Source organism: Scomber scombrus, chromosome 12, assembly GCF_963691925.1.
Source record: "Scomber scombrus chromosome 12, fScoSco1.1, whole genome shotgun sequence".
NCBI lineage: Eukaryota > Metazoa > Chordata > Actinopteri > Scombriformes > Scombridae > Scomber > Scomber scombrus.
This window is the reverse complement of record NC_084981.1, coordinates 21827902-21949797: the sequence shown is the minus strand read 5'-3', so window position 1 is coordinate 21949797 and position 121896 is coordinate 21827902. Positions and strand designations below refer to the sequence as shown.

The 121896-nt window shown below is 38.4% G+C and overlaps 5 protein-coding genes and 1 non-coding gene across 7 annotated transcripts in view; 4 read left to right on the top strand and 2 right to left on the bottom strand.

The window, feature by feature from the left end:
* Positions 1-2650: 2650 nt before the first annotated feature.
* anapc1 (anaphase promoting complex subunit 1) lies at positions 2651-58486 on the bottom strand. Of its 2 annotated transcripts, none has more exons than XM_062430514.1 (53): positions 58374-58486; positions 57154-57393; positions 56470-56634; positions 56063-56105; positions 55854-55951; positions 54156-54238; positions 53958-54031; positions 53714-53859; positions 53020-53165; positions 52532-52663; positions 51958-52176; positions 51380-51475; positions 50879-50969; positions 49213-49278; positions 48917-49054; positions 47656-47799; positions 44862-44922; positions 42287-42342; positions 41624-41755; positions 41460-41534; positions 40041-40163; positions 39242-39411; positions 37584-37675; positions 36771-36919; positions 34554-34632; positions 33866-33902; positions 33455-33528; positions 32871-33049; positions 32041-32127; positions 31693-31832; positions 31256-31374; positions 30622-30752; positions 30166-30306; positions 24868-25020; positions 24686-24767; positions 23987-24078; positions 22982-23116; positions 22404-22486; positions 21851-21929; positions 21649-21723; positions 21508-21560; positions 21189-21336; positions 20808-21004; positions 16754-16840; positions 16237-16354; positions 12918-12995; positions 12643-12710; positions 12251-12389; positions 10859-10945; positions 7633-7728; positions 6899-7088; positions 4248-4379; positions 2651-3909 (listed from the first exon to the last, which is right to left on the bottom strand). In XM_062430514.1, exons 2-53 carry the CDS (start codon positions 57367-57369, stop codon positions 3761-3763), a joined length of 5943 nt encoding a protein of 1980 aa, XP_062286498.1. In that variant the 5' UTR covers positions 57370-57393; positions 58374-58486; the 3' UTR covers positions 2651-3760. The 2 variants fall into 2 exon arrangements, with proteins under 2 accessions (XP_062286498.1, XP_062286497.1); XM_062430513.1 differs by having other exon boundaries at positions 58336-58473.
* Positions 58487-61089: 2603 nt separating this feature from the next.
* On the top strand, positions 61090-61162 carry trnar-ccg (transfer RNA arginine (anticodon CCG)). The gene has a single exon. It is a non-coding gene; the product is annotated as a tRNA-Arg (tRNA).
* A 13222-nt stretch (positions 61163-74384) lies between these two features.
* On the top strand, positions 74385-80866 carry vip (vasoactive intestinal peptide). The gene is made up of 5 exons (XM_062431059.1): positions 74385-74479; positions 75156-75260; positions 76308-76433; positions 77490-77601; positions 80789-80866. The coding sequence occupies exons 1-5, from the start codon at positions 74385-74387 to the stop codon at positions 80864-80866; spliced, it is 516 nt and encodes a 171-aa protein (XP_062287043.1).
* A 9765-nt stretch (positions 80867-90631) lies between these two features.
* Positions 90632-93027, bottom strand: fbxo5 (F-box protein 5). Its single transcript, XM_062431056.1, has 5 exons — positions 92414-93027; positions 91861-92031; positions 91584-91674; positions 91006-91224; positions 90632-90892 (listed from the first exon to the last, which is right to left on the bottom strand). Exons 1-5 carry the CDS (start codon positions 93025-93027, stop codon positions 90632-90634), a joined length of 1356 nt encoding a protein of 451 aa, XP_062287040.1.
* Positions 93028-95645: 2618 nt separating this feature from the next.
* On the top strand, positions 95646-100506 carry mtrf1l (mitochondrial translational release factor 1-like). Its single transcript, XM_062430553.1, has 8 exons — positions 95646-96616; positions 96711-96790; positions 96899-97006; positions 97168-97246; positions 97776-97939; positions 98439-98556; positions 99678-99814; positions 100013-100506. The coding sequence occupies exons 1-8, from the start codon at positions 96187-96189 to the stop codon at positions 100220-100222; spliced, it is 1326 nt and encodes a 441-aa protein (XP_062286537.1). The 5' UTR covers positions 95646-96186; the 3' UTR covers positions 100223-100506.
* A 2359-nt stretch (positions 100507-102865) lies between these two features.
* Positions 102866-121896, top strand: part of desi2 (desumoylating isopeptidase 2) — a 20839-nt gene continuing 1808 nt past the window's right edge. The window contains exons 1-4 of the mRNA XM_062430835.1: positions 102866-102919; positions 116247-116319; positions 116612-116705; positions 120367-120508. Coding sequence (XP_062286819.1) covers positions 102872-102919; positions 116247-116319; positions 116612-116705; positions 120367-120508 — 357 coding nt within the window. The 5' untranslated portion in view covers positions 102866-102871. The remainder of the gene's footprint in view (positions 102920-116246; positions 116320-116611; positions 116706-120366; positions 120509-121896) is intronic.

Sequence of the window (121896 nt, the reverse complement as noted above, 5' to 3'; positions counted from 1 at the left end):
AATATCTGCACTTTAGCTGCTAAATGCACTAAAGAAATCTTCAATAGCTCATGTTGTCTGTTGGCTGTCTAAAGCTGAGGCTTTTTTCTGTCTTTCTTTCTTTTTCCTCGTTGAAAACAGCTGCTTGCTGCATCTACAAACAAGGTAGATGAGGGCCGAGTTTCCAGGATGGAAAACCAAAGCTATGAAGTAAAGACACTTAAAGGCTCTGCAGGTTTGTCACTGCATGCAAACTCCACTTTCACAATTTGCAGCTTTAAGTATTGAATAATTAGCAGTACATTGGTGTCATTTCTTGAAGCAACAATTAGCCAATTAAACATCAAAAGTCAATGAAATACACCTTTTAAATTCAGACTATTTATTCGACAGAACAAGCAAACTGATAACCATGTGGGCTCTGAGGACATATGACCGTAAAACCATAGCAACACAAACAACAACCCTGCAACTCTCATTACATTTTGAGTTAAGCATTGCTTAATCGCGAGTGGTGCACCAAAGGACATGACATCACTTTTTTCCCAGGAGGGCCCCGCCCCCATCAAAACAGTAAAAAGAGCACGACTAGTCAAAGGTTTGGCAGAAAATGACGTGTTTATGTAGAAGTTTGTAGTAAGAAGCTGAATGAGATTGCATGCGTTCTAAATTCTTCAACCACCACTTTGATTTTGGCTCTGCCGGGTACAATAAAACAAATATTATTACAATGTCTTCCGCAAAAAAAGGGGGATGCACACTTCAGTTGTCACATAGCCTTGGCTTTAATGTTGAATGGACTCCCAAACAACTCTGGGTGCTGATAAAAGCCATAAAAGGCATGACATAAAAAAAACACCAATATCTTCTTGTGGGAAAATAATAACCCAAATCCAAGCAGGTGTGGGTCTGAAAGTTTCTTATCAACTATAAAAAGTATGAGTCATGTCTGGCTGCTATTTTTGGGCCTTTTCAAGGTTAAAATCCTAAGAAAACCCTTCAGCTTTTGTTAAATGTGTTGTTCAGCAGGAAGCACGAAGGCGTTTAGATGTGGGTGGACCAGCAAATTCAGCTCAGCAGATGCCTTGAATCCTGTGTTTTATCCACCCAAACCAGCAGAATTAGCTTTAGTATGAGGAAGTGCGCAGACTCCTAACAGATAGAAAGGAACGCTTATTGGTTCATCATCATAACCTGGTTTGGTGCAGCTAATTACTACCTGCAACTAATAAGAAGTTTTCCACATGAAATCATGAGAATTGCTGATGTTTGATTCATGTGGGCGAACTCTCAGAAGACATCCATCTAACCTCACTGCACAAGAAACAAAACAAAAACAAGAGGTAAACAAGAGGTATACAAACAAATTCTTCCTTCCGACGAGTTTGATCAGAGTGTAAGCAGCTGCTCTACATGTTGCAGCTTTGCGAGGAGGGTGTGGGCCACTTGTTTGTTCGGATGTTTTCCATTTGCTCTGGAATGTTCTCAGAGCTGTTGGTTTGCAATGATCTAAGACTGCACAGCCTCCCACACACTAACTACATGACATTAGAGTTTCCATACACTCAAAATTAAAGACGTTTTTAAGATTTTAAAGGCCTATAGTTGTTGAAATCCAGGTGGCTGAATGCCTTTAATGAAAAACAGACACAATTTATCTGCTTTCAAGAAAGTCTTGGATTCATGTTTTCATTTTCTGTTTGGTATCATGAAAAATCTCAATATAAGTTAGACAGCTCTGGTTGAAAGTCTAATGGGGCAGCTAGGCTTCAGCCCAAGGAATGGTCGATTAACTTTTGGTGATGAAGACAGATTTCCAACATCTGATAGTTTTAGGCGCTCATGCTGCATTCATGAACTGGCAGGAAAGTCCCACAATCCTGGGTTTCAAAGTTGCAGACTAAACAAAACTATGAGATTTGTGTCAGAGGATCCAACAGCTTCACAAATGTATGAATGTTAACAAGAAATGGTCCTGACTCCGTGGATAAACGTACTTTTCATCATCACTCCGTATGTGTTGATATGTGCTGCTGCTGACTGTACCTCTTAAAGTTTTAAAGCTTTAATTTGACCACTCGCATTACTTTTATCGTCTTGTTAACTTTCCCTTACAACACAGCAGCAGTCAGTGGTTAGTTTTTGAGTACTATCATTGTCATTGACATGTGCGGCCATAAAAACAAGAAGTCATGATTTTTTAAAAGTTTTAAATGACAAAAGACGAACGAATCACCCAAACTAATTTGCCTTGTTGTGCAAGCGCAAAAACGGGTCTCAGATTAACGCTCTTGTTTGAACACCTGCATAATATCTGTTAAACTTAACCATCACAAAAGCAGCACTGCCCTGCGGTAATGTGGCAGGTATCCACGCAACCTGTTTTCTCTTAATTTTTATTCTTTTGTGAAGGTGGAATAAATGCATTTAATCACCCCTCAACAAAATGTGTGTTTGTTATGTGCATTCTTTCCAAAGAGTGCTGTTTTTGTTTTTTTTACATCACTTCCCAAAAAGTCTGAACAAAATTGAACTTTGGAGGCGGACAGTTTGACCAGAGGCCACAGGAGATGTATCAGAGATGTTATAATAGAGAATCACAAAGCAAAGAAAAGGCATCATTTGGTTTATTTAACTCATTAACCACCAGAGTCAGACATATAACCAAAGCCATTTTTCCACTAAGTGCAAAGGTCAGGGAACTGAATACAATCTACAGTAAATGAGTCTTATTTAAGGACATTGTTTTATTACAGAGATACAAGTGGAAGATTTGGGGGCTCCCTTCATGTGGGGGAACCACCCCAAAAACTCCCCACAGCCCGTTTTAATCCTCAACTCACTTTTAAAGATCTTCACTTTGATGCAACATTGGCAACAAAACAGTGAGATCTGTGTTAAATATAAAAAAATAAAAACAAAACAACAACACATGATGGACAACAATGCAAGAAGGCTGAACAGTTTCAGCAACAAAAAAACCCACAGTGCTGTTCTCTCTTAGTGGTTTAATGTGTAACTGGATGTCAGCTGGTCTGAGTCAGAAATCGAAAATAAGTCAGAATCAATGCATGTGTGCTTTCTGAAATATTTTCTTTAAACGAGTGGATTACTAAGAGTGTGAAAAAACCCCAATTAAAGACGTGAGAATAAAGGCAGTTGACATCCTGGTTACCACAAGAGCTGGCTGACTGAGCCTTATATAAAGACACTAAATAAACCACAGTATTCATCAAGTGTTCAGGTTCTGTTTTATTTTCTTGACATAGTTTTCTCAGGAGAGCCCTCACAGGCAGCGTGGACACTGGTACTAGTACAGCCGACTCCATTCATTTAGCACTGACCAGTCCTTTCTGTCCTTGTTAGTCGGTGTAGAAAAGTTGGCTGTGGCTCGACTTTTAGGCATCAAAACAGTCCTTATTATGGATTCATTGTACCACAAAAATGGCACGAGTGCTGTGTCATCACTGCAGCCTAAACTTTCTTTATGCTGTAGAAAAAAAAAAAACTAAATAGAAATATTATATTACAAAACTTTAATATTAGTTATTCCATTTTCTAGAGGCTGAGAAGGAGTCTGTATTTTTCCAAACATTTCTTCTCAGAAGCAGAGCAGCCGGGCAGCAGTGAGGCAATACGACGCAAGGCATCTTATAGTCACATCTTGTCCCACATGATGCGCACACCCGCCACCATCTGTTCTACCTGTGCTGGCAGTGGGTACGTAAGGCTGTGAAGTGCGTCTATGAGAGGTTACTAGTCAGTTGACTAGTACCGAGCATCAGGATCGGTATGATTGCAGGGGGAAGCCCGGCAGGGTCTGATGTCCGACTGCAGAGCCCAACAGGATGGGTTGTAGCCTCAGTAGGTCTCTGAGAGGGATGCCCAGCCCCCTGCTACGTGACAATAAATCGCCGAGTGAGGTGCAGCCTGCACAGAGAGAGGACAAAACAGGTAAATGTTATTGTCACAAGTCAAATAAAAGAAGACGAAAAGGGAAAAAAACTTTAAAAAAAGGTCCCCTAATGTTTCATTTTCTTTGGTTGTTTGGTGTTTGTCTGTAGAAATAGGATGTTGGACTCAATCATGTCATTTAATGAGAGCATGTCTATATCAGCAAGATTTTAAAACGGCATGAAGGACAGTATGCAAATACTGTTTATACACTGTTTTGTGTATACACAGTATAAACAGTATTTGCATACTGAGGTTATTCAACTGTAAACAGCTTTTATGTTTAGTTTAATGTGTACATGTGTCTGTCTTACCCTCCAGCTGTGTATGTGTGTTCCTGAGGCAGGGGATGGAGCGGTACACCAGGAAACAGGCCAACATGATGGACTGGGCGTTCTTAGAGAGGACCTCGCCCCTCATGTAGGACCTCAGCACTAAACTGTTGTCTACAAGAGCAAACATACACACAAGGCACACAGGTGTTAATATTTCAGGTGTTTTTGTGTAACAGGTGCACTTACAGCTACATACTTTTACCTGGAAACAAACACAAAATGTATTTTCTGTATTTAGGACTAATTTAATTTAAATATTTCTGAATTTAAGATACAGGAAAGCAGACAGGAGAGCACTGACAGACTGTAAGATGCAAAATTATGTCTGATATCATTTGCTGAACAATGTCACACACATCCATCATGTCATTATTTTCCTGACTACTGATTTTTCTATAAAAAGTCCAAAACTAGTGAAATGTGTCAATCTTCAAATGTCTTGTTTTGTTAAACCGTCAGTCCGAAATGAACAGATTTGAAGTTGATTATCATGTAAAACAAAGAAAAAGAGCAGCTCCTCACATTTGATAAAACAGTAAATGTTTGTCATTTTTACTTAAAAATGACAAAAATTATTATTTGATTATTTAGATAGTTAGAGATTAATTTTCTGTCGTTTGACTTAACAATTAAATTATTAGTTGTTGCAGTGCTACTTTGTGACCATGTATGAAAGAAATTTCTCCCAGTCTGTAATTACACAATATCTCATGACTGGCCGTAGTGTATTGTGATGACAGTTAAAAGGGTGTTTTTTCCTTTTTTTGTGATATAATCACAATACACCACTGCTAGTAATGAGATGTTGCTAAACACAATCCAATAAAAACAGTTTCATTAAAAGGAAATGATATTACACGATTAATTTACAAGAAAGTAGATCCCAGCTGCCTGCGGTTACTAAGCATTATTAGTAAACTGCTAAACGAACATCCAAACTAGTCAGCAATCAAACCAGAGTTTATTTATTTATTCATATTCATTTGAATGTTCCCATTAATTGTACGTCAAGGGACAAACTCCCCGATGTCTCGTTTTGTACGGGGCTTCTCCAGACATCGAGCTTCACTCGCCAACAGTCCTAAAACAGATCTCACATTTGTGCCCATTTACTGACATTATCTCCTTTGTGTGGTTGGTCTGGCTTTGCGACATCCCTGCCGGCTTACACAACACGGGCAACATTTTAAACATTAGCTGCAGAATTATGTCATAACCGTAGTATATCCTCATCATACCACGGCTATCAACCAATCAGATTGTGAGATTTTAACATTCACGGATGAGTTCCAGAGAAAAGTGACATTCCTGATGATTGAGGTCAAGTTACTGTAGTTTGGTTCTTCTTTCTTCCTCTTCATAAAGAGAGTGAAAGCTTGTTTAAACTGTTCACACGATCGCAGTCTTGTCCGACTACACTTCACCTGTTTCCCACGCCTGTGTGTGTCATTATTACTGTATGTGTGTGTGTGTGTGTATGTGTGTGCACGTTAGTGATGGAATGTGTGTGTGTTTGAGTGTATACAAGGTCTGTTTAACATCTAAACTATGACATTATTGTGCTACACCCTTAACTACAAAACATGCTGAAACACATCCAGCCTGTGAAATACTCAAACTGTGACACTGTTGCTCTGCAGCGCCAAAATGCACTTTTTATAAATCTCATGTGGTTAAGGTGAAAAGAAATGAAACTGAGAAGTGATGCTTATGAAATATGTTCAGTGTAATTCTGTTATTAATATGAGTAGTACACATTTAAAAACAGTAGTAGCTGTCCATTAAGATTATTAATCATTAAATGAGACAGGCTAGTTTATTATCAGGGGAATGTATCCTACTAACAAGAATTGTATTGTATTGTATTGTATTGTGTGCAAGTGTGTGTGTGTGTGTATCAAAAGCCTGATACATCTTATTCCTCTGTGCTGTAGACCTCTGTTGTTGTCCAAAAACTTAAAGCATGTCAGTGAGCAACACTGTTGCACTGGGTGTAGGGCTGGGAACCAGAAACTGTTTCCAAATTAGAGCCAGAGCTTGGTATCCATTAAAAAACAATAACCCTATATTACTGCAAACAACAGCTCTACATCTGTAAGGACATGGCTATCTGTCAGGACCTGTCTATGTCATGCATTAACAGCGTATCAATTTGTTTAGGTACACGCCTGCATACATGACTAATGTCAAAGATGGATCACGGTAAACTCTGAGAAGTATGACTGTTGGTCAGGTTGCACTTCAGATTTGACCAAACATTTAAAAGGTGCAGTGTGCAGAATTTAGTTGTATCTAGAGGAACAGACTCGGCAGAAATAGAAAATTAATAAGTATGTTTTAATTAGTGTATAATCACGTGTAAATAAGAATCATTGTGTTTTTGTTAACTTAGAATGAGCCCTTTAGATGTACAGGGTCCTCTTCCTTGGAGGTCACCATATTTCTACAGTAGCCCAGAACAGACAAACCAAACACTGGCTCCAAAGAGAGTCTTTTGCATTTGGGGATGGTGAGGGGACGTGTATTCAGTTGGATGGAATCTGCAACTTCACTAGACTGATTTGCCTTCTTATTCACTCACACGTCAATCCATCAATCACCCATCGACCGTCCCTTTCACCCCTCCTCACCTTTGAGCCAGCTGTCCAGTGCCACATCCACTAAGTTCTTCATGACGGGCAGAAACTCGGAGGTTAGCAAGGCATCGTGGCGGTTAGTGGGACCCCGCAGGACCCTGCTGTCCCACAACTCCACCACCAGACGCATCTGCCACAGGGGGAAGGTCTGAAGCAGGTCTCCCCGACGTAGAGCACCCACCGCCTGAGAGAAACCAGCAACAGCATGGGTCAGCATACCTTCACTTAGTCAGGGTTGGTGTAGGGACTTTTGATAATTGTTTTTTTTAATAGTTTTGGATTATTAGCTTCTTTTTTGTGTTTTTTATTAAGTGCAATGTGTTAGTATAGCAGCATTTAATGCTCAAACACTACAGATCCAGAACCATCAAACTCATTTTCACTAAGGCGGAAATTAAATGACACATGGTTTACATTAGTGCCGATCACTCTCCAAAGCATACCAACTTTTAAAATTGATTTTCTATTTTGAAATTGTCGGTTTCAGTTCAGTTAATAACTCTCAAACATGGAAAAACTAAAAAACTAACTTGAGATAGACAATCTATTGGAGAGAACATTTCATTTCACTGCCTTATTTGCTGTGGGATTTTTGGCAATTTCACACAATTAAAGTTACATTTCTTGGTAATGCAATTGCACAAAACATGCTAAAAACAGTGACAAGGACTTAATTTAACAGTGTCATCACCCAGCTCACTCAGTGTGTGTGTGGATGTGTTTGTTACCTGCTCAATAGCGATGTACGTGGGCAGCATCTCCGGACACTCCTGCGTCACACATTCGTACAGCATGGCCGAGAACAGCACCAGAGTGTCCTCTCTCTGCAAACACAACAGAGTGAATCAGTGTGTTTGTGAGTGAATATAACCACAAACAGGTTAGTGCATAAATCACATAAATTCTCTCTTTTAACAACAAACATTTTGATAATATTTAAATTGGTCTATGACAGCACTAAAAGCTCTAATGTCTTTAACACAGAGCCCATTAAGATGTGTTAAACTGCTGCTGTTTTCGTTATTCATATAACAATTATCCACTTTGTGTGTTACAGATTATTAATTATGATACATTTTACTTGTTCAGATCCATGTAGATTTTTCATTTCAATACAGATGAAGCATTTTGCACTTCTCCAAATCAGACCATTCAAGCATCTCCGTTTAATTTCTCCTTTTATGTGTGAGTTTATATTTTAAGTAGTTTTTGGCATTGTGGTGAGAACACACTGTGCATATCCAGTAAGGGCATTGGGCACGCTTTCACTTTGTGCTAATTCTACACGTAATGACTTTCAAGTGACTTGGAAGGTCTCGTAAATTAAATTGAAGGTCTCCAATTTTACATGTAATGGTGTCAAACAGGGAAGTCATCAACACTGTACATTATTTAGGGCCAGGTTCGTGACTCCTCAAGTCACAGAAACCTAAGTGAACTGTAAACAGCAATCACAGGGTTTTCATCAGTCTGAGCACAGATAGTGATAAAGCTGAGGCAGAGACATATTTAGAAAGGGCACACTGATTAAAAAACATTTTGCTTTCAAAGACATTTTCACAACTCTTTAAGGACTGGGAGAAATGTGCAGTCAAACAGGCGACTTGAACATTCAGATCTAGACCTGGAGGTATTTCACACCACATTAAAACCCAGACGGCAACAAATCTCGCAATTAACCTGCCAGCGAACACAACGCCCCCGATTTAAAAACAAAGAAAATGTTCGCATTTAATAAACAAGAAGTCGGAGGGAAAGGGGCAGGCAGGGCCGGTGTGATTGGACTGATGAAAACAGATAAACAGCAAAGAAATTTCCTCCTGTCGTCGTTAAATTCAATTACAGAATGTTACGCTACAAAATGACAAATTCCCTTTCAATTCGCTGTGCCAGCTGAAACCGGTGACCTCTGCACAATGTAACCAATTAACCCGAAGCTGCGATGAAGCAGCCTCTTTACTCAGAGAGTCGGAGTCAAGTGCTTCTCAAACAGACTGAGCATCAGACATGATAACCTATACAATCTATTTTAAGTCTCTGTAAAGCACTATTACCCAGTGTATGACACATGCTTAACATATAAAGCTGACAAATGTGTCACTTTGTACTTTATTTAGAGCTTTTTTCAGTTTAAAAATCTACTTTTAGGTGTTTTAGCTGCGATGCTCTATTGATGGTGATGCTGGTCAGACCACCGCTTTGGTCCAAATTGAACAACACCACTCACTGTCCAGATTGAAATATCACAACAGCTATTGGACAGATTGCCATGCAATTTTGTGCAGACATTCATGATGAATCTTAATGACTTTGATGATAAAATGTTCCTTTATTAGTCCCATGATGGGGAAATTTGTATATGATCACCTCACTCTTGCTGTAGCACTGGCAGCTACATTTGTGGTTTTGAAAAAAAAACATTTTTTTGGATGGATTGTCAAAAAAAAGAAAAAGTACAGACCTTGATGGTACACTAAGGATGAATTAAATGTCCTGTTTTTTAAAATTTTTTGTGTAATCTTCAGGTCAAAATATTCAATACTTTATGTTTACTAGTACTAATGAGCAAATGTAAGCATGCTAAACACGCAAAACTATGATGATTAACATTGTACCTGCTAATTAGCAGCATGTTAGCATCCTGCTGCTAGCATATTTTGCTCAAAGCACAGCAGTGCAGCCTCAGAGAGCTGCAGGGCTGTTGACTCTTAGCTTTGTTGACATTTCGAGTCAAAGTCACGGTTGAATGTCTTTCCAACATTTCTATAGAGACCACAGACATTGCCGAGCTTTGGAATGTCTGCATTTGCTTCTTCTTAATAAGTAATACTTGTCAGTTCATTTAACATAATCTAGCACAATCTATTACTGTGTCCAAACAAAAGACAGACACTGAGTCTGGTCAACAATTAATATCTGCTTTTATGTCTACTGAAGGATGACATGGCTGTTTGTTGAATTAGTCTCACCCTATAGAGCAAGATCTTTGATGTATTTTGTCTATTACAGACACATCCACATGTCTGCATGCATATCAGTGTTTTAATGTTATTCAGGGAAGCAGAGCATATCGTTGATCAAACACTGATACATGTGGCCAGCATTCACATTTACTAAAATTGGAACATGCATTTTTCCGGATTATCAGAGGAATATTATTAACATTATTCATTATTCTTAACCGATTCTAGATACACAATATTAAGTGGAATGCATGGTACATGTTAACAAGTATATTATGATTTGAACAAAAACAACCAACATGTCTGGGTGTTTCCCCCTATTTTCCACCAGCTGGCAGCGAGAAAAGGAGCAGAGTTTCAACATAGCAGAGAGTTTCTGAACTTAGAGCTCAACAAACCACAATATGATGATAAAAAAAATTATTGCTATTCGAGTGTGAATTACTGCTCTGTTTCCATTGTGGGCCGATATAACTTTTAATTACCTTATTGCGACTTTCCATTACTGAACCTCCAGGATCTAAAAACGTGACTCCTTCCTGGTTTGTTAATGTTATTCTGAAGAGAAAACTGGTTTATTTCCACTACAGCTACACTGAAGCCAACCAATTACAACAAAGCTGTAAAATACACCCTTTCAGACACCCTCGTCTTTTTTCTGTCTAGACAAAACCCCACAAAAATAAATTTCTTCCCTGAAATCTCAGAACAATTGTGAACCTGGTGAGTGACTAAACCTGGTTATGTTGTAAACTAAACACATATGGTTCAAAATCAAGCAGTAACCCATAATTCCCTGGGATATTTTAAGCCAAGACGATTACCAAATGACGATATAACACGTTGGTAGAGGTGACAACAGATTTGTGTTACTTATGATTGGAAAAACAAGCCAAAGTCTCTCTCATATTCATCCAGGACAGTAAATTGACTGCAAAAAGCTCAGCTAATGGAGTGAAACTGGCTTCAGACTTCTGTGTGTTAAACTCACGTGTTTCATCCCTTCAGAGGTTTTACAGAAGAACTCAGCGAAGGAGACCAGAGCCGGATCAGACGTGAACGTAGAGATGGCCTCAGGCTGCAGTAACACACACAAGGGAAATAGTCAAATGCGGAAGGATGCAAATGACAGGTGGAATAAATAGACCCTTTTTGGATTAAAACACAAAAGGCATTGACATTAAAGACAAAGACAGTTTGGTTTACAATTGATTGAAACAATGGAGGGTGGTAGCAAAAGGACAAAGGGATAAGAGCAATGCAATGAAGAGAAGAAAGACGGGAAGGAAACGTGAATGCACAAGAAGAAAACGATGGAGAGGGAGGGAGGACAGTGAAGACGTGTGGAATAAACAATGTGTGTTTTGTGTTTTAACCCTCCGGAGCTGCACGTGTATTGACAGCGTACACTGAGGCCGTCAAGAAACCAGTAATAGTCTGTCAACCACACAGCTGCCTGCTGAACCTGTAGTGACAACCTGCCAAGACTAGACACTGTAAGCAGCCACTGGGGAGGAGGTCAATTCAATCCTATTCATTTCTATTTATAGTGTGTTGTTGGCGCAGACTCATTTCTTAGAATGTGTCAGTCTATTTCAAAACTGGTTATTAAAAGGGGAATGTAGTCTACTAAAGGCAAAATCCAAACTAAAACACTGAATTTTGTCAACTTAAGGTCATTTTCAGCAGCTAAACACAGCTTGACCGTATCTAAAGTTTAAAAAAAGAACTTTAGCCATCGTATGGTGAGAAATACATAGCAAAAAAAGTTTTCTACACCCACACCATTCTGAGAGATGAGGGAAATCACTTGATGCAGGTGTTTGAAAGTTCAACTTACCAAAATACATAACTGAGTAAGTCTTGGAATGACGTGTACATCAGACTAGAAACCCTGCGCCTGATTAGTTACTGAAAGCCATGGTCAACTTTTCTCAGCTGACAGCTTGTTTGTATGAGGTGTAAACTGAGGTGACGACGTGTCTGTAAAAACTGAAAACATTTCTGTTTGAATGGAAAATTTGTAGTTGACCTGTGCAGCGTGACATCATGAGAAGCAACAATAAGGCCGGAAGGAAGAGAAGAAAAGGAAAAAAAGTGCTGTTCTTGTAAGTTTTAGCATCAGATTGAGATCACAAAAACACACCGAGAAACACACGCCACACTCACAGTATTATCATTCACTATTTACTATTATCTCTGTAGTATCAGTACATGCAAATAAACACAGCCTGAAAAAATAAATTTGTGCAAATAAAGAAAGGCAAAAAAAATTTACATTCACACACTCTAAAAGTTCGCCCAGATCAATCAGCGCTACAGAAACCTTCTGGCGATGCTTGATGCCATTATTTGCCTACATGTGACATCTTTATGAGTTTACCTTGAAAGCTCTGACTCCAGAGTTGCGATGGTTGACAGTGGAGGCCAGCAGGCTCTTCCAGCCCTGAGGATCGTCCTTGTAGGGCAACTGTCCAGCCCTTAGTTTGACATACAACACCCCATCTCTGGACAAGATGGACCTGAGGGAGAGGAAGAGTGAGATTGTCCTTTAAGTCAACCAAATCAATAAATGAGAACAGAGCTTCCCCTGTGGTTTCCACTAATCCATCTGTGTCACGAGACAGCGAAGGTGGTCCATAATCATTCTCGCACACTGTATTTTCTTGTTTTATTCAAGAGACTGCCATTAAACCTCTGCTTAAATTTGAAGAAAAAAAAACAACCTCTGCTTACGTTTTTATGAGATGACGTCAAAGTTCCTTCTATACTTACTTCAGATGTTGTGTTTCTTTGCTCAGGTCTACGGACAGTTCCCAGTAACGTGGCCCCTTCACTTTTACCTGCAGCAAATCAACACAGATCATAAGATTTTAGGGTGTACTTTATTTATCTGCAGATAGTTTGAGTGGCATAAAGATTCAATAATGTTTGATACTCTAAACTCAACCCCAAACATAACCAACTCCTCAGCAGGGAGGGAAAGCAGTCTACAGTTTCCACTGGGCTACAAACTCCAGAGGCTGTGAAGTGTTGTGTTCAGGCTTTACCCGTTTGAGCAGGTGCAGCTCAGGAAGCATTGTGGGAGCCATCAGTTCTACTGTCGTCTCTTCGTACCACTTGGTCTCCTGAAACAAGAGGAAATGACGTCATTACAACACGCACAAGAACAAAAGGGCAAGTGTGCAGTTTCTCACTCTCAGCTTAAAGGGGACATATCATGCCTTTTGTGATTGTCTGTTTATTTTGTACTGTTATGATGCTGTATGTCTGTTTAATATGGTCAAAGTATGTAAAAATGCTCCCTACAAGTAAAAAGTCAGGGCTTCAACCTGCTCTGAATGCTGAGTTTGCAAAATAATATCTGCCATGACATCTGATCCCACAAATGGCTGTCTGTTCTGCAGATTTTGTTGCCAATGGTTGTTGCTAAGGTTGCTCACTTTGTCCACACTCTGTATTAGAGAAGTTTCCATTTAAAATAGAACGAGAAAAAGAGCAAAATCCTACAACTGTCTGTCTACGTAGCCTGCAGAGCTGCCGGAAGTCTGCCGAGGAACAGCTTCCAGAAGCTAGCCAATCAGAACGGAGTGAGCTCAATAGGAGGAGGGTCTTAAAGAGACAGGACCTAAAGTGGTCTGTTTTAGACAGAGGCTGAACTGAAAGAGATAAAGAGCAAGAGTAAAAGTATAAGATAAATAAATCTTTTCTTTTTTTAAATCTGTAAATCATGCAAATATATTTTAGTAGAGTCCCAGAATAAAAATACAGATGCATTGGCTTTAAAATTAAACACCCAGATATTGCTACACTAATATGCAGCTATTTCTCATGTAGCAATTTAACAGATTATTGTGCTTAAATATAACAACATAATGCCACATATTGACACAATTGGTGTGAATTGGGAGTAGAGTAGACTTCTTACAGATTTAAATTGAAGAGAATATTTAATTACAATTTAATTTACATATCCTCATAATAAGTAGTGTGCATACATGGATTCTCTCTTAAAGCAGTGACATAATGAGTAATTGTTGTTCAAAGTGTCAAGCTGAGCTTTCTGCTGTGAAATAAATTGAAATAAGGAGTGCTGTCTTGAGGCGGTCGTAACTCTACACAGCAATCTCTTCTCTTCAACCTTGAACCAACCTTCACCTGAGAAAATACCTAAATATAAGCTTAAATCCACCGTGGTTACGAATGTTTTCATTTAATGAGCAGTAGCCCATACCGGACATGTCTTATAAACAAACAAAGTGAAGTAACTGGGGCGCGCTGATCCGAAGAGTAAATTCAATTCAATTGTTGCTTTTCTGGAATGTTGGCACGTCTCAATGCAGAGAAATAAGACAGTGATGTGCCCTGATGACATGACGCACATCAACCCGCAATGTCGCACATCAAGACCCCGCCAGTATGGCCGATGTAGAAAACAGTGGTTTTAATGTGTCTTGTTGTGTTGATCTTGATTTTTAAAAATCTTTTCATACAATTCTCAGCTTGTTTAAATGTTGTAAACATTCATTTGCTGTGCTATAATGCAATTTCCAGTATTAACCCATTTCATATTCATACTATGCATTCCTCAGTTTCTGATGGAGCATAAGGTGCTGCTGAGGCACTTTTCTCTACAAGATATTTGATTTAAGATTTAAATCGTCCAGTCAAAAGCTATCTTGCTTCTATAAAACTACCAACTATCCTCCCACTGGATGTGAACTACTGTCACCGTTTCACATAATTCATACACTGGCAGCCCTGATGAAATTTATACTCTGCATTCGTACACCAGAAGCCACTGTGGCCAACTTTTCATAGAATGCTATAAGTAAGAATACAGAGACTGCCACTCTTGTCTTTCAAAAGAGTCAGTAAGAATTCAGTAATATCATACTTCACAACAACAAAGCGACAAACTATGCTACAACAAATTTAGCAGGGACTCACAGTGCTGCAGAAAAAACTTGAGAACAAAGTGAGACTTCTGAAACAGCCACATCTATACAGAGCGGCAACAAAACATCACAAAGGGAGATTTAAAAAAGACTGCTCCTATAATTCAGAAGCTATTTACTGCATCTCAAAAGATACATTTACAGTGTTGCAATGATGTTTGTGCACTGTAAGTTTGAAGGAGCTGGGGCACTCCAGACAGACTCAGAGAAAATAATAGCCCAGTAAATATGTAGCATGAGAGAAACATCTACAGTAATTCTCATGTCAGTAATACAATTTCTGGGTAAACACTGTTATGGATGGTTGTTTCTTTTAAACTTACTGTTTTTAAAAGTGGCTCTAATAATGGGAGCGGGGCAAACTGCCAGTGTATGGACGTTACAGAGCGCACATGATGCACATGACTGTGGCCAGAATGAATGGACACACTGTAGTCTTGTGCAAGGTCACGCAACACAGGAAGTCTGAACCAATGTGGACTGCACCACAGTGGCTCCTCTCCAGGACTGGCTGAATAAAGAGGAACCAGAACTACTGGATGATTTCACGGCTGTTTTTGGATTGGCAAAGCTACAGATTTATTATTCAGTCCTGACCAGTTTTATTCATACAGCGGAATTTAGGATATTTGGCCGTTTATCAGGGTGTTCTGGTTTGTCAGTGTGCAGTAATCTGTGAAGTCTCCATTTCTTTTGGTACGTGTTCTGCATTACGGATCTAGCAGAGATTTGACAAATGTTGTAATCCAGGTGTTTTGTGAGTGTCAAAAGCTTGAGCTGACTCACATTTTGGTTTGTAAAACAATTTATTTAGTTAAATTAAGGCAGAAAGTAAAACATCCACTGTTTCAGTCACTACCTTGAGCAACTACTTGGTTAAAAATGTAATAATACAAATTAAATGTATATAAAACATGTCAAAATGAGCAACAGTCAAGCATAAATGTTAATAAAATATGATCTATGTACTGTAGCAGAGCGGAAACTAGACTGCGCCGGAGGAAGCCGTCCAGCTGACGAAAAGCTGAATCTTGTGGTTTTCTTGTGCCTCGAAATGAATTGAAACCAGCACGTACTGTAGGTTCCAACATGTGTTTGCACGTGTGCGTTTGCATGTACAACTTGTCAAGAGGAAGTGTAGCAATGGACACTTATACATACATACATGCGTATGTGTGACAGAGAATGAGAGAGAACAAACGCATGTTATGTAAGAGTAAAAAAAATTGCACTTTGCTTTTATAGGATGTGAAACCAAACAGACTTGATGGATTTAAGTAAGACACGTCAGCTTTAAATTCATCTGTATGCAAGAATAATCAATGATCAACTCTCAAAATATTATACTATATTACAAATGTTTTGCTTAAAGGAAGGGTCACCTGACCTTACCTAAGCTTGATTAATTTACCTTGTATGTGACCTCTAACAGGGCGTAGCAAGGCTTCAGGGAGTCCACATCCACAGGGACCAGCAAGCGGGGCTCTGCAGCCAGCACGGCCAGGTGCCGCAGGGCCTGCAGGTGATAACTGCCGTAACAACAGCGAAATTAACACACATATACACACATATTCAGTAAAAGATGACAATGCCAGACAGATGTAGGTTTTTATACCTTGACAGGGACAAACTTTTGGAAATCTTTTGGGATTGGAAGGGTAAAATCAATCAATATCTGCACAAAATACTAGCTGGCAGTGTTTCAAATATGTCAGTTGAATCCTGGTACATGCTACCACTGCTGGCTGTGATGACCTCACTCATTAAAGGTTCACGAAGTTCACATCCGCATACACATCAGTGTCAACCGTCTGTGACTCTTTGGATGATCACAACCAGTAAACATCACCCTCACAAGATAAAGTTCGGCTGAAACAAAGGTAGTATAAATATTCCACCATGGTAATGTGTGTGACTTTGTGTCTCACCGGTTGTCAGTGCTGTGAGCAGGGAAGTGGGGATACAGGGCACACAGCAGGGCAGCGATGGCTGAGTTGGAGGTGCTCAAGGTGTACCTAACATCAAAAAACATCACAAATACTTATAATATATTCTCACACACACGCACAAACATAATTAAACTCTCATAACTGGCCACAAGCAATAGTAAAGTTAAGTACAAACACTATAAATCACTTGTTATAGCAGTGGTGAACACTGATGGGAATGTGAAGTGTACTTGTGACACGCAAGGTTTGAAAAGGGCATTATTCCAGATTATAACCACAGCTTTCTGTTCTCTGTTTGTAAAAGCAGGTGTGTGTCGTATAGTTAACGTCATCACAGGCCACAACAGAGCCTCTTAACTATAATGGCTGGTGGTTAATTGTGCACTTTCAGGTAAAGGAGCCATTATAACACAGTTGGGTCAGACAATAAAGGCTGCTCGTACAAGAAGGTTACTTGTGAGAACACTTATTAACAGTCAGCTGAGATAAAGTGACGTTGCCCTTCATTTAAACGGCTGCTTGGAGTATGTTTAACATGTTTAACAAACTCAACCACACTGAATATTACTATTTATCCCCATAAGTTTACAATTCAAAATACCTAAAATACACACCTACAGTGGGTAAAGGTGATGATAAAAGGCATATCTTAAGGAAAATCATGAATAACAGCTATTTTAAAAACGATCTTCAACAATTGTGAAGATTGGAAAACTAAAACAGATACTTCAGCCAACAAAAAATAGTGATTTAGTGTTTTTTTTCTTCCTTCTTTTCCAGTGAATTTCATAACATGACTTATACATGGAACAATCTATTGCACTGGTATTCAATAGCTAGTGAAATTACAGGAAAGGGTGATTACAGGACAGAAATCAGTATTGGTCTGACCTCTAAACATAGTGTGGGTGTGGGAGTTTGGATGGATTTAAAGCAAATAGATTGTGTTTAAAAAACTTTAAACTACATTTTCTTCTTGCTGGCATCCTAACAGGAATATAAAAGATGTATTCTGCCACATTTTGCCAGCAAAGCAGGAAAATGTTTACTGATGGTCAGGAAAACCAGTCATTCAGGAATCTTTTCAGGAAACTGTCACATGAAGCCAGAAAAGTAGTCATTTCTGTTACACAAAAAAACTGACTTTTGTCTACACTGAATTATTTTCATCCCTTTGGGCCTCTTAAAATCCTGCAAACAAAGCAACTGGAGAAAGAATAAGCACTCTATGAAACAAACAGCAGATACTGATTTGTTTTAAGAGGTCAAATTTAAGAAATGATTGAATTATGTTTATACAATAATAATATATAATAATAAATACAAATAATTAATAAAGAATAGAACATTTACAGATGTTCTCTGACCATGAAAATTAAATCTTCAACTTTCAAACTGACTAACAGCAACATCAGAGACAGAAACTTCCGGCCTCTGAGGGTTTGGGCCATTGCTGCAACAATAACAGGAAAATGGAGGAGTTAAAAGGAAGATTTCTAAAAATCAACCAGTCCTTCTGAGTCACTTTCCTTCTAAGCAGGGCGTGACTTTTTCTTTCTTTTTTAAAAACTATATTCACTCCAACCTTTAAGCCACCCTCGCCTTTTCAGCTTCTGATAAATGAACTTTTATGTGTGAGTGCGTGCAGCAAAAAACAACCCTCTAGATGTGTAACAGCTGTTTACAAGCCTGTATTTACTAACTATATACTATATAGGAGCAGTGGGCAGCCACAGTGCAAGATTCAACTCCAGTTTTGAGGCCACTGCTTTGGATAAGGCCAAAAGGCAGAAGAAATATTCATAGAACTTCACATGCTTGTGTTTGGAGGGGAAGGAAACCAGAGCAAACTCCAAAAAGGAAGGTTCCACTTGATATAAGCTAAACATAAACTACAGTATGATGTAGGTATCATTAGTCTGAGCTTGTGACTTTGGAAGGAAAAACTTAACTTTCACATCAGTTTCCTGCTTTAAAAAAAAATTAATAAATGGGAAGAGAAACTAACTGACCAGATAGAGTGAGGGGGGGTAAAAATAGAAAGAAAAAAAATCACAGACAGATTAGAGGTAAGGAGGAAATACGTGGGTGAGAAAATGAATGAAAAAATGAATGACAAGGATCTAGTGATAACGATAAAATGTGCATACAGCAAATGTGGACATAAAATTTGAATGCACCCGGATGGAGAGACTGAATGACTGATGAGCGGATGGAGAGAATCAAGGAAACTCAACAATGAAACGTGTGAGTCAGTTCTTCAGCTTGACCTTTAACCTTTAACCTTTAACCACACACACACACACACACACACACACACACACACACACACACACACACACACACACACACACACACACACACACACACACACACACACACACACACACACACACACACACACACACACACACACACTGAGTGTGGCAGGTCTAAACTGAAAATGTGACCAGAATAAAATCAAAAGGTTCATCTGATTACAGCTGTAGGTGGAGAGACATTTGCGACATGTAATGGGAGAGTTGGAGCCGTTGTTTCTCTTGAAAGTGCTCAAGCCGAGGTCGGTGGTTGGAGGAAACCTGGTTTGGGTGTGTTTTTGTTTATGCATGTGTGTATGTGCGTATCCGTCATTCATCATGCACGAGACAGCACTCAAAACAGACTTTTGTGTGTGTGTTTGTGTGGCTAACCCACATGTCACATATGTGTACATTGTGTACCTGATCTTTCCCAGAAGCAGCAGTCCTACATGTGGTGGCTGTGTTTCTGTCGTCACTGGAGTTTTGTCTACATACAGTAATTTAGGCGCCATATGGCAAGTTACATGTAGTATATAATAAATGTCAGTGTAGAATCACTGAAGAATCAAAACCCAAACAGTGAGTGTGTGGGTGTGTCTTCATTCTTATTCTTTCCTGCACTTTTGCTGCTGGAGACTGTGAAGATCATAGCATATTCACCAATTGACTGCATTTTCAAACACTTCAGACAATCATTTATTCAGGTTTTACTTTAATCTTTCACCTGTCTGTGCATAACAAGGTATGAGCCTGCCCAACAAGAGCAAACATTACTCCAGCAGATAGGAATAGTTGGTATGTAGGACTTTTAAGGGCAGTTACACAATGTTTCAGCCTGTCTCCACTTACAGCACAATTTAGAAAAATGCTGGTTGGATTACATGAAGAAGTTAAGAAGGATTATGACAGAGGAGGTGTGTCCTCGATTGAGCTTTTAATTTAACACAATAATTTGCACATGAATTTGAGGTGGGGTTAAAGTTGGCAGCAGAATGAAAAGCTTAAATTCAAGCTGAGTAGAGCTGATTAGCCACTTAAGCAATCACCAAAAAATTAAACTGCAACTTTTTTGACAATCGAATAATAGCTTCTGTCATTTTTCGAACAAAAAGTCAAAATATACTCTGGTTTCAGCCTCTAAAATGTGAGAATTTGCTGCTTTTGCTTGTCATATTTGACCATAAATTAAAAATATTCAGGTTTTGACTGTTGGTCAGACTAAACAAACAAATTCAAGACATCACCATAGGGTCTCACAAATTGTGAAGTTGTGTTTACAATTTTTGAACATTTTATATGCACAACGATTTATCGATTTGGCCAATGTAAATCCTTGTACTCGATAACATTTAGGTATTATTAACATGAGAAACTAAATGAATGGTTAATCATTTATTAACCTGGTTACTTATTAACTGTTTGAACTAATCTTTTTAGCACAACTTTAGTGTTTTTTTTACCAGTTTCAGTTGAGAACCAGCATTGTAAGGACAAGTCTGTGTTGTGAGGATGTTTTGGTCCTCACAACTTTAAAGGGCAATTTGAGGGTTAAGACTTGGTTTTAAGGTTAAGGTAAGAATTTGGCTTAGGTTCACTTTAGGATAAAGGTTGAATGTAGGCATTTTGTTGTAATGGTTAGGGTAAGGGGCTAGGGAATGCATTATGTCAATGAGTGTCCTCACAAGGGTATAAAGACAAATGTGTATGTGGGTGCGTCTATGTTGACATCTCACCTGCCCCCTCCCAGGAAAAGCAGGCCCAACGCCATGTGATGAGCCATGTGGAACCCGTAGTTCATCTCTCCACCGGTTCGCTTGTGGAAGAAGCGACAGAGCTGCAGGACTTTCAGGTTTCCGGTGCCGGACATCACCATGGACATCGCCAGCAGAATCATTGACAGACCAGTCTGCAGGTTGTAATAGCCCGTCTGCTTTGGGATCCAGCGTACACGTTGAACACATACAGCAGACAGATGGAAAATGGAAAACAAGGAAATCATTATCTGAAGTAGAAGTATGCGAGACAACACATTTTTCATGACTGACAATCTTGTGAAGTCATTCTAACAGCAGATCAAAGCACAAACCTAAATACACACATATGTAAACACTTACCACAGCTGCTGTACCGGAGAAGGACATGATCTTCATGAAGGTCCGTGCAAATTCATAAAGGCAGTCGAAGGCATCGGAATTGGCGGAGCCAGCAAAGCGCAAACCCAGAGCCATACAGGCCCCGGCTGTAATGTAGTCCTGAGCTTGGCTGAGAGAAACAAATCAAATGACATGATCAGTCATTGCGGCGGCACATTGAAGCTGGTAACATAAAGGAATCATAAGTTATGTTAAATTCCCTCAAAGTGGTATGATAATCAAGGTTTAGCCCAGAATTTGTGATTAAAATTAAATGCCAGATTTTGGCCTCAACACTCACGCCATCGTCTCCATGTTAATGTCTTCAGATGGGTCAAAAGTCCCCCTCATGATCTGAGTATAAAACAAATGACAAGGTTTCAGGAGCTTGTATGAATGTAAAACTCAAGATTTGTGTGTGTGCCTGAGTGCAGTTTCTCACCTGAGGTATGTTACTTTTGACCCACTCTGTATTAGGGAGGATCTCATCCCACATGATAATACACCTAGCAAGAGTCTTCAGGAGCGAGGAAGGAAATAAGGAGGAGAAGAGAGGGAGCGGTAAGTAGAAGCAGACGGGTACACTGGATGAAGAAAAGATGGGGAAAATAATCTCACACACACACGGCTAGAGCTACACTAACCCTCAGCAGCAGAAACTCTGGTTTGATGAAATCCAGCAGGAACCAGGTGTCTGGAGGCTTCAGCCAATCAGCAATCGACCTAGTGGACAGAGTCAGAAAGCGACGAGGAGGTGTTAATACCCTCCTTCAACAACTTCTCCGCCTAAGACAGACGCCATCGTATTAGCCTTGAAGCAGACAGGAACCTCTTGACCAATAACAGAAAGCTAAGACTTATTCTTCTGCAGCGTAATGTAACAACAGGGTGGTGAGATTTTTAAATCAGGCAGGTTAGGATGCTCCGCTACATGTTCACATTGACAAGAGATGGGTGAAAAGAAGAAACTGCACAAAACTTAAGCCATATTTTAAAAACTTCATCACCAAGGTAGATGCTGCCTTATTGGCTGACTGCATAGCTGTGGTGTTAGTTTGTTATTCATGAATGTATATTACCAGCTCAGAGGTGCCATATGTTATCTCCTAAGAAACCACCACTGTTATGATAATTTGTGTTATGCTTAGAAGAATAGGTAGACATATCAGATGTTAAGTTATTGTGGCATTTTCTCACCTGTTGTTGGTCTTGAGGTAGATCATGGCAAGGGCCAGCGTGGCTCCTGGACACGTCACGTCCACATTTATAGTGTCTCCCTCCTGAAACAAACAGTGATGGCGTCTGGTATAAGATCAACTGTTGGTAAGCTAACATAACTAATTTCAACATGTGTGAAGCTAGTTAAGGGCTGCAGTAACACTTGACTTGAGGAAGTGTGCTTAACACTGGCGTAGCACAGCCGTTAGAATAAAACAAACATTAAAAATGATGCTATAATATCTGTGACTGGTGCAATTTTGGTTGGTAGTGAAACTGTCAGGGCCAAGTTGGCACTGCTTGAGATCTCTGTCATGAAAAAAATCACATTAGCCAAGGTACACAGCCAGTAATAAACATGTCAAGGCATGTTAGTGTTAGGCAAGTTATTACACTGAAATGTTATTATTACAGTGTTGTGAAAAAGTTGCTTCACTTCAAGAAATGTGGAAGAGTTAAGAATCTTCAATTAAGTGAAAGTCAAACATCAGATTTATTACAGTACAATGAAATAATATTGAAGGTAAAAAAAAAAATAGAGTATGGTGTGCATCTACCTTGATCTGGTAGCTTGGGGACTTGTGTCTCTCTCTGTTGGCCCCGGCCTGAGCTCTGCGGTGGCCCCCCACCATGTATTGATACAACTGCTCAGGAACATTCAGGTCTGTCATCCCAATTAGGTTGCTGCCATGCTGTAAGGAGAGGAAGGGAGAAAGAACAGGCAAGGGAAGGAGAGAGGATGATGACGCAAAAAATAAAAAAATAAAAAGGGGACATGAGGCAGGATGGGAATAGAGAAAATAATGAGTGGGAAGAGGAAATGACAGTGAAGAGGTGGACGGAACAGTGCAGAGAAGGGAATAAAGGTGTGAGTGTTTGAGATGAGAGGTAAGGGGAAGTCAGCGGAGATGACACAGAGATGGCAAAGGTGAAAAATATATTAAGTGGAAAGAATAGTGGGAAATGATGAAGAATAATATAATTCCAATATGGAGGAAACAAGAGAGGAAAAAAAGCCACAAAAAAGACAAAGAGGTTATTGTGAACGTGTGTGAGAACTTGCGCTCTTCCTTTTTCTCAGTAGACTTGAAAACAAAGGATTGCTAAATGTATGATAATGACTTTAGTTTCTCATCTCTGATTACTTTTTTCATTTCAGATGTCACATTCAATGAAAATCCAACCTAACACACTTCAGTTACTATAAAAAAAAATGCTATTGAAAACACTATGACTGTGAATTCCTAGCTAAAAGCAATGACAGAATTTATTACTCCATTAAAATATATATATATATCTTCACGGTAGATATTAGGTTTTGGGAGAAATCATTGGCGTCTTTCTAGAGTTGCCATTCTTGCATGAACAACAAACTGATATTCATGGAGAAATCCAGAGGGAGATAAGGTTAAGACAACATATTCATACTGCACAAGAAATATTTTAAGTTCAACTGACAGTTTCTGGTATGAACCCCACCCACCTGAAACTTCCAGTGGGTTAAAACAACATTAGGATGTTTCTGCAAATGTCTCTGCAGCCTGTTTGTTTATGTGACTTACCCCTAAACACACCATGCCCAAGGCTAGCCCAGCAGCTAGTGAATAGGACTCTCTGTCTGTACAGTACTCCATCTCTGGACCAGGAGGTCGACCTGAAAAGACACACACAGAAAAATATCATCTCCTGTCTTGATCCTACATAATCCAGGACTATGGACTTATTTCCCTCATCAATTTCAGCCTATTTTATTACATTTGACAGAGCACAAGCATCAAATAACAACGTATTAAATTGGGTTTCAGATTTCATTCATATTTGCTCACAATGTTTTGCTGAATATTTGTAATTTAATCAAAGCAGTTTGAAATGAATGAAAAATAAAGGGAATGAGTGTTGCTCTGTTACTGTTGTCGGTTTGCCCTGCACTGCCACTGGAAACTAAATCTTTTGCATAAACGGATCTGATATCAGGGGAAACCAATAAACCAAAAATAGACCAATTCACAGTATTTTATGGTTTATGAAACTGAATGGAGAAGGGTGGAACAAGATAGTAAATTAAAGTGTGTGTGTGTGGGTGTGAGTTTGAGACTTATGAACAACGGCCTTACCGCTGACTCAGGCTGTTTTCAGATATTAGACCGACGTGTTTAGTTGTCATCACATCAGAAAAACTTATACTCAATCCAGGTTTTGGATTGAAAAAGCATCACTTAGTGTCTCTGTCATGTGTCTGTCTCTTCCAAATAATCACACACCTATTTCAGACAGCAAGACTTCAGCGTTGTGTCTGTGTCCTGTTCCCTGGTACACCAGCCCAATGCCAATTACAGCAGCAACCTGCAGAAAACAACAAAAGAGAAGGAAACGTTTATATTTTCAGGTTCACATTCGTAGTATATATATAATATAATTGCACTGAAGGTAAACTCTCTCTTACCTGAACATTATGTGGTACATCCAGCTCAGTAGAGGTGGGTGGGAGAAGGGCAGGGATGTGTATACTTAGCAGGCGTGTGATAGACATGTCCATGGTGCCAAGTCTGGCTGAAGACACACCCAGTAAGAGCCCAATACTGGTCATCTCATGTCCCTGATGGAGCAACAGGGACAGAAAGATGGCAAATTGCACACAAAAAAAACTGAGTGAGCATTTTTGAAAACTTAGATTTGAGGGAATTTCCCACGACTAAAATAATTTCTTCAAAGAATGGTCAGTTTTAGTAAAATGTAGACATCAAATTATATCAGACCATGAAGTTTGATGTGAGTCTCTCTGTGTGACGCAGAACACGACTTCCAATGTAATCAGCTCTAACTGTGGCTCTGAGGTATCTGAGGAGTCCAATCAACTTCCAACACCAGCACACCATGACTGGCAGCTTTAATTAGACCCCTGTGGTCACTGTGTGTGTGTGTGGTGTGTGTAAAGTATATAAAATATGTATATAAAAATGGGAGTTTCTCTTTATAAAATGCTTCAGCAATAAGGGAAGCACACTAGGAAAGTAGAAAATGGGCACACACACACACACACACACACACACCTCCACATTCTCACTAAATCACTACCATACACATTTCTAATGAACTGATCCAAAGACATGTCAGTGTAATTTCTCTTTACAACGAGAATAGAAACCAACATCAAACCACCAGCTACAAACAGGCTCCACTGTCAACCACGCTCATCACGTTTACAGCTTTCATTCAGACAAAAGGGCGGCAGTTACACACAACTGTCTCATGTTTTACAGTCAGCTTGGCATTGTTTGCTGCTGTTTCTGTGAATCATTGTGTGTTATTGTGAGCTGCCCACATCTGTGTCCAAAAGCCACTTTCCATGCATAAATCGTAATGGATGAATGAGGTAATTCTGATAGCACTGGGTGGTTATTTTAAATCACATAATTTCAGCTTAACATTAAAAATATATTTTTTGGTGTAAAATTATAACACAGAATATTATATTAGTTAGCTTTGTGCCTTGAGAAACAAAATGATTTTAACATCAAATGGATGAAATAAACTTTTATTGTCAACTATATAAAACAAGCTGATCCTTATGAGGCAAAAAACCCCACATGAGAAACATTTCAAAAACATCTTGCAGATTAAATACAACCAAATTGCTTTGAGGTGTCGGTTTTCTCAATGGATTTGGGTTCTCCAAGTTTCAAGTATTTGAAAGCCTGTACGAGAACACTCCTACATTACATCTCATTTATAGAGAAATGACTAACAAGGGAAGCTCTTTGATCTTAGTGAGCTGCTGCTTCAATTCACGTCCTGATTCAAAAAGGGAACTGAACCCAGTGGGGACACTCGTGTGGATTTTGGTGCGGTGGTTCCTCTTAATCTTCACACACATCTCAATGCTAACTTTACTCTACTTGAACAAACTAAAGCTACGATTTGGTTTGCAGCATCCTGTTGTTTTTCTCACCTGAAAGTGGGAAGGACTCGCCTCGTTTCTAAGTTCTCAGAGGGCAGAGTTTCGCTTTGACTCTCTCTCTACGAGTTTACGTCCCTCATTTAGTCATCTAGATAAAAATGTGTGTGTGTGTTTGTGTGTGTGTGTGTGTGTGTGTGTGTATGCAAGTTAATGAATGTAAATGGGCGTACGTCTGAGTAAACGGTATTTAAGGTCATATTGCGATTCTGTGTTAGTTTGTGTACTGCAAGTGTGTGTGTGTGTGTGTGTGTGTGTGTGTGTGTTTGTGTGTGTGTGTGTGTATTTTTTGTATGTGTGTAGTAGTAAGAAACAGTAATTTAGGCTACTGTCTACTGTAAACTGAGACTTAAAGTAGAAAAGTAATCATTAAAACCAACATGTGTGTGGCCATGTACATAGGGTTGTAAATTAAAAGGTGCAGTGTGTAAGATTTAGTGGCATATAAAGGAACAGCATTAGCAGAAATACCATAATACTGCAGTCATGTGATGTCTACTGCAGGGTTGAGCTCATTAACAACATTTTTGGTAAAAATGCCTTCTCAGTTGCCGCCACCACTCTCTGGAACTCACTCCCCAAATTCCTCTGTGACTGTACTGACCTCATCAAATTCAAATCTCTCCTCAAGACTCGGCTCTTCAAATCTGCTTTTAATGTTTGATGTTTTTCTTTTGTTTTGTTTTTTTATTTAGTTTCTTCATCTCTGCATTGCTTTTATTGATTGTTTTTTTCATTTATTTTGTATGGTTTTATTGTTTTAATTGTCTTTGATTCTATGAAGCGTCTTTGAGTATTGTTAAAAGCACTCTATAAATAATTAATTAATAATTATTAGGGCCCGAGCACTGACCAGTCAGTGAGGGACCTATTGCTTTTGCAAAGATTCTTATTATTATGATTCAAGTGACGCCAAATGAATCGCATTTTTGGCGGCCTGAACATACATGAAAACTCATGAAATTCTGCACACACGTCACATCTGGTGAAAATTTAATTCAATGTGATTGGACGCAAGCGCGGTAAGGGGACTCGCTAGCGCCCCCACACGTCGGGTAATGTGACCACAAAACCTCTCGGATTGGCATGACATTTAAATATGTCATAGCTCTCATCGGATCATGGGGAAATTAATTTTGTGGAATTTTTTTACCAAACAGGAAGTCGCCCACACAGCGTTGCGTGCACCGATTTTCATTTTTCGAACACCACTTTGAGGACTTTATGATGTTCACAGAATCATGAAACCTGCCACGTAGGTTTCAAATCATGAGCTCTTTCATCTGATACCACATTTGCCCAACATTTTGCCCCAACAGCTCAGTAGCGCCCCCTAATGCCTTTTCCCACTTAGGATGTACTGACAAACTCTAAAACTCACCAAATTGGACACACTCCTCAAGACTCACGAATATTATTTTTTGGTATAACCGCAACCTTTTAAGTGCCAAAATGACTCTACAGCGCCCCCTAGATCATTAAAAGTTGAAGCCCCGCCTTCTACATGCACGTACATGAACGAAATTTAGGATTCATATATATCATGACCAGACGCACAAAAAAAGCCTCTTGGACCCATACCCTAAGTCCAACAGGAAGTCGGCCATCTTGGATCACAGGTGCATTTTTGCCGCCATTTTCCCCATTTCCAGGCCTCGTACTTTAACAAACTCCTCCTGCAGTTTTGACTCCACAGACTTCAGATTCGAACTGTATCATCCTCAGACCTTGATGATGTAAACTTGACGACAGATTTTACCTACGTTATACCAGGTGGGCGTGGCCGTCGTTTGTTTGTATAAACAAACAACTCCTTATAACTCCTCAATACATTGTCGGATGTTTATACATGCAGCGCGTGAAATGTCACACCTGGTGACGCCGTTTCAATTTCAACATCATTGGGGGTGGGTGTGGCAAGGGGTCTCCATAGCGCCCCCTAACAGCAGGTCATGTGACCAAAAAATGTGTCTGATCTTCGTGAAATTTACAGGACTCATAGCACTCATGGGTAAACCCCCAAATTAATTTTTTCAAAAATTTCGCTCTAACAGGAAGTCGGTTATTGTGCATTTTACTGCGTCAATTTTCCATTTTTCCCACTGCGTTTAGAGGACTTTCCCGTCTTCACAGAATCACCAAATTGCACACATAGGCTCACACTCAGGAGCACTTTAATTTGAGACCATAACTGCCCCTGGACGTGGCACAACAGCTCGATAGCGCCCCCTAATGCCTTTATCCATTTTGTACATTTTCACAAACTCCTACACTCACCAAATTGTACACATACGTCAACAGTCACACATATTGACTACTTACAAAGTTTGGGATTTTTAAGTGAGAAGATGACTCCACAGCGCCCCCTGGAAGATTTCAAAGTCTAAGCCCCGCCTTCCACATTGACATAGAGAAATGAAATCGACAAGGCCTATGTATTATGTCCAGATGCACAAAAAAGCCTCTTGGACCCATACCCTAAGTCCAACAGGAAGTCGGCCATCCAGGCTAAAATGTTCAATCTGGATGATTTTTCTTATTATTATAGTTTTACGCCTTTTTGACAGCCTAAACATGCCCCAAAACTCACCAAAACTTGCAATCATGTCCGATCCGGCGAAAAATTTGATATCTTAAGGATCGCAGAAATTTCCGACGCAAAAATGGATTAATAGCGCCCCCTAGAAAATTTAGAAATTCAAGCCCCTCGACTCAGATTGACGTAGACAAACAAAATTTGGGAAACGCATGTATCATGGCCAGACGCACATAAAAGCCTCTTGGACCCATAGCCTAAGTCCAACAGGAAGTCAGCCATCCAGGTAAAAATGCTCAATCTTGATGATTTTTTGGCCCTTCACCCACATTCCTTTGTGCTGAGAAGTCACCCACACTCATTTGTGCTCTTAGTTTGCCATCTAGTGGAGACATTAACCCCGTCACACAATGTTCACTTAAAGGCAGAGGAGCAAAGACATCTAGATGCCACTTTTGACAGCCCTGCGACTGCCGCACGCACCGACGTGCACGTACGGCGTTACAGTTGGGGGGGGGTAAACTGGGGGGTGCGAGGGCCCTTCGACACTGCTTGCAGTTTTAATTATTATTGTTATTATATATACATTATATACAGTGTGATATACAGTAGAGATGTAGGAGGCTATATGATACATTGGCCAATCTGCGTTGCCTCAGCTTGCTTCGCGCACCAAGGCACAAGACCTTAGCATCACCCACATGAGAATGACCGCACAGGGGTACACACTTAAAGGAGGAAACAGGAGGAAGCACAGAGCTACCTGTGGAAGCTGATGTACAAGCACAGGGGGGGCAGGGGCAGTAAACCGCCAAACCACATTACAAACCACACTACATTGCTTTTTCACCACAGTAGAAAAAAACCCTTACTGCCACAGCCCTAATAATCCCATGAAAATAAGAATCATAGTGGGTCAATCATGGAGCGGGTTAGGCTGCCATGTTGAAATGTTTTTACAGTAGTCCAGAATGGACAAACCAAACACTGGCTAGTTGCGTGTTTCATGAGTTTCACAAACACTGCAAGTTCTCCCACACGCTTGGAAGGGGAGTGGGAAAGGTATTCAGTTGGTTGCAATTTGCAACCTCACTGTTAATGCTACTAAATCCTACACACTGGTCCTTTAAATGTGCATTTTGAAACTTAAAGACACAGAGCAGTGTGGGAATAAGCATGGGAAGCATGGGAATAAACAATGCCATAATTCCTGCACATGTATGCTTTTATGTGCATGTGCTTGTGTGTACCTTAGTGAGGTAGTCGTGTATGTTGAGCGTGGCTAGTTTGGTGAGGTGTCCATTCAGGCCCAGGGCCATAAGGAAGCCTGCATACTCATTGGCCAGCTCTGGACTCTTTGGCTTGTTGTAGGCTATCCAGGCTGAGTCCACCTTAAAAAGAAAGTCACGTTTATTTGCACAAGATTTTTTGTTTACTGCAGAAGAGTGAGAAAGTTTATAATGCAAAAACTGGCAATATAATTTCTATGAATACATTTTAAAACCTTTTAAGGGATCATAAATGACAACTTTTATTGTATACAAGTGGAAATTTCAGCCTGATAGTGTAACCAAAAGATTTGGGTTTATTATGAGGATTATGAGTATCCACAGCAAATTGAAATCCAGCAGGGAAGCCTGCAGAGGCAAGTTAATCACCAGCTGTAGGTATGCAAAAATAGCAGGTAGTAAAAAGCTGTGACCGACCTGTGAAGCAGGAGCTATTTTAAGTCCAGCTGCTACACCATTATGGAAGCTGGGCCAGCTGGTCATGTTGGGAGGAACATCGATGTTCCCGCTGTTCAGATCTACCATGGTGTTCCTAGGAGAGCCGCGACCTGGGGCAGAAATATAAAAACACAAACTGATTTTTAAAAAGCTTTACCATCAAGATTTTTCTGATAAAACAAACATAATTACGATAACATCAACATAAAGAATGCCTGAGTTTCTTCTAGAGCAGAGACTAAAACCTCAACACATTGCAGCAGCTTATGAACATTTTTCAACATTAGTAGTTTAATATTGCAGTACATTGAGGTTGTATTCCTGGGAAGATATCAAATTGTAAAATGAATAAACAATATAAATTTAATGGCCCACGCATATGGAGTGAGGCATACGTGTGGGTGAGAATGTGAATATTTCAGCATTACCACATTAAGAAAAGTAGATGCATAGTAAAAACAGAGAGGTTCAGATAATGCAATGAAATTCTTACTTTGCTGCCCTCCTTACACACAGCAGTAACACATACACTCAACAAACACATGACAGAAAGATGCACACAACAAAAATATATTAGAATTTAAAAAAAAAAAAAAAAGACTAAGAAGAATACCTGTCAAGTTGAGCTTTGGAACAGGTAAAGGTTCTGTTGGTACAGGGTGATAGGAGAAGAGAGTGAAGAGGCCTCTGCCAACTGGGAGAGCCATGGTCCTCTGACACAACTGCAGGAGTCTGGGGAGAAAATATGGACAAAAAGAGAGAGAGCAGGAAATTAAACTAATAAAAACACAAAAAATGTTCAATTTATAATTGACTGGAGAGCTACCATCTTTGCTTGCAGCCAGCATCCAAAGATGTGTCAATGTTAAAAAATAGCTCAGAAAGCTTTAAAAAAAAGTGAGCAATGAAAATGTTTGGTTCAAAGAAGAGACAAAAACCTCAAGGAAAGGCAACAGAGGACAGACAAATAAACTGCATATGTCTTTTGCCGTCTCTGAGCATCTATATTATGACATTTAGGACACACATACTCTTCAAAGTTATACTCACTTGTTTTCTTTCTCCTCTATGTATTCATGGTCAGAAACCTCCGGTAGATGAACAACACTGACCCGCACAGGCCTGGAGCTCTGCAGGAGCCTCCTGACCTCCTGGACCCTAAGATCCTGACTCCAGATCAGTCCTGTGACCTGGAGAGTAGAGAGACAGGGCATGAATATCCAAATGTCTCTCTGCAACTCCTGTTGACGTACCTTTGAGTACCTTTGGTGGTTTTGTACCTTAAACAGCTCACATTTTTTGTAATATCAAACATTCACGTATCAACAACAAGCAGGTTAGAAAAGATCATCTTTGGAGTGAACACTGGCCAGTAATGTAAAGTAGGTAGTCTCGTACCTCCTGGATTATGTCGGACATCCCATCTTCCTCCTCATCTGCTTCTGTAGTCGCAGGAGGCTCCAGTGACAGACCTGAGCCTACAGACTGGAGACACACAAACACAAACATTCAGACACTTATAGTCGCATTGTCAACACATGAATGGAAATCAGCATCAATTTAATTTAATTATTAAGAAGTTTTATCTCAATAATTGTATTGGTTTAAGATATTTTCCAAATAAGCATATTCACTGTATGGAGGAAAAAAGACTACTACAGCTACCACTGTTATAATTAAAGGTCCTATGGGCACTTACTTTCCAAAAAAAGTTTTTGCCCTGTGACTTGTACATGCATATTAATGTAGCAAGTAAAAATTATCTATAAAGCATCTCCAAAGACCGCAGTTTAAGATTTTGTTTTACCTGTGCTTGTCACATTGGCTCTGAATTGGATTATTTTATGCAAAAACAGAAGAGTGTAGGGAAAAAGATCCACAAGCTCTTACAGATGTTGTGGGGGATTTGTTGAATTCGTAATTAATATTTTGTGCTTGCAAATTTAATGACCTAAAACATTTTTAAGGGAAAAGCTTTGGATTGAAACTCTTCGCATATGAATCCTGCGTGCTTATGCACATTGGCCACATTAACAAAAGATTCACAGCATTTTATTTATAAACCCTTATTTTACCTCCAAAGACCATTGAGGAGGAATCCTCATTTACAATGGTGCCGAGAAACAGCAACACAACACAATTTTAAAGACAGCTGAGAAGAAACAGTGTGTGTACCCTGGTCTCACTGTTATTAACAGGCTTTAAGTGTTGACTTATTATACACTCACAGCTTTACTCTTGGCAAGGGTCATCTTGTGGGCTTGTTTGGTCAAGTCCTGTCGTCCAATCAGCAGGCAGACCTCCTCTGACCAATCAGAACACGGCTGTTCTCGGCAACGGTAGATGGCCTCTCTGAGGGGCAGAGCAACACCAAACGGGACTGACTCCAGGTCCTTCAGAGTGAAACCTAAACCAGTGAAAGGAGAGGGATGGTTTTTTTTCCTCTGGTCAAACAAGAAGCTGCGACCTCATTAAAGGCAGAGAAGACAGGTTGAACTTCACATTAGAGACCAAACACAACATAAAAGGTAGACAATCAGCAGTCTCGATATGTTGTTAACTTATCTTTTACACACGTTATCAAATAACTGTCAAATAATTGAAACATTGAAAACTGTCTCATGATGCATTTACTTGATACTAAAACGTGCCCAGACATGGATGGAAGCTCAGACTGTAGCTTCACTAGACAGGTGTGTAAATCTGCATTCAAGTGTGGTACCGAAAAAGAGGATATGGCCTCAGCACGACTTCCTCTGTGTATATAACAGCAAAAAAAAAAAAAAAAAAAACCCAGATCTGTTTGTCTTACCTTCTGAGGTGAGCCAGACAACCAGCTGCTCAGCCAGACTCTCACCGGAAACCTTAGCCTTCACACTGCTCTGTCTAAAGAAAATAAACAAAAAATTAGTAATTTAAAAAAACAATAGAAAGAAACATTAGCAATTGAAATACACATTTTGTTCTTAAATAAATGTGCTATTCCATTTCAAAATTATCTTTACTTGTATAATAATAGTGGCTTAAAAACATATTCTATTTCATATTTGCATGCTTTTTAAAACGATGTGCAATACACGCACACAAATAAACGCTAGGCTTCTCATTTACAATAATCTTCAAAAACATTCAGTATTATACATAGCTAATCCTCACACTGTAGCTGATCACATTTTTTTCACAATCAGGCTGAAAGAAATGTCATTGCTGTGAGCTGAATTACCTTCTGTAGTGCGGCTCACTGACATGAGACTTTTGGCCTGAGAAAGGAAAGGATAACGGAGAGATTAAAAACGGAGGGCAATGGGTTCATTAATTTGTTCTCCTATTTGTGTGATCCTAAATCATGCTTGTCAGATGTTCACACCTCTTGAAGGAAACTGTGCTTTATTCCAGCCTTTTTCAAACCTACACTAATTAAAAGAATGGGCACTAAAAGGAGGTGTTAAATCAAGATGACATTTTGTTCCTGATGAGAGGAGGGATGCATTCATGTGGGATGACATCTGCTGTTGTTCGGTTTTGTTTGGCCACTGAAAAATGCCAACACAGAGATGGATGCTCTCACACCGCCTACAAAGTCAATGTCCAATTCTGTGTTAGTGGCTGATCAAATACCTGCAGCGACTGCTGTCACCTCAGCACTGTATTGGGTTGTTTTTGTCGAAGCAAAAACAAATAGAGGAAATCAGGTGACATGCAAACCTGCGTCACTTGCTTTTCTCTTATATGTCACTGGGCCCTGAAGCAGGGAACTACAGGACTGGCAGGTAATAAGGGCTGGATGTCAATAAATGTTCACATGCACACACGCACAAATACAGTCAAAGGACTCAGTCAGAAACACACAGTCCAGCAGTAATATAATCTTTAAAGCTGGTCACAAAAACAAACTAAAAATACACACATACCCGCGGAGAGTTTGACCAGGTACTTTGAGACATCTGTAGAAGTGGCATTTTCATCTCCAATGATGTAGAGAGCGTAACTCTGAAAAGATAAATACAGAAGAGGAAAAAGCAGAATTTGCATCATTTTTACTATACTTCATAACATGAAAGTTACATCTATTTTCCTAAAAGTATTTTTTGGAATTACATTAAAATGTCCATGTTCATATTTTCTAAATATGCCCAAAAATGTTTGTTAAATGTCACATATTTGACCATAGTTTCTTATGATTTTGTATGTTTGTCTTCCATTGGTTGATATATTTCCATTATTTCCATTATTTCCACGTTCGAAATGTCTGGCGGACTGAGTGAGACACAGTTTATTTAACTCGAGACATTTTAGAATTATAGAGAGGAACCAGAAGTACAGCCCAATAACCATTTCTACCATAATAGCATTCCTGCTGCAGATTCTGGCAGACATTTCATCCACAACAATATGAACCACAAGAGTGTTAAGAGAAACTGTATGACGACTAAAACAAAGGCTGAAGCTAGTATGTGTTTACATCATACTGTACATGCAAACACAGACTGTAGCCTCACATGAGGGCTTGTCTGTTTGTATCCCTCGTCAGTCTGTCTAGACTTCCTTCACAGTGCCACTTCAGCCAAGTTAATATCATCCAGCTGCAGTGTCAACAGTTGTGGATCTGCAGTTTCAGCCCAAATTACACCATCTACAGGCAAAAAAAAGTGGCAACAGACTAAATACTATATTTGGTACTTCAAATCCTAAAAAGGGCATAATGTGCACATTTCCACATTTGTATTTATATTCTGAAGATATACTGTAATAACTTGCATCCTTTACAGTTCAAAAAACTCTTGGCCCAGTCTAAAACAGATCATTTTAGCCCCTGTCTCTTTAAGGACCCCCTTCCTATGAGCCCACTCTGTTCTGATTGGCAGTAATAGGATTTCACTTTCTTTTCACGTCCTTTACTCAAACTATATCAACTTCTCAAACACATCTGTACATGTTTGAGCCCAAATCTGATCAAATGTGTATATCTCTTGGTGTCTTTAATGGAATCTAAGCTTCATCAAGGTCATTTCTAGCCATCTATAAAATGTGTTAACCTGGACCAGACCTCTACATTTCCTGCCAGCATTTCTGAATTGTTCGGTGATTCAAATAGAATAAACAAAGTGAAACAAAGACTTCTGGTTCTCTTAGTCTGTCGGTCTGTCTGTCTGTCTCATTGCCGTCATCACTTCCGTCATCCTCCGGGGGAAACAATGGCAACTGGACACAAGACTTGTTTTCAAGTGACGTTCCTTCCTCGATAAGCGAAGGCCGATTCCATCAGCGCCACATACACATGCATGTACAGATCTCCGTCTATACCATGGCGTAATTGCTCTTTATGTACAGAAAAGGAATCACAGACATGCTGCACAAATAGATTATCTGACTGCGTCTCAATCAAAGCTGAACTCGTTACCCTCAGTGTCTCCCTCAGTGTCTCCCTCAGTGTCTCTCTCAGTCACTCACACACACTTATTTATCAGAAAGCCTCTGAGGAGGTGGAAAAATCAAGTTAAAAACAAAGCAAAATTCAAGTCTTCACTACCCTGTACCATCATCACTATACACAAGCCAGAGAAATACATCTAAAATAAACTGCTGATTAATTATCACTACTGTATATGCTAATGCTATTTAGGGACCATGAAAGTATGGCTGCGTATTATTATTCTAGCAGCTAGAAAGTCTCGAGGTCTCTTTCTATTTTAGTCCTCCTGTGTTCAAATAGTAAACAACTATGTTTTCGCGGAGCGGATTCAACGCAAAAGCAAACTCTAGTCTATACAGAGTCTAGACTGGTTTGTCACAATACACTTTAAAAACAACCAAACTCGTGGTCTTGTTGTCAAAGACAAACACTACGTATTTGCAACGTCCCATCAATTGCAGCTGGGGAGATTTGTTGAATGTGCTCCCACTTGATCTGTAACCATGATATCTGTCTGCCTTTATAAAAGTAAAATACCAAAAAAAACAAGTTTTAATCACAGGATGCATATTGCACATTTAAAGGGTTGAAATAGAAACTCTTTATATATGAAGTGGTGAATACCTGTTACTAGTAATCTGGGTAAATAAAAGTAAAATAAAGATAGAACAAACACTTGTATACTTTATCCTTTAAAAAGTATTGTTGTTCATACCAGAACCAGCAGCCTGGTCCTCCAACAGATGTTGGGCAGGCAGGGGAAAGGTGGGATCTCCTGCCCTCTCAGACAGCTACTGAGCCAGCTGAACACACAGGGAGGCTCTGCTCGCAGGAAGGATGGACGCTGCATCTTATCAATCAGAGCTGAGGAGGAGAGGAGAGGTGAAACAGGGAAGTAAAGTAAATGTCATTTTTAAATAACTATCAAAGAAAATAGCCCTGCAATAAATATGATCTCATAGTGAGACAACTCTTAGTGTTCAGATTTCACTGAGACTATCAGCGATGCTAAATTCACTTAATTATCACTTTTGAAGATTTACTTTGTGTAATTAAGCCATAAGTGTGTGGTAGTGGTAGTGTACTTACGAGCAGTTCATAGCAGTTTCATGCTAGCTTTATGTTATTTCCCCCGCAAGCTACACTAGTTAATACCAATTAGCTACATAGGTGGCCAAAGTACCATAAACATCTATAAATTCCTATTCAATTAAATCAATTTTTTCCTAACATCTACATTTGACAAAGAGGAACAGCGGACACAAATGGAACTTGTTTGACAACCTTAATAAAACACTTGGAACAGTGTTGTCAACAACCGAACAATTATGAGCTTCACAAAGATACTGCAGGGTTATCATAAAGGATTTCTTATGTAAGGTGATATTTTGCTCTTATATACAAGGAACAAAATGGACCATAGAGGCGGCCTTTATCAGCAGCAGCCCATCCGACCCTGTCTGCTCCACTACATGTCTAGTCTGTTTCCTGGTTTGATACCATTATTAGAACATTAAATGGGCCGTACCCTGGTCTATGAGGCAGCTCTCAGTGAAGCCACTAATTAATGAAGGGTAGTCTCTCCAGTACAGATCCACATACTCTTCCAACTGCAGGTCTCTGCAAACAAAACAAGATAATTATGATGTATATATATCTCAATATTTCTGTATAGGAATGACTCAACGTACATGTACATAACACCACTGTAAGAGACATTTGAAAAGGCTGATTAGGGCAGAATAAAAGTAAATCACCAGTCTTTTTATATAACAGTGAAGATTTCCACAGTGTTAGAGGGTCTGAGGATGGACTTTTCTTCTTTTAACTCCACCACAGTGAAGGAAATGAAGATTACCACGAGCCGTGACGGCAAAGTTTCAAAATTGTTTTATCACCAAGTTAAAATGGCTCCACATTCTCAGAGAGCCTATGTGGCATTTAACTTGTTTTTAGAGCAGTAATTAAACACATACTCGCTCAACAGCTGTGAGTCATTAGCATTCTGCTTAACATCAGACAATCAATAGTTTTTAATCCCTGTACCAACTGCTCACACCCACACAATTTTCAGCTGTGCGTTTGTGGGCATGCGTGTGTTATACACTGTGAAAGAGTTAATGAGCATACAGTTAGCAAAGATATGCAATAACTTATGTGGATGTATGTTAAAGATGATATTTATAAGATAATAAATTATAGCATAAACATTACTATAACTTTTCCAATAAAAGCAAAACATTTATATTTGTTGCAGTACTAAGTACAGATATAATCACCTAATTATAAAATTATTATCCAAAAAAAAGAAAAAAAAAGAATCTGATTTATTGTATACTATGCTGTATCCAAAATATCTGTATGTGATAATTAAGGTATATTAATTACATGTATGGATTTGTAACATCCAGAAAACATCCAAAATGAAATTATGAAAACTATTATTTATTATAATTACAAAATGATTTTAAAAAATGGAATCACTCCTGAACAATGTCTAATAAAAATACTTTTGGATGATAATTGTAGTAATCACCAGTTAGCCTGATAAAGCAAAAATAATGTAAACATTTGCACCACACTTCTCAACAGCCCACATAAAATAAAACCAACACAGACCAATTAATCTGAAGAGCGCTTCACTCTCCCACTCCACCTTTTTCTATTATTGTCATTATCACCAATCACAGTGGTCACTTGACAACCTGTTGAAGTTTATTTCTCTGTACACAAGAGCGCTGATTACACACACGAGCTTTCACTGAAAACAATGAGGTGTCTTATGATGGTTAAATGTAGTTGGTGGAAAAGTGGAACAGGTTTTGTATGTTCTGATAAACACGGCACACTCTCTTCTCCGTTTTGTGATGTTTCTGTAATAAAGTAACAGCTTTTTCTGCCATTTCACGTTCCTTCAGTTCTATGTGAGCATCATATCAATTCATAAAATACAGTAAATAGTAAGAACACAATCTACTCACCTGGCCGGCCACATACCATTTAGTTTTCCTGTAGTGTGACAAAAATATTCAAACCACACACACACACACACACACACACACACACACACACACACACACACACACACACACACACACACACACACACACACACACACACACACACACACACACACACACACACACACACACACACACACACACACACACACACACGGGTGATTACCTGGCCAGCTGCTGCAGCAGACAGACCAGAGATGAGGCTCTCCCTCTCTGAAGCTCATCCAGCTGCAGCTCCTGATAGAGCAGATGGAGAACATAGAAAAGAGCGGGAATGTGTGGGAAGAGAGGAGCTGAACTGTCCAACTTCAGAATTGGACAGGACGGTGAAGATGCCTAGAATAACAAGACATAAAAAGAAGAGAAGAAACTATAAAATAGCAAATGCAAAAGACAAAGAGCGGCATACAGAATAGCTAAAAGAGAAGAGATATTGTTATTCTACTGTACTGCAGTAAGCTTAATTGAAAATATATTCAACAACACAATCAAGATGACTAACATGACAACACTACACTAAAGGTTTTCACTGAGATTTATGCTCATGGAAAAGCTTGAAAAGCCTTTGAATTAATATTTAAATAAATAGGAGACAAACTCTATTACAGTTGTCTGAATTTAGTTTTTAGCAGAAGATCAGATAACCAGTGTGGGTGTTTTTTTCCGCTCAAAGAAAGAACTACTGTTCTACAATCACATAAACAAATTACTATGAATGAAAAGCATTCAAAAATATTTAATAAGCATTATTGTATAATTTCCTGCAGTTCCGATTTCCTTTTTGGCCACAAATCCCATAAATCTATAAAAAAGATTTATGATTTATTTCTGCAAAATCATAATTTGGAGGTTAAATAATAGTATTGACCTAATCTGTAGTAAATATCTATTCCATCAAGATCTTACAAAGTATATACAACTGCATTGAAACTGTGTACACGTATGGATCCACCAGATATACATACAGAGGACAGGCCCTCTAGATCTGTGGTGACACTTGTGTTGGAGCCACTGGAGTCCACTGGACCACAGACCGACTGGGAATTCATCTGACGGTGGTAATGAGACCCCAGCAAATAATCCCAGTCCTACAGAGAGAGGGGATAGACATAAAAGCTAGTAAGAAAGAGTCTCTGACCTATTGGTGTTTTGGATATAGGACACATAACTACATTTAAATTCAATTAATAAATATATACAGTAAAATGATATCCAAGAAAAGCTGCAATATTGTTTAGATTATACATTCAGGTCTATTTTGTGTATTCATTTCGGCTGCAAAATCAACCGTTCATGTAGAATAATTCTGATATCAGGTTTCTAATGGAGACATTTAACTTTCCCTCACACATTTACACGCACAGGTGACAGGAGGACAGGGTCAACACCATGTTTGAGTTTAATCTGACTCATGTAGATCCTCAGGTCAAACACACAAACACACACACACTGAACAACTAGCAAAGCACATACTGAGCCTCTAGCTGATTGACATTTGATAGAAATGTTACACAAACATAGATTATTTAACCCTACACTTAAATTCGGGAATATCTTTAAAAAGTTTGTTTGGGACTATAGGACTGGTCATTTTCTCCGTTGCGTCACAGGCTTATTTAAGGACATACGTGGAAACTCTCCACCGGGTTAAATAGGGTTTGTCTACAGCTCTGGGCCTTCCATGACTGTTAGGATGACCATTTTTGGTGATTTTTTCTTACAAAGTGGTGAATTATGAAAGCCAAATGGTTTCTCTGACTGGTTTCCCTCACCATGCGGACAGGACAGCAACATCTGTGTCAGTGCTTGAACAAACTTTATATTTTTCTCATGAATAGCTATATTAAATGTCTTATCTTAGGGAACTCCTCCAACCACAAAATGTGTTGCTGGCATTAATACTTCTTCCAAACTGGGCCACATATACTGGTGACAAGTTAAATGATTTCCAGGATTCTCCCAAAATCTTATATATTTTTATATCACTATTTAAGGTCTTGGTAACCTTATTTTTATGCCATTATAAATAATTGCTTTCATTTTTATGACCTTAAGAGCACCTAGATAAAGTAGCTGAGATAATGAAGAATCAACAATGAGGAATGAAGGAAATTTTAGGAATGTTTTCCTGGTGTGGAAATCAGTATTCAAATCTAATTACTTTTCAAAATGCTTTCCAAAAGCTGTTTTAGGTTTGCGTTTCTATCATCTTTGACGCCCACTGTCATTATAAAGCATTCCTTCTTATTGAGTTTGCTCCAAATTAAATGCTGCACACAAATGTGATATTCTTCAGAGACTGTGAAAGCCTACAGCGTGTCCTAAACTAGGAAAGAAAAATGCAGAATGGTTCCAATTGTGAAACAAACATCACGACAGATCACCTCATCAGAGCCTCCGTCAGAAGGACGAGCCTTCTTGGCAGCAATCACTGGAGAGAGAGGCACTTCAAAATGCAGCTGGAAAGGACACAGAGCAAGGTCAGGACACATAACCTAGTGTTCAAAGTTAAAATAAGAGTAGAAAAACACTTCTATAGCAGGCTCACATTTCGTGTCCAGGTCAGGCGGTCGGTGTTGTAACCCATCAGCGACATAAAACAGGTTACAAACAAGTTCCACTCTGCATGGGCACTGGGACCACCAGGGGCGTTGTAGATATTATACCACTTCACCAAAACCTGCATAATTACATGATTATAAGATCATATATTCACTACTAGCTGGAAAAACCTTGAAATATTTGTTTTAAAAATTGTACTGTAACCACAATTAATTCCATATTCTGAATTATCACCGAATTACCAACATTTATTTTGATTTAGATTTATGTTTGGATAACAATAATGTATAGGGAGATAAATATCATTCTGAATTAAAGAAAGACAGATTTGTCCAGTTTTGTTGTAGTGTTGGTTCTCTGAGTGTAGAGTCTCTCACTACATCGTACACTGAAATAATCACTCCATCAGAGTTCATGAATACTTAAAACACACCAGTGTGCCCAGTTCTGCACCAACAGTTACCCATAAAGCACCTTAACTGGAATGGCATTATTAACTAATGAATAATGTCATGTCTGAAAAAGGTGTTCGATGAACCCTGAGGTTTGGCCCGGTAAGCCAGTGTCAAGTTTTAAGGTTTTAATAACATGGTTTCTTTTTTCAGTGTTTTTCTGGAGTTAATCCAAATCCACCGTCACTTCCACAAACCTTCATGGCAGATTCTTTGGGCAGGATGAAACGAATCGCCTGAAGACACTTCCTCACTGAAAGATATCAGAGACAAAAAGGAAAAGGCAGAAAATAAAGTGAATAAAGAGACATTTTGAGAAATATTAGAAAGAACATTGTTTAGCAACATAGATGGCTTCTCTGGAAACTGATAATGGCAAAGTCATTTCTAGCAAATGCATGAATTCTGGATGAGAGCCTATGTTACTACACTTATATTTTCACTATAAACTTAGAAATGGAAAAGTTTAAACTCATATTTCATACATTGTAATATGAATATGAATATTTAAATGTTTTTAATGTATATTTCGTGATCCTACCCTTCTCATGATAATATTCAGCTTTAACCCTCTAAAGCAGCCTCTAAACAGTAATTAGTGTTCCTGTGTCCCCTAACAACTCTGACCAGACAGATTCCTAATCAACGTCACCAGGATGTCTTAATTGGACATCCAGAGTGGGAAAGGTCAGGGAAGAGGTGGATAAATGCCATTTCATTAGAGGTAGAAAGCCTCGTCTGTAGGATCGATTAATAAATAATGGGGAGCAACTCGTGGCAAAATCACAAAGGGAGGCACACCCGAGGTACACAGAGTCATACACACTGAAGGCCTTTAAAAAAAAAAACACAAAAGATGAGCTTCAACAAAAGATAGAAGAGATTAAGAAACTTCCAAGTTCATGGTCAGGATAGATGTTAAGTTGTCATTCAAAACAGGGACCAATTAGTTGTAATAATCAGATAAGAAAAGAAACACCTATGCTTTAATTAGCTAGAAAATAAAACATTTTAGTAGTGTATATTAATTAGGAAGTGTTTATTCATTAGCTATTTTTGGCTAGTGAAACATAAAACCAAGGTGAGAAAAGATTCACAAGTCAGTTCCTGAAAAATCCTGAAATGTCCATTTTGACAACTAATTTTTCTACAACTGAAAACTGCACTAACAATTATACATTACATGTCGAAATGTTTAGTAAGAGAGCAACAGTCTGAATCTGCTCAGTTATAAACCTGATAACGATTTTTATAAACCTGATAACAAAACTACTAGCATGTTACACAACATGTAGAAGAAACATGATGTTATACCCATTTCCTTTTCTTTCTTTTTTTATTGACCACTCGAGGGCAGTGCAAAAAACTATAAACTATGCTGTAAACACATATTCAGAGCTGTGATGATAAGTCAATTAATCTATTAGTTGCCAGCTATTTTAATGACCAATTTATTGCTTCAAGTTCATAAAAATATGTGAATATGTTTTGTTGCTGTGACAGTAAACTGAATATCATATATTATAATAATATTTGGGGGGGGCTTTTTTAGGGTTTTGGGGGGAAAAACATCTTCAGTGTCTTTTTTTTGTCCGATCAACAGACCAAAATCCAAAGATAATCAGTATTCTATTATGTGTGATAGAAAAAAAAGCTTCAAATCTTCACATTTGAGAAAATAAAAAATGTTTTCCTGTTGAGGGATATTATTGGCTTTGTAGCAGAACAGGCCTTTAAAATGTAAGTGACCAACTTTAACATGAAGGTCGTGATCCTCGGCACAAATAAAGAGGTGCATGTATGAGATAACATAGTTATAAAAGACATGGGTGAATGTACTGTACTCATGAATCTAAAAATAAGCACATTACCTAAGCAGTATACTCTGGTGCAGTGGGCTGTCTGTTAGAGGGGGAAGTGTGAGTTTTATTGACCTAAGGAAAAGCAAGGTAGCGAGATAATTTGCTAATTAACTGAAGTTCCCACGCACTACTTTCCCCCTGTGTGAATACGTCTTTCAGTTCATCCGCACACGTGGATGGATTATTTACATGTGTTAAAAGGTGCATTTAAATTTTCTTTTCGTGCAACAAAGTACCGCAGAGAGATGATAAAGATCAGAGATTATTTATAGTCTAAGAGACTAATTAAAAGAAAGAACATGAAAAATAGGATGGAAAGAAGTTGACCAGAAAGAGGAAAATAGTTGTATTTCTGATACATATATATGTGCATCTGATTTTTCACTCAGCACTTCACATGGAAACTTTACTGATGTTGTGGCTTAATCATTATCAGCGGGATGCTGTGTGTATGTGTGTTGTTATGGCATCCTCAATACATCAAGATTATACCTCACCATGTAACAACATAAGGCAGCTCTTAAACCTAATTTCCAGGACCTAACTGCTCTGACTCAGCCATCTGTATGTCTGTGTGTCTGTGAGTGTGTGTTTTCCAGTGGTCTCACTTAAAAAGTACACACAACAGACATAACAGACATTTTCATAACAGAACACGTCACTGACCAACAACAACAGATGCAATACCTTGTTTTAAATGTATCTCTGTGCACAATGTTTTTCTGCATCCACGAACGAGAATGTACGATGATCCCTTTTAGAAAATGTCTTAAGAGTGTATGTGTACGTGTCTGTGTGTGCAAAGCAATTATAGAAAGAATCTGTGTGTGTGTGTGTGTGTGTGTGTGTGTGTGTGTGTGTGTGTGTGTGTGTGTGTGTGTGTGTGTGTGTGTGTGTGTGTGTGTCTCACCCAGCTCTGAGGTTGCAATCTCTGGGATAGAGATCCTCAGCATGGTGCCACTGCTTAGCTCCTACAGAGAGAAAGAGATTGTGCAAAAATTAAATTTATACACTTTCACTTCGATTTCATATCAGTGCAATACAACTGGATCACCTCTGTTTGTTACAACAAGCACAGCTGAGTGTTGTGGCAGTGAATCCTACACTAAACTATAAATCTAGTCCTACAGGGGACAGCAGAATCAGAAAAAAACCTTTATAGGCCTATTCCCCAGCAGCATAGCAGAAAAAGCTCCGTTCTATAAGTGTTCCGGTAAGTCATGACAGTTTGCACAATACCAGCACCTTGAAACTAAAGCGGCTAAAAGCAATTCACAAATTACAAATTATATCATTTACAGCTGTGTTTCTTTTGCTCTGCCACGTCAAAATGCCTTCGGTGAAAAGTCCAGCATAGGATGGTGGAGTTTTTCACTTTTGACGTGGTGAAATCCCTTGACTTAGAAGCAAAGATTCAGTTTCATAGGAAAATAAATTGGAGTATGCAAATGAGTCATTGTCTACAAGTTTACCAGACGCGGACAGTTAAAGGGTAATGTGAAACTGAACCACAGTGCAGAAAACTGCTTCTGCTGCGACTCTCTATATCAGATTAAACTTTCAAGCATCACCCCAATCAGTGACGTCACAGAGAGTGGTTTGCTTTTTACAGCTGATGGATGTAGCATCACTTATTGGAGAGGGACCAGACGCTAAGCCCATATAGACAGTCTGTAGAGGCTGCATATGTACATTGACAGTCAAATTCCTTGTATGCGTGAACATACTTGGCCAATAAAGCTGATTTTGATGATACAGAAAGCCATCATCACTTGAATTCTTGAATTTATTTATTTGTGCAGTCTACCCAGAAACACATTAATTGTATTTATTTTTAAGTCAAAACTCTGTGTGTGTATGTAATACATTATACCTGAGATATTTTCTGCATCTTTTTCAAAAAAAAAAAATGAATGCAAAGTGGTAATCAGAAATCCTCAACACTTTCCACATAAGCACAAATCAAGTAGTCAGATTGCTGTGTTTTTGTTGTGTTGTGTCATCATGCCGCTTGTCTGTTGATAACAGTGTGAGAGAGGCAAGGCACACGCCACAGTCTTTGAATTTCCACAAAATCAGTCCACACGCTGTAACAGGAAACCGAGAAAGTCGGGGGAAATGTCTCAATTCTGAAATTACATTAGTACCTATTCACTCATTGGCAATATAAAAACGATTAATATGAGTAAATTGCATCATAATTCTACATGTATAACCTTTAAGATGATCAATTCTAAATGAATCAGAATTGACACGGTGCGACATTTCCATGAGTAACACTGGACTTGTCACTAAGAACATACTGTATATCCCCCCTTGATGTTTGTTTCATATTACAAACCAGTCATATGTCTCTGAGTTTCCCTGAAAACTGAAAACTCCTCTGAATATGATATTCTGAATTTTCCATGACTAATTACAACTTTGAGTCAAATTATTTTGCTCCCTAAAAGCATTAAGGTAGTCATAATGAGTAGTTAAGCTGTGAACATGCTACTCTAAATTTCTGAGTATTTAATTTTTACACATCATTACAGTAAATTATTTCAATATAGCAAGACATGAGCTTGTTGTATGTCAGAAAAATTAGACTATGTCATTCTTTGTCCCATTTCCTCCAGCAGAGTTGGTCCTGCTCTTGTCACCATTTCACAGCGCTGCCTCACTGATCAGAGAGTGACCACGAGGAGAAAATATACCGCTGTCGACCTCACAACACACAGAGATCAGCCGGTGCTTTGAATACTCCAGGGAGCTGCATTAAGGGGTCAAATAGCAAATCAATGAACAGAAGTAATATGTCAAAGCAGCAGCCTGCAGACACTAATTTGCACAGCGCATGTGTGTGAGAGAAACAAATAGTGAAGCTCTGTTAGTTAGTGTGTTTGCACGTGTGTGTGTGTGTGTGTGTGTGTCTATACGAAGTGTGACCCAGGAGGCCGAAACACACACAAATTGAACTCACTGCTCTGTGGCTCCCATTCACAAATATTACTTAACACACACACACACACACACACACACACACACACACACACACACACACACACACACACACACACACACACACACACACACACACACACACACACACACACACACACACACACACACACACACACACACACACACACACACACACACACACACACACACACACACACACACACACACACACACAGCTGCATTCAATTTGTATACATTGTAAGTCTGAAGTACTCTTTTGGGAATTTTTAACCTATAATTTTAGCTTTTTTACTTGAAAATGACTCAAAATGATTAATTCATTATCAAAATAGTTGCTGATTGATTTTCTGTATATCGAATAATCGCTCAGTCTTCGCAGCTCTACACTGAGTGTTCGATGTAGATTATAATAAGGTTACAGTGTGAAAAATGTGTTAGCGTTTGGACATTCAGCCTCCAGTTTAATTCCTGCAATGTTTATCAGAACAGAAGCTTCTCAAAGTCAGACTACATCCTGTGAGCTCAGTTTTCACCATGAGATTCATATTTGGAAAATATCCCCCAAGAAACGTCTAAACAGATCAGTCAAAATCAAAAACCCAACTCTGATGAGTGCTGAGATGTGAAAACTGTCTCCAGACGTTCATGCAGTGATTTATAATGGAAATATAAATAAGACCGCCTCCTGTAGCTTCTGATATCAGTGAAAAGAGAAAACTTCATCTGTCCAGACCTACCAGAGTGACCCGGTTGCAGACGGAGTCCCGCAAGGCATGGATGTAGGGCGTGGCCTGTTGGAAGGTGTAATCGTCTAAAAATGAAGCTTCATGGTGTTTCATGTTTGGACCTCTGGGCCCTGACACCGGAGAAGGCATCACAGCCTAAAAGAGATGGAGGAAAAAAATGAAAGGATGAGGTAAAAGTAAAGAGAAAGGGCAGGAAGTGATGTGATGGACATGGAGCACTGACACACTCAGCTCGGTAAAATGGAATAATTATTAAACAGGAAACTAAATCAAGCCTCCATGTTTACTGTGACAGATTATCTTACTCTGAGGGGAAATTGTGTTTTAGATTGCGCTACATTGAATAGCAGCAAGGAAGGAAGACGTATATCTGCAGACATGAAGACAGCAGAAATTGGAACGTACAGATGGTGATACGTGATTAGAACAAAATAAAATGAGACAAAAATACAATAGACAAATACACATTTATACAAAAATACCTACACTTATACATTCCTGTACGTGGGTCAGTGACAAATAAGGGTTGGAAAGATGAGCAATTCAAAAATATCTTAAAAAATAATCTTAAAAGCAGCATCAAGTTTGTTAATATGTAGATTTATATTTTTGTCATTTGAAATATTTTTCCACAAAAAATAAGACTGAATGCTCCTGGAAATGTCAAATGGTGTAACCACAAAAGAATGATAAATATTAAGAATTTCATCCACCTACAGTGTATTTAAGTGGACTTATACAAATAATTACTTCATTTAAACAATTGAAATTGTTCGTGATTTACATGATTCCCCAGATAAAATGTTATATTTAGAACAATTGTATTCCATTACTTTTAGTTATAATGTAAGATCATGCCAAACTAGTTGATATAGTGTTTTATTGAGAATGTAGCGTTTTTAAGCAAGTTTAATTATGTGTTACTAAGTTTTTATCGTTACATCACTTGGACATTTTTGCCATAATCCTCTAATATATTCTCTCAAAATGGATTAAAAGCAAAAATGTTATGCTGGGTCCACAAAAAAAGAATGTGTTCAAGTTATTCATACATTTATTTTTAAGTTTTGACCGCTTTAAATTTGACTAAACCACCAACCAAAAAAAACATCATTGACCTACCTATTAAAGACAAACATTGTATCTGCTTTTCATTTTACACGACCTGTAGCCTATTTTAACGGTCATTATTAAATCATTATACATTCTATAAATGTATAAAGAACAATATGTTTACAACACATGTTAGTACCTCATCCAGTCTTTGGAGGTGTCTACTGCCAGCGTTAGACGGCGTGCTGATGCTCTCCAGCAGGGTGCTGTGCTGAGAAATGTGGTTGGTGAGGTTGAAGGTGGGCGACAGGAGGCCGGGGACAAACACCTTACTGACCTACAGGTACACAAAAGGAGTATCACGTCTTTATTACACAGGAGTTCAGTTCAAAAACCAGTACGAATTGTCATCTTTGCTGTGTATCCAACTGCTGTCTGAGGAAGAATCCGACGAAGAAATCGGACTAAAATCTTGGTAATTTGAGTCGTCCTTACCCTTGTGACTCCTGTGTAGAGGACCAGACTGCCACATGCCTCAAGAACCAGCATGGCGTCTATATTCTGAAAAGAGAAGTGTTATTGTCAGACATAAAGTTTTGTAAAACAAGAGTCCAAACACTGCACAAATAAAAAAAATTAGTTTGGGTTAGTTTTTAATTGTTTCTTTAATCATTTTCATTAAATGCTGCTACAATGTAAATAGGGCTCATTTCATATCCTGATATAGGTCGTTTTATATCCTCATAAAGATACCTAACCCAACATAGTGCATTTTAATTCAATGGATATATAATTGGTCCGTACCAATAACCGAAGAAGAGTAATTTTTTATGTAATTTATTGTGTTTATGAAATTGGTGCAAAAGATGAACAGACTCCAAATGATGATAAATACTGCCATAAAGAGTTTGATTAGCCTCACAATGAAATAAAGAATAGAGAATAATATAAAATGATAGATGTTTTTCTATCGTCACATGATATATTTCATCATATCACACAGCCCTAACAATAAATAGTCAAAAAACTAAATGAGACCATTTATACTACAATACTACTCAGTATTATTAACTCTTACATTATTTAATGTAGCTGTTAAGTTTGTTAGATAACTTTAAGAATTTATTTTGACAATATTTTCTTTTATTTAACATATTTTGCATTTAGTTTATTATCTGTGATTAGTCTCAATATGCTTTAATGTCAGATGTGATAAGTCTGACTCTAACATTAATTTAAACATGCAGATCAAGATAATACTCCCTCAGAAATGATCATTTCAATGCAAATGAAAGACTAATACAACTAAAATATAAAACCTAATACAAATCTTTTCCAAAAAAAACTGAAGTTTAAAAAGTAACAAATATGTAAACAGGAATTGAAATCCAAGATCTAAAACTAAAAACTTTAAATTATAACTACTCTGCAGCACAGTTTATCTCACAGATCACAACTGTACTGATAAATCTATAAAGTGCCGTCATCGAGACCGGCTGTAATAACATAAGGATTTCTGGTCTAATGATAGATGTTCAATGATTCCCTACGAGACGTAGATTTAGCTCAACTAAATATACACACTGCTTTCTGTAGGTAATGGAAATAAGTGAGGAAATAATTATATCGCAGAACTCATACACATCCGGATGCATTAAAGAGGATACAGTAAGACCTCCTACGCAATGTTCATAACTTCACACTTCCCACGAACAATTTAAATACATGTGCTGATCCAACAGCCCTGCGAAAAACACCTTACAGATAATCCAAATACAGAGAGAATAAAAGCTGAGAGCCCTATTTGTAGAATTGTTTTCATAAATCAGGAGATATTTACAGTATTTTATATATAAAGTTTCCTGAAAATATCAGACTAATGGAGATATTTTAGTCTATTATGAATTCAAACTGATGAATCACTCGCACTTTTTTCCTTCAGCAACAAATACTCAACAAAAAGACATTAAATTATAATAAAAAACAACATTTTTACATTCTTTCTTCTGTTTTTGTCATTTCTAATCTGAAAATGATAAATAATCATTTACATACTTACTGAATAAATCAGTACGTCATGTGGGTATTGATTAGGAAACGTATTGTCTTAGCCTTCGCCTACTCTCAGCAAATCCGATAATGCCTAAATATTGTTATCTACCTGCAGAGGCTCTGCGTCTTTGGCAGGGATGGTCGTGACTGAGGCGAAGATGAGCTGAGATGCATCATTGCTCTCAATGAACTTCACACATCTGTGGAAACAAAGACAAAAAGATTAAAGAGAGTACAAATTATTTTTAAATGGTTTGTCTTCTTCTACATATATGAGCGATGCAGAGTATTTGAGACTTTTTAAGACCTTTTATGGAGCCCTATATTTTATAATAATTAGTCATTTAATGGATAAATTAATAGAGTGATAATTAATCTGCAGCTATTTTGATTATCAAATAATCAGTTTAGTAATTTAAGCAAAAATGCCAAAACTAAGCTGGTTGCAGTTTCTCAAATGTGAGACATCTGAAGCTTTTCTGTATCAAAATGATGATAAAACTGAATTTATTTACATTTAGAGGTGTTGACCAAGACGTCAGGCATTTATGACAATTGTCTGACATTATATAGAAAAAACAATCGAGAAATTGTGTATGTCTGCTCTTACCTGAGCTGTTGGTGAGATTCCACCAGGAAACAGAGGTAGTAGTTCTCACAGAGGTCAGATGTCAGGAATACTTTAGACGCCTGGCTGCTCATCTCCCTAGAAAAAACCAAGCAAAGCATTATGTAAAAGCCCAAAAGTTAATAAACAGAAACATTTCAAAAGGAGGCACACAGAGCACAGACAGGTCCTAAAAATAAACTAAAATGAAATAATCAAATATAGAATTTTATTTCAAGTTATTCATAACTCTTTTCCAAGAAATTGCCCCTAACAAACCACAACACAGCACACTACTGAAAATCTGATTATAACAATGATGGACGGAGATATTCTGGTATTTAAAACCAATGTTTCTTGGTTATAAAATATGCCAAAAGCTATGCAACAGTTGCTGGAATAAATTAGGAAGCAAGGAATGCTTAAATTGCTGAATTAGCAAGAGTTAAGATGTACGTAATCAATCAATTAGGAGGGACAGTGCTGAAATCACATTGAAATAAACTCTCAATAACTGGCTGTCATTGATGTGAATGAATCATGTGCATCTGTTTTCAATAAGGAGCACTTCTGCTTATTACCTGTGACAGCCAGCGGTGATTGTCTCACTCCACAGCTGCTCCATGCAGAGGTCAGGTATGATGGGCTCCATCTCAGGCACCACTAAAGTCTCATTGATGCTGCTGTTGGAAGAGGGTAACAAGCCGTAGTGCCCCCTGGAGGACGGGCTGTGGAAAGATGTGTTGAAACGAGCCGCACCGGAGAAGGACGGGGCCGCCATGCCTGGAGAGTGAGCGCGGCTGGAAGGGAAAGAAAGTTTTAAAAAGGTACACTGTGGAGTTTTTCAACCACAGGAAAGGTGTGTCACCTCTTTTGCCAACTACAAATAGTGCAACTACAAATGTGTTCAGACTACACAGCATAAAAAATTGTAACTCTGGATTATGTTATGATTTGTCATGAATTTGAGTATGAAATTATCTCAAAAAGTAGCACCTTTACAATAAGAAGCTTTTAATCAGACTGCAATATTCAGTCAGTAAACGACAACGTGTGACAATGTGAAGGTAAGTTTACACACCTTAAATATTTAAAACCTTAAATACATGTCCTGTTTAGCTATGTCATCAATATGTTTCCTGAATCCAAACCCACCTAAGGGCCGCCATGTTGGATATACTCGGGGAATGAGCCCGGGAGTGTATTCCTGGTGAAGATGTGATGATCCTGTTCTGGTGGCTGTGCAGAGCGCTGTAGTGGAGAGGAGAGCTGGTACCAACAGCACAACTAAAAGCAGGAAAACCAGGATGGAGGGACAGCAGTGAGGGAACAGAGATGATTTCAAGAGTCAACTAAATGTCATGTGACTGGTGGAAATATTTGACATTATGTAGAATTTATCTTTATTCTTTTCTCATTTCGGTACTTGACATTGTTTTTTGTCAATCTCAAATTTACTGTCTTTATTCTTCAGTCAGTCTTGTAGGCCTGACAGGAATAAGTATCATCTTCAATCTTAAGTTTGGGGTTTTTTACTGTGTGTGTGTGTGTGTATGTATTTTACTGCCACTGATGTTGATGCGTACTCGTAATGGTTTTCCTTTCCACCTGAAAATCAAAGACTTTAAAAAGATCTCTTTTACCTTGTTCCAACTCCAGGACCGAGCCCAGTTGCACCGCTGCCACCAGGGGAGTCCAGGCGGGAAATGTTACGGAGGTGTGACGCCAGGAAGCCCGAAGCCATCAGACCGACTGGTTCTGCCGGGCACCGTAGGACTGTAGAACGCTCCTGATGGTGGTAAGATGATGTTAGGGACAAGAAGGCGTTGTGAATGTGTGGGTTTTAGGGTTGTGTCATATTGTATTGGTGATACTGTCAGTATATTTTCTCATATGATTTAAAAAAATTATAATGGCAATATTCCGACTTGTTTACGTAATGACTTCACACCATTACGCACAGCAGCAAGAAGCATGGTTGAAAGTGAAAGCAGCATTGCTACCAGATCCAGTTAAAAAGGTAGAGCGACTTCATTAGTGTGGAAGTGGTTTGGTTATAAAAGAACAGATATACTGGTACAACAAACCACGGTAATATGTAAGAAGTGCAAGAAGACTGCAACAACAAAAGGGGCAATAAAACAAACTAATTTCACCACATCAATCAGAAGCATCCGGCTGAATATAAAGAGAGTCAAAAATCTCACAAAGACAATTTTGTCATATCTTCAAGAATATTGTTATCACAGACATTACCCAGACCCTTAAATATAATGATATTATTTTAAGACCGCATCACCCACCCACTAGTGTGTATCTGTCAGTGTGATTACTCACATCATTTGTGACCTTGCGCAGCGCCCAGACGGAGTGTATTCCCTGTACAGTGTCATAGGAGACGACTATAGAGGGCTGACAGCAGCTGAAAACTATTTTCATGGTGGAGTCAGAAACATACTGCACACGGGAGCCTTCAAACTGGCCTGGAAAATGCACACATACACAGATTCAGGGCAAAATTTGGCAATAACTCACTCATAAAAATATAGAGAAAGAGAAGGAAAGTGAGTGAGTTTCTTACCTGCAGGTTTACTCACTACTGGAGCAATCTCATCCAGAGGATGCAGCATGCTGAATATTGTGGGCAGAGGTTCCCTGTAGAGAAAAAGAGCTCAGTACCTGTCTTTTGCATGGAGGTGGTAAATATAAAGGATTATAAACATGAAAACACATTTTTTAGGTTTTGAGTTGGTTGTGAGGGTGCAGTGTCAGTGTGTACCCGGGGGGGCTGAGTTGTGAGTCAGTCCCTGTGTTTTTTCTTTCCAACAAAAGTCCAAACTTGGTTGCCCAGACATTTAAGACCTGGATATGATCAGAGAGGACAGACAGACTGTTATGTTATTGCATAATAATGACAACAATAATAATTTCACCTTTCAAATTGAATCATAAAGTTCATAAACAAACATGATTGTTGAACTTGACCAACAAACTTCTAGATGACCTAAATTTAGTTTTCATTACAAATGGAAGAAAAACATTTAATTATCTTGATTTCAGTTTCAGCATTTTATTATAAAACACCACACAGTCTCCGTCTGGAAGCAGGTAAAACAACAGACAGGAGTCCCGGTTTAAACTAATATCACAGAAAGCGAGGAGTCAAAAAAAGAAGCTCTGTGTGTCAGTGACTCTCCGCACTGTAGCTGCCCACCAGAGAGGCTTCCTGCCCCAGCTGCACCGTGCAGGCTGACATACTCTACACATATAGACTATGAAACTGTAGTGAAAGATGTAATATTGCAATTATTTTGTCAGATAATTTTTACTATCTATTTTTGCTGAGTCATGCGCGCGTCAGGCAGGACAAAGTAGGCGACACCCCAAATGTCTTGGTGACACAACTGCGCACGCACTGTTGACGCTTCCTGTGCGTCCAGGGGCTGAAGGCGCTGCTCTCTTCAGAGAGGATTCAGTGTCGATAAGCAGCAGAGGCGACACTTCCTGTCACAAAGACTCTTGCAAGGATTTTCTTAGTCTGCTCACAACACCAGCATGTCGCCTGCTTACCACTTTAATCATTTTATTCATTTAATGAGAGTGGGTGTCAAATCTAGTGAATATTCAACATGTCACCACCTTCAAAGACCTCAAGCAAGAACACAGGAATAAAACATGATTCTTTCTGAGCAGCCCACAAAAACTGCTGCTGCAACGTACAAATAAATAACAAGACCACCCATGAGTCAAATCACATCATGTTGCTGTGCTACAGTCTAATGACACGAATACACACAAACATATTTACACTTACAAAAACATGTCTATATTTGAACACACACATACACAGGAAAAATGCATCGTGACAATTATACACACACACACACACTCACACATTCAAGTGTAGCCAGCGCACAACACACACAATTAAACACAGACATCTCACATTGTCAGTGATCCAAATCTTCCATTATTATTGGTTAGCTAGTCAATAGTTCGGCCCTGGGGAATATGACTAATCTGACTTGTATGCACTTTGAACACGCACACACACACACACACACACACACACGAGCATCCAGCAATCATGTAAAAAAGAAGAAGTTGAGTACTTTGCACTACTTGGAATATCAAAGTCATCAAGTATGGCTGCTTTCCTGCAACTGTTGTTGCACTAACAAAAATCACACATTGTATAATATGACTCAGATTTTGAAATATTGCCTTTAAAAAAGTATAACCAAGCATTTTGGAATTTAGTCCATATCAAAGGTTGTTATGTGATATACTAAACAGAATTGATTGCTGATGCTACGATACATGAGTTAAACCAAACATGATAGGAAAGGAAAAATATCTCAGATTGATGAATCCAGTTTTCTGGCTGGCTGAATTTCAGCACACTTTTGCATTTCTCTGCAACCATCATGTCTTCCAAAGGGATACATTATTTCCTACCAGTGTTTCTTTTCCTCACCTGGAAGGGTAGTGGTGATATGAAATCCTTCCCGGTCACAGTGTGAACGTTGACACAGCTACTCTGGATGATACACACTGTCTGCTCCACTTCCTCCTCTGTAAAAAAGAAAATGATCATCTTCTTTATGAACTTCAACAGACCAGCAATCCAAATGAACAGAAACTTGAAATTAAACTTGCTTGTTAAGTTTTTTAATGATATTGTACCATCTTTCTTGTTTTGAGGAACAGCAAAGTTACACCATAAGGCCTGAAGACAGAAAAAAAAATTAAAGAAATGTCAGTTTTGCCCAAAAGAAAAACTATGCAGGTTTACAATCGGCATTTCAGCACTGGAAAAGACATTTTTAAAAACATTGGTGCAATCATACCAAAAGCCACATAATACAACAAAAGAAAATCATTCTTATAATTTCATTCTCATACTTGTATTGCTCAAATTATTCAGTGCAGTCTGTGTTTCTTTAAAAAACAAGATTCAAAGTGAAATATTTATGGTTAAGCTAAAAGACAATTTTCCGAACAGGAATCAATACAGTGTGTCAGATCCGTCCTCACACTCTTGAATGACATTGCTGTCGCTTACAGTCTGAAAACAGGATTGAGTGACCAACCTGCTGAACTGGGCTGTCTACGGTGAATGCCTTGTATACGTTGGAGCCTTCGGTCCGACTGCCCTGGCTCCAGACAACCACATTTCCTGCTGTGTAGAGCTCCTCTTCAAACTCTACATCCTCCTCCCTGACTCCCACGCAACCCTTCCTAAGCTGCCAGCATTCCTGCTTTCATGGGTGCAGAAGTGGTGCAAGATTACTTGTAATAACTTGGTAACACAATTTATTACAATTAATGCCAACAATCGCTACTTTTACTTTTTAAACACAGACAAAGACTTATAGTGCCTTGCAAGATATATATTTTTATGCAATGAGATATTCTTAACCAAAAACAATATCTAATGTGAAATCCATTAATAGTACTGTTTTCATGAGTAAAGAAGTGATGTGAGATTACTTGTAATAACTTTGTAACACATAATATAATACTATAATGCCATTGCATAATGTCAACAATTACTATGTTATGCCATGAAAGTTACATACTTTTATGCAAGGAAATATTTTAACCAAAAACAATATTTAATGTGAAATCCATTACCTTCTTTTGTTATACTTCCTACTTTTTCTCATTATGAACCGCTGTTGCTTTCACCTTCTTCAATGTTTTTCAACAACAGGTAACGACAGAAGTGCTTGTGTAGCTATAATATTAGCAGCAGTATTTAAACAGTAACTTACCCTGTCTCTCTCCTGCAGACTGACTTCCTGCAGGGACCCAACCAGGCCAGCGGCACCGTCTGACGACCAGAGCTCTGAAGCAGGCTGCAGTTCTCTGAGCTGCAGGTTGAAGGCGTTGGGATGGTTCCTGCAGTGCTCACGGCCAAACGGGACAAACGACTGCAATTCCCCTGCGGCAATCATCGTGGCTGTCTCTTCATACACGACTTCCGACATGAGTTCCAGATATCAGCATTATTTCTGGGAGAAAAGACGAGGGTGAGGAGGACAGACAAACATACCTGCCACAACATGAATATTTACTATAGCACTATTCCACTGTACATGTTGTAGTGGCGATTTGTCCTTGACTTACTTAAAACTTAAAACATATTTTTTTTAATTATATTATAGAAAAATTATATCCTTCAAAACAAACAGCAACAAAAAATACATAAATTAACGTTTAATTATTAAACTTAACAAGAACAACAAATAGCTCCAACACATGTAAATAATAATAGTTTACAGTGCAACAGAAACTTGTTAAAACAAAGAAAGGAGGAATTTCTGTGCCCTGGAAGAAATCTAAAGCCCTACCTAGACATTAAAATCAGTAATGTATCTAATTTTTACTATGTGGCATATGAGACCAGCTGGAAAACAAAAACTATGGCCAACTGGATCAACCTTTATGTGAAACTGAAACCCTTCACACTGATATTTAAAAGATCGTCTAAAAACATCTGATATTGAAAAGTAAAAAATTTCACTGTAGCCTAACCTTGAATCCTACGAGTTTGCAGGTTAATTTTTCTGATTGAATATCATTTAGTCAGCCAATATGTTAAGATGTGAGTTAGCTATTTGAGCCATAGTAAAACACGACATACAGATGATTTGACAAATAATCATTTCATTATTATTATTATTATTCCTACACTTTCATGCTGTTATTGACTCTTACAGAAGCTACATGTTGGCGGCTAGCTGGACGTTTTCAACTCAAACATCACCCCCCAAACATCACTCTGTATTTGACAGTCAGTTTGTCGCTGTAAGTTTAATTAAACAACACATGTTGACAGCTGCTGGTGTTAGATATTAGCACGCTGACGCTTTCACCGGCTCCATTAGCATGCTAGCTAATGTTAGCTCCAGCTAGCTGTTAGTCTACAGAGACACATTATTTTAACCGCTAACCTGATAATAAGGAATATTCACGCTCTTATCGCGGAGACCTTGTCTTTCCTCTAAATGCGCCTCGGCCGAGCACAACGTCGTCACATAAAAAAACTGCTCGGATCTGGTGCCAAAGTGTGGATTTTGGCAGCAGCTTTTTCAAACAACCGCGGACATCTTCTGCTGTCCCGACATCCTCTTCCTCCGCCAGGCAGCCAATCAGCGCCGTCCTCCACTCCTCCTCGCTGCTGATTGGCTGCCATTCGTCATCATTACAGAAAACTCCTAAAATTATTATTTATGTAATATTATTATTAAAAATAATATTGATGATAATAATAATAATAATAATAATAAACATCATCATCATCATCATCATCATCATCAATCATAATAATAACAACAATTAGAAGAAGAAGAAGAAGAAGAAGAAGAAGAAGAAGAAGAAGAAGAAGAAGAAGAAGAAGAAGAAGAAGAAGAAGAAGAATGATGATAATAATAATAATACATTCGAGTGGAGGGGGATCTTTATCAACCGCAAAATAGAGGCCCCATGTATTCAAAGACAAACTTTTTTTCATTACTTTAATCTGTGATGTTAATACATACCTCAGTAGTTTAAATATCAAAAAAGACTAATAATATAATGTAATGTAATATGCTGGTTACAATTATAATGGTCATAATCAATAAATAAATGTTTAAAAAAAATAATAAAATCACCCGAATAAGGAGCAGGATAAACATTATGTTGTTTATCAGAAACTATTAGGAGTCATATGTTATCTTTCCATCTTCCACAGAGGTCAGAGGTCAGCACAGTAACACCACCTCTGGAGCCAGAAGGGATCTTGCATGTTGCTCATAGGCCTTCAGCAGTGCAGATTAAATCACAATAGCTTTCCTTTTTGTTCAGAGGATAGCATCTGTTCTCGAGCCCAGCGAACCTCAGGGGTAATAAAGTACGTCACCCTCCAGATATCTGCAGAACAGTATCTGTCCAATCATGCTGTTGATGAGCTGATTACATATATTTGTTCCAGTCACAGGATTTTGTGAAATAACTTTTCTAACCAACATAACTATAAGTACAATTATAATAAATCATTATTTAGATTCATTTCAATAAATGTTTCTAATAAAATGAAAATGAATGCTTAAAATGATGTGATCCCCTGGCAAGAGGTCTGAGCACAAAGGCAACACACATTTTAAAAACAGAGAAGTTTACTTGACTTTCAGACTTCATAACACAGTTAAATGTGGAAGACATTATTACATGTTGCAGAGAGAATCACTGTCAGCCCAATTATGAATTAATATGCTGATATTTACATGTGGAAGTGTTAAGTAATTAACAGGATCTAATAAAAGTCACACCAAGCTTCAGACATGGGCAGAAATGATTTAACTATTTTACATTCTTTTTATTTACTTATTTATTAGATTATGGGATTTATTATTTGGATAATGTATATTTGTATAACAACATATTTTGTGAAAGTTAAATAAATGTGTTCGTAATTTAGTTACAATAGTTTCAACATCAACATCCTACAAAAAGTAGATTTATGAAACAAAGTGCTTCAAAAGATAATCAGATCATCTATGTAGGTCTAGAATAAAGTTTCTCTCGTTGTTGACACACAGATGAACAGACTGCAGGCTGGACTTTCTCCTGTAACTCCCTCTGCTTCTAAAAAATCCAATTTAATAAAAGGTGGTCATGAAAAATTATATCTGGGTGGAAGATCAGGAGTCTGGGTGATACGGGGGCTGATGGACGTGATGGATGCCACACAACAACACTGTGTGATCTGACCGAGTTAACTCTCCGGAACAATATCAGTGGAGCTCCCTGAGCGGTGTGTGTGTGAAAGAGAGACAGAATGAGAGATAAATAAATAAAAAGAGAGTGGGAATGCTCATCTGTAGAGTCAAAACCTATCTAAATGCTATTGAGAAAGGGCAGGAAAAACAAAAAAAGTAAGGCGTGTCTTCTTCTGATAGGCAACATAACATATATCCTATAATTGTGTTTTTTATTCAGAGTTACTTATAATCTTAAATGATTTACTGATTCACTGTACGTATGCCATTTTGGACAATACAGTTTTATTGTGAAATGTTATGTCTTTGTCCCAAATGTTTAATATTTGAGGTATCATTGCAAGAAATGTGTTTATATTGGCCGATAAATTGATATCGTAATTCTTTTACTTCCTTACTGTATATTGGTATTGGCGTTGGACCCAAAAGTCCAGTATTAGTCGGACACTAGTTGACATCATTAAAATTTAAAAAACTGTTTATTTCTCATTGATTGTGTTTACATATGCATGAGCATCCTGGTTATGGTCAGGTTTTGGGACTATCCCACTTGTGTTTTGTGTATACATCCTGCTTTTGGGAACCTGGATGTGCTACCTGGAGTATTAGTCCAACAGAAACCAGGATACTGTGACATGTAAACACCCAATCTAGGCTTCTCAAAAGCCTGTGAAATGAGGCAGAGATGTTGAGGAATCAAGAAACAACTGGAAGGAGATGATTAGAGACCAGGATGCTGTTATAATCATATATACAGGAATATGAATAACCAGGTTTCTCATATTCCATGTAAACGCCATATCTTGAGCAGGATAAGACTCAAAACCAGGATACTAGTGTGCATATAAACTCACGCAGTGTGTCTCAGGAAAATGTCTTTGTTATAGTTCACAGGGGATTGATGGCCATTTAATCAGAAATCCTCAGAAACCCCTTGTTGTGTGTGACCCAGTGGCCTAATGGATAAGGCATCAGCCTCCGGAGCTGGGGATTGTGGGTTCGAGTCCCACCTGGGTCACATCCTCTCTGAGGTACCTCTCTTGATCAGCTTGACCTCTGTTGAAAGCATTTAGGCAAAAGCAAAGCAGTGGTTTAGACAAAAATGTTACCTAAGTGGAAGCAATAATGTATGGGCACTATTTCCATAAGAATTTCTGAGAATGTTCCATGAATTAGACAAGTGCTTATCAGTCTAAAATAGTTCATGCTCCCTTTCCGTGAAAACGAGAAAATGAACTTTACAGTACTCTAACTAACCATGACAGGCATCATTTAGCTGCAGCAGGTTGGCTGTTTGAGATGAGGTCATCCTGCCATGACAGGTGCTCAGATTTCATTACTGAGCTGCTGAGGCATCCATGAACAGTCTGTGGTGACGCACTGTACTGTATCTGGGGAGGGAAAATGATGAGAGTCGCACTCTGGTGGTAGCTTTCATACTGAGAGAGAAATGGCTTAAATTCTCCAAGTGAGCAGTGAAAGCAGAATCTGCACAGATATGATGCCCCTATAGTGAATTACATTTTCTATAGTGTTTCAATCCATTACAGTTCTTTGTCACAAAAACAGATAAAGATGGAGTGCATCAATTTACAGGTGCATCTTTACAATTTAATATAATCTAATACAACAACCCTGCATAAAACAAGCTCATTATGTTCAGATTTTGTTGAAATTGTGTCACAGACATGTCAGTTTTACTGTAAGAGCGTGGTTAGTGGTCACATTGTATTTTTATGTGACCTTTAAGTGTTTTTATCCTGTGCCATGCTTTATTTTATGCATAAAACCTTATTTGTGTTGCATGCTGTTTACAGTTAGTTTTATTTGATGTAATTTATATTCTTTGACTGCGTGCGCTCTCTCTGGGCTCTGGCTTCCTCCCACAGACCAAAAACATGCACGCTAGGTTAATTAGTGACACTAAATTGCCCATAGGTGTGAATGTGAGTGTGAATGGTTGTCTGTCTGTATATATATTAGTCATGTGATTGACTGGCGACTTGCCCGGGGTGTAGCCTGCCTCTCGCCCATTGTCAGCTGAGATTGGCTCCAGCTCCCCCACAACCTTTGAATGAATGTTCTTTGTCTTTGCTTGTTCAGGTAATAAGTTAGATTATATCCGTTTATTTAGTTTTTCTGTTTTGTTATGTGAATATTTGGACAAATGTGTCATCTGTATATTGTTTGTGACACAATAAAATCTAATCATATCATATTGGACTGTGTTGCATCCATTTATCCAACAGTTCTGTCCAGGTGACGTCAAATCACAGTCTCTGGTTGCTGGTCTCAAAAGTAATAAAATAAGGGGACTGAGGCACAGCTTTACGTTGTTTCTGCTGTTTCGTAGCTATTGGTCCTCTTTCTTTTTGTCTTGATGTTCTTTCAACCACCTCTATACAACAAAAGTCCTAACAATATCTGAATCTGTACCATAGATCTGGATAAATACTCTCCTGCCTTTAAAACTCACAAGGATAAATCAACATTTATTGGTTAAGACAAACTTTAATTACTTTATTGCTCCTGATTTTCTTGGTGCTCTAAAACTTTCGACACAGATTTCTGTAACAGCAGAGATCAAGACTGTAATGCCTGTAATTCCAACAGGAAAAGCTCCTCTCCGGACATTTTGACATGTCATAGCAGAAAAGCACAGCTGCAGCTAATAATGTGAATGATGACTATCTGCTGGCAGTGTGCTGGTGATCCAATGTGCACAAAAGCACCAAGTGAATAAAATATTATGTTATAAGTGAAAAGGTCTGCAGTGAAAAATAAGAGATGATTAGATATTCATTTATTAGTCCCACAATGTGGTAATTCGTATTATTACAGCAGCAAGTGGACAGTCAAATAGAAGAAAAGAATAAAGAACAATAAATTATAAGTACGAAAAACAATAAGAACAATAATAGTAAAAATTATTTACAAGAGTAATATTGGTATTGAGTGGTAATATACCCGAGATTACCAGAGAGTTATTGCACAGATTAAAGTTAGATAGATAGATAGATAGATAGATAGATAGATAGATAGATAGATAGATAGATAGATAGATAGATAGATAGATAGATAGATAGATAGATAGATAGATAGATAGATAGATAGATAGATAGATAGATAGATAGATAGATAGATAGATAGATAGATAGATTACATCGTTTTCCCGAACAGGGAGGGTAATCTGATTGGTCCCCTCGAGAGCCGGACCCAAGTGCATTGTGGGTAGAGTTTTGCTGTTTAATGAGAGCTAATGATGGAAATGTGAGTGTGTGTGTGTGCTGCGATAATTAAAGTCTCGAGATGGAATTGCTGTACGTAATGTCTGCCATGGGGCTGAATCCAGGCCAAATGTATTTATGTATTTAGTTAATTTAGGATGCAATGAAGAGCTCTGGTGGTCTAATTGATCTGTACAGGAGGCTGCACACCAAAAACAAGGCCTCCATTAAAGGAACCTCCAGGGACTCGGGCTCTGATGAGTATGTTGTGGAGTGTGGGAGAGAGAGAGAGAGAGAGAGAGAGAGAGAGAGAGAGAGAGAGAGAGAGAGAGAGAGAGAGAGAGAGAGAGAGAGAAACTGGAAGTGAAAAAGATGAGTTTCTATGTCTGATATGCTATGTTTGTGTGAAATTTAATATAGCTAAATACTAAAATTATATATAACCTTTAAAAATAATTTAATTTTAGAATTTATATTTACTTTCTCTTTAAGAGTTAATTTAGTAAATCAAGACCAGTCTTGTGTCGTTGAGGTGAAGATATAAGGTAATTAGGCATAAAGACTTGAAGCAGTGGATAACAGATGGCCTGGCTCTGTTTAACGTTTGTACATACCCCTACAAACACTTCCAAAGGCCACTAATTAGGATTGTCTAGCTGTAATTGTTCCTCCTGTTCATACTGGTCATTACAAGATCCCTGTATATTGTGCTTACAACACAAGTGATCAGGGACAAAATCCATCGTCCTCCTTCTGTGCAAAAACGTGTTTTAAAGCTTATCTGAAGTTATTATGAAGCTTCAGTCGTCCAAATGAGTCAAACCAAGTAGACATCTTTCAAAGTTACAGTCTTTTTAGTGCCAAAGTCCCTCTTTTTGTTACCATACTTTCACCACAGCTCAACAGGGAAACACAAAGAAGGAATTTGATGTTACAAAGACTGTAAATGTGGCAGATATCCACTTGATATGACTAACTCAAACTGCTGACGCCTCATTTAAGCTTCAGATAAGCTTTTAAATGCAATTTGCACAAACTGTGTGTGTGGACACACTGGACTTTGTCCCACATCACTTACATTGAACGCTCATTTAAAGGGGATCATCAGTGTTCATATGGACACCCGGTGAACCTGTCCTTCATTGCATAGACAGATATCAAACATCTCATCTCATGCAGGTTAGTGAGCACAGTGTATTTCAAAAATTATTAAATCATTATTTTGACATTGACCACATTTCTGTCAAGGCTAACGAAACCAGACTAATCCAATTTTTAGTTTCATACTTCAAACCTAGCCATTGTCACTTGCAAAAACTTGTTGAGAAGCTAAAAATGATGCAAATGATACGTACTCTATGTCCAGTGCTGTTATCCAGTTCATCTGGGAGGAAGTTATGTACGCACGATTTGTGTTGTAAACATGTAATTTGCATTACAGCATTCATGCTGCTCATTTCCCAAATTTCATCCGGCAGTGTTGACCTATTGTCTCCATTTTCAGCTCTGTCTCCTGCTGCAGTAAACCAGGTTTCGCCATCAGGGGAGTTTAGCTGTAATTTATCCGTCTAATCTCCTCTGGTTGTGGATGGCAATCCATCACCAAACCCACCTGGGTCCACATCGAGCTAAAGGGAGAAGACTCTTCCCACATGGGAGATGGAAACCTGTCTGGCACAAGCACCTATGACGATATTCCAGATGAGTGTAAAGGCCTGTCATTTGTTTGTGGAGAGAAGTCTTTTTACTGTCATCTCGACACAAACAATGTTAGTATGATGGTCACTTACTCCCACCGGTTTGAAGAGAGTTGCTCATACTGGAACAAACAATGATGCATTATTTCTCTGTTTGTCTTTCTGGTTTTCCATCACGATGTGTGTGATGCAGATCTTGATACAGATTAAATATTTCTATATTACATTACCATATTCTACATTTACTCTGATTTAAATAACAAATTTAGAAGATTGTGTAGTTTTAGTGGAAGGCATTAGTTCAGTTATGAGGAGGATTTCACCATTTGTATACTTCATAATAACATTTTTGGTTCTGCTTGCAGTTATCTTAGCCCAAACTTAGCTCAATTTCCACATGTGGTGGATGTCCACAAGTATTAATATATCAAGTAGTTCCAAAACATATAATACTGAGGTTTTTGCATGTGCAAGTAAAGTATCCTTACCCTTACATTCTCTCTTCACCATTTCACAATCATAAATTCCCTGTCAGTCATTAATAACTGTTTGATTAACCCCTTAATGAACAGAGCGTATTCCATTTATTTATGGGAAAAAATACGCTCATAAAGCTGACACAAGTCAAATTTGTACATTTGCATGTTCAAAAATGTGTATCAGTAGCACAAAATTTGTAAAAAAAAAAAAGAAAAAAAAAAAAAAAAAAGATGCATTTTATTTCCATTTTTCTGTATTCTGCGTCACATTTGGAAATGCCTGGCTAAAATAAATGTAAAAATGGGTAATTGAGAGCAGGCCAACAAGAACAGAACATGAATCCTTGCAAGTTGGAGGTCTTTTCCCTTACTTTGGAGATAAGCAGCTATTTAATCTATTGAACACAAAGATATAAATTCTACAAAACATACTTCCCACTGCCAACAAAAATGCTTTTCTGATTTTATTAGAAACAACACAATAACAATGAAGTTCCAAAAACTGAAAAATCTTTTTTATCTGAACATTATTCATTGCACTTTCTGATGCAATTGCCAATAAGCTGTTGCAATATAAAATGCTTGTTTACATTTCCTTAATCTGTTTTTCATTCTCTCAGTCACTTTCCCATCGAGACGTGCAACAATTAGTCGATTCATTGATTAGGTGATAGATAATAGAAAACAACTTTTTTGATATTTGATTAATGTTTTTAGTTTCTTCAAGCAAAAATACCAAAGATTTGCTGGTTCTACCGTCTCAAATGCAAAGATGTCCTGATTTTATGTGTTTTTATATACTTGTGATTTGAATGCTTTTGGGTTTTGGACATCACCTTGAGCTGTGGAAAATTACAACAGGCATTTCTTTTACTATTATCACTGACGTTTTATAGACTAAACTATTAATAGAGACAGTATTTGGCACATTAATCAATAATTAAAGTAATTGTTAGCTGCAACCCTATGGCAATCTTGTCTTCTTTTCATACTCTCTCTCTCATCTTCTATCTCTGTCTTATCTGAGTATCTTTATTCCATCTCCCAACCAGCCACATACACAGAGTTACATACTGTTCTGGCAAATATTAAGGAGCACAAACTCATTTGTTGTCTTTCTGATAGTTTATTCAGTCGTCTGCAGACGGACTCCTTGCTGTCTCAAGTGTGAGATGGCACGAGTGAGCCCAGAGCAGAGGAAATTGTCAGATTATATACAATACATTATCTCGTGAAAGCATGACCTTGTTCTTCCATCAGAACAATTTAAGCACAATAGTCACGTCATAATGTGTGTACAATCAGGACAATAGTTAGTCAGTAGATTTTAACATACATGATGTTCACTCAATGTTCAATGGTGTTCACTCAATCAGCATTTCATGTAACATAAGTGGTGTCATGATCAGCAGATTATGACACACACATACACCTAATCATATGACATAGTTGCTCATTTGTATCAGAGAAGATGAATAATAAGAATTCCCATTACAATACACTTACATGAGAGAGAGGCACAGCGACCCCAGCGGGTCCCGTCATGCTGCCAGCAGTAATCTGCCATCAGAGTCGTCACTCTGTATTTGCTAATGGGATAATGTGGTGTAGAGGAAGCACTCAGCAAGCCAGGGGATTCCCCTCATCACACTTGGCCGGTGGGAGAGTCGTGATGCAAGGTGTCTCGTTACAAATACATTCACCATTTGGACACGAAAGTAGATTTGACCACATAGTTTTATTTTTTTTAAATACAGATGACTTAAAATTTTAAAGACTCTTTAATGAAAATAAATCAGCAATATTAGTAAGTACAACAATAGCAGCAGTAATAGTAGTAGTAGAAGACAGGGAGAGGCATCCTGGGTTGACAACACCAAAAAGTGGACCAGCCGCACTGCCAACAGATCGCAGTGGAAGGAAGTCGTCGCCAAGGCTCTGGCAGAGAATGGCACATATAATGATGATGATGATGATGATGATGATGACTCAAGGCACAATGGAGGCAGTAGTAAAAGTAGTTGTACGGCTGGATTGCAAAGTGGACGAGGCAATCAAAGAACATGCAAATTCTAATCTAAACATATGCTCACTAAATCACAATATCAACTAAAGTTAGGGTTTTGAGGCTGGGATTATGATGTAATCTTCTTGTAGATGGACCCTGTGTCAAAATCAAATCACCCCAAACTAATTCAACTCGCAGAAAACTGATGTTCAGGTAGTGCTCCAGCAAAGGAGTCTGTTTGGTATCTGGTACTGAAGGAAAACTATAATGAAGCTGCCATGTGCAGTCTGCTGGGTTGACTGGCATCTGGGTACATGGATAATGCACAGAGAGCATGAGGAACAAGCGATTAGTGGCAGCCCAACATACATTTCTGCCCTTTAAACTGATCTTGAAACCAGTAGCGCTATGACCTCACAGTACTGGCAATAGGACAGTATCGTTTTTACTATAAACATGCTGACAGTATCAATTCTGCCAACCATTTCCATTACTGTGATTACTGTGATTATCATCGCTTTTCAGAGGACACCATGAACACAGAGCAGTGCTCCTGCCTTCATTAGCACTTAGTTCAGCCTCAAAGAAGGTGATTTCTGCTGGTCAAATTAACACAGGATTACCAGAGAACTGGGTGTCTGTCTGTTCACCTTGAGCTATTCTGGTCATGACTTGCCATATTTTAACATTAACTATCAACCCACTGAACTGTTGTCTATCTTACAGGTGATCAGCTGCAAAGTTTAGTTAGAAAGCTGCATTTCACCTGACTGACAAACTCCCTGCCCTGCAAGATCGCACACGTCATGCTCCTTCTCACTGCACAGTTTCAGCTCTGCAGGTGTTTGTGAGTAGTAATGTAAGAATACAGTTACTGTTACTGAATTGTTCCTAATTTCATCAGGAACAATTCATTAATTTTCAGCATATGAATCAATAAGTGTAGAATCTAAGAGACACTGAACTGCATTCAAAGTGATTTCCAGTCAACTGTCTTAAACTTTGAAATTTGCAACTTTTATAGTTTCCACAGTTTACATTGTTTAAGACATACTTATTCAACTATATTGTTCAGGGGGGCACATTGTCAGAAAGCTAAGGTGGGCTGAGTAGTACTAGCAGAGACACTGGTCAGTAGTGATATAAGAAAAAAAAAAGGTTATATTTTTGTTTTTATTTCAGTTCTTGTCTTCAGCACTCTGAGTCATTCTGAGTATAGAGGTGAACCGGCCTGTGACTTGTCTATAGGAACGTTTTCTTCCATACATTCCATCAACATCAACATAATAATGCTGATGTTTCCTCCATCAGCTTCCTCTTCCTGCCGGGATCTGTCTCCAATCACCGCTGTCAATTAGACCTGCTCCTTCTCCCATGGACTTCTGCGTAATCTACTTTCTCTCTGGACTGATCACATTAAGGTTCAGATGGTGCCATCATGGTTGAGAAGAGGGAGGAGGAGGAGGAGGAGGAAGAGGGAGGGTGTGGGTCATCTGCTGACTGGCAGGAGATATGAACGACCCGGGAAGGCCAGAGATGCTGTGGTCATGATTTAGTTGTGACTAAAATTTGTTATCATCATCAGACACGCAACTACAAATGCACAAAAATGAATCATATTTCCAGAAAATACTTGCAGCCACACTGAAAGCCCTTTAAAAGCACCTCAAACATTCACCTTATTTGTAGTGGTGTATTTGTATGTCAAAAAGTATGTTTTAGTAATTATTTTATACATCTTGTGTTTCTTTAACATGTTGTCTTGGTGTATTTTATGTTTCATATAAAGCACTTTTGTTGAATGTTGCTCTACAAATAAACGTGTCTCTCCTGTGTTTTTATGTGATTTGAGTGAACTGACCCTTTAAAGTCGGTGGCCAGTGATAAGCACCAAATTTGAAAAAACATATTGCATTTTTCTCTGTAAATTATCTCCAGTAAATGCCACATCAGGTTTACAGGATTGATAATGAATGTTTCTGAAATAGACATTACATTAAACCATTACCACTGCATTCATTGTTTCTGTGTAAAAGCACACATGTTGGCAAAGGGTCGCATATTTACACATTAAGCAGATACAGAACAGTATTAGCATTTATTTATAATTGTGTTCCTAGTCATTTAATAAATGCAAGTCAAGTATTCAACTTCTTTTTAGCTCTGTTTTGTTCTCCACCATCTGCAGAGGTAAATATTTGTAACATGATCCAGTCTGGCTCTGACTGACAACTGGACTGAGTAGGATAAGTGTTATTATAAGTGCTATTTTCATGTATACTTTGTTCAGCTATGTCAGTCTGCATCAACCAGGATTATGATTATAGTTCACTGTTGATCGATGCTCTCTTCTAGTTTGCGTTGCCTGCACACCTGAATATATTAAAGATATATTCTTCAGTTGATACTGCCTGCTCTGGCCTATATTTGGGTTCATGTCCTGCTACGCTCATGACAATTTGGCTGTTTATTTGCTAATTGTTAACCAGTTGCTAGCCTACCTAGCTACCGTTGCTGTTTGGTTCTGGACAGAAAATGTACTAGAGCGGAGGGAACCAGTAAACAGTTAAGTTGTTGTTTTGCAAAACCAAAACAATAAGTTAAAAGATGCTAAAATGCTCCGTATAGCTGAAGGGAACTGAACAGCAGAGTTGCTGGTTCTCTTTTCATCATTACGACTGACCCCTTTCACATTAAACGTAGTCATTTGATGTATTCTTCATACAAAATATTAGAAGGGCTTCTTTAAAGTGCTAAAAACACAGATTTAGGTTTTTCTCTTCTCAACAGAGAAAATGTGGAACTAAATGCATATAAACTAATTTATCTGCATGGTCCCTTTGAAAAGCAAATGCTTTAAATGCCATTTTCTTCACACTATATGTTCTTGTAATTGTTCAGTTAATTAAGTTTTCATATCATGACCTAATGTGTTTTAGAGTAAACCGGTTTTATTCAAGAACTGTGACTCATGACGGTGTAAATACTGTTTGTTTAGACGCTTTTATGCCCAGACAATAGTCAGATCAGTTAAACTCTTCATGCCATTCGGATTGCTTTTGCCACAGTTCAAATACAAAAGGAACCCAAAAGCACGACTCGAGAGGCAGACGTTAAGAGCCCACACAATAACAGTGAGTTGTTGTTCGTGTTGGCGTAAAGCATTTGCATATATACCTCCATCTCTTGTCTTAAAGTCTCAGAAATGTCTGGATTCATAACTGGCCAGATTGCTCAGTCCCTATCAGGACTGAAATTAAGGAGGCAGATTTAAAAAGTAAAAAGTATTCACTTGGAAAAATAGAAGAATACAAAAATCCAAGTAGTCAAACAAAGTATAAAAGAGGTCAGTGTGAGGCAGAATCTGAAATACACAGACAGGATGAAAACTAGATCAGGTTAAAAAAAAAAAAGGCAGACAGTAATCAGAGTGCTGGAAAGCAAAGACACATAGCACAAAGAAAATCTTGTAGAGAGCTGGAGGAATTTTAGGGGGCTAATGAAGGACTGGGAAACAGGTGAATGTGGAGGACGAGCAGGTGAGATGAAGGGAAGGGCAGGTAGGTGGGAGTGGCAGGGTCTGAAATGACAGCAGAATTAGAGCTGGTATATGGACAAACAACCAAATTGAATAAATGAACAGACTGACTTTCAAAACCAGTCCGTCCAACATATGGCCGCCTCTCTCCTTGGCTCTGCTGCTCTTTAAGGGGTGTAAAGAGAGAAACCTCAGGAAGAGCAACAGCAGGAGTGATCCCTCTTCCAGGATGAAAAGATATACAATAGACAGAAATAGCATAATGTGAAGAAAAAGAAAATAACAGTAATAATCACAATACATAACATATAAAATGAAGTCAATAACAGTTGCAGACAAAATTGCTAAGTAGTGAAGTAGAATCAGTGAAGATGTCAAGCACCTTCTAGCTGGCATAAAAACATCAGAACAATATATATTATTAGAGTAAATATAATATATATTGACAAAATGTTCATGATCAGTTGAGCTTGCACATATTTCATATAACGTGTGCTATTTTCTGCTACTCTAACATTCATGTTTAATGCATTTTAAAGTCTATCACTATCACCTCTTTTCTTTTGTGTTTCATTGTATTTTTTTCTCTCTCCACTGTCACCTACTGAAGCTCTGCCGTTTCTTTTTTCCTGCACAGTCTCTCTGTAAGTCATGTCTGAGCCAGTCATCTTTTTTCTCTCTGCTGATATTAGCTAAATGGTTCACACTCATTTAGATGGATGGAGGAATGGTTGGAGGGATTGATGCATGGATGGATGGATGGATGGATGGATGGATGGATGGATGGATGGATGGATGGATGGATGGATGGATGGATGGATGGATGGATGAGGCGGCGACCGACGTCACGGCTAATTCACTGTGGCATTCCAGCAGAGCAAATCAGCCTCATCAGGAACACTGTGGGTGGACTGAGAAACACTTCAGTCCTGTGTGGCGTCCTTTTGTCAAAGCCCAACACATCCTGAAATAGAAAACAGGGTCGCTATCTTGCAAACACCCTCTAAAAATTTGATTGTATTTATTTAAAGTGATAATCTGCAAGATCCTCATGTTTCATATTAAGACTTCAGCACCATCTGTGGTGCTCTCTGCCGTGGATATAAACAAATGGACAATCATGAAATGGCTGCAGTGGGATTTGAATAACATTGTTGTGGTATTAAGTATTTATGTCATGACAGAACAATGCATAAGAAAAAAAAGGAAATATTTACAGCTCAAAAATAATGCTCAGCAAAGACATCTTAATCTGTCCCACACACTGCACTAAAATGTATTTTTTAGACTCAATTGAGACTAACATGTTAAAACATTTGCAGCTGAATCCCTGAGAGGAAAATTAACTGAAGGTCAGTGATGTGAGGGAAAGCTGGGCAGCAAAAGTTGGAATAATTATTTTAGAGACAAAATAAGTATAATCAGTTGATGAGATGTGTGTTAATCACATTATCAAAGTCATGTTTCTTGGTGATTTTATAACCATGACTTTAGGATTTATACTGTGTGCTATTTGACTGATATTAAGTGTTTAAAATGTGACATAAATGCAACTGAGTGCAATCAGCAACACTGTTTCAGTGGCATTAACAAAGTGTTGAACTGAGAGTTAAATTATGTCGTGAACTGGCCTTAAAATGTGTAAATGATCTGATGAGTGCAGGTTGAAAAAAGTATAGTTTAGTTTAGATTTTTAGACTGTCATAAATAAATTTATACTGATGACTTTTTGGGAAACTGGAAAAAAAGCCATCTGGCAAATGTTAAGTTTATTATTATTATTGCGAGGGTGTGATGGAATCTGAGTATATACATTATTGCGTTATTCATATTGACTCTTAACAGTTTTGCATATCAAAATGTAAAAAAAACAACAACAAATGACTTCAAGGAATTGAATTTGTAAAATGTCAAATTGTGTATTTCTGAAAGTGGAGAATCCAACCTTTATTATTTATTTGCTGTAAATCAACAGGCAGCTGAATGAGCTAAAGGCTTTAACAGTTTTATTTATTTAACAGATCTACAGGCAACAGCTAAGCAAAAGCATAACTGTAACTTCTCTGCTTTTAGTTGATACAGTCTTTGTTCATTTATGTCTTGTGCTTGTTCTTATGCTAACAGAGATCTCTACAGAGAGGTCTGACTGTCACTTACAGGCTGAGATTTTTTACATTTTGATTTCATGTCAAATGTTCAGCTTCTCCTTTCCTGCCTTCCTAAAGCAGCAGATGCTCACTGTGATGGGAGAGGAGCCCAGGGAAAATGATCAGATGAGTCAACTGCATCAAGCCTGTCACATAAGTTAGTTATTCCTCCGATTAATTAGAAAAAAATGAAAAAAACTCCCCACTAATTTCACCATAGGCCTGTTTGGTTCCAACCGTGAGCAAGACCAATGACGGAAGCAGCGACCTACTGACGTCTCAGGCCCCTGATCAAATCTGATGTCCCCTCCTGCTCCATGGGAAATGTTCATGTGTATAAAACGGGAGCAGAGCTGAAGGCAAGCAGAGAAACACAAAGAGAAAAAGAGTCAGGAACCATCGGATCAACAGAGTTGGAGATACACCAGCGGCTCAAGATCAGGACTCAGGACAGCGCAACAGAAAGAGCAAAAAAAACCAACAACAAACAGACAACTTTCTCTAGAGCACATGTAAGATTTTACATTTGCATAAAACTTTTGTTTTAGATTTTCGTTGATATGGCGCGTGCTCTTTGGTCTCCGTTTTTGGTCGTTTTGAAGTTGTGTTTTCCGTCGTTTTGCGCACTCCGGGTAGTTTTTGGATAAGTCACTCCAATTTTACCGAACATTGAGTTTTACGAAGAAGAAATTGTTCCTTGTAATATTAGTATTAACTCGATACATTATATTTGGTTTATGGTCAATGGTAGCAACGGAATTACAGAATCCTGGTGGTGTATTAAGATGCTGAGTGCTTGTCGATGTCCACGCTCTGCGTAATTACGCATTGGATTCCGCTATTTTCTTTATCTTTCCTCTGTCAAAATTCACAATGAAACGAGAGTTTGTCAAAGATAAATGTGCAAACGGATTTTCGTAACTGAAGAAACAGATTCTTCTATTTTTTGCATTTGCAACAAATCAGCACGTTGACTGTTGTGTGTAATTTGAGATAGTGAATATAACTTACAAGGTAATGAGTAAAGGATAGTTCATTATCTTGTTTCCGTCGGTAGGCTTGTTGGAAATGAATAGGTATGCTCACTGTGTTCAGCTTAAACGGAGAATAACCAGTTAGCGTTTCCATCCTCAGGTGTACAGCGATGTTACAACGGTCCGGCCCCCAGCTGCTTCTCCTAATAGCCCTGTGCAGTGTGTTGTACTCCCGGACTCTGAGTCTGCCATACACATCCATGAGGTGAGAGAAACCTGCGCTACCAACTCAAACAGCTGAGAGATGAATTGGAGCAGGGTTGTCTTCGGACTCCTGCTCAGGTTCATTCATCTTCACGCCAAACGATAATTCTTGACTTTTGCTGCATGTTATCATTATTAATGTCATAAATTATTAAATATTCATAGTGTGCTGTTGTTCAGTCGATGCCAGTGATAGATCGCATGAAAAGAGCCTGAAATATTAATGCTTGGAGGTAGTGGTGTCTAAGAAAGCGCAACAAACTTAATAACCAAATAACGAAAAGCAAGTAAAGTACTTTCAAGGGCAAAATGCTTTAATATTTAGTGATACATGTTGTGATACATATTACTTCATTCGTGGTCTTATCGTGCATTACGTTATTTCTTTTATCTCATTTTCAAGGCTGCCAGAAGCTGGGATAGTCTTTTGTATATAACTCTCTATTTTACGCATTTTGGTAACTTAATGGAGTGAAATCAGAAATAATTTTGATGGCAAGTAGGCTGACTGAACAATCACTATATTGCCCCTTGCATCCAGACGCCTCACATAAAACTCAAGCTGTCTGCTGTGAACCAAGTGCGCGTCTATTTGGCGTTTGCTGTTGGCTTATTTGGTGTTTTAAGGAGTCCGATGCGACCATATTTTAATGTAACTGTGCTGTGATGATGTACAGACCAACGAGACACGCAGACGGTCTGTTCACCAGCGGATACAGCAAACTCTTGGGACAGCTATCAGCGCGGAGGTACCTGGAGTCTCTGATCGGAAAGCGGGTCAGGTAGGCCAATATTGCTCGGCTTATTCAGCAGTGTGACAGTATTTCATATTATGAAACGAAAGACTCTTATTAATCCAGACTTCATTAGCCTTTTGTTGTCATACCTCACCTAAACTAAAAATGTAAAAGACTTTTAGTTAGTTTTTCTGAAGTCAACAGCAGCCTTGTCCTCTAACATCTCAGCCTCCTGACAATTAAGTATATACTGAGCACGATAGTTAAAGTCAGAACTAGAAATCAGTTTTAGGATAATTGTTTTGCAACAAGGGATTTGGCTAATTGTTAAATACGTGTTAAACGCTATTAAAAGCATATAAGTTAAGTTACCTATGTGGAAATAAGGCCAGTATTTCATATTTCATTGTTCTACCCTTTTGTTATGAGAGTAATGTATAAATGAATTTAGACAATAAGTTGCCCTAAAAGAGTATATTATAGTGTATAGTAGAAACATTTTTAAAACTTTATTCACACAAGGAAACACACAAGTGCAACTAAAGTATACATCTCATTCAGTTTAAGCTGTTATATTCTAACAGACCACATCATTCAGAAACAAGCTTGATAAAAAAACAAAGCAAAACAAATTGTATTCTTCAGAATTGATGGTAGCTACCAGTTAAGTTATTTAAAAAGTTTAACAAAGATTTTGAATATTTCATATCAAATCTACGTTGTTCTTGTTCAGCAAAGTATCATCCGTTCATATGATGTGAGGTGATTTCTGTGAAGGGTCAACACCAAAGGACACTATGACATTTGCAATGATAAGACCTGACTTGACCGATGATGCATTTTGTAATTGACTAAACACTTTTAAAGGTTAATTTATGCCATTAGTGCTTCATTTCATGTTATACAGCCAGGAGGGGCTCGGAGAAACACACACACACACACACACACACAGAGAGAAAGAGAGAGAGAGAGAGAATGAGAGAGAGGATGAGAAAAGACACAATGGATTACAGGTCGTTGCATTGAAACCTGCTGCCCTCTGACTTGCACTCATCCTTTTCACTCATGACCTCTCCCTTGCCCTCTGTCCAGTGATGAGCTGATGGAGGAGCCAGTGAAGCGCCACTCAGACGCCATCTTCACAGACAATTACAGCCGCTTCCGCAAACAGATGGCCGTCAAGAAATACCTGAACTCAGTCTTAACAGGGAAGAGAAGGTAGGAGTCAGTTATCAATACCCTCATTCTCACCTGTCTATGCCCATTTCATTCCCTCCTTTAAATTTACTGTATAGTTAGTTAACTTCATGACTCAGTGAAATGATTTTCATATCACTCAGCATTACTGACAACACCAAGATCATGCCTGTGTTTCCCTATTTTAGCCTTTGTGTGTCTAAAAAATTCATTTAAAATCAAAGGCTGTAGTCAAATTATGTCACCAGCTGGTTCCCAAAGGGACATTTTAAAACTTCAGTTTGGACTTTCTACACATTCACTGCTATCCTGGCACTCCTTTTTGTTCTATAAAAATACAGAAACTTTTAAGAACTTTTTTTCAGTTAATTCGATAGCTGGAGATTTCTTTTGGACCAGCATCTAGCAGCCACAGAGGAGCTGCAGTTAAAAGCACTCTTACACTGGCTTTATTACTTAACTTTTGTAATTACTGCTTGTTGAGAGTCAAATGAACCCAGCAATTGGAAACCAGACCCACCAGAAAGATTTTAGCAGTTCAGACGATGTCAACTGTTCAGTTTTTAAAGGTGGCATTGAAAAGCTAAAATATAATTTTTTTTTTTTTTTTTTTTTTTTAAAGTTCAGGCCCCTCAACAAGTCCAGGTGATTATTGCAACAATTCATCATCAGGAGAGTCTAAATCCAGCTCACGGGCCCCATTAGTTGGTGAACTTTGTGAGTTCTAGTAAATACTAGATAAGGACTATTTCTCCAACGATAAATTCTGCAGCCTTTACAGTGTTTGCTTATTGTTATCTCTTTTTTGTTGTTGTTGAAATAGCATGTAAACACAGCAACACTGAGCAGCTGACATGGATTTTCATTACAGCGTGTACAACACATACAACATGTTGGCTAAACAGAACAAAATAATACAAGAAGGAATGAAGGCAACTATTTCATATTATTTTCAGCCGGAAATGCCCTCCCCACAACCTCCCCCTCCCAATTTTTGTACAATGAAAAATGTTTAATAGACATAATATGAATAAAACTAATAATTTTCTATTTCCCACCCTGTACCTGCAAACACAGCCTAGAAGACCCTGGAAACAGCGACCCTGAGGAGTCCAGGGACGATCCCAACACCTTCCAGGAGAGCTACGATGATATCAACGTAGATCACCTCCTAAACAACTTTCAACTGGTAGGTGTGCAAACACAAAAATATCCTCATGTTGAAAAAATTTAACAAACTTAAATTTGACCTTTCAAAATACGTACAGATTCTGAATTAAACCTACACACACTTATATTACAGATAAATTACATTTGTAACTGTCCCACATAAATACATTTAGCTGAATCTGTTGGTTTTCCATCGTTCGTTTTTCTAAATGTTCTCCTCTCTCCTGTTTTTGGTCCTTTGCAGCCACTTTGAGGAGGGGCCAGTGCTCTGAGTGAATACCTCAAGTCATCCTCATGAAATCGCTCATTCCAAAAAAAAAACTACACAGTATTAATCCAAAGGACATTCGAAAGGCAGATCAACCAACAATGATGTGTTCTCCAATGTGGTTATCTATCTATCCGTCCACACAGTACATGTTTACACTTCTTATCTTCTCTAAATCTTTAGTGAGTAGTGTATGTACATGTACACACAATGTAAGTGTATAATACTGCTCACTAAAGATTTTTGGCCCAAAGGCTCTGCGGGCCACACTGAGCAACATGTGTGTCCACGTGCAGTTTGGTCAATCAGCTTTATAATCAGCTTCATTCACTTTTTAATGGAACCACTGTCCTATTAAATCTGAGTAAAATGTGTCCCTTTAACTTTCAGTTAAACATTAGACCCATTAAACGTCAATGTAACTGTTTATTTTCAGTAGTGTAACATTTACTCCCATTGATTTTCAGTGGATAGACTGCACCTTTACTTCACTATAAGCTGGGAAATATGTATGGTTGATGCTTTACTCACTAAATGTCCATTAACTTTCAATGGCGCACTTGTCCAATTAATGTTCAATGAAACGCTAACATCATTAGCTCTCAGTGGAATTATTGCTCTCTTAACATTTCAGTGCAACAAACTGTATTAGTAACTTTAAACTGAACAATTGTCCCATTTACCTTAATAGAACAATAGTTTTAATGGAATAACTTATCTGTTTAAATTGAGTGAAATCTAACCCATGAAATTTCAATTTCACATCTGACTTGTTGAACGTCAATAGATCAGCTGTTGCATTTACTTCTAATGGAGTAAATGTCACGTTGGTGGATCTGAAAGTGTTGCTTTAAGTGAAATTTTGTTTCTCTGTCTGATTGAATTTTGATAAAGTTTCACTAACCAAGAGTTCCACTGACTTTCAATGGAGCATTTGTTCAGTTCATCTGCTTTGGAACGCTATCACCATTAACTTCCAGTTTATACAAATGTAAATGGATCAAACTGTATCATTAATGCTATCTAAGTAATTGGGCAATTCACCTTTGTTAGAATTTGTTTCATCATCAATAAAATTATTGTTGTTCCATTAACTTTGGAAGGAACATTTCGCCAAATAACTTAATGTAATCACTTCTCTATTAAATTTGGCATTTGTCTTTCAATATTGATTTTCCATTAACCTAAAATCCCTTTAGCTTTAGGAGAAACGTTGTCCAATTAACTTTGTATGGCAAAATTCTGATTGAATTCTGATTAATTTCTCTAACCAGTAGCTAATTTATCTCTCAGTAGATTCATCTCAATGAAATTATACTGTAGCACCATTGACTTTCATTGTAATATTCATTGCTTTATACAATTAAGCCATTGCAAAGGAACATTTTACTAATTTTGTTTCACTAGAATGATCATTTCAATTGATTTATTGTCTCTTAAAAGTTGGATAATAAACTGGGACGTGTTTCACTTAAACATCTGTTGAGTTTAATCAGGAGTAAAGAGATGTCCCATTGATTTTCAATGGTGCATTCATGATATAAGCACTGACTGAATTGTTTTAGAGAATCCAAAACATACAATATATAATATATATACAACAACAATAATTTGATGATAAAAAGAAAACAGTGGGAGAAAAAAGAAGAAGAAGAAAAGAAGACGAGTTAGAGGAACACATTTTGAATGGACACAGATGCATATAATCACTTTATACTATTCAATATGTAGAGCAAAGAAGTTATAACTGTGCATAGAGCTGCCTTTAGCGCATATAGTGATGTACACCACTCACCAAATAAAAGATGTTGGTTTATTTTTCAAAGCTGAGTCGTTTTGTCTGGCTGATTGTTTGACAGTTGTCTTTTGCATCTGAGAAGATCTCTCGTTTTAGGAGTTTAATTGGTTTCGATTTTTGAAAGAAAATGCACGAAGAATTTAAGCTTCTCTCTCTAAAATCTTGCACAAAAAAAAGTCTACAGGATTGAGTTTTTTCTCCAAAATGTTTATTCCCTTTTGGGTATCAGCATATAAACCATCATGCAGTCTTTTTACCAGTCCTTATATTATACAAACTCACCAACTGCAATTTCTCCACAATCATCTTAAAATTAATATTGGCATGTAATTGGATTTTAAATTTTTTTTAAAAGTCTGTCTCAGGGCTGCAAATCAGACTTCCTCAATGAAAAAGCCTTGTATGTGATCGTATAGATGGATGTGACAACATGTTGACATACATGACCTTCAGTTCTCCCTGTGGGTGTCAGCTGATTGACATGAAGTTTAGTGACACTGACACGAAAAGACTGGATACATACCGTTTGTGCTCTTCCCTTAAAATGCCGCCTTCTGCTCTTGTTGACCTAGAAACTGATTTTCGGTGCCACCATCTTGCCAGTTGTCCCAGTACAGGGAGAAGCAGGTTATCTGTGACTGTAATGGCATCAGTTTCCTGATTTATTTCACCTTGAGATGCTTTATCATGCACAACACTATGAGTACATCATGTTTTGTGAACTAGTCTTAGAAGCAACTTTTGCCGTTCTTTTCACTATGCTGTGTCCTTCTTTTCACATTTTCCTTACTTAGGAAAATAATTTGTGGTAGGAGAAAGGTAATATATGATAATAAATGAGGGTAACACTTTAGAGGTTTTTCATTTTCATACTGCTGTCCTGGGATTGTGACTATTTACAGAAAGTCTCCACAGCTCAACAACTTCAGCACCATGGACAGCGAAGCTACCAGCTGTTGTAACTGGATATTGACTTTGTTTCATTCCCCTTTAAAAGCTGGTAAGGCTGCACTGTTGTGTACCGGTTTTTGAATAGTCTTCTAACTTAAATATTAAAAAATCGAGGTTCATCTCACAAAATGAATGCAACACTGAAAAAATGGGTGATAATGTTTCAGCTCTATTTCTTCATGTTGTCAGACCTGCTGGCTTCAAATCAGCCGGGGAGTGAAGAGAAAGTCACACTACATGGTTCCTGTGCAGAAAAACCTGACATAGAGAAGAGTTTAGGATAAGAAATAAAGATAAACAGATTAATTCTCTCTTCCTGCATCGTTGTATTGTTTTATTAGAGCAATAACAATAAAGTATCTATTCTATTCTATGTGCATTTCCACAGTTTCTGATCTCATGTCAAAACATATTTTTTGTGTGTCTTTTTTCCCTTTAAAGAGGTTTAAAATGCATGTCCATTACAGCAATTGTGTTTGGTAAAGGTAAAGGTTAGAGGCAATTGAACACATTTGTTAGGTTAGGTCTAAGAGTTAATTAAAAACTTTAACTCTCTTTTAGTTGAAAAGTTGATTTGGAGAATTGAATCCAAATTTTCCCAATTTGTGTGTTCCTATTCGAGGCAAAAAACACTCAACTTTGCTACAGTACAATTTGCTGACACAGTTGATATAATAAACATATATAACACAGCAGACATGAAGACTGGCTTCAACTGGTAATACAGGATGTAATAAATGGAAATGTTTCTCCATAGTTTGGCTGGGTTCGCAAATATTTATATTTTATATTCACGTCATAGCCTTTGGAGTCAAAGTGGTTTTCAGCTTGCAACATCACACCTTTAACTCCTATTCATCTGGACTTCACAGTTTTAGTGGGAGTGTGTCACATTGGATACTAATGGACTACAGAACAGTTGTCGTGTCGGACAGGTTGTGTGACTATGTGAAGATCTGAAATTAGCCATGCTTTCAGTCACCTCGTTATGCTTCACACCATTAGCACATTTTTCAGTCATCCAGCTGAGAGTTTCCACAGCTCTGCTCTGTAATGGTTCCCAGTGCAGGAGGAAATGTTTACCAGACAGGTGATAAAAAAAGTAAATGAAGTAAGTTCAGTGCATTAAACAGGTGTTTCTTGTGTTCTCTCTTTAATAGCTTTCTGGCAGTGCTGAAAAATCAGACTGCGTTACGAGTTTCATCTCAGGATGATTTAACCGTATCACAGGCCTAAATGCAAAGTTTAAGTCTTGATCTGCGACATTTCATTAAATGCCTGTTTTGTTGCTCTTTGTCTACAACGCAATAGTAATTCAGCCTTTCCTATTTGCAGTTCGCATGCTCAGTGTTTGGGGAGCTTTCCCGTACCAAAGGAAACCGGCTTGGTTGATGCTGTTTTTAGATGTGAATCATTTCCTGGTTTTGTGCCATAAACTCACTCAGTATTTAACAGGCTGCAAATTGTCCACAGTTTCTTACATGCTGACCTGCAACACTTCTAGAAAGGAAAAGTAACAGTTATTGTCACCACCTACTGGTAAAGAAAATAATAGCTACTGTAACGTTAACATTTGCAGCACCTGCGGGTTATATGTGTTACTGCTGCAGTGTTTTTGTTTTGTTTTTGTTTTTTTAAGTTTTTATAAATTATCATTTATGTTAAAGCTGGGCCTTTAACATAAATGATAATTGTGTGTAGGGTTTAGTGGCATCTACTGATGAACTGCAGATTGCAACAAAGTGAATATCCCTCTGCCTCTGCAAGCATGTAGGAGACCCTACAGTGACTGTGAATTCACGAAAAACATATGAGCCCCTGTCAAAACTCACGAATAACGTGATTCCTTCACTAGAGTCAGTGTTTGGTTTGTCTGTTGTGGGCTACTGTTGAAACACGGCGGTGCAACATGGCAAAGGGCTCAATCTAACGAAAACACAATTTTTAGGTGATTATACACTAATTAAAACATGCTTATGAATATTATATTCTATATAATATTCCTGCCAATAGATTCCCCTAAATCTTCACACTGGTCCTTTAAACATCTGTAAACTGAGCTTAACATATAATTTATAAGCTTGTAAGCCTAACTGGAAATTTTCTGGTGTAGTTCATCAGACCTTCGCCAGCCAATAGTGCTTATTTCCTTTTTTATTCTTCTCATGAAATATTTTTCCTATTTCTAAAATTATTTGTAGATGTGATTTTAACACATGTCAACACATATTAACACACACACACACACACACACACACACACACACACACACACACATATACAAGCCAACACAAAATAAACATTTCCTTCTGATTTCATGTCACCCTGCTGTCCTCCACATGACTAAATTCTGGTGTGAGGTTAAAATTGAATTGCCCTCTCGCTCTGCTGTGACTCACTTTTCATATTTAAAAGTGTCAAATGGCAGCTGATATTTGACTCATAAATGTCATAAGCAATGTTCTGCAGGGCTGGACCCAGTATAGTGATTCAGTGTGTATGACATAACTTAAAGGATTTTGCTGATTCATCATTAGTTCATGTTACAGTTTGCAATCAGATAGTTTGATTTCATTTTTGATAAAACAAGACTTTTTGACAGTGACTTCAGTTAACATACAAATACTTAATGGACGAGGATTATCAATCAAAGTGTCAATCAAGATCTCAAACAAAAAGCTGTTCTCACAAAAGAGACGTGTCTTCTTGACACTCAGCAACAAACCACTATTGTCATTGTTGTCATCATGAGACAGTACATAATTTAATGCCTCTCCATGCTGTAGGAGTGGAAATATTTCACTTGATATTGACCTGCTGGTGGCGCTAAAAGTCAGGTGATCACCATGATGCATCCTCTAGAGTCAATGAATGTCTGCACAAATGTTCACGGCAATACAGCCATTAGTTGTTGAGAAATTTCAGTCCGAAACAAAGTTGTGGAACCTCTGACAGTGCCACATTGAATAACTAAAAACATTGCCTCAATTCATGTACTGTATACAAAAGAAATCAATCCAAAGTCACCCCTTGTCAAATTATTAGATTATAATTAGGAGTATTAAGGATCATTTATTCACAGAGAACATAGTAGGAATCATGTTTCATAATAACACTTACCTCACTGAGATTAATATCAGTATTCAAATTAAATTATTGATTTGATTGTTAATGGAAGAGGACATTAACGTCTTGCATAGTTTGAAATGTCGACAGTCTTCATATAGTCATGAATATAAATCAAAAATCAATAATATAAATATATATTAACTCTTTATCATACTGGTTGTTTATCTTTGTCTATCTTTTAGACAGTGTTCAATTGATAACCTTTAATTACTTAATTTTAATTACTGGTAATTGCTAGGTAACCTAAAGAGTATCTCATTCAGTACACAGCAGGTCAGGTGACAAAGCAAAAATGTGAAATATGTCTACAGGCGAGCATACACGTCTACAGACTGCATATGAGGTATAACATTCCCAACAATAAATGAACAATGAATATGAATATTGAGATTTTCCTTTAAAGGATTCACATTTTCCCAATAATCTGTAATAAACTACATTCTTCAGCATATTTGAAAATTATTGAAATATTACAGACTTAAATATAGTGTTACCAAATATATGCTTGAATAAAAAACATGAAAGCAACCCAACAAGTGAAAACAGGTACAGCATTAACTTTATATTAATGATCTCACGAATCTGGTGACAGTAAGTAGCATCATTGAAGAGGTGTCAGTCATCAGGTATGACTGCATACTTTTGCATGTGTGTATGCTTTTTATCACAATCAATAACCTTTAAATCAATGTCCTTATGTCTTTGTGCATGTCCATGTGTGTGTGTGTGTGTGTGTGTGTGTGTGTGTGTGTGTGTGTGTGTGTGTGTGTGTGTGTGTGTGTGTGTGTGTGTGTGTATCCTTGTATGTGCACATTTAATTGATTGTCCCAGAGTGAGACAGCTTTGTTGTCATAAAAAAAAAACTTGGGTCAGTATGTGTGTTTTTGTGTAAGCATTGTGGATGTGTTTACAGGTCTGTGTGTGTGTGTGTGTGTGTGTGTGTGTGTGTGTGTGTGTGTGTGTGTGTGTGTGTGTGTGTGTGTGTGTGTGTGTGTGTGTGTGTGTGTGTGTGTGTGTGTGTGTGTGTGTGTGTGTGTGTGTGTGTGTGTGTGTGTGTGTGTCCACTCTCCTGGACATTTGTGATTACTGCCTGCGTTGTGTGCAGAGGCTTCTCTCATTAACTCTCATCACTGCTGATCTTAATGGACCAAACAGGGTAAAAATAGACAGAAAGAGAGGGCTGCAGCCTTTTAACACCATGCACTGTGTGTGTGTGTGTGTGTGTGTGTGTGTGTGTGTGTGTGTGTGTGTGTGTGTGTGTGTGTGTGTGTGTGTGTGTGTGTGTGTGTGTGTGTGTGTGTGTGTGTGTGTGTATGTGTGTGTGTGTGTATGTTTACCTGGTGAGACTCCAGGGCTGTGCACAGAGGAACATAATGAGGCAAACTTACACACAGAAAATGAAAAAAAGGTGTCATGCATTATGAAGAAAGGTGTTTTTAAAGGACAAACATGTTTTCAGTTTTTTAAATTAGCTCAAATCTTTGTTCCCATTCTTATTGTTGTAGTTGAAGCCATCATTTCTATATATGATCAAACTGTACACACCAAAGTAATCACTGCAAATTGGGGAACACAGTGAAATCACTACAACAAAGTCGGACGGGGCAAGAAACACAAGCAGCCGGATGATCCGAGGAGCTGCTCCACTTATAACATTTCACTCATGTAACATTGTATGACTCATGTTGGACTCTTTAAAAAATCAATGCAACAGAACCAACAATAATTATTATTTAGACCTGGGTCAATAAGCACACATAAAATTACTTCAGCAGATACAGCAGGTCAAAGTTGAATTGGAAGGTCAGTCTATAAACTGTGATGGATGTTTAAAACAGGCAGTTTAGGTAATTGTTTTCCTGTTGGCCTTTATTTCTTCTTTCAAATTAGTTTGGCTAAAATGTGGATTTGATTAAAACCTGTTTGATCATCTGATCATACTGCTCAATAGAGACATGAAAAACTCCCAAAATAGAACAATCCCTCCTAAATGCATAAAAGGATGCAGATGTAAAGGAGAATGGATGAATAAACTACAAGACTGCTCGTGCTGCAGCAGACTACTTGGCATATTTGACATAAAGTAACCAGTTTTCCCTCATCAGCCTCAGTTTGGGGATTTGATTTACTTCCTGCTTCCTGCTCGCTTTTCCCGCAGGCGCTCGAGTGACAGCTTCGTTTCAGGGCTCTTACAGTTCAACTTTGATGACATGCAGCTGATTGACACGCAGAAGTCACTGCGCATCAAGATCATCAACCTGGAAAACGCTCACACACAAGCAGCTCAGATCGACCACATTTTGTCCTGTCATACACCAACCCCCTCCCCTCCTCCCCCCTCTTTCCTCTATCTGGGGGCTGAAATGAGCTATTTATAAAAGAAATAAAGAATGTAAAAAAAGAGTGAACTTCAAAGGATGGGCAGATAATATGATAAAAATAGTGACAGAGAAGAAAAGAGAAGGGTGCAGTTAGGAAAACACACACAAAATAATGAAATAAAACTCATTAGAAGGCTTCAATTACAAAACCTGCATGTTGCAGGTAAACACCTGTCTATGAACACACACACACACACACACACACACACACACACACACACACACACAAACACACACACAAACACACACAAACACACACACACAGATGTGGCAGCCAGCTCTAATGACTTTTACAATTAGGAGCTGGTCTGATTGTGGTTGGGATGTGTCTCGGCGCAGCAGCCGATCAATAAATCTTTTGGATCCTGAGTTGCTGAGGGAGTGAAAGGCCACAGCACAGATTAATCAGCCGCAGCCACATCAGCAGCTCTGACGTTTTACAAAATAGTCCATTTAGTTCCATCATCGTGACATCGTCTTACATGTCCGGTGTACAGCGGCCGCTCTACAGCCATATCAGGGCCAATACATTTGAACATCTGTCGTCATTTGGCATGATGTTGTGGTGAAAGAGGAGCCCAAACATTACTGGATCTTTGAGGCTGATGATGATGTTTGATAGTTGAAAAAAGCCTTATATTGCTGTATGTAGTGCAGTGTTTTCCATTAATTATACAAAATGTGGTAGCCCACCATAGTGTAATTTGTGCCACCATATTGTCATAGTGAGCAAAACATGTCTGTACACTCTCCGAAATACTCAGCAAAAGCATCTCACCCTGCACCAGAGCTACTGTGCCCTTTGTTTCAGTGCTGAAATATGGACATAGGTCTATTTTTCATGGTTTGTTCGGAACATTTATGAAATGGTAAAATTTCTTTCCCATGCTTTGTGGCTGTGATCTTTTTGCTGTGTCATCACCATTCATACCAATACAACCAGTAGTTAAATTACTAAAGCACTAAATTGTTCAGAGCACATGTTTTTATTTTTATTTTTATAGATATAACCTTTTAATTTTGCTCTCAGAGTGCACCAGAATGATGCATTTGACTTAAAAATGTGCCCCCGGACCCCCCTAGAGGGTCGGACTGAGGTCCAACCACCAGTCTCTCAAATTTCTGTGGGAAACACTGTGGTTGTAGATATTTGTCTTTTAAAGATGCAGTGTGTAGAATTTAGTGGCATCTACTGGAACTGACTTTGCAAAAAATCACCTGAAACTAAGAATCATTGTGTTTTTCTTACCTTAGAATGAGCCCTTTATATCTGTAGAGGGAGCAGGTCCTCTTTCACAGAGGCCGCCATGTTGCACCGCCATGTTTCTACAGTAGCAAAGAATGGAAAAACCAAACACTGGCTCTAGAAAGGGCCTTTCATGGTATTCATGAGTTTTGCAGCCACCATAGGTTCTCCTACATGCACAAAAGGGGCATGGTTACTTATTTTGTTGCAATCTGCAACCTCACCACTAGATCTCACTAAATCCCACATATTGTTGATAAATGTCTCTTAACCCTTACATACTGTTCAAGTCAAATTTGTCCAGTTTTTACATTTGAGAGCTTTGTTTTAGCTTTAAATGTAACCCAGTACAAGTAACCCAGAATGTACACACATATTTCAACTTTAATATATCTGTGTGACTAATACACATTTTTGTACATAAAAATTCAAAAACCACAATTCAATAAATTTACATTCTCTTTTTCTATGCAATGACAGGATCATGATTAAGTGTGATTGTGAATTCTTCATGAATAAATAGTGTAAATAATTCACTGTCTCTAAACTCTGAAAGCCTCATTAAGGTTTAATCACACATTTCTAACGACTGATGAGGTATTTATGAGTGAAAAATAGAGACTAATTATGAGGAGAATATTAACAGTATGTAATATTTGTTATAAAGAGTTGGGAGCTGTACATGTACTGAGTGGGATAGTAGTAGCCTAAATACACATATTCTTAGGTTGCCTACAAGACATATATAAAGCACAGATTATATCAAGAGAAAAAGGGAAAACTATTTGTAAAGGTGAAAAATTGTACAAATGAATGGACAAATGGTGCTGGTAATGGTGATATGCAGCAGCATTTCTGCAGTTTATTACCTGTGCTCAGAGATAATAAAGATATCATTGATCCTTGATTTCTGTAGTTGAATACTGGTAATGTAGATACATTAAACAAAACCTGTTTGTGAATTAAATGCTTCTAAAATGCAATGAGGCTTTCTTTTTTCACTGATATTCTCAAGCCAAACAAACAGACTAAATATGATGCAATAAAGTACTTAATGTTGAGCAATTACAACCCCTTGTGTGGAGTGGTATTTCCTTTGTGACAACTGGCATGTTTTTCCACGTGACAGGTCATCCCACCTTAATACCCTGCAAGAGAAAATACACGAATGTAAGTTGACTGATGTTTAAATGCGTCATTACAACAAAGCAGAAGCTATAAGAGGGACAGAGAAAGAGAGAGAGAGAGAGAGAGAGAGAGAGAGAGAGAGAGAGAGAGAGAGAGAGAGAGAGAGAGAGAGAGAGAGAGAGAGAGAGAGAGGACAAGCTAACGGAAGAGAGGGAGGAGAGACAAATGGTTCATCCTGCAAATGTCAGAGGTAAACATCTGATGTCAGTGATGCTATTTGCATCATTGCAATTTATTTATTGCCATATAGTCATCAGAGCTTAAAGTTGGATAATGCCCAACCCACAAACGAATGGGTTTCCAGAAAAATGTAATACTTTCTAAATGTTACATATAGGATTCAGCCTGTTTTCTTTATTTAATTAACAATGTTTTATTGAACACATAGAAAGAGAAGTTATTGCAATTCTGGTTAATTAACAAGGCCCCAAATGATTTTTAAAAGGAAAATATTCTTATATCAGGTTCCGTCACATGTTGAATTCTCCTAAATCTTCTGCATATATTGATATTGTGACACATATCTGATATCAAATATAAGTATGATAGTTTCCAATACATAGAACCATATTTCCTCTGATTTTCCCTTTTTTGTTGCTTGTGTATATACTAAAGGGAGAGTACAAAATAAACTTTTTTATTAACTCAGGTTTCCATTGAAGTCTATTTTTGTAATTTGTTGACAAACTGAACTGTCCAGGCGCTCCAGGGATTTGACCAAAGCTTTTTGATTGGTTGTTGCGGTCAGTGGCTGCAGTATAAGGAAGCATATTACATTGTGATATTGGGCCATAAAAACCTCACTTCTTACCCTTTAATTTATTGATTTTTAGTTTCACATGATGACTGATGAGTCACAGATCATTTAAACAAGAGAAGCTAGTGAGAGAAAACAACACTGCCATCTAGTGAAGGAAATCCAGACAAGATTCAGGCTCAAAGTCAGATAATCTGTCTAATAAGTGTTTTAAACCAGTTGTTCCCAACCATTAATCCACTTGTTAACTGTTACCTATTTCAACTGTTTAACCATTACGTCTATTTTAACAATTTATCCGACAGTTTAAAGATTTCAATCATGAGTCCATTACTTTCAGCCATTTTGTCCCAATGTTGGTTGAGTTACTTCAGATCTTTCCACATATCCTGTTTGCAAATCTTGAATTAGCACAGATAGTTCAAATAATTTATAAAACCCCCTTAAATTAAAATCATTAACATCCACTTCATTAAAAAAAAGAAAAAAGCAAGAGGAACACTACTTTGGTTTAAAGGTTGTATAAATGCAACTAGCTCCTTGTCAAATACTAAAACACTTTTTTAAAATGCATTTAACAGTTACCTTCATGTTAAAATCCAATGCATTGCTTTTTAAAATGAAGGTGGATGGATAATTCCTAAAAAATAAACAGATTTTACAGTGTAGTGGGTAGAGGATTTCATTTGTTTTTATTAAGAAACCTCAAAGGCGACTTATGCAAGTATATGTTTATACTGCTCTCCATTTCATTCACTAAAAATAAAACTTGTATTTTTATGTAACTGACTAAAGTTATTTCTGTGAAGAATATAGCAATGAAATACAAAAGGCAGAAAGTTTAGTTTCATGTTTTATAAAACATCCATTTACAGTAATACAAACGGTACATTTGAACATTTAAACATCTCCTGAGAGTCAATATTTATTTAAAAGAAATTACAAAACTATTTAAAAGTGATTATATACAAGAATACAATTCAATTATACATATATTCAGTTTAAAACATGATAAAATGTAACAATTTAAAGTGTATCAGTCGACATTTCGTTCATTTTTTTGGCATTAGATGTGTTTGTCGCTCACAAACGACAATAGTTTAAGCCCAATAACACTGCCTGGTTGATTGTCCCAGCAGTTGTTTGAACAAGTGCTTCTCTCAGTTCATCCAGTTTGGTCGATCTACAGATACAGTCTTATTGCCACAGAGGCCACTTCCAGGCTGAGCTCGTGTGAAGGATGTCCGAGCTTTGAAATGGACCACCGGAAAAGCCACCAAGCCAGATAAAGATGACCAGCACGGTTAAAAAGTTCAGTGAATAAAGCTTCATCACAGGCGCCTGATGTTCCTCTTGCTGCGAGCGCTCCCTGGAATGATTTGGGTCGACTCGGAGCTGGGAAAGTGGGTTCGGGGCTGCACCACTCGGCAGGGGGTGGAGCCGTGGAAAGCTTCCTGGCAACAGGTGCAGAAGTCAAACAGACAGCTGAAGCGTGTACATGTGGCCCTCTGAGACTCTGTCAAGTGTTTTGCCGGTGAACCGCACCGCTTGCAGGGACGCAGAGATTCGTGCTGCTTCAAACTGCTGGCGGCCTGGAGGGAAGAACAAAAACACACACATTGTAAAAACAAGACAAATGAAAAGTTTTACCCGAAATTCCAGTTTACACACCACACCTAAGGAGCCTTTATACACAAACACTCACCTGCACATAATCTTTGAAGCGTGTACATTGGGAGGTGGGTGTGCTGCCTTTGTGAGAGAGACTGGCCCGTCTGTTAACCCTGCAGCCAGGGGTGGAGGATGAGGATGAGGATGTCGTACTTGAGGAGGAAAGGGGCTGCATACAGGACAGCGCCACCCTGGACAAAGCCGCATCCCTTGTCAGACCACAAGCTCTGTGTTTCAGAGAGCTCATTGACTCCTAAAAAAGAAAAATATTAGAAATTAAAGACAAATATTTATTGTGACTGAATGTTAGCAAATCCTGTCCATGGGCTGTAACTTCACATCCAGTTTGTTCTTCCTTCCATTTATTATTTTTGACAATATTCAACAAATCTGTGATATGTCTGGTTTCATACTTCCATGTAATACATTCTTGTTCTGAAAGAGTTGGATTAATAATCTTTGTTGTATGCCATATGTATCATAATTAATAGTTTGATTTGGAAAAGAGAAGTGTTCCCTCTCTTGAACTGGCTTCGTGTGGTGATAAAAGCAAAAGAAAACCTTTAAGTTGAATGCAGAAATAGAAATGTGTGGTTGTGATTGTTTCCTCACCCTGAGAGCCTGCTCAGCTTGCTGACACCTGTTCAGAGCTGCAGTATCCTCACAGATGATCTTCCTCCATGTTTTGCTCACTTTCTTACAGCTGTGAGATGAGAAAAGGGTCAACATATGAATAAAGACAACCAAAACAAAAAGTAGTAACTATGAATAACTAAGAAAGAAGAATTTCCCTAAAAACGCTGCTTCCATGTGTATTGTTTCAGATTCACATAATGGTCAGCTGTTGTGAGCATAATTCTCTCCACATAATGACGCATCAATGGTTTACCTAATGAGGTCCATGTCTCCCAGTAGGGCCAGGATGTCGGTCAGGATGCTTCTCATGTTCCTGGACAGCAGAGATGAAAACATGTCGACGAACTCCAAACCCATCTTGCGCCCGATAACCAGATCCAAATGATGATCTTCGGCCACCTTTGTGACGATGCTCCAGTCGTATCTGAGACACAAAGTAAATTATTAATTCACCTGGCTTATCACAGCATATCCCTTTAGTGCTGGTGGAATAAGAAATCAAAGGGTTAACATGTTGGTGCTGTGAGTCATCCTGTGGTATGAGGCCCAAAAACATCTTAAGTATGCGTCAACCAGTGTGGATTCTGGGACGATTTGTTAATATTTCATAATGAGAATAGTGGTGGCGAGTTTCCAATGTACTGAACTTTAACATGATTTCACAGAATGTTAGACAATTGAAACAATCATTCATTATTAATTTGGTTTGTGCTATTTTTTGATCAATTACAACTTGGCGAAGTATGCCATTATTTCACAGCAGGAGAAATAAAAGCTAAAAAGTCGTACAAATCTTAATATAATACCTCTTATTCTTCCGATAGCTTTTGGCAAGCTCTTCACAAACAGCACGCTGGAACTTCAGTAAAGGTAGATTGTGGTCATCATGTTGGGCAGAAGGAGTAGATGACAGTGAACATGTTACTGTTCTCCTTTTAAGACAATCCACAGGAGTGGATGCTGCCAGAGACATGGACCGGCTGGAGCTTGTCCTCCCTTTACATTTAGTAGGCGACTGTTTTGGTGTTACTGCCTTTTCTTGACGTACAGCAGCAGAAAAAGGCGACAGGCATTCTGTGGATCTTGCCTGGATGTGGTCGTCCTCTTCATCCACATGGTGATCCTCAGTCTGACTGTTGTGCAAAGACAGATAACCACTGTCCTCAAACCCTTCCTCCAGAGTCCTGTCATGCTCCCTGTTGTCTGTTGTGCTGTTTTCTTTGTCGTGGACTGCTCCGGTGGTGTCAGTGTTGTTGAGAGGGAACAACACGGTAGTCACTCCTGCTGGAGGACACTGTGGTTTGATGGGGATGAGCTCCTTCACTGGAGAAGCTTTGAGGTGGTGATACACCTTGGACTCTGCAGCAGAGACTTTCTCCACATTGTTGGCCCTGGCAGCTTTGTATTGAGGGCACTTCATGGTGACTTTCTTATAATGAAACATATACACTTGCAGTATGTATATCCCTGAAAAAAGGACACAAAACAAAATATTATGTCAGAGCCTGACGAGCAAGCATGGCTCCTGGCGTACAAGCTAACGTAGCTACCTCTAACAATAAACGTGGCTATTCAACTATACTGGCATGAATGAGAGACATGACATATAGATGTGTTGATATTAAACCCTTAACACAGACTTTGGATATAGTTTGAAAGTCTTCCGCCAAATAGATCATTTAAAATCGACTCTTTAGTCGATTTTGGCGCGACGTAAATTTGGCGGAAAGGCAGCTGTGACGTGAACGCCGTGACAGACGATATAAGTCTTCAAATGCATATACTATATAGTGTTTGTAGCACAAGTTAATTGTCAGGATATCATCGGTTGAAACGTTGCATTAACGTGGTGATTGTTTGGTGGCGATACATTAACAATTAGCTCCGTTATCTCTACTTTCTTCCGTTTAAGCGCGTACAGGAGGATGGATGGGAAGTATCTCAACGTTAGCGTTAAGTTAGCTTGTAACGAAAAAGTCGGGTTTACCAGGCTCTTAACGCAAATACAAAATACAACCTATCATCACTAAATCCGCTCATGAAATTCAGCTTTTCGAGCCAACTCACCAAACTAGCTAGACCAGCTAATATTAACATCGTCGACAAGATGATTAAAACCAAAACTAGATGAACATTGTAAGGATGTATAAAATACTAAATGTGAACTCCTGTCAGCTTACCTTTGTTAATATCGTTATCCAAAGTTAAAACCTCTGTTTCGCTCCCTTTTTTTTCATTAGCTCGCTGCTGACAAACACTCACATCGAGAGCTTCAAACACAACTGACTGAAAAATCCGCGTCCTGTTTGAAATCGGTGGCAAAAGGCGCAACCCAATCAGATTGAAGCCCCTTTAACCCGCCAGCCAATGGGAGCAGATAACGGCGGTGACGTCAGCGCCCATTCGATCGGTGCCACTGTTTATGTCACCCGACGTGAAACACAAACTATAATACTACTACAACCATGACTACAACTACTACAAGGGTATAACTTGGGGGGGGGGGGGCCGCAAAGGTGTCTGGGGGGGGGGGGGGGGGGGGGGGGGGGGGGCTTTATTTGCAGCTTTATAGAGCAGCTTTATTTGCTGCTCTATTTTTGAAAATGCAATAAAGGCAGATTTCACTGTTTGTTTGTTTTTTTCAATTCTGACCCTCATCAGGCAGATGTTACTAGACAGTGAAAACACGGACAAGCAGGTTTAAAAAAAACATTTATTTCAAAGCAATAACTGCTCTAAATGCTCCAAAAACCTGATCCTCAAATAACTGCAACAGCAATTTTGAGTGTAATATTAAGGGGAATTGTGCAATATTGATGGCAGCGGGTGGAATGTCTTGTGTGTGTGTGTGTGTATTAAGTTAGTTTAGTACTTAGTTAGTTATAGTACCTACTAATTACTCATTTATTACATGCACTTCTTTCTGTCTTTTCTTTTTTTACTTATGATACCATAAGGATTGCTTCAGTTTCGTTGTAGCCTACATGTTTCAGGTGGCATCACACTGTTAAGCAGACACTGGAATCTAGGTTGAGGTCATATGCTATGGTAAACACAAAAGACATCTCTGGAAGAAAATTCCTTCTCTCAACTGTGTCTGGAATCCAACTCTTTAAAAAAGAGCTAAAGACTGGTCATTCACAGGACAGTTTAGTTCACACCCCTGCCTGGAATGTGTGAAGTGGCTCTTTCATTGAAACCAGACAGAGGGGTGTTGGGGGTGTAGTTAAGGTTAGATACTGCACTTCATTTATTTCACTTTACCCTTTTTACTTTAATTGTATGGTCTATATATTATGCATTAAAGTTATAGAAATTGGGGCACAAATACTAACTCGATTCATAATAACATAATACAACTTCACATGGCTGCTAGGCTGTTAAATGTGACAGAAAACTAGAGCAGCCGAAAGGGGAAACAGGAAAACTGTTTTAGGCCAGTGATAGGCAGAGAAAGAAAAGGTGTGAAGTCGAGTGTGTTTGAATCTCTTGGGAGGGAACACCTTCTGAGCCCTGAAGCTTAACATCCTTGCATAATGAATGCAATAATGCTAATTAAATGATGGTCCCAGCATCAATGACAGCTCAAAGTCCAATTTACAAGTCCATACAGACATTTCAATTATAACCAGACTCACAGATACAGCTGTGATGTGTGTCATTTGGTTTGTAATACATTGTATGTAGAGTATGCACCAGCAAAACTAAATATCAACTGGACACTAGATATTACTCTTGTAAATAATGTCACGATTATCTTTATTACATATTTTTACTATTATTGTTCTTATTGTTTTTGTACTTATTATTCATTGTTATTTATTCTTTTCTTATTGCTGCTCTTATATTCTATTTTGCTGTCCACTGCTGCAATGCAAATTCCCCCATTGTGGGACTAATAAAGGAATACCTTATTTTACCCTCCACACCATTAGGTGGCGGTAATGCATTAACTCGCTGCAGAAAAAAAGAAGTCCACTGCGCATGCGTCTCACATTTAATGTCTGCGCCCTTCAGCAGAGTGGTGAATGAGCACTATTAACAGACTTTCATTGACTTTCACGTTTTTAGACACATTATGACAAAAAAGTAAATGTTAAATAGGACGACAGTGTTTCCGATAGCAGTAAAAAACTAACGGAGCCATTTGAGCTGAATGTTAGGTAGAAATCCTCAGTGAGTTGTTCACTTCCTTTGAATGTGTCTAGTTATGTTTTTTGTAGGTTGAAATCCAGCCTGTGATAGCAACAACACAAGCCTTTAAATTCAGCTTTAGGTTTGGGTTAAGGGAGGAAGTTAATGTGTTTAATAAAATGTGAAACTTCATTAAAGTATAGGATTTCTTCATGTACAACATGTATGCCGAATTAAAGTCGGCCTGTTTTAGATGCAGAATATCGTTTTTTATAGCAGTTATAGGGGAATATGCTTTATTGAGATGTAAAAATACATAAAATTACCTAAAGTTTGAATGAAGTTTGGTAAAAGATTTAATCCTCTATAGAAAACAGAGCCAGATCATATCAGGGTCAGTTTATGCTGCTATACAGTGAATCTTAAAATCAAATATCTTTATACAATGGCTTACAGAAGAGCCATAAACCTCCTTCCTAGAGGAAAGGAGTGTGTTTTTAGTATGTTGATGCCTCCACGTTCACTAAAGTTCATCAGTGGGCCTGTTAGGTTTCATGAACTCTTGAATAGTCGCTGTTGGGGAACCACGAGGACTCTTCACACTGGTTCACGACTGATGGTGGCCAAGTTACTGTCGCATGATGAGCTGTTTGTCAAGAGGTCCTTGCAAGACTACCTGAAGAAGATGGAGACAGAGTATAGTGAATGTTTGAACGTTGTCAACAGCAGCGGGACAGAGGAGGAGCAGGGGTGCAGTGAGGAGGAGATGAGGGCCAAGAGGACCAAAGTGTCTCAGCTTGCTCCACTCATCCAGAGCATCAAGGAGCTGGACACCAAACAGAAAGAAATAGCTGAGACTGAGACGCTCCTGAAAGGTGAGACTGTCCTGCTTCTACACAAAGGCAAGAAATTAGGAGGTTATATTTAAATAATGTGACTGAATGTGTATTTTCATGGGGCTTCTCACAGATGAAGATCCAGCTTTGCGAGAATTGGCTGAGCTGGAGAGGGAAGGCTGTGTGCAAGATATCCAGGATCTGAGACAGAAAGTAAAAATATAAAATAACAGTGTAAAAGAAAGTTTAATAAATGCCACATTTGAACTGGGACAAAAACCATCAAGCTTTCTGTTAAATCAACCTTTTTTAAAAAACTAGATCCTGGACCTGTTGATCCCTGAGGAGGATGAGGCAGATCTGAGTGACCTCGTGCTGGAGGTCACGGCCGGTGTTGGGGGTCAGGAGGCCATGCTGTTCACTGCTGAGGTCTGGAAGTACTTTTTTGTAAAAATGTATTATATTAAACATTATATATCCATGCTGATTATGGACTTTGTAAGACTTTCTATCGGCTTAAAAAGAAACACATTTTATAAACTGAAGTTGTTTCTATGTATTCACCTCATAACATCTTGTTTCCTATGAAGTTGTTTGACATGTATCACGGCTTCGCTCAGCACCACGGCTGGTCCTTTGACATCTTGGAGCACATGACCAGCGAGTTAGGTCAGTGGATACACACACACACACACACACACACACACACACACACACACAGATATACAGATACTTTTGCTTATAGCCAGATTGTTAGTTTATAGTGTAATAACTGACAACAACCTCAGGGGGGAGCGCTTTCTACAGTATGCAGCATGACTGCATACTGTAGAAAGCATACATTTAATGTTTTAAAACATTAAATGTTTTGATTAAAGTCCTTTTGAATGCATCTCGTACAGCTGTGGGAAACCATTAGAGCATTTTTATGTATTTTCTGACAATTCATAGACTAAACAAGTAATTGATTGAATAAGAAAATAATCAGCAGATGAATTGATGGCAAAAATCATTGTTAGTTGCAGCCTTACATAAATGAGATTTGAGGAAATGAAATGAGGAAATGCTTTATGAAATTTATTTTGTGGCACATATCAATCTCATATCAATTTGGAAATACAGTACAGAGTAACTCAACCCGTCTAATAAATGACAGAATAATTCACAATCTTGGTACTTTTTGCTCACCTGTAATCAGGTGGTCTGCGTCACGCCTCGGCCAGCATCAGCGGCCCTCAGAGCTACAAGACGATGAAGTTTGAGGGTGGAGTTCATCGAGTCCAGAGGGTCCCCAAGACTGAAAAACAGGGCCGCATGCACACCAGCACCATGACTGTGGCTGTACTGCCCCAACCCACCGAGGTAAGCCTTCACAGGATGGATGAGATGAACAATGAGGCACACACTGATTGATATGGTGTATTCATCTCTATCTGTTTCCTTTTTGTTGTTAAAACATTTTAACTACAGAATTTATAACATAATTACAGAAAAAAGTAGAACAGCATTTTGAGGCATCTCACTTACTTTGTTTGTCACATTTTCGTTAGTTTATTTTAAGTGAGGACTAAAGTGAAAGCACTGGTTCAAAATGTGTTTTAATGGTTTTAGATTATATTTCAGCTAGCTGGTACAACATGAGGTCATGATTATGCTTTCAGAAAAGCATAGATTTTTTATATCAAACTACAAAAAAAGATGATTTAGTGTTTCTTCTAATATGAATATAAAGGTGTGTATAGTTTTTAACACTGATTTTACCATCCTGTCTTTCTAATTGTTGGAGTAGTTTTGTTCTTGTGCTCATGTGGTGTTGATGTGGATCCAAATTATGAGTTTTTTGTGTGTGTGTTCTTGTCAGATCTCGTTCACAATAAACCCAAAGGACCTGAGGATAGACACCATGAGGGCGAGCGGAGCTGGAGGTCAACACGTCAACACCACAGACAGCGCAGTCAGAATAGTCCATCTGCCTACAGGTAAAAAACTGAAAGAAACAGAAGATCATCTTGTTAAACCAGGAACTGACATGAGTTGTAGGGCTTCTCTTAGTCTGTCCCCGAATGGAGAAAAAAACTTTCTTCAGGCTTATTCCTACTTTACTCGCCCTACTTAAAAAAGCTTTAAATCCCCATCAGCTCAAAAATGTGTCTTGTTCATTGTTACTTCAGTGGACTTTTGGAGCTTCACTGAGCAGAATGATGTATGTGCAAAGTTTGCCACTTGAAGGCTGTTTTCACATTTATCTGCTGAAAGTGGAACGTTTCTCAGTACTCACCGAAAATCTGAGTTCAAGGCAAGTTCCCTAAGAACGTGATTTATGTTATCACAACTAGTGTGGAGCCAATCATAGTCCAGTATGCACCTTACACAAGTGTGATGTGGAAACTTGAAATCTCCAGTGCAAATACACTGAAAATGGACTCAAGGAGACATCTTGAGTCCAGCAGTTAAACTTTTCAAATGGAAATGATTTGCATTTTTATACTCTTAATTTAGGGAGAAGGAGTAAATGTCATTTTGAGAGTTTTTAACCAGGTAATTTCACTTTTGTTAAGGAAAAAAATCACTGAATCATACACAAATAATCAGACTCATTCAATCAAACTTTTGACTGGTACTGCACATACAGTACGGCAACTGGACCTAATCTATCCACTGACACTGGACACCAAAGTGCTGTTGATAAATGTAATTGATTGCAAGTCACTTGAGTGCAAAAAAGTTCCATTTAACACAACAAAGCTCAAAGGCCAAGCCATTTGTAATTGGGGTAGAATTATATAATATTTCCTCAACATTTTTATTGATAAACTTATCAGCATACAGGGCATTTCTCACATGTATATAGGACATCTATATACCATCAGACATGTCTTCACAGTACTCCATTTTAGCCCTCTACACTAATTTGTTTGCTTGATGTCACCTATATCTTAGTTCACTTTCAGCTAAACGAAACATGAGGTTCCTTTGCTCTATTGTAACTTTTGGAACAGAGTACCCAGATGTTTAAGCAGGTTTTAGTGCTACATGTCTAAATCAGCCTGTCTTTGTCTGGGATGACCTCATAAGAACAGTACTTGTGTGTGTTTTTCAGGCACGGTTGCAGAGTGCCAGCAGGAACGTTCCCAGATGAAGAACAAGGATAAAGCCATGAAAGCTCTAAGAGCAAAACTGTACAGCAAGAAGCTGGAGGAGGTGACCAGCAAACGCTACAACCAGCGTAAAGTACAGGTGGAAACAGTCAAATATAATAGTGACAAGTGCTGGTTTCTTTAAAAAAAAAATGTTTCTGAAGGATCTAAGATGTTTAATTTAATCATTTATTCTCAAAATTAATAAACAATGCACAATAAAAATAAAGCACACAGTATGATTTTGATATTGTTTTAAACTTTGTTCGTCCTCTCCCTCTTCTTTCTCTTCCTTCAGATCGGCAACAAAGGCAGATCGGAGAAGATCCGGACCTACAACTTTGCCCAGGACCGGATAACAGACCACCGCATCGGCATGACGGTACACGACGTTAAGGGCTTCCTGCTGGGAGAGGATCTGCTGGACGAGATCAACTCCTCGCTGCAGGAATTCTCCGACCAGGAGACGCTTTTGGAACTGCTGGGAGAAAACGAGGAGGGCTCATGAGTTTGACTGTGATAAGAATGGATTTTGTTGTAAATGAAACTTCTCATTAGAAGAGAAAAAGGACCATGATGGATTATAAGGGACTCAAGTCTTAATGGTTCTGCCCTTCCAGAGTTTGAATTATGTTGATCTTTATTACCAATGTCTACACAGTCAGAGATACAATATTTATCTCTGTACACATGTTCAGGAGTGACAAGCAATGTCATCACAAACTTATAAGTGGCAAATAAAATGACTCATCTATGGAGTGATCATAAACGTTTGTATTTGATCTCGAGCAGTAAAAATCATGACTCATCAGTTAAAATCAGTGGTGTGTGTGTGTTAACTTACCTCGAAGAGCTGCAAACTCGTACACTACATGACAAATGAACATCTTCCAAAACTACAGGCGTTAATATGATGCTCTAAAAGCCTCCACTCCTCTGAGAAGATTTTCCAAAAGTTTTGAACAGCTGTCTGCAGGAATTTGCACCCACTCAACCACAAGAGTGTCAGTGATGTCAGCCCTCTGTAGGTGTTATGATTAATCCCAAAGATGTTGGATGGGGTTGAGATTAGGGTTCAGAGAATTTGCCAATCAGAACACAAATATGCATACTTTGTACACAAAAAATGAATTGGTTATTTTTCAATAATTCAACTAATCGATGAATGGTTTAATTGTTTCAGCTGTGATAATGTATGATGAGCTGAGCCATTAAAAATCAGTGGTGGAAAGTACATTTACTCAAGTACTATACTTGAGCACAATTTAAAGATACTTGTACTTCTCTTGAGTATTTTCATTTGATGCTAATGTATACTTCCACTCCTTATAATATATTATACTTTCTACTCCACTACATTTATTTGACAGCTTTAGTTACTTTTAAGATTTGACACAGTGGGTAATAAGCTTTTAAAATACAACACATTGTTAACGATGAAACCAGTGGTTTCCTACTCACATTTCAGATGTCTATGATTTGTTAACAGCTCCACCAAATGATTTTTACCTCTAAACTTCTCATTTGGTTTCATTTCAATAAATGTTCAAATGATCCAATATTTCACCAAAAATCAAAGATTAGAGAAAACAAACTGAAAACAGATTTGTGTATCAGAACTTTTTTCTTCTTTCCTCTCCCATTAATCATCTCACAACCCCTCAAATTTATAATTTTAATCTGGTACAGTTACTGAGAAAAAAAGAGTAATTTGTAGTGTACATTTACTTGTGAAAATGTTGATGATACATATTATTCATACCCACACATTCATACGTTAATCAACACGGGTCAGTGTTGATTCACTACAGCTGTACATAAAAAATACATAATTTTGAAACATTTCCATCTTTGTGTTTTCTGGGCCACTTTAGGAACAAGCCATACAATTTCAGGCTCAATTGATGTCTTTTAGGGTGTTTTTAAAATTGCTTTCAAATGTCAACGTAAGAAGTTGTATTGTCATTGTGCTACTGTGGACAGCATAACAACGAAATTAAGTCTATAAAAAATAATAAGTGCACAATAAATAAATAAGTACACAATAAATAAGTACACAATATAAACACGAAATATATTAAAATATATTAAAATGTTAAGGCACAGTATGCAGTATGTATTGCACAGTACCAGGTTGGGTGGGGTATGTTGCACGGGCTATATAAAAAGTGCCAGTCTGTGGTAATGGGTAATGGGGATGAGGTAATTTCTTTTAGCCAGAAATTTGACACCTTACTCAGATGATGCAAAACAATGGAAATATTTCAACTTTCTAAAACTGTTTTTGTGTAGCTGGTTTCATATTTATTCAAAAAAATTCAAAAACCCACCGTTCAATACTGTTAATTCACATTTAATATAATTCATTGAAAGCGTGTGATTGTAAATATTTTTCTCCATCAACATAAAGAGTAAAAACTGTTGAGGACTAATTACCAATTTATTAATGACTGATGAGGTGTTCACGTATTAATTGCTTTCAAATGTCAAAATGGGTAGTGGTAATGGGTTATGGACATGCGATAAGGGTTAATATATTTAACTTAGAAAAACTACATTACCCATAATGCTCAGCAGCAGCAAAGGTTGATTAATCTAGTGTGGAGTCATCGCTCAGCTCAGTTCAGCTCTGCTCACTCTCACTGTCACTGCCTCCCACTCTCTCAGCGCCACCTTTAGCTAGCCAATAATGGAGAAGAGGAGAGTCATCTCTTTCTGAGGAAATTACGCTTTGCTTTCTCAACATGAAGTCATTTCGCTGACTGGTTCGTTCGTGGGAAATGAAACTGCGTCTTTTCCCGAGCAGAAAAGCCCCAGAGAAGAAAAACTTGCTTTTGTAAAGCCAGCTTTTTTTGGTGGAGGAGGAGGAGGAGGGTGATATTTGGACAAAGCCAGTCAAATGTTTGTTTTTTTTGACACTCGGGCTGTGAATTATCAAGCTGACCATCTGTCGTCAATGTGCCAGGAATAAGTGAAGGAGGAATAAGGTCTATTTTTGGGGCGAGGGCTTGTATCTCCTCACCGTAGGAAGGAGTCGCATCGTGGGGGCAGTGTGCAGGAGGAAGACCTGCAGAGAAGAAGGGACGAATAAAAGGGTAGGGGGAGAAAAGCAGAGAAGAAGGGACGTATAAAGGAGTAGGGGGGAGAGAAAAGCCTGATGCCAGTGATGGCCAACGAGCCGATCATCCTAAATGTCTATGATATGGTGAGTAGAAAGATACAGATTGGGTTAAAGATGCTTTTTTTGCACTTATTTGAGGTACTTGTTTGTATCAACAATGTGTGGACACAACGACAAACTCTGATATAAAAAAGGTGGTTTAATGTTGGGCTGGACCAAATGGACCATATGGATCTTATGGACCATATGGACCGTATGGACAATAATATCAGGATGTTTTTTGACCAAGCCCGACCGATAATAGATTTTTGGGGCCGATGCTCTTACCGATATTAAGGAGTAAAAAAATCCCAGCTGATATATACTTAAAGAATATATATCTGTAAGTGTGTATCATTTACACACTTTATGTTTATCATTTACACACTTTATTCTTTTTTACAATGATCCATCAAATGTGGTTATCACTTGTGACAAAGATATGTAATGAAGACATATGTTCACTAGGAATAAACCTTATTGTAATAAGTGACATCAGTTAACAAAAATAGTAAACTTCACTGATAATTTAATAATAATGATCAACTATAATTTAAAAAAAGCAAAAAACATGAATGTATGTAACTTGAATTGAGAACAAGAATCATATATATAAACTGCTGGCTATATAACCTTAAAGAATTATTAAAAAAATATTGAAATATCTGACAACATATACGCTGATACCGATATATCTTTGATAGGCCAATATCGAAATCCGCGTGTTTGGTAGAGCCCGACTGATATATCGGTTTATCTCTACCAAATACGTTTAATATTGATATTAAGACAATATTGTAGGCATGACTATTGGTGCTTTAGTCAAACATTTACACAATGAGATTTTTGATAAATTATCACTATCAGTAATGTAGGTATGAGGACAAAGTGCTTAAAAGAATAAGATTACACTTATGCCATATTACGATATAATGATATCCTAAATCTAAAACGATATACTCTCATATCACGATACTGCAACGACCAAAGATGACTAGACGTGCTGGTAGAGCTGAGTATCAGTACCATACCGATTTATTTCAGTCGATACCTTGTAGTATCCAAACGTCTCCTGTCAAATGATACCTTTTTGCACCCAAAGCTAGAAATATGACTATTTGTATGTACTTGCTCACAGCCAATCAATGCAAGCGTTCTTCAATTTAATGCAACACGTGATTGGTCCACTGCCACCGCAGCTATGACCTGTCTGTGGTTTAATTTAATGCTTCTATTTACATGAAGGGTATCAAATGAAATACTCAATTGGCATTGGTATAAATTTAAAGGGTACTTGGATTGGTACTGGTATCGTAATTTTTAAAAACGATACCCAGCCCTACGCGCTGGCCCTTGGTATGCCAGTTGACCCTTTGGCTGACTGGTTGATGGAGTAGTCTGTTTGAGACCCAGTGTAGGAATCCTCCTTCACTGTTGCATTGGTGTCAGAAGTGGGATACGTAGACCGTGAAGCCATCAGAGGCGTATTCGCCCACAGGCATGAGGAAGCTGGATAAAGCTTCCTGTAGTGTAACGACCACGGATGACTAGATGCGATGGCCTGTGGCCAACGGGTTGACCCATCGGCTGACTGATTAGCGCAGTTGTCCGTAGACTGGGAGACTGGGGTTCGAGATTTCAGAGAGGAAAACCCTCCTTTGCTGTTATCAGTATAGGTTACCAACCCCTATTATCAGCAGATATGCAAAGAAGGAAATTCAAAGTTCAAAGCTCTTTAACAAATGATTACCGTATGTATCACTTTTCAATTCAGCATACATTCACAACACCAAACTCCACTCACTTTGTTGTGTGTTGTCACTTATGTGCATTATGAGATACATATTTATCTCTCCTATCTTCGTCTTCTGTCACAACTTTTTTTTTACTATTTTCTTAATTGTAAAGATTTCCGTGCATAATCTAACTGCAACTAGAGCCCAAAGAAGCCACATTTTACTGCCCTTCAACGATGCCATCGACTTTGTTACTGAGCATGTGACAATAAAAGCTCTTGAATCTTGAATTTTAATACAATTTCAACTTTTTGAAACTGGCTCACCTTAAGTTATTTTCCAGCAAAATACACATCGGATCAAGACAGAATGAGGCTGATTTAACTGCGAAAAACACTTTCTTGACAAAGTGCTTTTGGAAAGATTTTTTATTATTACAACCAGAGCTTTGTTCACATCACACAGCACCAAAAAATGCATTAATAAAAACACATATTTTCAAATTAGAGGAAAGCAGTGTAAAAGGTTTTAAGAATAAATGATAACACTTTATTTCCATATTAGGAGTGGAGCAAAAAATAGTCCTTGTTGGACTTTTTAAGCAGTTGTAGCCAAAACAAGGAGAGTGACAGAGGTGAAATATTACTAGTAATGAGTAAAACAGTTGAGACACAATGTCTTTTTCTATTTCCTTTTATGTTCATTCACCTGTGTTTGTTAGTCTGTATCAAACTATAGTCTTGCTTTTTGCTCTTCAAGTGTTTCGTTACTCTCAGGACCAAAACAACAGGAAAACATTATACTGCATGTGAACCTCAAGTGGATGTGAAAGTAAACTGACTGCCTTTCTGAACAAGAGAAATGTGCAGCGTTGTCTCTTTGTTACAAGAGTGAGGCTGAATTTGAGTCACGATGTTGTCACCATGCAGGGGGGGGGTGAGTCAGTGGGGAGGGTGGGAGTCCTGGAAATGGATCTGTTGATGAATCATTGATTGATATGGATTCCCCCAACGGTGGACACATTACACTTAAAATAGGAATTATCTTGTTAGGGAGGGTTATAAAACAGGAAGAGGATATTTAAAAAAAAATTAAAAAAAATAAATGTGTGGTGATAATGTGCTTTGTGACTTTGCTTGAAAATCACAACTTTCCATTTGTGGCGCCAATCTTTTTCTCCCTTGTTTCTTTTTTTTGTTTTGTTTACTCCCTAAATCAATATCCAGCGTCTGATTTCCTCCTTTTTTTCACCTGATTTATTGCTGTTGTGCTCTTTTTTAGCTGATTGGCTGGTGTGTCATCTCAGGCTGAAGGGTTGGCATGTTGGAGGACGTTCATATGGATTAACATTGAGAGCTATAGAGTCATTTAACAGTATCTATAGTAGCATAATGTACTGTGTTAAATCAGGAGTTGGCTTTGATAAGCACTTTTCCTGCTCATATTTTCCCTCCTTCATCACAGCATTTGTTCCAGTCTTCCTTCCTCTTTTCCTTCCTTCCTTCCTTCTTTCTCTTTTGCTTCGCCCCCCCCCCCTTGTCAGACCCTCATTTTTTTCCTCTTTCCTACCTCCTCTCTCTTTCTTTCGTCCCCTCCCCACCCCCTCTTTCTTCTACTTCCTCTCATTTTTTTCACTTGACTTACTGTCCACATTAGTGTCTTACTTCCATTCATATGTGAATGGCTGCAGCGACCTTCTGCACACTTTTACACACAAAGGCTTACAGAGGCTACTTATACATACTGTATTTAACACATACATTCACTCAGAGGCAAAACTTGCATTTACTATATTTAATTGTGCACTTAAATGCAAGCTATTTGTGTGTCTCTGTGTGTGTGTGTGTGAGAGAGAGAGAGAGAGAGAGAGAGAGAGAGAGAGAGAGAGAGAGAGAGAGAGAGAGAGAGAGAGAGAGAGAGAGAGAGAGAGAGAGAGAGAGAGAGAGAGAGAGAGAGAGAGAGAGAGAGAGAGAGAGAGAGAGAGAGAGAGAGAGAGAGAGAGAGAGAGAGAGAGAGAGAGAGAGAGAGAGAGAGAGAGAGAGAATGTGTGTGTACATGTAACTTATTGAAGGAATTTTGTGGTTTGTGTATGTATGTTTGTGTGTGTGTGTGTGTGCACGCTACTGTGGGAAACAAGATTTTGGCTTGTTCACAGTGGAGTTTCAGCCCTAAAGACAATGAGACGGTGGCTGCGGTCCATTCATTCAATCCTCTGGTTGAAACACTTCCTGTGTGTATTGATCGCACTGTGTTCAGACAAGACTACTTTTAGGAAAACTGAGGATTGCATGATTGGCTGCTTGACTGGCTCCATGCTTGTGGCCTCCTAGTTGGTTAATGACTGACTTACAGTAAAGAAAAGGGGATGATGGAGGGCTGCCTAATGTTTTTACCATTTTCCTGCAACATTTTATCTGTTTTTGACATAAAGATCAGTCCCATTGATTTGCTTTCTTGACAAGTTGAGTCACTTTGTGAGTAAGTTTGTAGACTGACTTTCTGTTGACAGTGAGGCAGGCCGACACACATAAACCCCCGTCAATCAATAGTCCTCTCTGACTATTGATTGACAGGAGTTCAAGCAACAGTTTGACATTTGGAGAAACATGTTTGGTCACTTTCTTGCCTGAGAGTTAGATAAGAAGATAAATACAGCTCTCATGTCTGTCCTGCTAAGTATGTAGGTAAGTAGGAAGTCATTGTGCCTGGTCTAAGCTACCAGGAACGACTCTGGGAAGTGATTTTTCAAGTTTATTTTATTTACTCCCCCATAGACAATTGTTGCTTTAAAAAGTGTCTGTAAAAAGTGAATAATTTGAGTTTCAAAAATGACTGTTTACATGATCAGTAGTCCATTAATGCGTGCCGGGAGCCAACAGGAAGTCAGCTCAGCTCAGCCGGCAGAAGTCTCAGTCACGCATACCGCCTCGGCTGGAGGAGGACTGGAGTACTCACGCTCTCTGGGCCCTAAAAATGTGGAATGGTGCAGAGCATCTGGCTCATTTATGCCTGAAAGCTGGATGCATGATGGGTGTTTGGGTTTTTTTCTGGCACATGCACCACTAAGAAACTTTAATGCAAATGAATGGGGCACCATCTTGTAATACAGTATCCAGCTCTCCTTAATGCATCTGTGGTCTGTCTGCTGTGCCAAAAATACAACTTTTCTTTACTTTTATGTTAAAATATGTTAATTACTAGACATATTTTCCAGCTACCTTTTCCTCCGGCTGTACTTTCAGTCCTTATGCTAAGCTAAGCTAATCATCTCCTGGCTTTAGCTTCATACCTCAAGACATGAGACACGTGAGCGGCATCAAGCCTCTTATTTAACTCTTGGCAAGGAAGCTGATGAATTTCTTTCCCCAAATTGTCAAGCTGTTTCCTTAATGATTCAAACTTTATGTTGTTGTGTGCATGTTACTGCAGGTGTTGGCAAAAGTAAAAGTACACAAGGAAATCCTGGTTGAATAGTACGCCTGTAACTTTAAAGGCTTATCAGACACAAAGAAAACTGCTCTGTGGTTTTACTCCCATGAAGCCATATCTACCAGCTCTAAAAATTGTATTATGTCAGCAGTAATTTTCCTCTCTATCTAAGCCATTGTGTGGTAAGTAGTAGAATTAGTACAATACTGTGTGGTATGTGCATCATGCATTTTATTGACCAAGTCAGTGTGTTGCTGGAAGGAAATGCTACAGCAATACTTACTTACTTACAATGCTAGCTAGAATTAATTATTTTTGCCCTGAGTTGCATTACTCCACTGCACCAACATACTGGACTCATTGAAGTGAATGAGGAGACTATTTTGTTTAAATTATGCCTTATTAACTGGCTCAATGACCGACGGAGTGACTTGTTAAATGACTGGCTGTAGTCTTAAGAGGAAGTCAGGAAGCTGTAAAGATCAGATAAAGGGCAAGACAGTTGAAACACGGTGTTGTAATGAACAGTTAGTGCTAAATGAAGAGCAGTCTGCTTTGCAGGTTGAGTTGAAACATGACAAAACGAGAATATCTGTCATTTTTAGGCCCCGTGTGAATCTTCCTGCAGATATTTGAGTAAGACACTGAACTCAAAATGTACTCAAAAAGGCTAATTCATCTTTTCTGTTTGAGGATCAATGTGTCACATGACTTTCAAGAATATGTACACAGACAAGAGAAGACACCCGCCCCTACCACCCTTTCTTCTTCCACTATTCCCGCTCTGTCAGGTAGTCCCTGCCGTCCTGCTTCCATCTCCGCTAAGTGGATTTCCCGGCCAGCTCTGAGTGCTTTAGTACGCTGCTTTAATGAGACAGCATTATCTGCACACCACCTGTCTGCCTGCCAGCCGGCTCTGTGGTCTGTTGTTCGTGAGCGTGTGCGTTAGTGTGTGTTAGGGGTATTAGGTTTAACGCCAACATGTAGCTACAGTGGATACACACAGCAGGACAGGTCGCTGTATTCTGCTCTGAATCAATTAGAGACATGCATGCATATCTGGTTTACTAAGTATTATGTGCCAAGATAAAAGCAGTAAGTTAGGAGTGAACTTAAGCATGCTGGGACTCCACAGCATCCACTGCAGGTGGAGTTAAGTATAATGGGATGAGCTTCTGCATGTCTGCTCTCGATAATCCTTCACAAAACAGAAACACAGAAGTCAGCTAGAAACTCAAACAGGTAATTTAGGGTTGAATAATAACTCTAATAAAAACGTATACTGTAGTTGAGGTATTTATTATCTCTGATTGTATTAGGCCATTGTTGGCAGTGTTGCAAGTAGGGTGCAGCTAACAGTTATTTAAAAAAAAATCATCTAATACTACTAACTAATAATAGTTAGTAGTTTGTTTATTGGGGCCATGTACAGTGTTAAACATAAATGTTCCTATTTGATGTACAGTACCAAAGTTACATTATCACTGCAGTCCCTTCAGTGGGTCTATATTAACCCTCCTGTTGTCCTAGGGTCCATTTTTACGGGCGTTAACTAAAAAATTAGGTATCATTTCATTTAAATGAGGCCTATTGAACATAATTTCCAAAAATATGTGTAAAACCACCTGTGGTAATAAGTTTGTGGTAATAAGTTGTAATGAAGTTGGCTAACGAGGTCTAACAAAGAATTGGGTGATAATTTATACCGTATGATTTATAAGCAGTCAATCCAGACTGGGTGACAAACGTTGCACGGTCGACGTTAAGACAACAGCAGGGTTAAAATATATAACAGCACAATAACAAACACACAATACACACAATAACACATCACATACAATGTAGAGTTGATGGTTACAGAGCTGAGAAACCTTTAGCTGACTTTTTAATCTGCTGATAATTTATTCTATTAATAATCTGATTGTTCTGATGTTAAATAATTAGAAAACAGTGAAAAATGCTCATCACAATATGCTACAGCACAGGTTGATGTCGATAAGTGTCAGAATTACAGTCCAAAATCCAAAAATGTTCAATTTACTTGATCGAAGACCAAGAAAGTTCTCACATTTCAGAACACAGAAACTATTAAACGTTTGGCATATTTCTTTAAAAATGATCGAAACGATAAATCATCAAAATAGTTGCATGAATGCACTGAAACACCCTGATTCATCAGGAATTTTACATTTTTGAAAAACTTCATTATATCACAAGAAATACTTTAGGTGAGGCAGTAAACCCTCCAGAATCTCATCTAGTGATCAGTTTAGTTTTAGTTTACATTTAGTTACACATGAAAGTTAATGTTTTATTTAATAAGAATATAAACAGGTGTTCAACTTCTTCTCTAAAACACTGTGGTACATCCTGTTTGGCACCAAGGTGTCCTCATTTCATCTTTTTAAAATTTGGTTTCATGATGAAATGCTGGAGTAAATCAACTCTCAGGATACTAACACTTCTAATCTTATGTTTTGTTGTGCCGCGTCCAAAATTAGCTTTTTGATCTACGTGCTGAGAACAGGGCTGCCTAATAAGAGTAATGCTGTGGCCAAAAATACCTTCATTACAGTAGAGAGAGAGAGAGAGCAGACTATAAATTGCTGACATAGCACAACTTTATCAACACTTCTGGTCTGGTAGCAGTTTCCTTCCTTCAGTGTGTATTTTAGGTTGGTTGTTTTTTTCAGTTTGGTTTCAGTCAGCTTAGCTACAGAGTTTCAAAGCGGTGATGCTCATGATAAAACTTAGCCACACTTAGCATCTCCTCGCTGACTATTCTGTTTCACAAAGTCCTTAGATGCTACTGAGAGAAGTAATTGCTGCACAGATGTACAGCATGGTGTGGGATGAGTAAGTATACAGGCATTTAACAGCGGTATCCAGTTTCTCTTTGTTCATTCATCTCTCTCTCTTTCTCTCCCTCCCTTCTTTTTATCTTTTAATTCATTCATAAAGACACAACTTTGCTGTCATGCTCTCATACACACATTCAGCCTCCTGTCTGTGCTGTGGAGGAGGAGGCAGGTTGTAACGAGCTTCAAAGTAATGAGGGGTAAGATAAGAGTCTTATTCACCTCTGGGTGGGAGGAGGAGGAGGAAGAGGAAGAGTATTGTCCGAAACTAGCTTTCTTTGTTAATCCTGTGAGCAGACAGGCTAACAATCTGCTTTTTCCCCACAAAGATTAGCTTACTTAAAATATTTTTACCACACACACGTGGACTCACCACACTGTGTTTGAGCGTCTGACACTCTGCTCAGAGGGATTTAGAGTTGGTGCAACAGCAGAATAATCTTCTGTTCATGTTAAAGTCTTTCCTTTGTATAAAACGTAGGTTGTGGCTGTGAGTTTATGTTGCAATTCAAATGCTGTCTGGATGCTTATAGTCTTAACTTTTCTGGACAGGTTTCGCGGCACCTGAATCTCTTCAAAGCTCTCCCTTCTTAGGAAAAGCCCTGGATAAAGTAATGAAGCAGTGAGGAAAAACTCTGGAGCAGATTCAGCAGATTAAAGCAGCCGCGGCCTCTGTTCAGACACTGAGAACCAGCTGTTGTAGACACAGACGCCTATTATCCTCACACTCAGTGAAACAACCACAGAACTGCTACAAATAGGATTTCAGTAATGACATTTGTGCTCAGTTAAAAAAACAAAAAAAAAACCTCCTGAGATAAAATGGTTGAAAGGTCCTACCAGTGGTTAGAAACTGCAGGGTGAGATGGCGAGCTAAAACAAAAAGTTGATTAAGTAAATATTTACTGATTTTCTGTTGTGTATGATGATTGCTGTTAATAATTGAATTGAGTAAAATTACGATACTCAACAATGTAGTAAACTAAGGACTTTACAACTCAAGAAACTTTGTACTTACTTTATCTGCTCTTTAACTTCCTAATTACTCAAAAAATTGCAACAAGGGACGACTGTCAATTAAGGAAATTCATTAAAACTACTTAAAAATATACTTTTGGTGAGAAAAGAAGATGTGACTTTAAGCTCTGGGAAAGTGTTATCGGCACTTAATTTTTATTTATTTTTACCACTTTCTGACATTTCATAGACCGAAAAGTTTGTTGATTGATTGTTAGTTAATCAGCCTCAATGGTATAAACCTGCATATACGCATAATGACATAAAATAAAGTTAATTCTGGGGATGTTAAGAGATCGTACTTTTTGGACTTCATGTTGAGCCCTCTGGAGTGAGTGTTAAGCTGATAAATTCCCGCGCTTCCCCTCTCAGACGACACTTATTATAGCTGATTAATGAAATTTAAGTGCAACATTTATAAAACTAGGAAAAATATGTGCGGGTCAGGTTTAAAAAGAAAAAAAAGAACAAAAAAAAGGAACTGAAATGGAACTTTCCCTATTTTGGTAAACATTGTCACAAAAAATAAAACTTTGTTTTCGTGTGTTCGTGCGAATGCGTGTGTGTGTCTAAACCTTATGTAGGTCAGGAAACACACATACTCTGCATTGTGCTGCATGTGTGACACACTTCGTGAGCTCAGCAATCTTATGTTTTCTCTAATTAATTGAATTTACTGAATTTATTCCAAAATGACAAAATATTTGTAGGGATAAATATTCATATCTGAGCTAATCATTATCCTATAAACGTAAACATGGCGTTCACTATTGAAATCATTAAAACATGGACTCTGTTCTCTAAAAACTGAAGTCCACATTCATCATTTTGCCTTCCTCTCTGAGACAGATGACTCACCTTTACCTGCCATGCTTGTTTGTTTAATTCATTCAGGTCACGTCCGGACAAGTATCAGACGTCTGACAATGTACTGTGTTGAGCTTTTCAAAAAGAAACAATACATTCAAATGATTATGTTCGGTTTCATTGAAGTGAATGTGAACTTCTGTTCAGCATTGTGGAGATAATCTCTCCCACTTTTAGCACGCGCCATAAAAATGCTGTTTTATCAAGACGTGTGACCAATCATTATTTGCAAGCACTGACATGGTACTGCTGTCTGGAGCCGTGTGAATGTAAGAATACATTTATCTCACAAAGTGGTGCCACAAAAGAGCAAAGACAAACCCATTAATGTCATTTGAAATGGTATCATTACTTCCTTTTATGTGTTTTCTCTTGAGACCGATCATCAAGGGGTCAAGATTAAGTGTATTTCTATGGGCTGTTAGTATGTAGAGGAAGGCAGTTTGAGTTGAGAGAACGGGGGGACACCTGAAAAATTAATGATGATTTTATTGGCTGGACCAGAGCAGCATGAGGTCATCATTTAAGAGTCACTGTTTCCCAGGAAGAAGCAATTAGAAGTTCAAGTACTCGATTCACTGGAACGTCAGGGTTTGCTTACATGTCCAAAAGAAATCCTGCTGTCAGGTGAAAACTAACATACCTGGATTGTTTTGTAGGTTTTTGTAGCCCAGTTCAAGCAAATCCCATATTTCTTTTTATTACTTTAAAGCCTTTTTAAATAGTTTTTAGATTTATAAAATCATTCCTGCCTCTTTTGTTCATGTAGAAGATGAATATCAACTTGCAGAGAATCAAATCTTACCTATAAAGGTGAACAGAAAGCTTCATGCTCAGCTGGTATTTTCAGTCAGGCGCTGGCCGGTCGCAGTGACACGTTAGGTGAAGATCAAATTTAACCACTGCACACTGAAATTACTTCACTGTGACTTTATTAGAAGCGAACAGCGTGTTTTCTCTGTAGCTCCTTCAGATTCGCTCAGCAACTCAGGCGAAACATGTTGTTTGCTCCTAATAAAGTCACAGTGAAGAAATTTCAGTGTGCAGTGGTTAAATTTGATCTTCACCTTAAATATAAAGATAGTTAATCCATCACAGTGAGATTCTTGCTGCTTTTGTTTTATTTTTTTGTCAAAGTGTGACTGTGACATTTTTTTCCAACATTACTCACCAGCATTCAGTAGCAGCATGGACTTAAATTATTACCTCATTTTATTTGCAACCAGTGGTAAACAGCTCAAGTCGCAGTGTCCTGATCATGTTTTGTAAAATGTGAAAAAAATGCTCAGAAGAAAACATTTTGAACCTCATCTCACTGATCAGACATGCTGTGTCTGGATCATAACACAAACAGCCAGAGGCCGACACAGAGTCCTCATTATCTTAAGATCACACTTTGTGTTTAAACTGTTGCACACAATGTGCCGAGGGAACAATTTGCAATGCAGATGTGTCGCGAATGCCGCCAGCTCTGCCACCACTGATTGTGTGCAGCTACATGTCTGCATTACAGACAGGAAGTAAGGGAATAGTTTGTAGTAGCTTCCTGTGGTTGTCAGGCTGTTATCATGGTGCTGAATATGTTTTGCAATGCAAATGCTCTTTGAATATGAAGGAGAACTGTGTACGGCACACGTTACCCCCATCCACCTGATTCAGCCTCGGATTTATAACAGTAAAAACAAGCATGTCATTTGTGATCAGCGCCGACCAACTTGTTGTCTGGGGGTGTAAAAGATGGAGACAAAAGCCTTGAAAATATGATGCAATAACACACCCGTGTTGATGAAGTATTAATTACACTCTGTTTACATGAAAGACAATAAAGGTGTTCAATTCACATGAGGCTTATCTGCAAATTTGGATGAACAATGGCAGTGTGTGCAGACAGACAGAAACATGCATTAAGAACAGCACCGTTTCTTTGTTTAGGTGATTTTGCAATATATTGTACATTTTATGGATACACCTATATGACTTTTTTCTTCGAATACTGATTATCAATCCAATAATTGAGTCCCTGTTTTTTTAACCTCACATGTGAACTCATTTGAGTATTTTTTTAATATAAGGAAATATGATACCAGGGATTGCTATGCTGCTAAAGGTCCTTTCAGGATCTCTCAGGACAGGAAATCCCTGTCACCTGTTTTTTCATCACTTGTTTCATTCAGAACTCAACACATTAACACAGACACAGAGATCAACTCCAAAAACACTCCAATAAAGGGTTGGAGCAGGTTTTTACCCAAATATTAGTGTCCATAAACACAGACTGTAAAATGATTCTAACATTTAGAGTTTCCTCTGAGCACCTCCTGAGTATTAAAAGCCGGATACCATCAACTTCCAGGATGTATACGAGGAACTTCATTCACCTTGTGTTTTTTCCCACCCCACTCTACCTCTGATTGGATAGTACTTGTTGCCTGCGTAGGTTTGGTTTAGGCACAAGGAGTGAGATGATTGGGTTAGGGTAAGAATATCAGCGTCAGAGCCAATCAGAGGTTGAGTAGGAGCGGGTGTTCAGAGAATGGGGATTGGGGAGAAAATAACACGCTTCATTCCACAGGAACTGAAAGACAATTTATTTTGGCACGTTAGTATTATAAGACAGACAGACTTGGAAAATATGCCTGAATCTATACTTTAATGAATGTAAGTGATAGCAGAAACACTGAATTTAGATGTCAGATTCAATACAGCTTCATTTAAATAATGCCAAATCACCATAAAACTTATTTCAAGGCACTGCACGGATCTCAGATCCACTTATTATAGTTAGTATTGGCACCCGCATCAATCTGGCAGATCAAATCAGTGCAACCCTTTTAGATTTACTGAGTTATCCTGAGGTGTCACATGACGCTCTGTCCTGTGTGATAATAAATCATTTTCACACAAAGTCTGCCTAGCAACAGCCTGTCCAATCAGCTTTATAGCCATGGGATAATAGACAGACTGCATTACTGAAAAGATGGAAGGTTACGTCAGAGATCAGTAGTACTGGAATCAATTATTGATTTTGGTGTGTGTTGTACTCTCTCTCTCTGTGTGTGTGTGTGTGTGTGTGTGTGTGTGTGTGTGTGTGTGTGTGTGTGTGTGTGTGTGTGTGTGTGTGTGTGTGTGTGTGTGTGTGTGTGTGTGTGTGTGTGTGTGTGTGTGTGTGTGTGTGTGTGTGTGTGTGTGTGTGTGTGTGTGTGTGTGTGTAGGGGATCTTGTGTAAACATCAGAGGCTCACAGATCTCATTTCAGCCAGCTCAGATCACAAGATGGTCGAGTGTTAACAAAATGCTCACTATTAGTGATCGATAAGCAGGAAAGGGTAATTCAGTGTGACTATATTTGTGCGCATCAGGTCTAAAAGTTAAAAAATTAAGTGTTGAATAGATCCAAAGACATTATTTTTACATCATTTATCTTTTTCTTAATCTTCCACTGTTTTGTTCTTCTTTCTGTCTCCAGTACTGGATCAATGAGTTCACCAGCACTCTGGGCATCGGAGTCTTTCACTCAGGGATTGAGATCTATGGAAGAGGTAAGGTTACCTAGACATACGACACCGCCTACAGGCCTCAGGTCCACTGTCTGAGGAGGGTGTTTCAGAAAAGATGCTTTTTCTTTTCTTTTTTGTTTTGACCCCAGGTGAATTTTTGGGTAAAGTTTTGATAGTTTATGAATTATATATTAGGTAAAGAAGGAGTTGTGAGAAAGGGGTAGAAATGTACAAGTATATACTTCTTCCTACTCATTTTATTATTTATTTATCTGTTTTTATTCCCATGTTTAAAATAAATGTACAAATTCAAATGTGTTGTGTGTATGTTTAGAGTTTGCCTATGGCGGACATCCGTACCCATTCTCAGGGATCTTTGAGATTACACCGGGTGATGCAACTGAACTTGGCGACACCTTTAAGTTCAAGTAAGTAACTGAACATATTAATATTAACATACATGTGTAGAATCCCTGTTTCGCATGTACATAAGTATTGAAAATCAATATGTCATTGTCAAGCAGTCAAGCATGAACTGTACTTATCATGTCTGCATAGCTGTCATCAGCCCATGTCCACGAGGGTTTACACAGACATCCACCTGCAGCCCAAATGTCTGATCACATGTACAGTGTGTCCATGGCGGCTGCACAAAGCCCTTTAAACTCTAATTATTCGGTCAATGTAATGTAAATTTTGTCCAAAGGGTCGACACAGACCATCCACACACAACACAAAACGATAGCCTCGCAGGCAATTGATGATTGTATGTACTGACTGTACTTGTGTGAACACGTCCTCCGTTCGTGTCTGTTGTGGAGTATTTCATCAGTGAGTTATAGAGCTGCTTCATCACAGTCAGTAATCCAGTCAGTCAGTCACAGGTCACATGTTAGTCAGTCTGTGAGCCAGTAAGATCCAACAAGAGGCTCTCACTGTGTCCAATATCCATACTACGTGCTTATTATATATAGTATATATTACATACTTCTCACCATTACAATATATTGTTTTTGCAGTTAGTATAATATAAATTCAACTTACTGAATACTAAACAGAAAGGTCTTAACCTCCTTTCACAGATGTCGCAATGATCCGTGACCTCTGACAAGCTCAAATTTGAAAATGAAGGATCTGCTGCTTCGGCTTCTGCTGCTTTAAAAAAAAAAACAACATTCCAGCTGTTCTCTTGTCCATTTTCCTTTTTCTTATTATGAGATTCCAGTTGCCCTTTATGCCCTTTACATTTGCACATGTTAACTCATCTGTGAACACCCACAGCTCACTCAAAAATCATACTGTATATTACATACTCTCTGCTTTGAGTGTTAAGTATATTTAATTTAGTCACTCTTCCAGTTTGAACACACTACATACTCAAAACATGCTTAGAATCAGTATGTAGTATGGGTCATGTAGTATAGACTTGAGATGTAGCATCAGTCAGTCAGCTAATCAGCCAATCATCCAGTCATGAACTGCTGGCAGCTACACCAGCCGCACTTCGAATCACCTGTAGAGTCATATAATATTTTATTAACACTTGTAATAGAATTTTTTTACTAGAAGTTTCTCTGAAGAATCACAGACGACGGAGTAATGAATCTTTTTCTTTACTATTACATGCCAGCACGGAGAAGGTAACACAGTCGTTCTACCGAACAACAAACTGTTTCAGCTTTTATACTGTAACTCCTAGTGGAACTTTGCAGAAGGGAAGTCATAAGGTAATAAAGCACATGAACCAACCATTGAACACTGCTGACTTTCTAAGAAATTAGACATAATCAATTCTAGTACCATGTGTCTTTCCTGAGTTAACACAAGTCATTGTACAGATGCCCATAGGCATTTTACAGACGTTAAAGCACATACACATGACACAATACATCCCTCATGACACAAACTATCCCTCACACACTTTATGATGCTAAGACCTTTACACCTTCATGATGCTTGTCACCTTCACCTTGCTGTGCTCGTTTCATGGGTTACCCCCCGAAATACACAGGACCAACCAGGCTTCAGTCAGTGGGCTAGTATCACTGCAGGTCACTGCTGCTAAAGGAAGGAGAGATTTTTTTTTTTTTTTAAAGAAAAAAAAAACATGAGCATGGAGAGGGTACAGCACGTGACAGACATCTTTTGATTTCACACCTATTTCCTCACGGTTAGTGGCAGCTGACTCAGACAGTCACAGTGAGAGAAAACAGAAGATTAAAGCAGGAAAAAAGAATTTCATGTTGCTCTTCATGTGATACTGCATGTTGTGAATTTGAAATGGAGAAAAAACGGTTGCATAAAAGAGTGTACAGAGTAATAAAAAATACTCAGTCCATATTAGGGCTGTAGCTAATTGCTGATTACATCCTTGATTTATCATTTCATCAATAAATGTTGGAAAAATATACGTTATAACTTCCAAAGCCCAGGATGATGTCTTTAAATGTCTTTTGCAGTAAATTGTGCATTTTTTATATTTTTGCTCTATGTTTATTCAATTATCAAAATAGTCACAAATTAATTTTCTGTTGATAGAATAATAAATCAATCGCCTAATTGTTGCAGCTCTAGTATACATGCTAACACACAGACACACACACACACACTGAGGGACCAGTTTATTAGCTAAGATTATACATGCACTGTTATCTAATACATCATTACAGCAATAATTCATGTTTTCATTGCTTATAATGTTCTGTTTATGTCAGAAATGTTTAAATTTAACTCCATTTTTACACTGCATAGAAGTAATTGAGGTGGAAAATAATACGTTTTAGGATCTACTGGAGAAACTGTATGAAACCTACAGAAAAGCAAAAACAATGTGCTGACAATACGTTGATTTAGCTGGACTGCAGTAATTTAAAGAGGCTGTAAATGTGAGGCATTTCTCTCACACCGGTGCAGCGTTGGGGGATTTGAGTCTGTTTTGGTTCTGAGGGAGTAAAGCACCCAGTCGGTTCAATACGTTTTTGGATTCCCATCCCATAATGAGCCCGAGGTCTGTGTTTGTGTGTGTCTGTCTACCCAGAGCTACTGTGCTACTGCTGTGTATTACTTCTGCTCTAGTTGACCTGCCCTGTGGCTTTCCACAGACTCTCCCTGGCACAACACACACACACACACACACACACACACACACACACACACACACACACACACACACACACACACACACACACACACTTTCTGTCTCCATGCAGACCATAAGTATAAATGATGTGGGACAAATGGCTGTGTATCATCCACTGCAATGTTTTTTTGCCATGTGTATCTAAATCTCACTCAAACTGCAATCATAATGTTCAGATATCAGTACAAAACATTTGATCCACTGTGATCCACCTATTCTGTCCATTAAACAGACCAACCAAGCGGTGAAAACTCATTTTGATATGGAAAAAGGAGACTTTTACCTATTTTTCTTTGCATTTTCTGTACATTCAATATTAAATCAGTAAAGCAGTACATTGTTAAGCATCCATGCTTCTCAAAATTGGGAGCATGCCGACCCAAATCTACTGCAGGTAAATACACTGACTATAGATAACCACCTCATACAACCCCACTTCAAAAAATCTGAAGTATCCCTTTAATTCATTTGGTTCAAACCACCATAGCAAACAACTGTAGACAGTATAATTAACTTGTAAAGGTTTAGACATGAGGACGTTTATATTGGGTTATGAGTCTTCTCATTTTGTACTGTTTTATATTTATTCAAACATTTGGAAACACTGTTTCATTTTAAGCACTTTTATCTTAACATTTTTGGACTAATAGCTGTTCAGTTACATAGCGGTTAAGTCAAACACAGTGAATTTAACCTAAAACCCAAAGCAAGACACATCCACATTTTTAGTTTGTTAAATTTAATGGAATTTTGTGTTAGTTTTTACATTGTTAATATACCAGAAAATATAGAGGTGTTCAACTGTAGGCAATGATGGAAAGAAGCAACAATTCAAACTGCATTTGAATTGTTTGTTTTAACAACAATGTCCTGAAGGCATTCTTGATGTTTCGTCAGTGTATTTATGATCATATGTAGTAACACCTGCCTCCACACCCTTGTCTCTGCAGAGAAGCCATAGTCCTGGGCAGCACAGACTTCACGGAGGAGGACGTGGAGCGGATCGTGGAGGAGATGGGGAAGGAGTACAAAGGCAACGCCTACCACCTCATGCACAAGAACTGCAACCATTTCTCCTCAGCACTGTCTGAGGTACGTACACACACACACACGTTCTGTTTGCAGCAGGTTTAGACAGATATAGGCTCATCGGTTGTTAAATTGAAATGACATGAGGTTTAGAAACAAAAACACTCAGGGGTGTGTGTGTGTGTGTGTGTGTGTGTGTGTGTGTGTGTGTGTGTGTGTGTGTGTGTGTGTGTGTGTGTGTGTGTGTGTGTGTGTGTGTGTGTGTGTGTGTGTGTGTGTGTGTGTGTGTGTGTGTGTGTGTGTGTGTGTGTGTGTGTGTGTGTGTGTCCAAATCGGCTTATCCTGGTGTGACTAATGAGCAGGGAGTCTTACAGTTAGCATCTACCACTGAGATGGGGATTAGGACACACTGATACAAGCCCGGACATGCAGAGCCAGCTGGCAACACATGCACACACAGAGACACACACACACACACACTCACTCTCACACACACACACACAAATCAAATACACAGATATACATAAAACATTTCAAGGTACTTGCAAAGGTAAATATTCAATTGATCAACAATAAATATTAACACGCACACAAACCCAACAGTCACATATATAGCAGAATATATACAAACACACACACACACACACACAGAGTGGATACCATAGGGAGACAGTGTTGCCCTCAGGATTTCTCAGGTTCACTGTAACATTTTTAGCAGTTGAGTTAAAGAGAGGCCAGAGGAGAAACTGATTGGACACATAGATGTTTGTTTCCGATTTGAAAGATCACGCATGACAGTACATTTCTTCGTCAGTTGTGCGTGACGCTGATGTCAGTCCTCCTCTTTGAAAAGCAAACCAACGTCCTGTAACCCCCGCTGACATGTTGGCCCTCATTATGTAGGTAAATTATTCATTTGTACACAGCACTGTTGTTCATCTGAGAGACAGACAGGAGGAATGAATGATACCGCTGTGCACTGGAGTACAGGAAGTGGTCTCCAAATAGTCAGTGGGTGGATTTCTCCTTTCTTGCGTATGTTGTGGTTGTTGGGGTTTTTTTTGTTTTTTTTTTAAAGATTTTGTTGGCATAGACGCCTTTATTTATCAGTATACCGACAGGAAACATGGGAGAGAGAGGGGGGTGTGACATGCAGCAAAGGACCAGGATCAGGTGTATCGTTAATGTTGCAGTTGGAGTGCTATGGAGCTCTTTGTTTTGGTTTTACAACCTGCAGCTTTACTGTTTTAGTTTCGATAAAGCAAAGCAACTAGCCAGTGAACACAGTGGAACAACCTTGCAGCTAAAAAAAACCCAAAAACTTAAAAGTAGATTGGTCTTCAACAGGTGGAGACAAACTGAATGTTTATGTTGCTCCATGTGGGAACAATGTGTAAATAAGCCACTGTTTGCTAACACGTTTTATTAGGTGATAACAAGTCAGTGTTGTG

What these genes read in the sequence shown, in the direction of transcription:
- anapc1 (XM_062430514.1), bottom strand. Translation starts at nt 57,369, where the DNA reads ATGTCGGAAGTCGTGTATGAAGAGACAGCCACGATGATTGCCGCAGGG. An exon ending in TACACGACTACCTCACTAAG is followed by an intron (nt 25,021 to 30,165) that starts GTACACACAAGC and finishes TTGCTCCATCAG; the next exon opens with GGACATGAGATGACCAGTAT. An exon ending in GCTCACAGCACTGACAACCG is followed by an intron (nt 16,355 to 16,753) that starts GTGAGACACAAA and finishes TTGTTACGGCAG; the next exon opens with TTATCACCTGCAGGCCCTGC.
- vip (XM_062431059.1), top strand. Translation starts at nt 74,385, where the DNA reads ATGTTACAACGGTCCGGCCCCCAGCTGCTTCTCCTAATAGCCCTGTGC. An exon ending in CTGCCATACACATCCATGAG is followed by an intron (nt 74,480 to 75,155) that starts GTGAGAGAAACC and finishes GATGATGTACAG; the next exon opens with ACCAACGAGACACGCAGACG. An exon ending in TCCTAAACAACTTTCAACTG is followed by an intron (nt 77,602 to 80,788) that starts GTAGGTGTGCAA and finishes TCATGTTGTCAG; the next exon opens with ACCTGCTGGCTTCAAATCAG.
- fbxo5 (XM_062431056.1), bottom strand. Translation starts at nt 93,027, where the DNA reads ATGAAGTGCCCTCAATACAAAGCTGCCAGGGCCAACAATGTGGAGAAA. An exon ending in GGAGACATGGACCTCATTAG is followed by an intron (nt 91,675 to 91,860) that starts GTAAACCATTGA and finishes CTCATCTCACAG; the next exon opens with CTGTAAGAAAGTGAGCAAAA. An exon ending in GCTTCAAAGATTATGTGCAG is followed by an intron (nt 90,893 to 91,005) that starts GTGAGTGTTTGT and finishes TCTTCCCTCCAG; the next exon opens with GCCGCCAGCAGTTTGAAGCA.
- mtrf1l (XM_062430553.1), top strand. Translation starts at nt 96,187, where the DNA reads ATGGCTTACAGAAGAGCCATAAACCTCCTTCCTAGAGGAAAGGAGTGT. An exon ending in TCCAGGATCTGAGACAGAAA is followed by an intron (nt 96,791 to 96,898) that starts GTAAAAATATAA and finishes TTAAAAAACTAG; the next exon opens with ATCCTGGACCTGTTGATCCC. An exon ending in ACAACCAGCGTAAAGTACAG is followed by an intron (nt 99,815 to 100,012) that starts GTGGAAACAGTC and finishes CTCTTCCTTCAG; the next exon opens with ATCGGCAACAAAGGCAGATC.